Below are 144,179 nucleotides of genomic sequence, written 5' to 3' on the forward strand. Positions count from 1 at the left end.
CTTGTCCTGGTATCGCAAACTGAAACTACTGAGGACAGGAATGACACCTTACAAAGTTTGTATATCCAGTATTCCTAAGGCATTAAGCTGCTTCATCAGATTGGTAGGGGCAGTCAACGCATCGACTCAGCCCTGCTCATATGATGGCTACAGCTTCATATACGACAACTAGGCCATGGAATGATCAAATACACATCTTCTTTCCACTGTGTTAGCTTAACTCTTTCTAAGATATCATGTTCATTCCTTCATATAAAGTGAAATTGATCAGCACATCTAAGGATCTACTTGAGTCTAGTAGTTTCTGCAAACTTCACACATGTCAAGTCAACAGTTTCAATACAATGGTAACATAGCACAATCAGCAAACCTACCTCTTAAGATTGTCCAAGGTCTCTACTTACAGTGACAAAAAAAACCTCTGGATGTAGATTCTATACTTCAACCAATGACAATGTACTCTATTTCTTAACAGGTCGAGCTGGCACACTATCTGGCCTGACAGTGTCCACCAACCCACCTCTGGATGAAGCCCTCAGTGATGACAACACTCTTGGACATGTGGATATGGATGACGATCCTGAACTATCTGGGCAGCCTGGTCAGATGTCAACAGTAATTCTCACTGTGCCCACAACAATACCTCCCACCCCTGTTGCGTCTACATCACAGACAACAATGTGCCTCCCAACCTGTGATCCTAGCACTGTTGCTACCATCTTGTGCCCCCCAGACCTGGATCCTAAGGTGCAAATCAACAATCCTGACACTGGGGGTCCAGGACCTGGTTGGAGAGTGCATCCTGTGCCAAGGGCACAGGCTTGTGCGGGTAGGGTCCATGGGATGGATGCTGTGGCCAGCATAGTGAAGCCACTGGGGCCACTCACGACCAGGATACCATCAGCCAAGTCGTCTGGGTCTATCAGGAGTCCAAGACATGATGTGCTGACAGAACTCCAGGTAATCAAGCAGCTGCAGAGGGACATGAACCAACATATGGAAGACTATAATTTTATTTAATATGGCCACCCTAACAGGAATACTGAGGGACATGAATACAACCCTGAGCAGAGCTTTTCCACCAGCATCTACTCCTTCCTGTGGGCCAACTACATCAAGCCCAAGTACATCCGCAGCAGACACAGGAAGGGAGGTCCTGCCAAATGACCAACCACCCTCAAAAACCCCTGCCTCTGCAGCAGCTAAATCCCCTCCCTCACAAGCGGGGATGTCTGTGTAAAAATCCAGGAGGAGTAGATGGCAAGATACCCACCACTGCCTGCAAGAAACCTCATCCATAATGTCCTCCTTTGTGTGTCAAAAATTCACTCTGTGGACTAATCCTGAGCCCTGTTCCATTTCTGATGGGAGGAGTTCTCTAGACTTTGAACTTCTGATGGTGTGGCATCTACTCCTATGATTTCATTCACCATGACTGACTCAATCGCTTCTCATTTCTGTTACTGTTTGCCGCAATTTTGTTTTCACTCTTAGCACTATAATAAATTCACCAGTCACAAACCCATTGTCTGCTGTCTTAAATTTCACATTTAGCAATGTAGATATGTAAGAACATGGGAACCATACAATGAAAAAACACAAGCTACTTGTGGAAGCAGGGATATGTTGCATGCACACAGTGTCCAGCTCAGGATTGCAACCATTCTACACAAACACATACATACAAGTATCTTATCAAAGAAGAAATTGTATTGCCTTGTTTAGCTCACAGGATGTCAATATGTCTGAAACATAGCAAATCATACATGATTTAATCATACTGGGTAAATGATTACATTTACAGGTACAGACCTCTAGACCATGGAAGGAAGGGATATATCAGATATTGTCCTGCAGAATAGGCAAAGATGAAATTGAGTATGTCATCAGCTGGAGCCATAGCGCCAACCTCACAAAAGAAATCCAACATCATATAATGCAAGACTCAGACGGATGGCAGTATAACAGTTTCTGATCACAGGGTCATTACAATCCAGTACTTCTGCATCTGATGGAATGACACAAAGAAATATCAGTGATGTGCCACAGCACTTTGGCATACAATGATAAAACACATCAACAGCTACATATAGTTCATACAAATAGAGTATTTGGCCAATGTGAAGGGAAACTAACATGAATTCGGCCTAGGGCTACATAATTTCTGACCACATGATGACACACATGATGCATCAAGGCCACCACACGACCAAGAAGTCCAATGGAGTCTTCAAAACTTCCACCCTATCACTGTGCCAGCTGTCTTGACACAAGTCTTATATACCTAGAGTCTGTGACCTACATTCCCAGGAACAATCCATGTCCACTTTGTATGTCAGAAGAGCATCATTTACCTTCCAATGTCACAACTCGGAAATGTCCCAATGAAGATGTCATGGTGAAGGTACCTGAACAATCACAAAAACAGGGAGTATCTTTATGAAACCATACATATGACATATTTCACTTAGCAAGCATCTGGAGAATGCAGTCCATGTTATAAATCTCACAGAAACAAAGCAGCATCTCCAAAATGTGAATGTGTCAAAAGCTTCCTTCTCAGACACACTTTGCCAGTATTTGTCAGAGCTTCAAGAGTTCACTGTACAGTCAACGTCATGACATCTCATGGCATACTTACACTCATGAGAAGAAGCTGTTGATCAGATCTTGTCACAAGTAAACTCTTTCCTCTTCACCGCTATCATCTTCATTTGGCATTTTTGGATTGCTCACCCAGTAGCACCGCAGGCTCCCCCTCTTCTGGGATCTAAGGGATGTTCCTTCACAAGGTGATGTTATGGAGCATGCAGCATGCCATGGTGATATGATGCATCCTCCCTGGTGAGTAGAGGAGGGCTCCCCTAGTCTTGTCCAGACAGCGAAATCTGGCCTTCAGGAGCCCAAAAGCCCTCTCAACTGGCTGCCATGTTCTTCCATGGGCCTCACTGAAGCAGACTTTTCCTGGCATAGTTGGATTCCTCAGTGGTGTTAACAACCAAGGACGGTTGGGATATACTGAGTCTCCTGTTTTGTAATGAGACATAAGTGCCACAATGAGCCACATATTTCCTGATTGTAGCACTTGCACACACAAGATCATGACAGATGTAACTTACCAACAAGCCAGGCCGTCTCCGGTTGCAGTTGTGACTTCAGCTGGGTTATAGTGCTGTTTCACCTAACAAAGGAATCATGGGCTGAACCTGAGAACCGGGCACAAACCTTTGAAATGTAGAGATCTGACAAGCAAACAACTTCTACATTGCTAGAATGGAAGTGCTTCCAGTTGTGATAGAGTTGGTCACTGGCATGCAGTGGCACCAATGCAATATAGATGCCATCAATGGCTCCTGCAACATGTGTGCGGTGACCAAATCTATACAGATCAACCTTCACAAAGGCTAAATCCTCACCACTGGGGCACCTGATATAGACGTCAATATTTTTCATCACTGCTGATAGGATGTCTTCTAAAACACCACTGAACATAAGTTGTGACATGCCACCAGATATAGTCACTGTATATTGAAATTACCTTGTGGCTAGGAAGTGTAATACTATCATGAGTCTCACAGTGGGTGGTATACACGTTGGATTATTGTTTTGAGGCATGAGATCTGGCCCCAACTGATGGCATAGATCTTGGAGTGTTTATCTATTTAGATGGAACTGCTTTATTATGTCACATTCTTCCAAGGTCTGGAGGTCTGGAAATGGATGTTAAACTGGAGGTTGTTACATCCTCTTTCTTCCATGGTCCTATTTGTGGAATTAAATGAATTGGAGCATTAGTCACTGTGCCCAGACCAACATATGTAATGACTAAGACCAAAGTCATGCGAAAAAACATTACTGACTGGAAATACATTACACCCATTACACATCAAAACTGTCTAGCCCTCAAGATCCACCTATTATCCCATAGTTGTCCAGACATGTGTCTAAACCATTTATGTGCACATAAAATAACTATCTGCTCCTCTTGTGTCCCTTGATATTGTAAAGTATGTTCCAACTGCCAAAAATACCATCACCGGCAGGGTAAAGTGCACCCTCTGTTATATGGTATCTGCGACTAGCAGTGCCCTACACTGATGATTGTGTAGGAGACTCTACATATTAAGGGAGCTTTACATCTGTGGAGATGTTAATACAGATTTATAGATCTTGTGACAAATTTAATAGTCACCAAAACTGTAGTTTCAGCTGCCAAAATGGAGGATGGCTGACCTCTTTAATTGGACTTTAAGAACCGCCCACTACCGGCGGAAGTTGACTGTGTGGTGGGTGGTTCCAACTGCAGCAGGCAAAGCCACAGGCTAACGTTGTTGACCGTGACAGGCACAGCCCAATGGCTGTGCCCGTCAACAGTGATGACTGCGTACATGGCATACATATACACCGTGGTTTCGAAAAGGAGTCACTTGCCGCCTGACACTGCTGTCATCAACACCTTCACCACTTCAACTTCTGTGTCCCTCCTCAGGGAGCAATCATGCCACGCTAAGCAGGTGAAAAGGCCCCTGCATTCTCTCCAGTGGAGCTTGAGAAACTTGTTGAAGAGGTCCTTCCCCTGTATGGTCAGCTCTATGGCTTCCCAGAGGAAGAGGTAACTATCACATACATATTTGACTCTTCAAAACCATGCTTTCGTTTCTCACAGGCTAAAATGTGCCTCTGAGTCTCAGTGATTTCTTTGGGTGTCTGTTGTCACAATCTGTGGTCCATACATAGGATGTACGGGTTGTGGATTGTGGAGCCCCGTACTCTGAGTATTTCAAATGACCATTGTGTTGTGTGATGGTTGATAAGCCTTAGACCCTCCTTGTGTTGCATTCATATATCTATTCAAGTAAACTTTACAGCCAAACAGTGTTATGTCTGATGATCTGATGATGTTAAATAGCACAGTAAATGTATGTGTATTAAAGCGTGAGCTCGGTATGAATACTGTTTGAGTCAGTTGAGCATGTTGTTAGCAATATGAAAGGTCCCACAAATCACTTAGCCCAGATAAGGTCTTGGAATACTATGGCATGAGACCAATGTAAAAGTCACTGAGCCCTTCAGAGCACCACACAACCCAGAACTCACATATAGGATGGCCACAGTAAGTACTGTAATGCATAGAAGTGATGGAAATATGCTGTTCATGTAGCTTCTGTATGCTCAGCCTGCAGAGGGCATGGCTGGTCAAAGCATTATCACAGTATGGGACATTGCCCAGGATGGTGCACAGTAAGGGCCAGATTTACAAGGCCCTTGTGGCCCTTAGCACCTCATTTGCAGCAACATTTCTGCCTCAAATGTGGCACTAACGGGCCACTATCTTAGTGCCATATTTACAAGGTGGCTCAAACAAGGTTTGTGCCACTTTGTAAACCCTTTGTGCCACATCATGCATAATATATGCATGATGTATGCAAAGGGCCATTCCCTCATTAGAGGGTCGCTAAAAATGGTGCAATGGAATCTACAAAATTTCATTGAGCTATTTCCAGCATCATTTTTAACGCTTGCTTAAAGCAAGTGTTAAAAAACGGCTCCCATCGATTTCAATGGGACTCTTAACACTATACTGGATTAGCATCATTTTGTTTTATGCTAATACAGCATAGGGTTGCAATAACATTTAAAAAATTACGCTAATGCCCCTATTGTAAATATGGCACTACCATGGTAGCGTTAGGGGACGAAAGGGGGCCCGCAAGAAAAGTGGAGCATAACTAGTGATGCCCCACTTTCTTGTAAATATGGTCCCAAATGTGGATATGCATCTGAGCCACTGGGCCCACTCCCTGAAGATCCTCTGATCTGGGTTTGTGGCCAAAATGAGTCCTCAGAAGCAAGATTTGGTCTAAATGCTTTCACGTTGACGACATTAGGAATGGGGACTGAGTTAACCACCTGACCTGGTACTTATTTCCATTAACACTCTTGGTCAAAACATCTCATTGCCTAATGACCGTCCCCTTACTACCACACGTCTGTTGTCACCGTTCCAGAAGTCATGTTTATACTGTACAGGCCTATTGGATAAGAGACAAATCCACAGGGAAGATAGTTGGTTAATGCAGGGGAGTTCATGAAATGTGAATCACGCTTTGTTACATGCAACCAATCAGACCAAACATGCCTTGGTATGTTGAATGTCATCACATAGGAGTGCCACATATGGTAAGAGGTGTTTCCTGTGATACCAGTACGTACGCACAAACCCACCCAGAAGTGGTATGAGATTCCATCATGCAGACCACATTTCCACCCACCCACAGAGAAGAAGCTTTCAGTGACACCCATGCCAGCCCTTTCATTGTCACCTAAGTCTTATGGTGTAGTATGTACCAAGGTAGTTGCCTATATGGACTGTATGCAGTGAGCCAATGTGCCTGGTTGTAAAGGTTCCTGTACAGCCATGCACAAGTAGTTTACCAATCAAAAGGTCACAATGGTGTGTTGTGTTTCCTAGTGTCTCACATCACAGTACATGTTGCTTGGCCCTAGGCGACATGATGTCAGTGGGCTTGCTTAATCAGTGTAGGCCATGACCAGGTTAGTGGATGGTCAGCAATAGGCATGTTGTGTGTTGACAATTACAAAACGCTTGTGCTAGATGTTTCCTAAGTGTGTGGTAAACAACCAGTACCTCTAAAAAGTGCAATTGTGACCTCTTTGTTTGTTTATTGCATCCATACAGGCCAACGCCCATCAAAAGCAAGGGATTTAGAGAGCCATCGCCCGGAAGGTACGGACCCTGAGGGTCTGTTGCCAGAGGAGCGTCCACTGTCGGAAAACATGGGAGCACCTGAGATGCTTGGCCGGGAACATTGCAGAGGTCCAGCTGGGGCTGTCCTACCAATGTGGGCGGGGAGCACGCCAGATCCTGACCCCGCTGATGGACAGCATACTGGTGGTAGCCTACCACAAGCTTGATGTGCATTTGAGGGGAATACAGCGGCTACAAGGGGGTGAGTCTTGGGTAGATTCATACCTGTTACATTGCCAGGTTGATGTGTTAGAGGCAGCTATCGCCCCGGGAATTTTGAAGATCGACAATTTTCGATACACAAGATAAGTTATTGTTTGATTGTCTCTATAGGTATGGTAGTTGGTGCATGGTAATATGCCTTGCCTCTTGTCCTAGTGACCAGGGACACAACAGGGTACAGTCCACTGCCAATATACTCTCTTGGGCAGATACATGGCTGAGTGCAGTGGTCATTCATCTCACGCTGTTTCAAGTTGTGGGTGTCATTTGCACCCAACAGTCCACTTGTCTTCAGTGTGTCAGCCCCAACATCAAACAACATGAGGTAATAGATCTCTGTACTCAGCACTTGTCTTTAGTACTTGCCCTCACTACTGTCTCTCATGTGGTGGTGGCCATCATACATATGACATAGCATACATTGGTGGTCATTACAACCCTGGCGGTCGGTGTTAAAGCGGCGGTAAAACTGCCAACAAGCCGGCGGTAAAAAAAATGGAATCCCGACCGTGGCGGAAACCGCCAACATAGACAGCCATTTTAACACTCCGACCGCCATGGCAGTACAAACAAACACTGCGGCGGTAACCGCCAATAGACAGGTGGAGGACAAAGTACCGCCCACAGTATTCCAACAGTCCAATCCGCCACCTTTTCCGGGGCGGACTCACCGCAAACAAAAATACAGCGGAAACAGGAGTTGGAAGGGAAAACGCTCACCTCTACACACCCAGCGAGGAACCAGGATTCCATGGAACCGGAACTCCCTGCCTTTGTCTTCCTGCTCCTCTACCAGGAGCACGAACGCTGGTGGCAAAGACCACAGTGAGTACTGCACCTACGACACAGGGGAGGGGGGAGGGAAAAGAGAGTGACACACACATGCAACACGCAACACCCCCACCCCCACCCTCACCCACGACAACACACACACTAATACATCATGCTACATTAAAGTTACACCCCCAACCCCCCTGAAAGAATGCAAAGACAAAAGGAAATGAGTTGAACTTTGTAATCTATTAAATTTCAGTATTCAAAAAATATATATACACTATTAACAAATATATACACCAAAAATACAAGTCCAAGGTATTCCACCATTAAAGTCTGTGGACCACTGGGCCCAAAATGCATGGGCGAGGCCCACACAAGATACCCGATCAAAACAGAGAGAACACTGCTGGGGCATCTGTTTAAAATACAACAGGCACCTCAGGGGGAAGGGGGGGCACCTCAGCCGGATGAGTGCACAATGCCAGATCCACGAGGGGGGTCCATGCCCATTGATGTATCCTGGGGAGTGCAAAGGCACAGTCTCACAAGTCTCTACAATGGGTGTTTTGCCCACTGCTTTATCCTGGGGAGTGCAAAGCCACAGTCTCACAAGTCTTTCAAGTGGGTGGTTTGCCCACTGCTTTATCATGTGGAGTGCAAAGCCACAGTCTCTCAAGTGGATAACAGTCTCCACTGGTTCTGGAGGGGGCTTTGTGCCCAGAGTGCTTCATCCTGCCAGGGACTGAGGTAGTGGATGGGATACTCCACTGGTTCTGGAGGGGGCTTTGTGCCCAGAGTGCTTCATCCTGCCAAGGACTGAGATAGTGGATGGGATACTCCACTGGTTCTGGAGGGGGATTTGTGCCCAGAGTGCTTCATCCTGCCAAGGACTGAGGTAGTGGATGGGATACTTCACTGGTTCTGGAGGGGGCTTTGTGCCTAGAGTACTTCATCCTGCCAAGGACTGAGGTAGTGGATGCCTTTCTCCACTGGTTCTGGAGGGGGCTTTGTGCCTAGAGTGCTTCATCCTGCCAAGGACTGAGGTAGTGGATGGGATACTCCACTGGTTCTGGAGGGGGCTTTGTGCCCAGAGTGCTACATCCTGCCAAGGACTGAGGTAGTGGATGCCTTTCTCCACTGGTTCTGGAGTGGGCTTTGTGCCCAGAGTGCTTCATCCTGCCAAGGACTGCGGTAGTGGATGGGATACTCCACTGGTTCTGGAGGGGGATTTGTGCCCAGAGTGCTTCATCCTGCCAAGGACTGAGGTAGTGGATGCCTTTCTCCACTGGTTCTGGAGGGGGCTTTGTGCCCAGAGTGCTTCATCCTGCCAAGGACTGAGGTAGTGGATGGGATACTCCACTGGTTCTGGAGGGGGCTTGGTGCCCAGAGTGCTTCATCCCGCCAAGGACTGAGGTAGTGGATGGGATACTCCACTGGTTCTGGAGGGGGCTTTGTGCCCAGAGTGCTTCATCCTGCCAAGGATTGAGGTAGTGGATGGGATACTCCACTGGTTCTGGAGGGGGCTTTGTGCCCAGAGTGCTTCATCCTGCCAAGGACTGAGGTAGTGGATGCCTTTCTCCACTGGTTCTGGAGGGGGCTTTGTGCCCGGAGTGCTTCATCCTGCCAAGGACTGAGGTGGTGGGCGGGATACTCCACTGGGGCTTTGTGCCCGGAGTGCTTCATCCTGCCAAGGACTGAGGTGGTGGACGGGATACTCCACTGGTTCTGGAGGGGGCTTGGTGCCCATAGTGCTTCATCCTGCTCATGGCGGCCCCAGTAGCGTCAGAGCTTTTGGCGCTCATTGGCCTGCGGTGCTTGTGGCGGCGGTGTCCATGGCAGCGGTGCTTGTGGCGGCGGTGTCCTTGGCAGCGGTGCTTGTGGCGGCGGTGTCCTTTGAAGTGGTGTTTGTGGCGGCGGTGTCCTTGGCAGCGGTGCTGGTGGCGGTGGTGTCCTTGACAGCGGTGCTGGTGGCAGCGGTGTCCTTGGCAGCGGTGCTTGTGGCGGTGGTGTCCTTGGCAGCGGTGCTTGTGGCGGCGGTGTCCTTGGCAGCAGTGCTGGTGGCGGCGGTGTCCTCTGAAGTGGTGCTTGTGGCGGCGGTGTCCTCTGAAGTGGTGCTTGAGGTGGCAGTGTCCTTGGCAGCGGTGCTTGTGGCGGCGGTGTCCATGGCAGCGGTGCTGGTGGCGGTCTTGTCCGCCGTGCAGGTTTTCTGCGACTTGCCTGTCTTTCTGTGCCCCTTCCCCACCTTGGATGGTGGAGCAGCTGTCTTCCCACTCCCAACTGTACTCCTGGGAAAGGCTTTGGTGGTAGATGTTTTGCCTTTCTCCCGCCGGGCACTGGCCAACTTTTTATGCTTTTGAGGTGGGGGACTGTCTGTGGTCTGGCTCCTTGGCACACTGGCTGCCCTGGTGCTTGGCGCACTCCAGAAGCTGGTTACGTCTGGCACCACTGTGCCCGGTGATGTGGTGGCTGAGGTGCTGGGTTGGGACCTGGAAAGGTGGGCCCTAGGGGACTGAAGGGGTGGGGGAGGTGAGGAGAAGAGGTCAAGGTTGGACAGGAAAAGTTTTTGGGACACACTGGGACGGGTAGATGGAGGGGGTTTGGGAGTGGAGGAAGAGGTAGTGGTTGTATGAGGTGTACGTTTGGTGACTTTGGGTGAAGGTGCATGGGCTGGAGGCTGTCGTGAGGTGGATGGCTGTTGGGTGGGTGTGTGGCTGCGTTTGTGTACCTTGGGAGGTGGGCTCACAGACACACTGGGAGAGGACACAGGGGATGTGTGAATAGTAGTGGGGTGGTGAGTGCAAGTGAGCGGGGTGTGGTGATGGGTGTGCTGTTGATGGAGGTAGTGGCTGAAGATGTAGTGCATGCAGGTGTGAATGGAGATGAGACTGGGAGGGAGGAGGGAGACGTGGAGGAGGGGGACACAGTGGAGGCAGTGGATGTTGGTATGTGTGCATGAGTATGATGCTTGTGTGAGTGCCTGTGGGATGTGTGGTGCTTATGTTTGCCAGAGCTTCCCTTGTGTGTTGAGGTGTGTGTATGCTGGTCTGATGGTGTGCTTGGGATAGGATGAGGTACAGGGGTTTTGGTCTGGGTAGAGGAAGTTGGAGGGGGAGGCTGGACACAGGGACAATGGCTGCCATCAGTGCTGAGGCCAGAGTCTGAAAAGCTCGCTGTTGGGCTGCCTGCCCAGAATGAATGCCCTCCAGGTATGCATTGGTCTGTTGCAACTGCCTCTTTACACCCTGGATGGCATTCAAAATGGTAGACTGCCTACGAGTGAGGGACCTGAGGAGGTCAATGGCCTCCTCACTGAGGGCAGCAGGGCTGACTGGGGCAGGGGCTGAGGTGCCTGGGGCGAAGGAGATGCCCACCCTCCTGGGTGAGCGGCCACGGGGCACACGCTGAGGGGCTGCTGGGAGGGCGGTGCTGGTGGGGGGGGTGGTGGCTGTACCTGTAGATGCGGTGGGCACAGAGGGGCCCGCCACAGCAAGGGAGCTCCCAGCAGAGGAGGAGTCCGTGTCGCTGGTCTCAGCTCCTGTCTCCGCCGTGGAGCTCCCCTCGCCCTCCGTCCCTCCGTGGCTTCAGACTCCATTGTTTCGCCCTCCAGGGCAGTGTGGGATGCAGCTCCCTCCTGCTCCGGTGCCACTGCTCCTCCGCCTGATGATGCTAATGCACACAAGAACAGGGAGACCACAAAAAGGGGGGGAAGACAGAAGAAAGACACGTTGAGTGCATTCAATACCACTACCGTTGGCGGACACTACAGACACAGAAGCCCCCTGCACTATGTCGTGCACTTTGAGTTCCCTAATTAATCACAGGGACATGGGTTACAAGGCCTATGCCCGATTGCTGCACACATGGAAGTCACAGGAGCCTGACTAGTTGTAGTTGGCTCTGAACACAGGTGGGGTGGGGTGCCACATGGCCTGCCTTACGACGGGACCTTGCATACTAAACTCGCCCTGGCTTAGGGCAACTCACAGCCCACCCAGACACCTCCACTGCGCGCAGAATCAGATGAATGTGACTGTACTCACCCCCTTGTGGCTTCTGTGATGCCCTCAAGCACCCGTCCAACTCCGGATACGCTGCCGCCAGGATACAGAACATCAGGGGGGTCATGGTGCGATGGGCACCCCTCCCACGTTGGGAGGCCATCCCCAGCTGGGCCTCCGCCGTCTTCTTGCTCCAGCTGCGAAAATCCCCGCATCTTTTACGGCAGTGGGTGTTCCGTCTGTGGTGGGCCCCCAGGGCCCGGACTTCCTTGGCGATGGCACACCAAATATCCTTCTTCAGGTGGGCGCTGACCTAAAGGAATAGTACAGGGGAAAAGGAGAAGATATAACCATCCGCACCATCACAGTCATTGGCCCGCATCCCTGCCCTTGCCATGACGCACATGCACTCACCGTCGTTTCATGCACGCCTCATTCTCCCCCCCCTATCTTCCATCCACACCACTCCACACAGGCATTGCCCATTCGGCATGCTCACAGTGTACTTACCTGTTTGTCTGGAGGACCGTAGAGTAGCGTGTACTGGGGGAGGACCCCATCCACTTGGTTCTCCAACTTCTCCGTGCTGAAGGCAGGGGCCCTTTCCCCAGACACATGAGCCATTGTCTCTTCCAGACTGAGGTCACAGCAGCACTTGCAGTGTAGGTCCTCTCCTGTCGAATATCAGGTATCAAGTGATTGAACAGAGAGAAAATGGCGGTCATGTCTGTGGTGGTGCGTACTGTCACCGCCGGCGTACATCGTTATTGGTGCCTTGGACCCATAAGGTCCAATGTTAACCAATGCAGGATTGCGCCGCGGTCTACGACCGCCTACCGCGACGGTGTACAACACCAGCGCAGTTACCTCATATCCCCTTGTCCCACATTACAGGTCAGGCAGCCGCCATTTCAGGGGGCCACATGGCATTAATTTTAAATGCGTCACACATATCTAGGCCTTGCATACACACTAATACAGGCACATTGCGGTTTTAAAAAATTGAGAAATAAAGTTGTGTTAACGTACCTCAGTGTTGGTTTACTCTCTGCTCGCTGTTCTCCTCCATAGAGCACGTCCGCTGGGGCAGATGAGGAGGTGGCGGCATCCTCCGGTGTACAGACCGCTGGTGGACCTGTTGACAATGGAGGAGCGACATGTAATTGTCACCTACAGACTTGATTGTGCCACAATCCTGGAACTGTGTGCCCAGTTGGAGCCAGACCTGATGTCAGCTATCCGCCATCCCACAGGAATCCCGCCTCTAGTGCAGGTCCTGTCAGTACTCCATTTCCTGGCAAGTGGGTCTTTTCAAACGACAGTGGCCATAGCATCAGGGATGTCCCAGTCTATGTTTTCCAATGTGTTGTCCAGAGTGTTGTGTGCCCTGCTGAAACACATGCGCAGCTACATCGTTTTCCCTCAGGTGGAGGATTTGCCTACAGTGAAAGGTGACTTCTATGCCCTGGGCCACATGTGGCCTTGGTCCACCCCGCAGGAGTGAACAGGTGTACAGAAATCGGAAGAGTTACCATTCAATGAATGTGCAGATGGTGTGTTTGGACGACCAGTACATCTCCCATGTGAATGCCAAGTTTCCTGGATCAGTGCATGACGCTTACATTTTGAGGAATAGCAGCATCCCTTATGTGATGGGGCAACTCCAGAGGCACCGTGTGTGGCTATTAGGTGAGGACATGGAGCCTATACAGTGTGACTAGATGTCTGGGTCTGGGAATGTCCCTAAGAGTTAGTGTGTGTCTAACAGATTTCCCTCGACATTTGCAGGTGGCTCTGGCTACCCCAACCTGTCATGGCTACTGACCTCAGTGAGGAATGCCAGGACAAGGGCAGAGGAACGCTACAATGAGGCCCATGGGCGAACTAGGAGGGTTATAGAGAGGACCTTCGGCCTCCTGAAGGCCAGGTTCAGGTGCCTCCATCTGACAGGTGGTTCCCTATTCTACTCACCAAAGAAGGTGTGCCAGATCATCGTGGCCTGCTGTATGCTTCACAACTTGGCTTTGCGACGACAGGTGCCTTTTCTGCAGGAGGATGGTCCAGATGGAGGTGTTGTGGCAGCTGTGGAGACTGTGGACAGTGAAGAAGAGGAAGCAGAAGAAGAAGACATCGACAACAGAAACACAGTGATCCAACAATACTTCCAGTGAGACACAGGTAAGAAGACATCACTGCCTGCTACATCTGATATATTTGTTCGACCTCTCATCTGTCTGTCACCTTCACCCAGTGTATGGACCCTGAGTTGTCACTTTCCCTTTCAGTTTCACAGATGTGGGTCCCACTGTGTGACATCTGCTTTGTTTCCTCATGGACTAGAGCTGTGTGACATAGATATGTTGACAATACAATGGATATCTCATTTCTACACAGTTATTCCAAATACACATTTGTGAAAGCACAGACTGACTCCAGATTGTTTTGTGATTCAAGGGTGTTTATTTCTGTGCAAAAAAGTAGAGGGGGTTGGAAAATGGTCAGGGGTGATGGTGGAGGAATGTCCATGGCAGAGTCCAGTCTATTAGTCTCACAGGTGCATTGTCCAAAGGGGCATAGGAAGTGGAGCTAGGGCAGTTTAAGGATGGACAGGGTGACAAAGTGGGACAGAAGAATGACATTCAGGGTGGTCTCATTTCTTGGCGGGGGTCTTGGCATTGTTCTCTGTCTTTGTCCTGGATCTCAGGGACCGATTGAGGGATGGTTCTTCATCTGCAGGGGGTGGGGTGCTTGTGTCGTGGTCCTGTGGCGGTGCCTCCTGTCCACTAGCGCCAGCGGAGGTGGTGGGCAGTTCATTTTCCAGGCTAGTGTCAGGGGCCTCTTATTGTGCCACAGTGTCCCTCCTGGTGTTGATGAGTTCCTTCAGAACCCCTACAACGGTGCCCAGGATGGTGTTGATGGATTTGAGTTCCTCCCTAAACCCCAAATATTGTTCCTCCTGCAGCCGCTGGGTCTCCTGAAACTTGGCCAGTACCCATTGCCATCGTCTCCTGGGAATGGTGGTAGGCTCCCATGATGTTGGAGAGGGCCTCGTGGAGAGTGGGTTCCCTGGGCCTGTCCTCCCCCGTCGCACAGCAGCCCTCCCAGTTCCCCTGTGATCCTGAGCCTCTGTCCCCTGAACCGTGTGCCCACTACCGCTGCCCCCAGGTCCCTGGTGTTGTTGGGGTGGTGGGTTAGCCTGGGTTCACTGTAGTGGTGGACACACTGCTGCTTGCCGTGTCCTGGGGACAGAGTTATGGGCCCGCTGGGTGGGTGCTGTGCTGGTGTTTCCAGAGGGGGGAAGCTCTGTTGTGGCTTGTGCCAGTGTGAGGGGAACCGACTGTCCTGAGGTCCCAGATGGGCCGGGCTGGTCATCTAGATCCAGTTGGACAGAGCTGCTGTTATCACTGTGGGCCTCTTCTGTGGGTGGAGTGGACATATCTGGACCCTCCTGTCCGGTGACGTTGCGTAGGGGTCCTGCAGGGGTGTAAAGGCATGATTATTGCATCTGTGTGTGGCATGGTGTGCAATGGGTGGGTGACCCTGTACCCCAGTGCTTGCATTCTTGTGTGGGACCTTATGTGATAATTGTTTAGGGGTGTTTGTGGGTATGTGCAGTGGCCATGCATAGCTGATGGGTGTCCATGCTTTGGTGTTGCATGCAGGGCTTGGTGTTGGGATGGGTGGTTTGTGATAGTGGGACATATGTGAGGAGTTGGAGTGATGGGGGTGAGGGCGATGGTGGGGGTATGTTATAGCATGCAGGTAGAGTGGGGGATGTAATAGTTAAGATTTGACTTACCAGAGTCCATTCCTCAAGCTACTCCTGCTAGGCCCTCAGGATGCAGTATAGCCAAGACCTGCTCCTCCCATGTTGTTAGTTGTGGGGGAGGAGGTGGGGGTCCCCCGCCAGTCCTCTGAACCGCAATATGGTGTCTGGATACCACGGAACGTACCTTCCCCCGTAGGTCGTTCCACCTCTTCCTGATGTCATCCCGTGTTCTTGGGTGCTGTCCCACTGCGTTCACCCTGATGGTGTTGGGTGCCTGTGGATGCTAATTTGTAGATGGTGGTGTCTCTCTCTGGCCTTCAGTCGCAATTGTGGTCTTAAGGGTTTGTGGGTGATGTGGGTGTGTGTTTTATATTGTATTGGATGTGTGGGAGTGGTGTGTGTATGTGTATCAGGTGTGTGTATTTTGAATTGTCCAATGTGGTAGTGTTTTGTAAGTGTGTGTGTATTTTGAGCGTGGTGGTGTGTACCGCCAATGGAATAACGCGGTTAAAAGACCGCAGCGTGGATTCATGGGTCATGATAGTGTGGGCGTATTCCTGTTGGCGTGTCGGTGGAGGTTTTGTTATCTCCAGTTTATCACTGACCTTGGGTGTGGCGGACTTGTGTGGGTGTCTAAATTTTGGTGGGTTCTGAGCTATAGGTCATAATAGCTGTGTCGGATTTCCGCAGCCACAGCGGTGTGTTGGCGGTCTTCTGCACGGCGGTAAGTGGCATTTACCGCCAATGTTTATTGTCTTTTGTGTGCAGTCACTGAGCACTACTTTCCCCTCGTAAGTAGGGAATGTACAGTTAAATGATTTGGTTAACATCACTGCTGACATTATTATTTGTGCCTATATGTTAGCATGGGTACTTTGCCCTTTTGTAGTATTGTTTACTTTACTGTTTCATACATGATCTACCTATCTTCATGGGATGCTGTCTGATTCCATCAGATATGTGTGCACACCAAAATCCCTTGGAAAATAGTTTTATATGATGGGTATACAGTTTATGTGATACCACAGGCAGGAGTATGTCAACATTGTTTTTTGGGTCACGCATACCCTAACCCATTACTCCATGTAATTTATTATGAACAATTCCAGAAGCAATGAAGGACATGACAGGTAGACCTACAGTATGTACTTACAATGTGCATTTCCATGCCATTTATGTTTAATCATTTGGTAAAGTGCTTTGCACATGTCAATTGCTGAAGGTTCATTACCTGACTGTTGACATGCATGAGGGAGTGATGTGCAGAAACGTTGGAATTATATGTGAGTGGGTACACTCAGTAATCCAATGGAATCTTTGTTTGCATGACAAAAAGTTACAGAGATGTGCCTTCCCATTGAGAAACATGTTAAAGGCCCTCTGGATATTGGAGGTTCCTTGAGCCACAACAACATTCAATAGACTATTGCGTTTTAGTTATTAAATGTTAGAAAGGTGTTCTCAGCAGTACCAATCGAAACAGGTGATTTCTGTAGGCCTAACTGATTCATTGTGCTGTGGATATTTGTAGGCAAATCCCCTAGACGTTTTGACCAGATTGTCTCCAGTGTACTTTTCTGTGCAAGATGTGTTATCTAGCAAAGGAACATTAGTACAACTTTCATTACTCTATTTAGACAATGTACATATTGTGAAGTTACCATTGGTGAGCTTTTAAAGTGTGACATGGGTGTTTTCATGTCACCTTCTTTGGGCTGCTTTACGTCTTGCTGTAACATGAATGAATGCATTATTTGCCTATCATTTCATCATGATGTGATATTGTGTATATGAACATTTGCTGATTGCAGGATCGTGTGTGGAATCTTGGAGAATGTCCTTGGCATTGGCATTATATTGGATGCCAACAGGTTAGTCAGGGGTGCTACAAGAGCCAAACCATTCAAGGGGACAAGGTCTCCTACTTGATCCATGGGTATTGCGATTGGGCATCTTCACTCATGCAATTGAAGTTGTCTGTGATTCTCATTTTCCTGTGTGCAAATGTTTACAGTTCATGCAGCAGACATGCATGTGGTGCTGCAAATGTTGGAGGCACTTTGGAGTACCTTGAGGCTGGGGGCTACTGTACATTATGGTAATTTTTTGTAATCAAAGCTGTTTTTCAAGTGTGTTCAGACACATAGACCGACCCTATTTGTATTTGTCATTTCAGCATCATTACAGACAAGCGGAGGAGACAGGGCCGACATCAGTGGGTAAGCACCTGGCCCTGGTACCTCTGGTCATAAAACATTAGACACAGAGGTACCCAGTGGCCCACAGGGTGAGGGGAGTGCCACGAAGGAGACCTGCTCCACATCATCTTCTTCTGCGTTGACCGCCAGTGGACACTCGCCAGGGGTGGGTGAACACTCAGGACCTACACCTGCTCCATCATTGTCTGCCACCCACAGTTCCATCTTTACCCTCCCTGTTGCTACTCACCCAGTTGGCCAGGCCTGCTCACCCAAGAGGGTAGCTATCTCCTTCGTACCAGGCATCTCCCCTGCCCCTATTACTTGCTGCCCTGAGTGAGGAGGCTATTGACCTTCTGAGGAGCATCTCTGTGGGTCAGACTGCCATTCTGAATGCCATCCAGATGCAGGGCACCTAGCTTCAGCAGACAGTTGCATGTCTGGAAAGCATTCATAGTGCTATGTCTGCCCTACAGAGATCTTTTCGGACTCTGTCCTCCTCCCTCATGGCAGCTTTCCACCCCCCCCAATCCTCCATCACTTTCCTCTTCACCATCTAATTTCCCTATTCCCATACTCGGCCAAAGCACACTCACACATACGCATGCACACACCTCAACAGCCACAAGCAGCACACATAAACACAATCACCACAAGACACACAAGCACTCAACAGTCACTCACCTCATTCACAGCCACCACATCCACCATTACCCCAGAAACCACCCCAACACCCACAGACACAGCTATCACATCCACTATCCTCTCAGACACCACCCCAACACCCACAGACTCAGCCATCACATCCACTATACTCCCAGACACCACCCCAACACCCACAGACACCACATCCATCATACCCCAAGATACTACCTGACCACCCACAGACACAGCCACCACATCCACCATACTCCCAGATACCACCTGACCACCCACAGACACAGCTACCACATCCACCATACCCACAGACTCCATCCCAAAACCCATGGACACAGCCACTATTCACACCATACCTCCAGACACCACCTCCTACCACACAGATACATCCACCACTCCCACCTTACCCATCACATCTATGTCACAGCCCACCAAGATACGCAAACACCCACACTCACACACACAACAGACACCAAAAAAATACAAACATACTTCAGACCCACACAACCAGCACCAACAGCACCCAAACGCACAGCTGACACAAGCACTTCCTCAACCTCTCAACCCCTACCCTATCCTGTACACCCCCCCATTTTTCCAAAATAGGTTTCCTCTTTGCCCTTGCCGTTACCCCTGTGAACCCCCACCCCTCCAAAAGCAAAAAAGACCCCCCACACTCCAACCCATTCCTTCCACATCCAAATCTTTCTCAGTGACACCTGACCCCCAGGCGCAGCCATACCCCACCTTAACCCAAAAAGAAGCTGACCCCTCCCAAAGTGAAGCCCACCCCTCCCAAGACCAAACCTGCCCATCCAAAACCCGACCCAACCCCACTCAAGGGTGATCATTGAGGTGCCTGGAATGCCTACAAGATATCTCTTCCTTTGGAGGTTCCTGTGGCAGTGATTTATGAGGCAACTTGTGGGGCACAGGAGTGTGCTCAGCACACTTGGTTTTACAAAGGACTGGCCATTGGCCTTCACTCCATTTTTGGAGTGTTATAAACAAAGTTCAGTTGTTTGCTTTGCCACACATTGGTCCTGCCATTACGTTTCTACCTCTTAGAAGTTCATGGATATTTTCTGATGTGTGACTACAGTTTGTGTCTGTTTCTCCCTGATTGATTAGCCATTTGATGTGGTTAGTAAGGTGTGACTTTAGAATCAGTGCTGGGTGACCCTGGACAAGGGGAAATGTTCAATGGATAGATGTTTGGGATGTCATCCAGTTGGGTTAGCATTGCATTGGGAGTGTTTCATATTATAAGTATTTCTTATTGGCTTGGCCAATGCCAACATCTATTTGCTTACAATTCTCCTCCGGATATAGATTGGAAATGTGTTGAATGTGTTTAAGCTAGAGGTTTGTTTGTCCACACAAGGAGGGTGTCCAATTGTGCCATCATCCTATTCATTTGAATGAACATGTGTACCTTACACCTATTTTATCTACATGTGTGACCCATGCTGTCACCAGTGTATTTGCTTTTTAGACTTGCACTTGCACATTTGCCACATGAGCATGACCCTTGGTTTTACTATTGATTGTCCCTGATATTCCTCAGGCCACAGTTCTTGTGCAAATTGTGTTTTTGAGGCATGCGCAAAGCGAAATGTGTCCCAGGGCAGCAGCCTTCCTGGGATCCCCCTGATGCCGCCATACCTATTCCACAGGAATCGTTGTGTGCTTTGGATATTTGGCACACTAATTAATCTGCATACCATTTACCTTACATACTCTGCAATGTTGGTGATATGTGTGAGTCCATTACAAGGATTTTTCAGGGAAGGTGTGTTGCAATTCTGTGGCACATCCATGCAGATGCATATGGTCTGTCAAGATAGGCCATGGCATGTGAACAATGTGAAGGTGCCACTTCAATTTCCAGGTGATATTGATGATGATTTGCTGGTGTGTGATACACAGTTATGAACACATCATTGTCCCTGAAACTGGGATGTGCACACATATCAAGTTTTGCAGAGTGTGGCGGTGCAGTGTCTGTGTCCAGGATGAAGAGAGCATCAGGGGGCTGTGATTGGGACATATGTTGTGTCCAACTCTGAACTGGGACACATGACATGTATTTGGGCCACGGAGCGCAGCCCACATACCAGATCAATGGTGGCCCATCGATTTGTTGTGGAGGAAACGGGTAGGTGTTCGACTTACCGTCAGTTGCCTCCACAACAACATCAATTTTGTAAACCATGTAGCACCACAAGCAGTGCCAGGACCTGTAGGATCAGCTCCATGGCGGCACAGGATGTGTGACACTGCCTACGCGTGAGTTTTAGCCTTACATCCCTCCGTTTCTACCTCCTCAAGTTTGGTGGTTGGACCACCACAGTCATGTCAGTGGAAAGCAACATCATGATTGGGGTGGCTGTTGGATGGGCGGTCTGCCCTCTAATGGATGCATTGTCTATCTCACCAATGCGGCAGTCTAGATTTTCTGGCAGTGTGGGTGGGACAGTGGCGGTCTTTTGTCTATGTAACTGCACGTACCGGTAGGATTGCCAACACTGAGGCATATCCTCCAAGAGCTGTTAAAATGTCTTGTGTAAGAATGCCGAACAGTAACCCCAACGTTCTCGATTTATAACTTATCATAATGCTTGAGGTTTTTTCTTACATGCCCTAAAATATTTTTATACTTCCTAAAGTTGTTCACACTGTTTGTTATTGACTTTTATCAATATAACGTTGACGCATGGGGGGAACAAAGGAATGCAAGGGTCAGTAAAACACCTACCTTTATGTGACCTATTATGAACAGTGGTAGACCTTGATTTTTAAGTCAGAGTTTTATAGATCTACCTCACCCTGTCTTAAAATTGATTTTTTTTGTCTTTAAGTTTGTTCTATGCTATTTCTGCCAAATACTTAGCCTGGTCAGAAACATTTAAATATTTATAGATGTTAATATGCAAGCAGATATTTTCATTATTGTTCTACTTTATATGTAGGCTGAATACAGCATTAGTTGTCTCTTTAACCCCTTCACTGCCAGGCCTTTTCCCCTCCTGTACCAAGCCTTTTTTAGGCTATTTGGGGCAGTTCGCCCTTATGCTGTCATAACTTTTTGTCCACATAAGCTACCCACGCCAAATTTGCGTCCTTTTTTTCCAACATCCTAGGGATTCTAGAGGTTCCCAGAGTTTGTGAGTTCCCCTGGGGGAGACCAAGAAATTAGCCAAAATACAGTTAACATTTCCTTTTTTTTTTTTTAAATGGGAAAAAGGGCTGCTGAAGACAGTTTGTGGTTTTGTCGCTGAAAATGGCATCAACAAAGGGTTTGCGGTGATAAAATCAACATCCTCCCAGCTTTCTGGAACTGGAAGACTTGAATCAGAAAACCACATTTGTTAACACAATTTTGGCATTTTACTTGGACATACCCCATTTTAAAAAACAAATTGTGCTTTCGGTCTCCTTCCAGTTAGTGACAGAAATGGGTGTAAAACCAATTCTGGATCCCAAACAGCTAAACATTTCTGAAAAGTGGACAACATTCTGAATTCAGCAAATGGGCATTTGTGTAGATCCTTCAAGAATTTCTTACAGAAAGTAACAGCTACAATAAAACAATATTGATATTGAGGTGAAAAAAAGAGGCATTTCTGTCCACGTGTTCTTCTATAACTTTTTTCATCATTGGCAGATTTTTTAAAGCAATATACAGTTACGTCTGCTGCACTCTTCTGGTTGCACAGATAAATAGGGCTTGTAGGTTCATCAAAAATCCTAGGTACTCACAGCTAATAAAGAAGCTGCACCTTGCAATGGGTTTTTATTGTATACCGTCAACACAGCAATTCATTTGGTAGAATATAAAGAATGAAAAATAGGTATCAAGAAAACCTTTGTATTTCCAAAATGGGCACAAGATAAGGTGTTGAGAAGTGCTAGCACTGGTGTATTAATGAAAATTATTAATGAGTGTTCATGTATTTTGAATAAGGGGTTTGTGGAGAAAATATAATAATGTAGAAAAATAATGCAAGCATTTGAAAATGTGATTACGAAGAGTGGCCGCCAATATTCACAAAGCGTACTTACTAGCAGTTTAATATTGTGAAATTTTGAATATATGTTTCACTAATTTAGTAATATGTCATATTAAAGGTTGTGCATTATGTTCAAACTTTATTAATTGTAGGAATTAACTTAGCGAATGTATTGGCCTAGTTGCCAGGCCTCATGTCAATGCTGTATTTCTTAACATTTAATAAATGGCTGTCCTAGAGAGTTAAACTGTGATTTTTTATTTTGCATTATTTAAATGTGCTCATAACTGAAGGTTCTCATGAGAGCAGACTGCTAGAAGATGCTGTTCTTGCTAATGTAACATTTTGCGTGTAATACATGTGAGACTGACTTTCTCAGGAGAAGGACAATGGAGATACTGACTGGAGTAGAAAGCTGCAACAATCTTGTTACCTGACAAGCCGTATGATGAGGACATTGCAGGACAACCAATCAACAAGATGTGAACGGAGTAACAGTAGAATTCATACATTTGGAATTTTAGTTTTATTGGACAAAGTGTGAACATGCGATAATGAACCAATAGGGATTTGGGAAGTAGTTTTAGTAGTTTTGATTTAACAGAACTGCACTGAGAAGAACCCAGCATTCTGCATTTTAGCATTTTAGCCCGGCATTCTACATTTGTCATAGCTCATTCTTGCCCATTTTGCATCTTGACCACAGACATGCTTAACTTTACTGCCTTAAGACTTTGCGTTTTCTGAACTTTGATGCTGAATCCTGAGTGCCTTGCTGATCGACTGATGATCTGAGGATGAAGACTGACTCTGCTTGCTGATCCACACTGAGGATAGGTATAATGAATTAGACTGTTGACTATTATGTCTATTTGCTTTTCCTTTCTAGGTACCAACTGCACTGTTTTGATAGAGCCATAGTTAGATGATTTTCCAAATGTGTGTTACTAAATTGTTTTGCATGAAGCCAAACATGCTGATGCTAATTTGGTGTTAGTTATGGATCCTCACTAATGAAATTATGTTGATAGAGAAAATGCTTGATGAATTTCTCTGCTGAATTTAAATGTATGTAATCACTCGGACGCAGTTGACTTTGTTATTAATTTGTACCATAACCTTAGAAAGTGTTGTAGTGCAAGCTTTGATTAGATTACGTTTCTTCTGTCACTTTGGACAGCCAATATTGTTTCTGTATGTGTTTCATTTGATTTTGAGATTAATCTACATGACCTTAGCTTTGTTAATCTAGGGAAATAAATATTCTAACTTTTACTAAAAGGTGTGGTTATTCATGACTGGAGGGTCATAGTGCGTGACAATTACTGACTTCATTGATCATTGATGATATTGATTGTTGCTGATTATTGGTATTGTGAATTGATTATTGATCTGCATGTACCGGAACTATGGTAAGAACATCCTAATTGTGAGTCAAAAGGTTCATCAACATATTCACACCCCCTTGTAAGTTTACTTATTAAGGTCAGACGCGCTAACAGAAGCAGTGGTTATTTGCACATCTCTGAATTCTGGGGTCCCCATACTAGCATGTGAATTACAGGGCGTTTCTCAAATAGACGTCTTTTTTACACACTGTCTCACATTTGGAAGGAAAAAATGTAAAGAAAGACAAGGGGCAATAACACTTGTTCTTCTATTCTGCGTTCTCTCAAGTCACCCAATAAAAATGGTACTGTGTGGGTAGGCCTAATAGCCACGACAGGAAACGCAACATGGACACATCACATTTTTACATTGAACTCTGACGTATATTTTTAGAAAGTGCCTAGGTGTGGATTTCGGCCTCCATCTCAGCCAAACCTGTGCATGTTTTAAAACTACAGACCTAGGGGAATCCAGGATGGGGTGACTTGTGGGGCTATCACCTGGTTCTGTTACCCATAATCCTTTGCAAACCTCAACATTTGGCAGAAACAAACACTTTTTCCTCACATTTCGGTGATAGAACGTTCTAGAATCTGAGAGGAGCCACAAATGTCCTCCCACCTAACATTCCCCCAAGTCTCCCAGTAAAAATGGCACCTCACCTGAGTGGGTAGGCCTAGTGCCTGCAACAGGATATGCCCCAGAATACAATGTGGACACATCACATTTTCCAAAAGAAAACTGACATGTTTTTTGCAGTGTCTAGCTGTGGATTTTGGCTTCTACCTCAGCTGGCACCTAGAGAAACCTAGCAAACCTATAAACTTTTTTAAACTAGACACCTCAGGAAATTCAGAATGGGGTGACTTGTGGGGCTCTCACCAGGTTCTGTTACCCAGAATCCTTTGCATACCTCAAAATTGGGCAAAAAAAACCTTTTTACTCACATTTCGGTGATAGAGAGGAGCCACAAATTACCTTTTACACAGCATTCCCCCAAGTCTCCTGATAAAAATGGTACCTCACTTGTGTGGATAGGCCTAGTGCCCGCGACAGGAAACACCCCAAAAAAACTACGTGGACGCATCAAAATGATCAAATACAAAACTACCTGTTTTTGCCGGGGATACCTGCCTTTTTGGTCCTGGGCTCAGCAGCCATCTAGGGAAACCTACCAAACCCAGACATTTCTGAAAACTAGACTCCTGAAGGAGTCCAGGGAGGTGTGACTTGCGTTGATCCCCCAGTGTTTTCTTACCAAGAGTATTCAGCAAACCTCAAATTTAGCTAAAAAGAATCACATTTTTCCCACATTTTCCTACCACCAAACGTTCCCCTCAGTCTCTCCATAAAAGTGATACCTCACTTATGTAGGTGTGCCAAGTGCCTGTGACAGGGAAGAGCCAAAAGAAATTCAAAATTAAAGGGGAACCTAAGCAGGTCCAAAAGGGCAGTTTGGAAAAAAAAACATTTTTAGGCTGACAAGTGGGGCAGAATTGTTATCGGTATAGATGCGACAATGCTGCATGGTAGGAATTTTGTGGATTCCTGCAGATTCCGGAAGGTTCCATCACAAAAATGTGGGGAAAATGTGTAATTTCAAGCAAAGTTAGAGGTTTGCAGGGCATTGTGGGTAAGAAAATGGTGTTGGTGCATGAGAAGCACACTACCCTGGAGTCACACAGATGTTTAGTTTTCAGATATGTCTAGGTTTCCTAGATTTTTCTTCATGGCCATGTCCCAAAGTCCAAAAAGTGCAGCCCTCACCATTCCAAGTGGGACAATTTTAAGAATTAGACAATCTCTCCTAGCCCAAATGTAAAATCAAAACCCAAAGCAAATCAAATGTCCTCTTACTTGCCATTGGGATAGGATCTTTTAATGTGCAGGTGAAAACTGAAAGACTGTTACCCCTTTCAGTTGGGGTGGAAGCATAACCATGCCTATACTGTTTGGTAGCCACCACCCCACTATTTTTAATATTTTTTAATTCCCTGGCATTTAGTATGCTTTCTACTCCCCCCCCCACTGGGGATTGGATTGGGGGTAATTGCCCCATCTGACCACCGGTGGGCAGAACAACTTTGTCCCCTTTTATTTGGGGTGGGGGTATGGTCATACCCCCACCCTCTTTTTAAAAATAAATAAATTCTTCCCTGATTTCTGGTGGGCTTTCTGCCCCGCTTGGGAGCAGATGGGCCTTACAAAAACACATAGAGACATACACCAGTCCCTGGTGCCTAAGTGGTTTGTGCCCCGCTGGGGGCAGATCGGCCTAATAGAAATAGGCTGATCTGTCCCCAAGTGGGGTAGAAATGGCTTAAAATAAATTTCACCCCAGGGGAGCGACCCTTGGTGTCTAGTGATTTCTGCCGTCCTTGGGGGCAGATTGGCCTAAGAAAAATAGGCTGATCTGCCCCCAAGGTGGGCAGAAATGGCCTAAAACAAAATTGCCTCCCCGGGGAGCGACCCTTGCCTAAGGGGTCATTCCCCATCTGTAAAAAAATAAAGAAAAAAATCCCTGGTGCCTAGTGGCTTTTGCTCCTCTAGGGGGGCAGATTGTCCTAATTAAAATAGGGCGATCTGCCTCCAAGAGGGGCAGAAATGGCCTAAGATAAATTTCCCCCCCAGGGGAGTGACTCTAGCAAAAAAGGGGTCGCTCACCCTGTGTGAAATTGACCTGAAATAAAAATCCCTGGTGTCTAGTGGTTTCTGCCCCCTTTGGACTAATACAAATAGCCCGCTTTGCCCCCAAGCGGGGCAGAAATGGCCTAAAAACGATTTGCTCTCCCAGGGGAGCGGCTCTTGCCTTAGGGGTCTCTACCCATGTGTAAATAATAATTTTTAAAAAATGATCCCTGGCGTCTAGTGGCTTCTAATTAAAATAGGCCAATCTTCCCCCATGGGGTGCAAAAAAGGCTTCAAAAATAATTGCCCCCCAGGGGAGCACCCCACTTCATTGTTTATGTAAAAAAAAAAAAACTCCCTTGTGTCTAGTGGGCATTTCTGCAGCCCGATCGCATTACGATTGGTATGCAGAAATGCTCAGAGAGACATGAAAGGAAAGGAAAGGCCTTTCCTTTCCTTTCATACATCTCTGTCTACCCCCACCCCGGATCGGAAGAGAAATGCTTTCATTTCTCTTCAGATCGGATGGGGGCAGCCTCTGATGAGGTAAGCGTGCAATCGCACCCTGACATCATCAGACGTCACACAGGGTGGAAGGGGAACCGATTCCCCTTCCATCCCGGCCCAGTGGAGGGGGGTGGGAGGCCTACGGGGTAGTGCTAGCATCCCCCCATGTCCAGTGCCAGGACGTAATGGTTACGTCCTCGGCACAGGAGCACTGTGCCGCGGGACGTAACCATTATGTCCCCAGCACACAACTGGTTAATTACTACAAAAACATACACATATAGATAAGTAGAATGACGTTGAGTCAGTCCTTTTAACCCATTGCTTTGTTCAGCAGTCATTTAAATGTTCTTTCTGACTACCCCAAATTACATTATAGGGCACTGGGATGGCACATTTCAGCCACTGAATCTCTTGCACTGTGAGTGATTATTTTTAGCTGATCACATGTGGAAATCTGGTTAACACACTAAGAGCACACACGTTCCAGGACTCATGGGACAATATGTGCCTTTGTCAGTGCTTTTTTATATCTGTCTGCTTAATCTGCCTTCAGGTTACAGTAATTCAAAATTGATAGTATTGCTTCTTTGTGCCAGTAGGAACTATATTTTCCTGTGATGGGCATTAAAAATAAAAACAATTTCCATACCTGTTCTTAGTACACCTGGTTACCAGGAAGCACCCGTGTTGTTTTCCCAAAATTAAATGCAATGGTTATTTATTTATATTTAATTTTTTTTATTGCAAGCATATATGCTCCCATGCTTAGGTTATATAATGTTCTCTTTTTCCTTCTTTTATTGATATGGTATATGCTTTCAACCAAAAAAAAACAACAAAAAAAAAACTTGTGACGGTAACACAAGCTTGCCAAGGTTAGACCTATTGGCTTTGCCAGAGCTTTTTTTACCATAAATATGAATGCATGAAAAATTGTTTTACCTCTATTCGAATTGCCATTGGTGTATTAATGGGACCATCCTTCAATACCAATAAATCATTATGTGCCCTGTTCATAAAGGTTTATTTGTACCTATAATAGCATTATTTCCAAGGCCAGAATCCATTGCAGTTCCACAAAGAATGACTGGATTATTCAATCTTAAATTAATTAATTCACACTTGAAATTATGCCAGTGTAATTGTATTTAGGATTTCATATGTGGGAGAATGATCTTGTTTGGTCACGTTATGATGAAATCTAAGGTAGGTTCACCTGCAAATGTTGGTCAAAACAACAAACTAACAGGTACAAACCTTTTGCAGATAGTTTGCCAATGTTAAGACAGTTACAGGCTTACCCCTGTCAAAAGCATGAGTAAATACATTTCCACAGTGCCTGGGAACATGAGGGAACACCATCAAAACTATTAGAGTTGTAGAGGAAGGTAATTCTACATGGGAAACGATAGTTTTCCTGGATAGAAATAAAAAAGAACAAGTTAAATCATACAAGTACACTGTCTCTAGGTCTCGCTGGAGATAGCTCATGAACTGTCACTTGTGAGATATTTTGTTAGCTCACAGGAGGTGTTGAGCCTACCCACTGCTTATCAATAGTTGGATACATAATCACTCGTATTTCCATGCTTCTGTCAGGTTAGTGAGTTCCAGGTTCCTTTCCTCTTCATGTGTTTGCCCTTCTTCTGCAATATGGTCTAAGTACTACTTCCTGCCAGCACCCAGTGTCCTTCCACTGCTGGCGTGCTTTCAGAGATACTTCTTTTTTTCATTATTTCCTTCCTGGACCACCATAGTTTAAAAAGCAGTCCTGGGATTGAAAAATGAATACCTTCACCCCAACCATGTATATGGTGGGGCAGGTGCCATTTTGACCCTTTGGTGCAGTGGTGGACACACAAATGATTCATGGGTTTATGGCAGTAAAGCTGACTAATCCTCTGAACTAGGGCTTCTCTGGACTCTAACTGAGGTAGGGGAGAGTGAGACTGGTAGATCAGGAGCTCTACCAATTTGTGTCAGAGCTCCAACTCCAACAACATTTAAATCATATCAAATCATTTATCAAACTTGCAGGTTAGAACTACATAATATTTTTAAAAATATGATTCGAACTAGCCACCTCTGCAAGTGGCTTGAGGTATTTTGCTTTCTGTCCCAGACCTCTAGAGATGTGCAGTGGCATGAAGGTCCTTACAGTTCTTAATAGGATTCTTTTATTTAAAATACATCATATTCTAATCCATAAAAAACACTCCACTTGTAGCAGTGAGGTAATTTGGGTGCAATATTGTTTACTTTTCATTTAAGTCTGTTTAGAACAAAATGTTACATCAAATGATAAGCTTCCTACATATTGTTTAGAATAACACAGTTTTTTATACCTCATAGGTCCTAATATTATTAACCTGTGTGGTGAAAGACAAGCAGTGAGGACGGAGAAGGCTGTAACCTGTAGTACTTTGAGCAGAAAAACATTGATATTTATTCATGTTTCAAGAGTAAAGTACTTTTTAATGTGGCAAAATAATTGCAAAATAGGATGTGTTATGCCAAACTGAATCATGGCAGATATGGTTGATGCCATGGGGGAGTAGCAGACTATAAATCAGAGACCCAATGGGATGCAATGTCCTAATGCACACTCAAAGTAGACTAAGGCAAAAAGTGGCTCAGCGCGGCACTGCAACAAAATTTGCAGCAACACTCTGCACCACTTTTGAAATGCAGGGATGCACTGTATTTGCAAAAATACGATGCACCCCTGTGTTTTCTCCTGCGCCGATGCAAAATTTAGCTGCCAGCGTCAACACAGGCATCCTTGCACCATAGTGAAAGGGTGTGTTGAGGAGATAGATTGTTGGTGTGCAGGAATGTGTCCCTTCCTACACATAAACAATCCACAATGGCGATGGCAGAATGCAGCACACATAGAAGTACCAAATCGTCATTTTTGAATGATTGTTTATGTACAGGAAGGGAAATCTTCCTGCACATAAACAATCATTCATGGCCTTTTGCTCTTTCTATGGGTGCTGCAGAACGCAGCACCCATAGAAAAAGCAAAAACTAGGAGTATTAAAATTATTCCTCCTCACTGCTCCATGCTAACGCCACCTCTGGGGTGGCGTTATTTTTTTAAGCTGCCACAGATTTACAATTTCTTGTAAATCTGGGCAGTTTCGAAACCAATGGCTGTTGTGGTGGATTGCCCACAGCAACATCCATTGCATGCCCCTCTGCCGCAGAAAACTGCGTCGGAGAGGCTCATATTTACAAGGAGGCACTAAGCCACAAAAAGTGGCTTAACGCCTCCTTGTAAATATGGTGCAGTGAATAGCCCCACTGGAGCATCACTAAAGGTGATGCTCAGGTGGCGCTAGGGCCTTGTGAATCTGGCCCTAAAAACCTACCTGAGTGAGAGGAGTTGTGGGTTAAAGTAGAAGAGTGCAGAAAAGAAGCAGAAATCAATGAGAAACATCAATGTTTTGAAACACAGAGGCTTTTTACTTAAATATTATCTTATAGCAGTGGTTCCCAACCTGTGGGCCAGGGACCCCTGGGGGTCCGCGAAGCTCCCTCAGGGGGTCCGCGACTGCTTTGAAATTGAAATAATATTAACAGATTAGGTCCCCAGCTCCACTAACGACTCAGTTGGGGGTCCCCAGATTCCAATAATGATTCTGTAGGGGTCCCCGGGTTCAAGTAATGATAAAGTGGGGGTCCACAAAAGTCAAAAGGTTGGGAACCACTGTCTTATAGTATTCTTCAGAAGGGTATCATTTACACCACTAACCTGGATGTCTACTTCCTTACCGAAATATGCCTTAACAACACTTCATACCCAGACATTGTGTTAGCCATTCCCACTAATTACAGTACTGCTGTTGATCGGAAGAAAAAAATGGGAGGTGGGGTTGCTATTATCTTTAAACCAAACTTTCAAAGAACTATCACAGGTTTACATCTTAAAGATGATTTTGAAGTCCTTATTTTCAAACGGAGCTTGACACCCTCCCATTCGTTAAGATGAGCCATAATTTATAGGCTATCTGGTTTAAAGAAGGTTTTAGTATAAAATGAATGGATGTTTTGGGTTCCTACATCATTAAGCCTGAACTTTTCCTAGCCAGCCCCACATGATTTAACATATATATGATATTGTTAGAAAGATTGGGTTTGTCACATTATGATATCCTGATGATTCTCATCATGTAATCTATATTGGTGAAAACATGGAATGCACAAGAGTCAATATTTGTGATTGCCTAAGATCTGCACTAAATGAGTCTAAATTAGACTGAATTGACCAGAGTAAAAACAGAGATTATCATGTTTGGAGAAACCAGTAGCAAGTGGACAAATGAATGGTTGCATCTCACCTCAGAACTCACCCACTTCTGAAGCAAGAGGCAAAAAACTTTCACATTAACATATATAACACCCTCAGCATGAAAGCACAGATATTTGTTTTATGTGGGTCCTGTTATGGGATCTTGTGGGTGATGAGAATAATTTTAGATTCTCCTTGATTGCAGGAAAATTGTCATCCACGCACTCCTTACTAGCTGTTTGGATTTTGGATTACAGAATTGCCCTTTATGTAGGCATTAATGACACCTGTTAACTCACCTTCAAACTATTCAAGAGATGTCCACCAGATTCATTTGCAGTTTTTCTTCCTAGAAAGGTTCTAGGTATACTCATAATGAACTCCACTGACTACCTGTTGGGGAACAGGTAGTTCTCAAACTGCTATTCCATGCACATAGAGCACCTTATTCAGGTAGTCTTGGATATTTACAGTCAGGTAACCTTTTACTTTCTCCATGGAGAATTGAGGTTATCTTGACATTCCCTTGTACGTATGTGATGCTGTCAATGAGTCAGGGCAAGGGGCACATCTCCTCTACAGTGAGCCTAAGGTAACGGCCCCTGGTACAGCACGTGTGCTGGTGGTCCCCCAGTGTTACTGGGCCTTCCTACTGGGCCTGGCTCAGGACATCCCCCTGGCCGGACATTTGAGGCAAGACAAGACCTTTGCCAGGCTTGTCACCAACTTTCATTGGCCTCGAATGCAGGTAGCCTCAGATGCTTTCTGTAGGTCCTGCCCAACCTGCCAGGCTAGTGGGAAGACAGGGTAAAGGCTCAAGTCCCCCTGATCCCACTCCCCGTTGTTGGTATCCCCTTTGAAAGGGAGGGCATTGACGTAATTAGTCCCTTGGACCCCAAAACTGCCCTAGGCAACAGGTTTATCCTCGTTTTGGTGGACCATGCCACCCGCTATCCAGAGGCAATCCCTATAAGGACAGTGACTGCACCGGTGGTGACCAGACCTCTAATGGGGATATTTACCCATGTGAGGTTCCCAAAGGAGGTAGTGTCTGACAGAGGCACAAACTCCATGTCAGCGTACATGAAGTCCATGTGGGATGAGTGTGCGGTAACCTACTGGTTTACCACCCCTTATAAACCTCAAACCAATGAGCTTGTTGAAAGGCTCAACAAGACCCTGAAAAGCATGATCACTGGCCTGCCTGAGGCCATGAGACGAAAGTGGGAGGTCCTCTTGCCATGTCTTCTCTGTGCTTGTAGAGAGGTGCCCTAGAAAGGGGTGGGGTTCAGCCCCTTGTAACTTCTCTATGGATACTCTGTCAGGGGATCACTAAGCATAGTCAAGGAGGGATGGGAGAAAGCTCACAGGAAACCTCCCCAGGATATGGTCAGTTACATGCTGCCCTTCCACAACCAGACGCAGCATTTCTAGAAACAGACAAAGATGAACCTTGAGGCCAGTCAAGAGGTGATGAAGGAATTGTATGACCAGAAGGCCACCCTGGTAGAATTCTCACCTGGAGACAAAGTATGGGTGATAGAGCAAGTAGAGCCTAGAGCTCTCCAGGACCATTGGACTGGTCCGTTAGAAGTCAAGGAGCTAAAGGGGGAGGTCACTTACCTAGTGGACCTCAGCACCCCCAGAAAGCCTCAAAGGGTTCTCCACCAGAACAGACTGAAGCCTCATTTTGAGAGGTCTGAGGTCAGCATGCTTCTCGTGACAGATGAGGGCATGGAAGAGGAGAGTGAGCCTCTCCCCGACCTCCTCTCTGCCAAGGAAGGTGATGGGTCAGTGGAGGGAGTTAATCTCTCTCACTCCCTGACTCTAGATCAGAGAGGAGAATGCTACGAGTTGTTGGAGCAGTTCTCTCCCCTCTTCTCCCCCATGGCTGGGTCCACACACTTGTGTGTCCACGATATTGACACAGGAGACAGTCCACCTATAAGGAATAAGATTTACAGAGTGTCATATAAAGTGAGGTCCAGCATCAAGGATGAAGTTGCCAAGATGCTGGCTCTTGGGGTGATAGAGAAGTTCAGCAGTCCCTGGTCCAGCCCAGTCGTGTTGGTTGGTTAGCTCATAGACAAGCTAGGCGCTGCCAAGTTCCTTAGTATCTTTGACCTCATGTCAGGGTACTGGCAGATCGCCTTGACTAAAGGGGCTCAAGAGAGATCCTCTTTTTCTAATCCTGAGGGCTGTTACCACTTCAGGGTAATGCCCTTTGGGTTGAAAAATGCCCCGCTACCTTCCAACGGTTGGTTAACGACCTCCTAGCTGGCAAGGATGCCTTCTGCGCAGCTTACCTAGATGACATTGCTGTCTATAGTGCTAGCTGGGAGAAACACCTGCTCCACCACAAGAAGGTGCTTCAGGTCCTGTAACAGGCAGGCCTAACCTTTCAAGGCCAGTACGTGCCAGATTGGGCAGGGTTCCGTGGTGTACTTGGGACACCTAGTAGGTGGTGGCAAGGTACAGCCCCTCCAGGCCCATGATTGAAACTATCAAGGCCTGGCAACCACCTAGAACAAAAACAGAGGTGAGGGCCTTCTTAGGACTCACTGGATATTACCGCAGATTTGTTAAGGGATATGGCGCCTTAGTAGCCCCCTTAACAGAACTGACATCCAAGAAGCAACCAAGGTTGGTGAATTGGACAGAGGCTTGTGAGAAAGCCTTTGACTCCCTGAATGAAGCCATGTGCACAGACCCGTGCTCAAGGCACCTGACTACTCCAGAGAATTCATTGTGCAGACAGACGCTTCAGAGCATGGTATAGGGGCGGTCCTAGCACAGCTGAATTAGGAGGGCCTAGACCAACCAGTAGTCTTTATTAGCAGAAGACTATTACCACGGGAACAGAGGTGGAATGCTATTGAGAGAGAAGCATTTGCTGTGGTCTGGGCACTGAAGAAGCTGAGCCCATACCTGTTTGGGACTCACTTCTGGGTTCAGACAGACCACAGGCCCCTCAGATGGCTCATGCAAATGAGGGGTGAAAATCCTAAAATCTTGAGGTGATCCATTTCCTTACAGGGGATGGACTTTACCGTACAAAATCGCCCGGGGATTGACCACACCAACGCTGATGGCCTCTCCAGATACTTACGCCTTAGCGATGAGAGCTTCCAGGAGGGTGGGTAGCTCTCCCCACTTTCAGCTGGGGGGACACATGTTAGACCTGACAGCCTTAGGGTGGTCACTCCTAACTTTTTGCCTGCCTCCCTCCACTTTTTGACACTGCTTTTCCTGGTTTTAGGACTCTGCTCACCTTACCACTGTTAACCAGTGCTAAAGTGCATATGCTCTCTCCCTTAAAACATGGTGACATTGGCTCATACCCCATTGGCTTCTTTAATTTACTTATAGGTCCCTATTAAAGTGCACTACATGTGCCCAGGGCCTGTAGATTACATGCTGCTAGAGGGCCTGCAGCACTGACTGTGCCACCCATATAAGTAGCCCCTTAACCATGTCTCAGGCCTGCCATTGCAAGGCCTGTGTGTGCAGTTTCACTACCAATTCCACTTGGCATTTAAAAGTACTTGCCAAGCCTTAAACTCCCCCTTTTCTACACATAGGTCACCCCTAAGGTAGGCCCTAGGTAACCCGCCTGCTTCTTTCATAGGCTAACATTAGGGCTACCCTCATATACTGTTTGAGTGGTAGATTCCGATCTGAAAGGAGTAACAGGGTCATATTTATTATGGCCAGAATGGTAATATAAAATCCTGCTGACTGGTGAAGTTGGATTTAATATTACTATATTAGAAATGCCACTTTTAGAAAGTGAGCATTTCTCTGCACTTAAATCTTTCTGTGCCTTACAGTCCACATCTGGCTAGGTTAGTTGGCAGCTCCCTTGTGCAGTTAACTCAGAAAACCCCAAACACAGGTTGCTCATTCACACCTGCACACATCTGTATACTGAATGGGTCTTCCTGGGCTGGGAGGGTGGAGGGCCTGACACTGACATTTGAAAGGACAGTGGCATGCCCTCACACAATAGACTGCCAAACCCCCTACTGGGACCCTGGCAGACAGGATGGAACTGAAAGGGGATCTTGTGCACTTCTAAGCCACTCTTTGAGGTCTCCCCCACTTCAAAGGCACATTTGGGTATTTGAACCGGGTCTCTGACCCTACCAACTCAGACACTTCTTGACAAGATCTTACTGGGAAAGGAACTCTGAAGCAGAACCTGCAAACTGCTAAGAGAAGCTGCTTGGCTGCCCAGAGGACTCACTTGACTGCTTTGCTGTAAATGACTGATGCCTTTCTGTTGCTGTGCTGCACTGCTGCCCTCTGGCTGTGCTGATAAGTGCTCTCTAAGGGCTTGGATTGAGCTTGCCTCCTGTTTCCTAAATTCTCAGGGCCAAAAAGACCTAATCTCTGCAAAGAACTCATTGTGCAATGAAAATCACCGCACAGCCTGCTGGAATCGAAGCACAGCCTGCTCTGCAGTGAGAAAATCACAGCAACGCTGAACCGGAACGATGCAGCCCGGCTCCCTAAGTGGAGATCGACGCAGCGCCAGCGTTGCGACCGGAAGTTCCACGCATTGCCCACTGGATCAACGCATAGCTGTTACCACGCATAGCTGAGCCAGAACAACGCAGCCCGACTTTCTGCGAGAGGAATCGATGCAGCACCTGCTTTGCAACAGAATGTACCTGCATTGCCAACCGGATCGACGCAGCTCCATGGCTTTGCCCTGCATGCCCAGGATTTCACTGCATCGTCCCCGGGGTGTCCAAATACCCCGCAACCTGAAGAGGATCCAAGCCGGCGTGCCGGAAATCCACGTAAAAGCCCTTGCTGCATGACAAAGCATTGATGCATCATCTGTGTGCGCCCAGAGAAACAGATGCACACCTCCCAGTTTTCCACACATCTCCTCCTCTTCAGGCCCGTGTGGATAATTTAGATGCAAACCAGGTACTTTGTGCTTTCAAGAGACAGTTAGGCCCTCATTACAACCTTTGCGGTCGGTGATAAAGTGGCGGTAATACCGCCAACAGGCTGGCAGTAAATACCGCCAAATTATGACCATGGCGGAAAGAGCTCAGACAGACAGACACTTTACCACACAGACCGCCAGGGCGGAAACAACAGGCACCACGGCGGTAGCTGCCTACAGCCAGGCAGAAGTCAATGTTCCGCCCATCATTTTAAGACCTCGCAAACCGCCACCTTTTCCAGGGCGGTACCAACCACATCAAAAGCTTGGCGGAAACACTGCACAGAAGGGAAACGACTCACCTGTGGATACTCAGGGAAGAACCACGCTGCCATGGAACCTGAGCTGCATATATTCCCAATGCTCTTCTATGTCCTGCTCCACCACAAACACCAACGACGGAGAAGGTGACCATGGTGAGTACAGCCACTTAGCACACAGGAAAGGGGGGGAGGAAAAAGAGAGTGACACACACCACACACACACCATACACACAAGCAGATGCAATAATAAAAGATATGCACCCCCGTACTCCTCTGGAAAAATGTAAGGACAACACGTGTAGATAAAAGAGAGTGTAATAAGAGAGATAAAGTAGTAATACATGCATCCAATCTAAAAGTATATACATATTTACAAAGCAAGGGACACTGCCTAGTCCTCAATGTTCGTGGGCCACAGGGCCACATCACAAAGTCCAAGGCCCCACTTGACTCCTGCAACAACACAAAGAGAACTCTGGAGGGGCATCAGCTGGAAAATAGGCAGGCACCTCAGGGGGACGGGGAATGGGGGCACCTCAGCCGGTAGATGGAACAACACCACTGGTCCTGGAAGGGGCAACATGCCCTGTGCTTGGTCCTGGGGAGTGCAAGGCCACAGTCTCTCACGTAGGTGACTTGCTCACTGGCTCTGGAGGGGGCAACATGCTCTGTGCTTGGTCCTGGGGAGTGGAAGGCCACAGTCTCTCAAGTGGGTGACTTGCCTACGGGCTCTGGAGGGGGCAACATGCCCTGCACTCTTCATCCTGGGGAGGATAGGGTGAGTGGATGGCTTCTCCACTGGTTCTGGAGGGGGCATCGTGCCCTGTGATTTTCATCCTGTGGAGGATGGGGTGAGTGGATGGCTTCTCCACTGGTTCTGGATGGGGCATTGTGCCCTGTGATGCAGGTCTTGGGGAGTGCAAGGTCACAGTCTCTCAGCTGGGTGTCAATCCCATAGGATTTGCAGGGGCAGCCCGCACAACAGCCCATGGATGCAGGACTCCACACTGTCTGCCGGTGGTGATTGCTGCTCACTGGTGGTAATGGTGATGTTGCCCCTGGTGGTGGGGGGAGGTTCCAGCCCATCCCCTGCAGCCTCGGACGGCAGCCCGCTGCTGGTGGTGGTGGTGGTGCTGCTGCTGCTGGTGGTGGCTGTGGGAGGAAGCTCCTGCTCAACCCCTGCAGCCTCAGATGGCTGCCCACTGCTGGTGGTGCTGGCAGTGGTGGGGGGAGGCTCCAGCCCATCCCCGGCAGCCTCGGACGGCTGCCCACTACTGGTGGTGATGGTGATGGTGCTGGTGGCGGTGGGGGGAGGCTCCTTCCCATCCCCAGCAGCCTCGGACAGCTGCCCAATGCTGGTGGTGGTGCTGGTAGTGGTGGGTGAAAGCACCTGCCTATCCCCTTCAGCCTGACGGCTGCCCACTGCTGGTAGTGGTGGTGCTGGTAGTGGTAGGCTACAGCCCATCCCCTGCAGCCTCGGACGGCTGCCCACTGCTGGTGGTGGTGGTGCTGGTAGTCGTGGGGGGAGGCTCCAGCCCATCCTCTTCAGCCTCAGACGGCTACACCACCATGGTTGGTAGTGGGGGCTCAGACTGAGTCTCAGCACCAGGCCCCTTGTCCTTTCTGCCTGTGGATGCAGGCCCCTTGCCCTTCCTGGCAGCAGCTGGGGATGGCTCCTTGCTCCTCTTGGCCGCAGCTGGGATGGCTCCTTGCTCTTCTCGGCAGCAGCTAGGGATGTCACTTTGACCTTCACTGTAGCAGCTGGGGGTAACACCTTGACCTTCCTGGCAGCACTTAGGGCAGGCACTCTTTCGATGTGGTTGCCTGGTGCCCAGGATCCCTTCCCATCACAAGTTGCTGGGGACACTACTGGGCCCGTGGACTGGGTGGCTGAGGTGCTTGCCTGGGTATTACACTCCCTGGTCAGATGTGAAGGACATGGGGAGAGGTAGGGAAGAGGTCAATGGTGGAGAGGAAAAGCTGCTTAGGGACTTTGGGGCAGAAAGAGGGAGAAGACCTGTGAGTGGAGGAAGAGGGAGTGGTTGTAGGAGATGTCTGCATGATGTGTCTGGGTGCAGGTGAATGGGCTGGATGCTGTTGTGAGGAAATGGCTGTTGGGTGTCTGAGTGCTTGTGTTTGTGTACTTTGGGAGGAGGGGGCACAGACAGTGGGAGAGGACACAGGGGACGAGTGCATGGCTGTTGGGGTGATGACTGTCAGTGAGGTGTGTGTTCTGATAGGTGTGCTGGTGATGGAGATAGTGGATGAGGATGCAGTGCATGCAGGTGTAAGTGTCAACGCAACTGGGAGGGAGGTGGAGAAGGAGGAGGAGGAGGGGGACACAGTGGAGGCAGTGGATGTTGGTATGTCTGCATCTGGATGGTGTTTGTGTAAGTGCCTGTGGGATGATGTGTGGTGCCTGTGTTTGCCTGTGCCACTCTTGTGTATTGTCTTGTGTGCATGCTGGTCTGCCTGTGTGCTTGGGATAGGTTGGGGTTGAGAGGAATGGGATTGGGTAGAGGAAGTTGGAGGGTGGAAACAGGGACAATGGCTGCCTTCAGAGAGGAGGCCAGAGCCTGGATTGATCTCTGTTGGGCCGCCAAGCCAGTGTGAATGCCCTCCAGAAATGCATTGGACTGTTGCATTTGGGCTGCTAGCCCCTAGATGGCATTAACAATGGTTGACTGCTCAACAGAGATAGATCGCAGGAGGTCAATAGCCTCCTCACTCAGGGCAGCATGGTTAACTGGGGCAGGGCCTGCGGTGCCTGGGGCAAAGGAGATGCCCACCCTCCTGGGTGAGCGGGCACGGGCAACTCGATGAGGGGCTGCTGGGAGGGCGGTGCTGGTTCGGGGAGTAGCGGCTATACCTGTAGCTGGGGTGGTCACAGAGGTGTCCGCCACCACCAGGGATCTTCCATCGGAGGAGGTATCTGTGTCTGAACTGTCCCCTCCAGTCTTCACCGTGGTGCTCCCCTCGCCCTCCATCCCACTGGTGCCCTCACAGTCGGTGGACTCCGCCTCTTGGGTCCTGTGAGATGCATCTCCCTCTGACATCGGTGCCTCTGCTCCTCCGCCAGATGATGCTAATGCACATAAGGACAGGGTGACAAAACAAAAATGGGGGGAAGAGACAAAGGATACACTGGGTCAATGGCTGCACCAACACCACTGTTGACGTACACACTAACGTCACACACAGGGAACAGCCCTATGCACTATGCATTGTACTATCAGTTATAATGCTAGCCACCTAGGAATTGGGAGGTCCACATACCACCAAATGCAGCACACCTGGGACCCACCCAGCCCTGACCAGTTGTGGATGCCTACGAGCTAGGTAGCAGGGTTAACATTTCAGAACCCAGGCCAACATGGGACCTACTTTGCAATGTCAGGCCTGGCCTAGGGGCACCCAGTGACACACGTCCTCCACCTGGGTACCACCCTACCATGCGTCAGTTGTAATGATGGGCACTGTACTCACCCCTTGTGGCTGCTGTGATGCCCTCAAGCGCCCGTCCAGCTCCGGATAGACCACCGCCAGTATGCGGGCCTTCAGGGGGGTCAGAGTTTGACGGGCACCCCTTCCTCGTTGGGAGGCCATCCTGAGCTGGGCCTCTGCCTTCTTCCGTGCCCAGTGTCTCAGGTCCTTCCTCTGTTTCCGACAGTGGGTGCTCCGCCTGCCGTAGACCCCCAGGGTCTGCACGTCCTTGGCGATGGCACACCATATATCCTTATTTTGATGGGCGCTGACCTGCAGAGGAATATACTGTCAAGGAGACCAGATCCTCGGGGCTTGCGCATGTTCCCAACATGTCCACCTCTTGGCAGCTCCAAACTCCACTAGTTATTATAGCACAGAGTTTAAGAATGGCCAAGTGGGGAATGGGTTTTGGGTTGGGAACAGCAGGGAAGGAGACCTGTGGAAGCAAGAGTTAAACAACACAATTGCAAGATTAATCACAATGACTTTCAATAAGCTTTGTTTCAAATAACACTTATACTGAAAACATGAATGGCCTAAAGCTTCACTATAACTAGGCCTCAGGATTCTAGGTACCTGGAAATCAAGAAAGGTTATGCAAAGTTTCATATGAACATTCAAGAATTAACATATCATATTTTGAACAATGAACGCTCTCCAAATAGTTCTTAGAATAATCACTGCATTACAACAAAAATCAAAGAGCACCTGGTTTTCTCTGCATTAATGAACTGTACTAGAATCATGAATTACACTGCTACGTCATACTCTGGTTAAGAGTTCCAAGACTCAAATGTTGAGGAATTATTAAGCACCTTAATCAAACTGCACATCAAGATTTCAATGTCTAGAAATGATTGCGCACTCTGACGATCTGTATTTCAAAAGTTAAATGCCTGGAATGAATAGGGCACACTGTTGCCGATTCGAACATCAAGAACCAAATGCGATGAAATGATTGTGCACACTGCCGATCTATACTTCAAGAGTGAAACGCCAGAAATGTATCACGCACACTGTTGCCGATTCGGACATCAAGAATCAAAGGCCATGAAATGATCGTGCACACCGCCGATCTGAATGCCAAGAATTAACTGCCAGGAATGAATTGCGCGCACTGTTGCCGATTCGAACTTCACTATGTAAATGCCATGAAATGATCGCGCACACTGCAGATCTGGATGCCAAGAATTAAATTACAGGAATGAATTGCGCACACTGTGGCCGATTCGAACTTCACGATGCAAATGCCATAAAATGATTGCGCACACTGCCAATTTGAATGCCAAGAATTAAATGCCAGGAATGAATTGCGCACACTGTTGCTGATTCGAACATCACAATGCAATTGCCATGAAATGATCGCGCACACTGCCGACCTGAATGCCAAGAGCCAAATGCCAGGGATGAATTGCGCACACAGTTGCCGATTCGAACATCACAATTCAATTGCCATGAAATGATCGCGCACACTGATGACCTGAATGCCAAGAGCTAAATGCCAGAAAAACAATCGCACACGCGATTTTATGTGTAGGCCCAAAACTCGAATGTCACTGGAAACGGAGTCGGGCCTAACCCAACCTCCACCTTACTGCCCTGCTTGAAGATCACCAAATAAATGAGGGCAGGCCTGGAGATGACTTGACAGGCCTCCGGGACAGGAGCTCAGGAAAATGCTGCTGCTCTGCACCGGGACCTCTGAATAGTGAGCACGTGGAGCTAGGCTGGCTCCCTTATATAGAGCCAAGCCCTGCCCACGAGCCAAACCAAACCATGCTGCAGAAAAGGCTTCTAGAATGTCTTAGAATAAGGATGACACTCTGTAATCCTGCAAACAAGCCTTGCAAATGAACAATGTATTACAAACCGCATTAATGACTTTTCAAGGTAAAATCTTTTCAATGCAAAAGGTTAACATACTGCATAGAATAACAATGCATGAAATATGCCCTTGCATAAGGACTGGGTTTTAGCATTTACGTCGCCCGTAGAGCTCGCACTGTCCTGATGTTGACATATACACAGGGAAAGATATTAGTTGGACCGTCCTGCCTGTTACCCTCATGGCCCACCATAGCCCTCCCATCCCCTTACGCACAAACATGGACTAGCATACATGCTGCACGCTGCCCAGGACCCATCCACCAACCCCCCCTGCACGAGGCCTTCACACACACCACTCCATGCATTCATGCCCCAGGCATCGTGCTCACAGTGTACTCACTTGTTGGTCTGGAGGCCCATACAGCAGTCTGTACTAGGGTAGAACCCCATCCACTAGTCTCTCCAACTCCTCCGAGGTGAAGGCAGGGGCGCTTCCCCAGCCACACGGGCCATGGTAGGTTCCTGACACAGGTCACAGCAGCACAAGCAGTGTAGGTCCTCTCCTGTTGAAGGTCAGGTAGCAAGTGAGTGAACAGATAGAAAATGGCAGTGATGTCCGAGGCGGTGCATACCGTCACCACCGGCGTACATCACCATTGGCCACTGTACCCCATAGGGCCCAAAACTAACCAATGCGGAGTTGCACGACGGTTCCCGCCTGCCTCCGGCAACACCGCACAACGTCAGTGGAATTACCTCACTTCCACCTGTCCCTCCATACAGGACAGGCAGACATCATTTCAGGGGGGGTACGCCATGGATCATAACTGCGTCACAGATCACAATTGTACATTTAAGACATGTGCCACTAATACTTTAAAAAAACACATCATCCATTGAACCGTAGTGGTTACAATGTACATATTATGACTGGCTCCTCACTCTTTTGCCCCATAGATTGCAACCGCTGAGGATGAATAGGAGATGGAGACATCCCCCCGTGTACAGACCCCTGGTGGACTTGGCAACAATGGAGGACAGGCACATTATCCTCATCTACAAACTTGACTGGGCCACAATCACGGAGCTGTATGCCCAATTGGAGCCTGACCTGATATCTGCTATCCATCACCCCACTGTGATCCCCCCTCTTGTGCAAGTGCTATCAGTGCTTGCCAACTGGTTCTTTCCAAGTGCAGAGGGTTGGCAGCAGGAATGTCACAGCCAATGTTCTCAATAGTGCTGATTAGAGTGTTGTCTGCTCTGATTAAACACATGCGCAGCTACATTGTTTTCCCCCAAGTAGAAGATTTTCCCAGAGTGGAGACTGACTTCTCTGCAATGGGACATATCCCCAACATAATTGGGACGATTGATGGAACACATATTGCATTTGCCCCCCCCCCCCGGGGCAAAATGAACAGGTCTTCAGAAATTGAAAAAGTTTTCACTCGATGAATGTGGAGATGGTGTGTTTGGCGGACCAGTACATCTCCCATGTCAATGCTAAGTATCTAGGCTCGGTGCATGATGCTTTTATCCTGAGGAATAGCAGCATCCCAAATGTGATGGCCCAACTTCAGAGGCAGAGGGGTGGCTAATAGGTGAGCCCTGGTTCCCACCCAGTAGATGTTGGTGCATGGTATGGTGTGGGCCATGTGGCATAGTGTGTGGCTAAATGTTGTCCCTCGAGATTTGCAGGTGACTCTAGTTACCCTAAACTCTTACGGCTACTGACCATTGTGAGGAATGCCAGGAAAAGGGCAGAGGAACCTTACAGTGAGGCACATGGGTGAATAAGAAGGATAATAGAAAGTACCTTCGGCCTCCTGAAAGCCAGGTTTTGGTGCCTCAATCTAACAGGTGGATCCCTGTGCTACCCACCCAAGAAGGTCTGCCAGATAATCGTGGCATCCTGCATATTGCACAACCTTGCTTTGAGATGCCATGTGCATTTTCTGCAGGAGGAGGAAGCTGGAGATGGCTGTGTGGCAGCTGTGGACCCTGTGGACAGTGAAGATGAGGAGGCAGAGGATGAGGATGAGGACAACAGAACTGCAGTGATCAGACAGAACTTCCAATGACACACAGGTAAGACAGTGTAACTTCACATTTCATTGACAGTTTTGTGTTTGACATTGTCACTGGAAGGCTGTGAATTCCCACTTCTATGGCCACTCACTGTACCTTTTGGCAACTCTTTTTGCAGATGTTGGTGCCCCACTATCGTACCTTGTGTGTTCACTGCAGCCAACTACAGGTCTTTCCTATGTATGCATTACTGTTCAGTTGAATTGTAATGTTTAAACCTTGTTAAACGAATACATACTTAAATCATTTGGCATACTCCATACTTGTATTTTTTCAAAGTGTGTTTATTGCAGTGCTCTGAAGAAAAGTGGGAAGTGCAATGGGCTGGGTTGATGATGGAGGAAAGTCCAGGGTAGAGTCCAGTATCTTTGTAGCACAGGTGCATTGTCCAAGGGGGCATAGGAAGGGAAGCAATGGCAGTTCGAGGTGGACAGGGTGACAGAGTGGGAAACAAGGGTGACAATCAGAAGAGTCTAATTTCCTGGCGGGGGTCTTGGCAATAGTCTCTTGCTTCTGCCTGGTTCGCAGGGAACGTTTGTGGGGTTGTTCTCCTTCTGCAGGGGGAGGGATGATGGTGGCCTGTGGGTCCTGTGGCAGGGTCTCCTGTCCACTAGCGGCAGCAGAGGTGGAGGGCTGTTCAGTAGCCTGGCTAGTGGCAGGGGCCCGCTGGTGTGACACTGCCTCCCTCATAATGTTGGCCATGTCTGCCAGCACCCCTGCAATGGAGACCAGGGTGGTGTTAATGAACTTCAAGTCCTCCCTGATCCTTTGGTAGTGTCGCACGTTCTGCTGCAACTTGTCCAGGATCTGTCCTAGAATATCCTGGGAATTTTGGTATGCTCCCAGGGTCGCGGTGACTGCCTCCTGGAGAGTCGGTTCCCTGGGCCTGTCCTCCCCCTGGCACACAGCAGTCCTCCCAGCTTCCCTGTTGTTCTATGCCTCTGACCCCTAAACTGTGTGCCCACTGCCACTGGCCCCAGGACCTGATTGTCTTGGGTTTGTGGTGTGCCCTGGGGTCCCTGTAGTGTTAGACACACTGCTGATTGACATGTCCTGGGGACAGAGATATGGGCACACTGGCTAGGTTCTGTGGTGGTTTTTCCTGAGGGGGGAGGCTCTGTGGTAGTGTGGGACTGTGCCTGGGTAACCGACTGTCTGGAGGTCCCTGAGGGGACGGGTTGGTCATCCAGATCCAGGCGAGCAGAGTCGCTGTCATCACTGTGGGCCTCTTCTGTGGGGGACTGGATGTTGCTGGCATCTTTTCTCCAGTGACATTGGCTGGGATACCTGTGGGGATGTATATGCAGTGTTATTATTTCTGTGTGTGACATATTGTGCATGGGTGGGTTGCCCTCTATGGTTGTTATTGCCCTGGCAGCTTTTCCTTGTGTGAGTTGTTATGTGGTGGGCTAGCTGATTCTCTAGTGTGCATGCTTTAGTTATAGGTGTCCATGCAGGGCTGTGAGTGGTGTCCATGCATTGGTGGTGCATGCTGTGCTTGGCATTGGGATGAGTGGGTTGTGATGGTGAGGATTGTGGGAGGTGGTGGAGTGATGGGAGTGAGGGTGGGTTCGGGGTATGTGATGGCATGCAGGTAGGGGGGTGATGGTAATAGAGAGCTGACTTACCAGAGTCCACTCCTCCTGCCACTCCTGCCAGGCCCTCAGGATCATCTCTTGTTCTGGGGTGCTGTTCCACGGCGTTGACCCTGTCCATGATCCTCCGCCATACCTCCATCTTCCTAGCAATGGATATCTGCTGCACCTGTGATCCAAATAGCTGTGGCTCTACTCTGATGATTTCCTCCACCATGACCCTTAGTTCCTCCTCAGAGAATCTGGGGTGTCGTTGTGGTGCCATGGGTGTAGTGCGAGTGGTGTGGGTGAGGGTGTGTAGGGTGATGTGTTGGGGTGTGTGATGTAAGGTGCGTGGGTAGTTTATAGGTGATGGTGGCATTTGGCTCTTGTTGTGTGAGTGATCTTGCTGTCGCTCTCTGTTGGCAATGGTTTGTAGTTGTAAAGTGTTGTTGGTAATGTGGATGTGTGTTTTATAGTGGTGTGGGTATGTGGGTGTGGTGTGCGTATGGGTGTCAGGTGTGTGTAGTTTGAATTGTCCAATGTGGTGTTGTTTTGCATGTGTGTGTGTATTTACAGCGCAGCAGTATGTACCGCCAATGGTTTACCGGGGTTGATTGTCCACTGTGGTGATTTGTGGGTCAAAATATGATGGGTGTTGTTCTGTTTGCGTAACGGTGTGGGTTTTAATACTGCCAGTTTATCACTGACCTTTGGTGTTGCAGACTTGTGTCTGTGGCTGAATAGTGACCGATTGGTGTGTGTGTGTGTCATAATATGGTGAATGGATAACCGGGCGGCGGCGGAATGCTGGCGGCAGTCAGCATGGCAGTAAGTGGGATTTACCACCTATGTCACAATGAGGGCCTTAGTGCTTTTTAAGAACTAAAGACTCTATCTATCATTACCAAAGTGATATTTCAACTTGCAGTTATCAAATCTTGATCGTTTGGACCTTAATCTACTGAAATATTTTGTATTTTTCTAAACCTGTGTGGTGTATCTTTGTGGTGTTATACTGTGTTATTGCATGATTTATTGCACAAATCCTTTTCACATTGCCTTCTAAGTTAAGCCTGACTGCTCAGTGCCAAGCTACCAGCGGGTGGGCACAGGATCATTTGGATTGTGTGTGACTTACCCTGACTAGAGTGAGAGTCCTTGCTTGGACAGAGGGTAACCTGACTGCCAACCAAATACCCCATTTCTAACATTGGTAATCAGCAGTGAGGATAGGACCTGTATCTGTGGAGTGACCTACAATAGCTATGTGTACACTACCTACCCACAGTTGAAAGACAACTTGATTTTTATTTTTTTCTGCAATTTTGTTTTTCTATCTGACATATTAACTTAATCCTCATTCAACATGTCTCTAGCTGTGTCTCAAGCAGGAGCTGAAGGGTTTGACCTAGCCAAGATGGAGATATACACTGTTAACCAGCTGAAGGGGTTCTGCAAGGGGATGGGAGTACCTACCCGGGGTGCCTCCAGAAAGGAGGAATACCAAAAGGCGCTGAGCGCCTGGGCAGAATCCATTCACAAGAGAATGCTGAGGAGGAGGAGCCAGAGGATGGCCCCTCAGAGGATTGTTTGCCAGTAGTAGGGGATGTTACCCCTGAAATTGCGCCCCCTGCTAAACCAGTGAGCAGTGTCTCTACCCATGGCCTGATCGCAGAGGAAAGGATGGAGGAGAGCGAATTTCAATTGCAAATGGCAAAGTTAAAGATGGTGGTAGAGGGAGGAAAGCAGAGAGAGCATCTAGGAGAGCTGAGGCTGCAGCTGAGAGAGCCTTGGCTAAAAAGAAACTTTTCTGGCTCATGAACTGAGTCTCAAAGAGCTGGATATCAAGGCTAGGAAGTCTGAGTCCAGTGGTGATGGTGGCAGCATACATGCACGACATGCTGGGGAAAGGAATGTTCGTATACCCCAAAATGTGGTGCCAAATTATGTGGTGGGAGATGACGTTGATAAGTGGTTGGCTGCCTATGAAGTTGCACTAAGGGCTCATGGGGTTTCTGAAGAGCAATGGGGGGCAGCCTGGTAGTGGTATGTGCCAGTAGTGGGGAGGGACACAGTCCTTGTATTGAATCCAAGGGATCAAACCATATATGCACCCATGAAAACCGATTTACTTGCCAAATTTGGGCTGTCATCTGAGAAATACCATCAGAGGTTTATCGACAGCACCAAACCCTCCACACAGAACTGGGTAGACTTTTTTGATTTCTCCAGTAAGGCACTGAATGGATGGGTGCAGGGCAGTAAAGTAAATGACTATTTGGGGTTATATGATATGATCCTGAAAGAGCATATGTTCAGTGTTTGCTTTACAGAGTTGCGCCAGCACCTAGTTGACAGTAAGCTGACTGATCATAGAAAGCTTGCTGAGGAGGCGAACCTCTGGGTTGGCACCAGAGTGTCCAAGAAGGTGCCTGGGGAACACCTACAAAGATGATCAGGGTTCCCACCAGAAGAAAGAGCGGGAGACAAACTTAAAAATAAGGAGTTCTCAAAAGGCCCCCAAAACAGTTCCAAAAGGGGGTGTGGTAACCATCCCCGCCTGAATTTGAGAAGAAGCCAGGGTAATTTGACAAGAAGAAAGGGAAATTTATCCCCAAATGCTTAGAGTGCTTCAAACATGGGAACTCTCAGGGCGACTCCCAGTGTCCCAAGAGGGCACAGCTAATATAGTCCCAGTTAGCTTTGGGGAGCAGATAGAGGTGCCCCTAGTATCCCTGGGAGATGAGGAAGTAGTGCCAAAAACCCACATGCCTGCCAATACTTCCAAGTATAGGCAGTGGGTCACCATTAATGGGCAAAGGGTGGAGGCTCTGCATGACACATGAGCCAGTATGACTACTGCCAGGATCAGCTGGTGTCAGCAGAGCAGGTCACCTCCAATACATTCCTGCCTCGTCATAGTCACTTACAATCGTGAGAGTCATCTACAGGTGGCTCTCATTCCCTTTGAGTGTGGGGTGGGATCTCTGGTACTCTAAAAGTAGCTGTGAGTCCTGCCATGCCTGTAGATTGTCTGTTGGGCAATGACCTTGAGCATACTACCTGGAAGGAGGTTAGGTTTCCCTGAATGGGTCTGCATGACCACTTGGTCCATGCCTGCCCGGGAAGGGAGTTAATGGCATGTGGAGCCTGGAACAATGGCCCAGACAGCTTCACAGAGGAAGGGCAAGGGGCGCTGGAAACTGGCCCCAGAAGTTCACATGGTGGTTGATGGGGCCCTAGAAGAGGAGGCCCCTGAGCCAACTGGGGGAGACATCGCCAGCCTGGGTAACCTGCCTGAGCTTGCCGGCTGGCTGGCGAGTAGAGAGGGGCCAACCAAGGAGGAATTCGGCCAAGCGCAGAAAGAGTGCCCCACTCTTGAGGGTCTGAAGCAACAGGCCTCAGCCCAAGCAGCAAGTGAAGCCTCTGGTGATCACCATATACATTGGGAAAATTATCTCCTCTATAGTGAGCCTAAGGTACCGGCCACTGGGGCAGCACGTGTGCTGGTGGTCTCCAGTGTTACCAGACCTTCCTACTGGGCCTGGCTCACGACATCCCCATGGCAGGACTTTTGGGGCAAAACAAGACCTTTGCCAGGCTTGTCACCCACTTTCATTGGTCTCGAATGCGGGTAGCCTCAGATCCTTTCTGTAGGTCCTGCCCAACCTGCCAGGCTAGTGGGAAGACAGGGAAAAGGCTCAAATCACCCCTGATCCTACTCCCCGTTGTTGGCATCCCCTTTGAAAGGGTGGGCATCGACATAATTGTTCCCTTGGACCACAAAACAGCCCTAGGCAACAGGTTCATACTGGTTTTGGTGGACCATGCCACCCGCTATCCAGAGGCAATCCCTATGAGGACAGCGACTTCACCGGTGGTGACCAGACCTCTAATGGGGATATTTACCCATGTGGGGGTTCCCAAAGGAGGTTGTGTCTGACAAAGGCTCAAACTCAATGTCAGCGTACATGAAGTCCATGTGGGATGAGTGTGGGATAACCTACTGGTTTACCACCCCTTATCATCCTCAAACCAATGGGCCTGTTGAAACGTTCAACAAGACCCTGAAAGGCATGATCACCGGCCTGCCTGAGGCCATGAGACGATAGTGGGAGATCTTCTTGCCATGTCTTTTCTTTGCTTATAGAGAGGTGCCCTACAAAGGGTGGGGGTTCAGCCCCTTTGAACTTCTCTATGGATACTCTGTCAGGGGACCACTAAGCATAGTCAAGGAGGGATGGGAGAAATCTCCCAGGAAACCTCCCCAGGATATGGTCAGTTACATGCTGGCCCTCTGCAACCAGACGCAGCGTTTCTGGAAACAAGCCAAGAGCAACCTCAACGCCAGTCAAGAGGTAATGAAGGAATGGTATGACCAGAAGGCCGTCCTGGTAGAATTCTCACCTGGAGACAAAGTATGGGTGATGGAGCCAGTAGAGCCTGGAGCTCTCCAGGACTGCTGGACTGTCCCATTCAAAGTCAAAGAGCGAAAGGGGGATGGCACTGGATTATTTGGATTGTGTGACTTACCCTGACTAGAGTGAGGGACCTTGCTTGGACAGGGGGTAACCTGACTGCCAACCAAAGACCCCATTTCAAACATGACCCAACTGGAGAATGGGGAAATTGAGGATAAAGCAAGCCCTAAAGTAACAGGAGCTGGATCTTATGAGCACATCCCGAAGTGGGGCAAAATGGCACAGGGGCAAGCCTGAGGAGCACAGATTTTTCTGTGGTCCAACAGGGGTGGGAGGATGCTTCAGCGTCCTTGGCTAGATTGAACTGCTATAAATGGTGCAATGGATATCTGCCCCCATTTGTGCCCTCCAGGGGAACTGTTGTGGTGCTGTCTGCTGCTGTTTTAAAAGCCGGCTGTAATATGGGGCATTCTGTAATGTACTGTAACATATTTTTATTGTGCTTTGTTTTAAATTTTATTGTGCTATTTATATTTGTAAATAAAAGGGCAGTTAGAATAAAATTAGATCACTGTAGAATCCTCTCTTGAGGTTCTACAGTGTTTCCTCCATCGGGCACTGTTATGCTGACTCTGAAGCTGGGAGGATGTTTGTGCCTAATAAATAAATAAAGGATTGAGTTTTTTCCAAACTACTTGTGCCTGAAGAGCGCTTTCTTGGATTATCGTTTGAAGCTTCTGCACATCCCCACTACATTTTATGGTACCAGGAGTGGGGTGAAGAAATATTAACTTATCCACCGACCAGAATTGTTACCGCTTTGACCTTACCTCGACGAGTGTTCCGAAGAATTGCACTCGGTCACATTGCGACCAAGGTATTGCTTTGAAAAACTGCATCAGTCACATCGTGACCAAGGTACTGTTTGTTTTATTTTACCTTGGTTGTTGTGAGGTGGTGGTTGCCCGTTGTTCCTTGAGACGGAGTGAGGACATTCCATTGGCAGTTGTACGTTCCTCGAGGCGGAGCGAGGATCGTGTACGTCATAAGCGCGACATTACGGATGCAGAAGGAGTTTTGCTGTTGCCAGGATACCTGCTTTGACGCCTCAGGACTTGTGCATCACCAACACGCGGAAGGTGCATTATTTGTTGCCAGGATACCTTCCTTGATGCCTCATGATGCCTCTGGACGTGCTGCGTCACCAACTCGATTAGAGCATTGGTTGCTTAGAGATACACCGAAGGAGCGACATGACGTGTTTGCAACATTGGTTGCATGGAAATATACCCAGGAGGCGGAGCATACACATCGTGTACAGAGAGGATATGCTTCCTGACTTTGTGTTTCTGAGCACGGTGCCCAAACGTTTCAACCAACGTTTTTGTCACTGCTTCTTACTTTGACAAATATTTGGGGGAACTGTACTTGTATTTGTGGTAAAGAGGTGCTAGAAAGATTGACGTTTTTATCTTTTTAATTTATCTAGAGGAATTTCATGTTGTATGCTTATTGAGTAAGAGTGTATGATCATAGTGTGTGACTGTTGTTTCCTCACGCTGGGTATTCAATATGGCTACAAACCATACAGCGGTTCAACCACCACCTTTCTTTCCAAAAGCGGGGAAACCAGAGTTTAGATGGCGTGAGTGGTTGAGGAATTTTGAAAATTACCTCATTGCAATTGATGCCAACGAGTTTTCACCAGCTAGGAAGCTAGCTCTTCTTTTTAATCACTTGGGTACTGCAGGGCAGCGCATGTTTGATAATTTGCCTGTCATTGCAGCACCAGTGGATGAAAATATTGTTTGGAATGTTTATGTTGAAGGAAAGGAGAGGATCAGAAAACAGTACTCTGATGAATCAAATGTGCTGTTGGAGAGATTTAACTTTGCAATATGCAAACAGTCAGCTGATGAATCTGTAGATGAGTATCTGGCTACATTGTGTGTGCTTGCTGCAAATTGTGACTTTGGTAGTAATGTGGATGTGCAAATTAGGGATCAGTTTGTTTTCCATTGTCACTCTAAGAAAATTGAAGAACGTCTTTTAGCATGTCGCAATCCTTCTTTAGATTAAGCTATCAATATAGTGAAGGTCGTGGAGAGGTCTATTATTACATCAAGAGTGGTGTGCGGTCAGGGCGAACAAACTGTTGTTAGTCAGATAGTTGATGACTCTGAATTATGTTACATTAAAGAAAAGTCCTTGAGGCAAAAGAAGGGATAGTCACATTGTTATTGGTGTGGTTCTCGCAATCACATTGGTAATAACTAGTTGTGTCCTGCCTTGGGGAAAAGATGTATGAAGTGTCAAAAGATTGGTCACTTCCAAGTGGTGTGTAGACAATTTAGTCGCAGTATTAAGCCCTCATACAATGAAGCTAAAATGAAAATTAGTAATGTTTATACTCAGGATGCAGATAATTGGACTCAAGAGTGCACAAGTAAATTGTCCAATGTTGTATTAACCGTAGATATGTCTGTTGATGGTAATATTGATGTAGTTAAGAATATCAAGGGTCCTATTTGTGAAGCATTAATTGATTCCAAAAATGTGTTAGTTATGGCGGACTCAGGGGCACCTGTTACTATTGTAGAAGACAAAACGTACTACAATCTTTGGCCTGCAACAAAGATGGTACAGTGTGCTGACATGAATCCCAAAGCTTTTGGGGATCATGATATTGATTTGTTGGGTTTCTTTTGTACCACTCTAGTAATTTTGGGAAGGTGAATTGTTACTAAAGTCGATGTAGCTATGAATGGAAGGGACATTGTGGGATGGAAAGATTTAGTCAGATTAGGTATTGTACTACGTCTAGGACATGATATTCCCATAATGTTTGGAGATATTCCTAAATGTGCGATTGAAGATTCAGTAATGTCTGTAATGTCCACTGATGAAGTGACAGAATATTTTACTACAAAGTTTCCAGGTGTTTTCGTGGATAAGGTTGGGACAGTGAGAGTTTTTGAGCATTGTATTAGACTTAAGGAAGGAGCTATTCCAGTTTCACACAAAGTAAGACCGGTTCCAATATCTGTCAGGGACCAGTTGGAAGTTTTGCTTGATAAATTGGTGTCGGATGGCATTATTACCCCTACTGACTCCCCAGAATGGGTTTCAACTGTTGTTTTGACCAAACAAAATGGTGATCTAAGGCTAAGTGTTGACCTGAGATCCCTTAATAAGAACATATTAGTGGATTGTCACCCACTTCCACGTATCCAAGAATTGATATCCACCCTGGGTGATTCAAAGTTTTTTTCTACTATAGATTTACATTCTGCATATCATCAAATTCCTCTTAGTGAGAGTTCTCAAGATTTCACTACATTTGTTACCCCGTATGGCGCTTTCAAATACCTAAGATTACTGTTTGGTTTGGGCTCAGCAGCAAGTGTCTTCTAAAAGATGATGGATTCGTTATTTAGTCATTTAGGAAATGTATGCGCTTTCCAAGATGATATTTTAGGACATACTGAAAGCTTAGATAAGCATAGATAAAAAATTGATAATGTTTTTTCCATTCTTCAAGATTGTGGAATGACCATAAAAACCGAAAATGCAAGTTTATGGTAGAAAGTGTAGAGTACTAAGGTCATACCATATTAGCTGAGGGCATAAAATCAAAGTTGTGCAATTTAGAGGCGATCAAAAATGCCCCTTCTCCTACTAATAAGGATGAATTACGTTCATTTCTTGGGCTTTGTGAATACTATTCAAGGTTTGTTAATGGACATGTCTTGACAGTACAACCACTTAGATCATTACTGAAAGAAGGAAATACATTTACTTGTAATGACCAGGCTATTGATGCTTTTAAATGCATTAAACAAGTTGTCTTGTCTGCTCTGGCTTTGAAGTCTTATATACCTTTAGCCAAGTCTTTTATAACATGGATGCCAGTCTTAAAGGCCTTGGAGCAGTTTTTGGACAACGGGTTAATGGACAAGAAAACACTGTTGCATTTGTGTTCAGAGCTCTTTCAGTGGCTGAAACTAACTATAGCACCCTTGAAAGAGAAGCTCTAGCATGTGTTTGGGCGGTTCAAAGATTCAGAGCGTACATTTGGGGCACTTGTTGTGTTATTTATACTGAGCACAAGCCTCTTGTGTCTCTTTTGAGTGGTAATGGGTTAGGAAAAGCGTCTGCCAGGCTTATGCATTTACTCTCGAAATTACAGGGGTATAATCTAGAAGTAAAGTATGTGTCTCGTGGGGAAAATGTTTATGCAGATTGTTGTCACGTTTGCCACTACCAATTTCCCAAAATGTTTGTGAAGATGAAGATACAGAATGTGTGGTTATTTCACTGCTGTTATTTTGTTTTGAGGGAGGGAGATGAAGTAAAAAGGGGCATGCTGTAATGTACTGTAACGTATTTTTATTGTTCTTTGCTTTTCATTTTATTGTGATAATTACATTTGTAAATAAAAGGGCATTTAGAATAAAATTACATCACTGTCGAATCCTCTCTTGAAGTTCTAGAGTGTTTCCGCCATCGGGCACTGTTATGCTGACTCTGAAGCTGGGAGGACGTTTGTGCCTGTCGTGGAATTGAAATAAAAGACTGAGTTTTTTCCAAACCACTTGTGCGTGAAGAGCGCTTTCTAGGATTATCGTTTGAACCTTCTGCACGTCCCCACTACAGAGGCATATTTGTCTTGTTCTTACAATATCTGAGGCACAGACATCTCTGCTTTCTTTCTGGTCACTAACACAGAGTATGCAGATGTAGTAGGAAGAAACTGAGGGGCAATTTATTTACCTCGGACTTCAGATCATCTTTTAAAGGTGGTAAACAGGAGTTTGCAGGTGAGCGTCAGCAGATATTCAGTTGTCTGAGGCAGAGCATACTTTACTATGCTTCATCAACACCCTGTGGCAATGAAAGGTGTGGAAAGTAACTTGCATGCTTTAAAGGGCAAAGTCCTAGATAACGAGCAGGCACTAGAAATCATAGATACAAGGTTGAAAGTCTTGGAAGAACATGCAGCTGAGTTTGCCACAGAAGTAAATGAGGCACAGAGCTTTGTGGGATATAGTGAGTGCATTATACAACTCAAGAAGAGAAAAGAGCACTGGATAATCAGAGTAGAGGGCAACTTAATTTGGGTTCTTGGAGTCCCCTCAGAGATAACAATGGAGATCTTACATACGAGGATGAGTGATGTTCTGGAGAAGACATGTTGGCTGCTCAGCTGTGAGTGGTCATTGAGTTGGTGATAATGGTCTACGGGAAACACTCCATTTTGCTATGTTTTCGAGAACTGAACCGATTGGGTTGTAAGTAATATTATCTGTAATTCTGACCGCTCAATGAATACTGTTCATCCTAAAATTTTTGGATCACATCGGTAAAGCTTTAGCTTCTGAATCGGAGTGTTTTTCTTTGGCAGGCTCAATATATGGCAGATCAGCAAGGTGGATGATGGTGTGCTGGGCAGAAGTTGCTGGCACTTTGTCCAGAGACAATTGTAGGGTTGCAAAATATGTACAATCGTCCCCTATTGTCTCCCAATACAGGTTGGACATGAAGGATGAGGGCCCTGGATCTGGGACTAATGTGCCATTATCTGAATTTCAGGAATAACTGATTATAGCTTATGCTTTTATTTAATACATAGAAGTGTTTAATTACTTATGGAGAAGATGTGGGGTTTTGGAATTGGATCAAGCAATCCTCAGATTTCCCTTACCTTTCTTATTAATAACCCTTTCTTCATACTACAAAGTTTCACCTTCGATCCTGCTTATTATTTGCACAGTAGGCTTGGGTAAGTGGGTGGACACTACATTTATTGCACCATTTCAGGGAGCCATGGAACGTTAGAGAGAAGTTTAGTTACTTGTGGTAACCTAGTGTCATTGAAGTAACATTATGGTGGATTGATGAACAAAGAATGAACCTAGGAGTAACAAATATTACTACTAATTACATGCAGATATTTGGAAAATTACCACACTCTAGTAAGATAATTGGGCCATTTATTGAATTGTGAAATTTAGATGAACATGTCTTTCTTGGTCATTACACTCATTTGTGTGAAAAATGTCTTCATGACTACAACACCCGGAAACATATGTAAATAGCTCCTATTGGGATTTGGCCCAGTTGCAGTAATGGAGCAAGAGTGCAGGGTAGCCAGTGATTAGCATGCTTTCACTACTATTTATTAGGTACAGCTTGAAAAACTGGGATTGTAGACCTGTGTTATTGCAATTATTTACCATTAGTCTGCTAGATAGGAACAACGACCGTGGAATCTAACTGGATGCTATCACTCAAGGCCACACCATGATGGACCTTTTGACCACGCTTGGAGTTTTTCCCACCATATAACCCGTACCACCACAGATCAATAACAAATAACAATCAATGATATTAATAATCAATAAGAGTCAGTAATTTCCACTCACCATGACCTCGGTGCCATGAATAACCACACCTTTATGTAAAAGTTAGAATGTTTATTTCCCTATATTAACAATACTAATGTCATGAAACTTAATCTCAAAATCAAATGATAAACCTACAAAAACAATACTGGCTGTCCAAAACGGCGAAAGAATTGCAATCTAATCAGAGCTTGAACTATTACACATTCTAAGGTTAGAGTGCAAATTAATATCAAGAATAACTGTGCAAACGAAATGACATACATTTATTTAGATCCAGCAAAGAAAAGACACATTGTAGCGAACTTCATCAGTGAGATCCCTAACTAATATCAGATTAGAATAGCATGTTGGGCTTCAGGCAAAACAATTTAGTCAACACAAATTTGGAAAACATCTAACTATGACTCCATCAAAATAGCGGTTGGTACCTAGAAACAAAAGCAAATAGACATAGCAAAAGGTAACATTATTGGTATACCTCTCCTCAATTGGATCAGCAAGCTAAGATAGCCTTTGTTATCAGGGCATCAGTCTGGTCAGCGAGGCATCAGGATTCTGCATCAAAGTTCAGAAAATGCAAAGTCTGTTTAGGCAATAAAGTACAGCATGTCTCTTCTCAAGATGGTCAAGAAAATAATGGCCTTATGACAAAACAGAAAATGGGCAAAAGGGGTACTCTCCTCAGTGCAGTCTTGCTAAGTTACATTTCCTAAAACTACTTCCCATGTCCCTATTCGTTCAAGAATTGCATGTTCACACTTAGTCCAATGATACTAAAATCTCAAATCTGTACTTCTACTAGTACATGGTTCACATGTCGATGATTGGCTCCTTTTTTCTTCCGTTCTTGTCATTGTGCTCATCAGGTAACATTATTGTTGCAGCTTATACTCCAGTCCGTGTATTCATTGTCTTTTCCTGGGAAGATCAGTCATGCACATACCACATTAAACATTGTTTCACTAGCAAGCACATCATCTCCTAGCAAGCAGTTCTCATGAGAAAGACTTTCAGCTACGAGCATTTGGTCAGCACAGTGAAAAATCACAATTGAATTCTCTAAGCATCCATTTTATAAATCGATTAAGAAATGCAACATGAGGCCGTGCACATAGGCCCAACACCTTGCTAAGTTAAGGCCTACGATTAATAAAGCTAATACATAATACATAACCCTTAATATGACATCTTACTACATTAATCAAACATAAGCTCAACATTTCATATTAATAAGCCATTAATAAATACACTTCATGGATACTGACGGCCACTCAGGTGGGCCCTCCTTCAAATCCGTTCATTCTTTTTCTCCAAGTTAATTCATTTTCTATGCAAAATCAACATGCAGAATACATGAATATTCATTAGTAAACTCATTACTAAAATCAGTTTCAACATGTACGAACATTCTTTGGTAGGAGATGTTGCTCCACTGTTGATTATTTGTTTATTACAAAGCGTCTGAGCGTTCAAATACAAGGTGGAGACACTAGAACAACCATTTATAGTAATCACAATCCTCTTGTGCTCAATTTAGTGGTACTACAAAATAGTACTCACAATATTATAGAGGTTCCCATGAAACTCAACACAATTCATAATAGTCCAAGACTGATGTGGAACTCTTTAGATCTCCCTGATGCATTAAGCAGACTGATAAAGGATTGTAAGGTTACTGCATACCAGTGCCTGTCCGTGTATAGTACCCCACCGGTTTACTAGTGCTTTAGTGGAAAGCGGCGGCAAAATAAAGGGCTATGTTGATTATGCCATTTAGGGCCGTAAACACAGATTCAGTGGGATAGTTTAATGTGGCCTGCAGGAACGCTAATGGCAGACTTCAGAGGGCCCTGAGATCCCAACCCAGATGGAGTGGGGAAGTAGTCTTATGGAGAACAGCATATACATTAGCTCTCTGTAAAAGGAAAACATTATCTTAGTAATGAGAACATTGAGTTGATCATTCTAGCAAACTTTATTGTACTACATATAATGAGAATGCCACCCCCTTTCCAGAAGTATTGACATACCTTATAGAAATTCAGTTTTTTCCTCTATGAAATGGTAGCCACATTATGTAAAAGGCCATCAAACAAAACTCCAGGCCTAGGCAGGGTACTTTTGGAATTATATAAAGATAATATCAAGTTCTAGGTAGCTATTAATGCTGCCTGCAAAAGTAGGCTTCCCAGTCTTGGCACACTATAATATTATACCAGTATTCAAAAAGAGCATCTGCAAGGACCCACTTTGCTGCCAGCTGATTTTCTTGCTAGAATCTACAGTAAAAATCATAGATTGAATTGTTCTAGATTGTATGTTATTTGGGGTAGTGGATTAATTTATCCTGACGTCCAATACAGCTTCAGAGAAGGTTTGGGTACTAATGAACAATGTATTAATCTGCACCCGCTAATACGTAAATATACAGTTGCTAAATTAAGTGCTGTACACATGGAGTTTATAGGCCTTAGTAGTACTTTCGACTGCATGAACATGACCAAACTGTGGGGCTTTTATTTGATAAAGAAATAGACCCTGAACTGGTGAACCTCTCTTGCGCCTTGCAGCAAAATGTAACTGTCTAAGTTAGAAATAAGGAGCAAAGAAAATGTACTATATTTTTTAAGCTGGTTCATGGCACGAGCTAAGGATGTGCTTTAGTACCTAAATTATTTCTTTTATATATTAAAAATGTAAATACTATGCTGATTAAGAAGGGACAAAACATGCAGTTATCAAAAATAAGTCAGTGCCTACCATGTAATATACAGACTAAAGTGCACAAAAATTGATGAATGGGTGGAACGCTTGAATTCTCAGCCACTGCTACTCACTCTGGGCTGCATCCCAGTCTGCTGTTGCTTTGTACACCAGACCCCCTCAGTTAGGACACAGCCAAGTGCAAATCAGTTTTGATCCTGCTCCAATGAAAACAGTGCAGCCCGAACTGCCAGGTCAGGGCCTCTCTGAAATAGAACACAAGCAACCAGGACATGTTTTGTCCTAGTCAGGGCCCATCAGCCAAGTATAGCTTGGTTCCAGTGATACACTGTGCATGGGACCGAGTCTGGACATACTATGTCACTTAGGGTGACACACTAAAGTATACAAAAAGTGATCACACAGTTTTCACAGGACCCACTTCTGGACAACGCAGTTTTGCTGCTGCACACTCTTAATGGTTTGAAGAAACTTATAGACGAATTTGTCATTTTTATAGAGAATTTGAATCTTGAGACAAATTTGTCTAAAACCTTTTTTATATCTGGTGGCCCTAAAAACTTGAAATTGTGATGCTTCTTCATAAGCGACACAATTATCTGCAAAGTTAAAGTCCCTTCTCTGGGGCGTAACCTTTGCCACTATTTGGATTCCGTGCCCCTGGACTAAGAAAACATAACTGAAATCAATAGTTTTTTTGTTTAACTTAGCAGCCAATACTGAGAACAAACTGATTTACCCCTTGTTGGAAATATGTACTAGGAAATGCTTGCCCTTATTAAGGTATGATGTGGGTACATGGGGATAATGGACGAGAACAGCCTCCAACTGGAGGAGAAATGAAAAACAATTTGCATGCACCTTTTGGGATGCTCTCTTGATAGCCCACATTTTGCTATCAATGAAGAACTAAAGAGAAACTTTCTTGGGGCCCAGATCAAACTCGCTCCTTTCCTTCTAGGGATTGCTATATAGTGCAATGGGCACTGTCTGTAAACAAGAATGTTATTGAAGACTGTTAATCTTGTGACCTCGCCCTCAAAAATCCAAGTCTGTGTTATATTAAGTCCATCACAACACATCTGGACAGACCACTGATATACAACTCGTCAAGCTGGTAACCGCCAAGGACGAGCCGTGGGCCAGACAGTCTTTTCTGAAGGCTAAGAGGGTAGAGAAAAAAGCCGGGGATCTTCAAAAACGTTTTCATGGAGTTATGTATTGCCCCAGACATCTAATGGTATTGAATGGCACCTAGGACCGGCTTGTGCCAAGCCTGAGCCCCAGACAGGTGTCATATTTATGGAATGACGCAAGCCGGCGCTAAGCTTTGGCTAGCCTCAACAAAAATGACGTCAGCTGGGTAGGGGCGGTGGTACGGGTGAAGGGGGTTTTGGCTAAAAAATATGACGCTAGGCTGGTTAGAGGCAAAAAAAAATGCTTAGCGTCCTTTCCTGAACCAAAATCATCCATATCACATGACTCCTGTCTTATAAAAGACAGGAGTCATGCCCACCACCCAAATGGCCAGCACAGGGGACCAGGGTCCCCTGGGCATGGCCATTGCATCCAGTGCCATGCAGGAGAGTGCCTCAGGCTCCTGGGAATATTTATTGGTTCTTAAGACTATTGTAATACAGTCAGAAATATAGGAAAATGCAGGTACTAATAAGGTTAGGAGTGTAAATGTCTCACTGTAAAGCCAGCACGCTTTTGAATAGTGTCATATGTGATTTATTGATTTTTCATAAAGCAGTGAGATTACCTGTCCAGTAATTTTCGAATCTATCAATACTAAACACAAACTAAAATAAGCATTTTGCTCTTTATAGTTAACCCCCAAAAATGATAATTGCAGATAATATCTGGAAATTTAACATTCATAGCAAAAATAAACTATAATCTGGTGGGAATATCTGGGAAAAATAAATGTGAATTCCTATTGGGGTGTTGCTGAAAAATCTTACAGTCGTTCCAAGGTGAACTTTTGGTTGCACCCTGACTTTGTCTACTGTTGTGTTTTATGTGGACTTCAATTGCGGTGCTGTGTTGACAGCAGTTATCGCCTGTTAATTTAGAAATGATGCTGCCTCACATTATCCCATAAAAACAGCATAATTTATTGTAAATTAGACAGAATACGTTCTACTACAACATACAAGTAAAAAGTAGTGTGGGCCTGGTTACCTTTGCATGCGAAAATGCAAAAAAACACAAACATGCAAATGTACATAATTGAGGCTAAATTTGCTGAGGCGCGCTGGATTTGCTAATCCTCTATTCATCAATTTTACAAAGTGGGAAGTGGGAAGAACTGGAAAGAAAAAAAGGAAAGCACCCAATTTGCAAAGCAATTTATGTTGTTTCTGCAGCATTGCAAAAGTTCAATTCATGAATATGCTAATGAAATTGCTGTTATGAGGGGTGATTCTATGTCATCACCTCAACTTGATTAGAAAGCAATGACCTAGTAGGCTTACATTGTCCTGAAACTGCTGCGGTGGTAGTTAATAAAAGCTTGATCTGCAATATTTATAGGTTTATAGGTTGACAGCAAACCAAACAAACAATCCACAGACAGGTCTGTGGATGGTTAAGTTGAGAGGACCTAAATCTAAGGAAACTATGCACCTTTTTAAAGTGAAAACAAGAATCCAGGAACAGTGTCACACACCGTGGTACAATTGTATCGGAGTGATATGTGGTGTTGGGCATTGAAAAGTAGATTGGTCTAGCACCATTTCCCGCATGTAATTGTACATGTGAGTTGTATAATGTATTCTGGTGTCACCGAGGGCAGAGTATGTGTAAGGGCATGTGTTGTACTGTTGGTGGGATACACCTTCGAAGTATCAGAATTTTGTGTGAGATTGAGTATTTGAACGTGGTGTGACGTAATTTAGGGCCAGATGTAGGTAGCTGTTTGCATGTCACAAACTGCGAAAAATGCAGTTTGCGCCATACAAACAGCCTAACGCGATGCTCATCCTCAAATTGCGAGTCGGTACCGACTCGCAATTTGAGGATGCGACTCGCAAATAGGAAGGGGTGTTCCCTTCCTATTTGCGACCGCATCGCCATGCTGAGTTGCTTTGTGACCGCGAATGCGGTCGCAAACCAACTCGCAGGTACCACCCACTTGAAGTGGGTGGTAACTCATTCGCAAAAGGGAAGGGGTCCCCATGGGACCCCTTCCCCTTTGTGAATGCCGAAAAAAATGTTTTTTCAGAGCAGGCAGTGGTTCTATGGACCACTGCCTACTCTGAAAAAAACGAAACCAAATGGTTTCGGAAGTTTTTCTTTTTGCAACTCGTTTTCCTTGGCTGCAAAAAGAAAAAAAAAACTGCTTTATTAAAAAAGCAGTCACAGACATGGAGGTCTGTTGTCTCCAGCAGGCCACCATCCCTGTGAGTGCATGGACTCGCTATGGGGTCGCAAACTGCGACCCACCTCATTAATATTAATGAGGTGGGTCTTTGCGACCCCATAGCGAGTCGCAGAAGGTGTCTGAGACACCTTTCTGCATACAATTTTGCAAGTTGCAATTTGCGAGTCGGTCAGACTCGCAAATTGCAAGTCGCAAAATTTTACTTACCTACATCTGGCCCTATATCCGTTCCGCCTCAGCTTCTACGTCCCCACCCGCCTCCTCCACTCCTCTGGCCTCGCACTCGCTGCTGTCCCTCGCATCTGCCGCTCCACGGCGGGTGGGAGATCTTTCTCCTTCCTGGCGGCCAAGACCTGGAACTCCCTCCCCACCAGCCTCAGGACCACCCAGGACCACTCCGCTTTCCGGAGACTCCTAAAGACCTGGCTGTTCGAACAGCGATAACCCCGCCTTTTTCCCCTAGCGCCTTGAGACCCGCACGGGTGAGTAGCGCGCTTTATAAATGTTAATGATTTGATTTGATTTGTCAGTTTAATTAAGGACGACTATATGAGTAGCAGCTTGTGCTGTCGATACAACTTCATTTTGCCGGTTAAATGGTTGTATTTTTTATTGTACACGTAGCATTTCAAGTCGGCTGTCTAATGTGTTATTTAATGTTGTTGGAGCTATGCTGTAGAATTGTGTTGTACTGTTGGCACAGAATCGCTTAACCAGTTATCCGCATTTGGAGCCACTCTGTGCTTCAAACAGTGCGGTTGTACTGCCCATTGTGTTCTATTTTTATGCTGGGTATTGGTAAGTATAGGAATGTATTGGGGAGTATTCCTTTTTTAACTTGTATTTTCACATTTTACAGTTTAACCAAGCAGCTTCAAGAGATTGCAAGCGTTGCAGGTATTGAGCACATAAATTGCATACATTACATAGATTCTGACCAGTGAGCAAGCAGAAATCCGTTTAACAATGTGGTGGAAAAGACAACACATACATAGCACAGTGCCATTCCGGTCTAACATTTGCCATAAACAAGCGATAATAATTCAGAACACAATAGCTGGAGTCACAGAAACTCACCATCTGCACGAGTCAGTTAACAATTTTCCGCCATTATATAGACCTCCCATCCCTCCATCATAATGTGCCATCATACCACACAGTCCAAATACCATAAGGTCCCACATACCTCTCCAGTTCTTTGGGCCTTGCTTAATAGGTGCATCTGATAGGGGTCCCATATGTTTCGGGAATGCCCACGAGGTGACATAAGATTATGATAGGTATCGGATTGCTAATATGCCATATCCGTGTGCCAATCTGACATTGTGGGCAACGGACCCTTCTTCCACTGCATTGCGACTCTATGCTTTGCCAGCAATAATCCCAACGCTACAAGCCATTGACCCTCACACAGCACATCACGGTCATATCCCGGTAGTGCTAGCATCGGCATGCTAGTCAACCCCACTCCAGTGATCTCCCCCAATGCTTCAAACAGTGACATACAGAAATTGTGCATACCAGGACGTGACCAAGCAAACGCCCAGATTTATGAAAAGTGGCGCTGCACCTAGTGCAGCGCCTCTTCTTGTGCACCCCTTAGCGCCTTCCTAATGCTACCATGTGTGCACTGTATTTAAAATACTGTGCACCATGGAGGTAGTCAGGGGGAGTAGTGTCATCATTTTCTACACTAGTCCAGTGCTTTGAAGGACTAGCATAAAAAATGATGACGCCAATCCTGCAAAGCACCCAGAGGCCCATTGAACACAATGGGAGCCTCTTTTTAATGCCTGCACTTAGCAGGCATTTAAAAATGCTGATAAAAATGACGCAAATGAATCTCAGAAATTCCTTTGTGCAATTTTTACTACTCCCCTAGCGCCGGAACGCCCCCTTACATACATTATGCATGATGCTTACGCAAGGGATTACAAAGTGGCGCAATGTGATCATTGCACCACTTTGTGAATATGTTGCTGTATTTTTGCCGTTCCAACGCCACATTAATGTAAAAGAAATGATGCTAATGTGGCATTGGAATGGCGCTAGGCCACCATAAATCTGGACCTAGGTGCGCAAAACCAGCGTCTTCTGCCCCACAACAGGGACAACAAGTGTTCTCATGCAGACCATATCTAAAGAAGGGGTTGGAATGTAGTATGCTCTATTAAGGGATTTAAAATGTGCAAGCCGGTGGCGCCCATTCAGAGAGATGGTGCAAGTCACTGAGCAGTAATATTCCCATTGATTTTCTGTGATATCCTTACCGAGTTCTTCCTGCCACTCCTGGCGCACCCTTGATGAACCAAGCCACAGTCCTCTGCATAGGCATACAAGTTAGATACTGCTCTCATGGGGGAAGTCATTTGCACCAAATATCTGAGAGCAGGGATCTCCAGGGGTTCAGGAAGGTTACCTCCCAAAAGTGGCTACAGAGCCTGACGAGCCCTGTGGTATTGGAACTTCTGCAACACAGTAGGGTCAGCTACCCCCGATTTAACTTGTTCCCAATCCCGTAGCATCTTATTCTCAAAAAAGTCTCCCAGATGTCTTATAATGAGCCCCTGCAAGGACTCTAGCATTGCACAGTCTCGGCGGGGGGTGGGGGGCATTCACACCATTCTAAGGGCAACTGAGACAATACAATAATGCTGCACACTGAGGCGGTCACCGCCGCCCGCCATGCGGTCACTGCCATTTGGCCGCTCCGCGGTCAAAAGACCGCGGAGGCCATTCTGGCTTTCCCGCTGGGCCGGCGGGCGCCCGCCAAAGGAGCGCCCGCCGGCCCAGCGTGAAAGGCCCTGCAACATAGAAGCCGGCTCCGAATGGAGCCGGTGGTGTTGCAGGGGTGCGACGGGTGCAGTTGCACCTGTCGCGATTTTCACTGTCTGCTAAGCAGACAGTGAAAATCATGCTGTGGCCCTGTTAGGGGGCCCCTGCACTGCCCATGCCAGTGGCATGGGCAGTGCAGGGGCCCCCAGGGGCCCCACAACACCCGTTCCCGCCATCCTGTTCCTGGCGGTAAAAACCGCCAGAAACAGGGTGGCAGGAAGGGGGTCGGAATCTCCATGGCGGCGCTGCTTGCAGCGCCGCCATGGAGATTCAGCCCAGACAGGGGAAATCTGGCGGGAAACCGCCGGATCCCCTTTTCTGACCGCGGCTTTACCGCCGCGGTCAGAATGTGCAGGGAAGCACCGCCAGCCTGTTGGCGGTGCTTCCGTGGTCATCCACCCTGGCGGTCGATGACCGCCAGGGTTGGAATGACCTCCTGAATGTCTGTCAATTTCTTGAAAAGGTACTGCATAGTGCCTACTAAGTCAATCTTGTGAAATCTCTGTGCCCTTTTGTCAAGTAAATATCGAGGGAGTGACAAAGGGGCCGCCTCATCACATTCCATCCAGAGGTGAGGTGGATCAAGCAGGCTGTGCATCCAGAAGAACGCAAACGTAGCCTGTGCTGCTCTATAATACGTTTCAAAGTTAGGTGCATTAAGGCCACAAGCTGAATAAGGCAATGTAAGTATGTCTCAAAGTACACGTGGCTGTTTGCAGAACAGTGCATTTGGCAATAAAATTGGTATATTCACAAAGAGAAACAAAAGACGAGAGAGCACTACCTTCTTCATGATGGATATCCTGCAAATAGAGTGGAAAGCAGATACCTCGGTGGGCATGGTATTCCCTTAATGCACAAGTCAGAGGCTCTGTGATCAGAGCATATAGCAGTGGAAAGAGGAAGCCCTGTTGTGCACCCTGAGCAATAGCAATTGGCTCAGAAACCAGGCATCCAACCGCACATGCGCAATAGGCTCCGATTACAATACCTGGACAGGTTTCAGTAACATCTCTCCGACACCGACCCGCCGCAGCACCGCCGGCATGAATCCCCACTCAACAGATTAAAATGCCTTATAAGCATCTAGAAAAATGTCAGCTGCACGAACCGGTAGTATCAATGCGGGAGACAACTCCGAAGAGAGTTCGAAGGTTATAGCTCAAAGAGCGGCCAGGTATGAAGCCCAATCGCTCTGGACCCACTATGTCAGGAAGTAATGGTGCTAATCTATTAGTCAGAACCTTCACAAAAAGCTTTGTGTAAGTATTGAGAAGGGAAAGCAGCCGATAGGTCAAGCACAAATCCACTAGCCTGCCCAGTTTAGGCAAAGTGACCAGTAGTTGGTGGCATATGTCCGTTGCGCGCCACCTCTTCAAACAAATTGATCAAATGTGGGATAAGCTTATCTTGATACGCCCTATAAAAAGAAACTGTCAACCCATCCGACGCCGGCGCCCTTCCACTAGGCATGTCTCCTAGGGCTGCCGCAATCTCCGTGGGATGAAGCTGTGCCGTAAAACGCTCCCTATGCACATTGGTCAGCAACTGCATGGTTATATGTTCCAGGTAATCGGTTATAGCTTGCTCATTACATGGTATTTGCGAGTTGCAGAAATCCGTGTGATAGGTACGGAACTGCTCCACCACCTGCGGTGCCCCATACACGTGCAACCCCTGCTCATCAAACACGGACAGCACCTCATCCACTTCATGACCCTATTTAATGAGAGCGGCCAATGTTGCACTTGGCCTTTCACCCTCCCCATACTGCCTAGCGGTTGCGTACTTGCCTAAATGCGTGACCTCATCCTATGCTAAATGCTAATTCATTATATTCTTCCAATGTCACGCTTATCCGATCTAAGATGGACTTATCTGCTGATTCCTCTTGAGCCCTTTCTAGGTCTGCCAAATCTACTCCCAGCATGTGTAGTCAGCCTCAATAGCTCAAAGCATTCCAGCGTGCTTTGATATAGTCACCCCCCCATATACAGGCCTTAAAGGCTTCCCATACAGTGGCCATTTTTATACCAGAGCCCAGATTAGCACAAAATAACTCATCTATTTCCTGTGCTAATTCCTCGCGAAATGCCACATCAAGCAAAGGGTACTTGGAAAAGCACCACATAAAGGCGCGCGAAGGGACACCAGTCAAATAGAATCCAGCAATACAGGCAAGTGGTAGGAATATGAGCGAGGTAAGAGCGCACACCTGCGCACTCTGAACAGTCCACGTGATATGAGCCAATAATCTATGCACATGTGTTTGTCATGTACAGTAGAGTAATGGGTGTAGCCCCTACCTTGCGAGGCGCAATGACACCAAACATCCACCAAGTTCAGATCTTGCACACAATTGAAATCGCAACCCCATATCTGAGGGATGCTACCATTGGGAGCTAATCTTGCGGTCTTCGTAGTTAGGACCACAAATTCCTACCAGCAGGGCCTCAGAGGATCCTTTACGATAATGGGCTACGAAATAACGACTGTTCGAATCCACACAGACCTCCTGTAGTTTGACTCCCGACCCTCAGCACACCCATATCAGGACTCCCCAAGCGTGTGAAGTGAACCACGCTGCACAGGACTCCCCCTACATTCTACGTGCACTAAGCACTCCCACATTAGGAGCTAGGTGGGTTTCCTGTAAGATAGCTACATCCACCTGTTGTCGCTACAAACATAATACCACTTTGCAAATTTTCCAGCTGTCATTTAAGCATCTCACATTCCAAGACAGAAAACACAACCTGGATATCTGTGCTATTGTATCAATATTATCAACCATTGTTGTAATCAGCACAATCCATGGCACCTGCCCGCCGACAACTGACTACTATCATGTGCATAATGTCAATCTGCAAAGCTGCAGTTCCTAACCCCCACCCACGCCATGCCCCCCCAACATTTGACACAGCCATCTATTTCCCCCCTCACACCCTCCCAGGCCCGAACTACCAAACTTAAAACATAACTTTGTGGAACACACATGGGGGTGGATAGTGCCCGCCCAGAGCTCCGGTAACACACTAGGATAGTCAGGCCCTATCGATCAAAACTTCACTCACATCCGATGTGTAACTTGCAGCAGCTCTCTAACATTCTCCGTGAGTGACCCATGACAAGACTCCGCTCAGCCACCACATCCATAACACCCCACAAAAACAACACCTCAGGATTTGTTTATGAACAAGTCCCACAGATAGCAAACCAGGCACATGCAATTAATCACACAGGCGCAACATAGAAGGCCAAGGTCCCACAAATGCCACCAACCCTGTGTGACCCTCTAAGGGTACAAGTGAATTGGCAAACATGCATTTTGCTGTATCATTTCCATCAATAAAACTAATACTTGAATTATGTTGTGGAGCCAAATAGACATATAGTTCAATCTTGTTCTTCGAGCTCAGGGGAAGATGTTTCTTTGTCATCTGCACATTGTGATGGTCTGTGATGAGACTTGGAGGGATATTGCCGCCCGAGGCACTATAACGCACTCTTGGGGTCTGCAAAAATGTTTGCTTTGCCATCTATGGTGACCCGCAGGTGAGCCGCGTAGAGCATTGCATATTCGAGGTTAAGGTATTTTAAATTCTTCTTCAGTAGTGTTGGAAAATGGGTTATTGGTAGGGCAGGTAGGTACCTACACATAGCAACAAGCCACTAACCTCCACATAGGTACAGTTAGGTCTCAGTAAATTAATCCCAGCTCAACCCTTGGTAGCTTGGCAACGAGCGTCAAGGCTTAACTTAGGAGACAAAGTGTAAAGCATTCAAATATCACAAAACAGTAATTAAATAAAACACAGGAAACAGTTTAAAAATCCAAAACCAATTTATAAAAATAGTTTATATTTTTATCTTTAAAATGACACAAAAACGATTAAAATCGGTTCAGGGGAACCGGAGATATGAATTTCTAAAGAATTATTACTTTTCTTGCGCTTAGAAACAAAAAGCGCCAATCGGGTCATCTGGTTGCACCTCGACCGGGGCAAAGTCAAACTTTCAGGCCGACCGCGATGGAGCCCTGCTCGGCTACAGGTCGCGGGAGGCCTCGGTTAAAAAGTTACCTTCTGACTTAGTCTTTAATTTGAAGTTTTTCTTCACCGGGACGAACCTGCCAGTTGAATCCGACCTCCTGGAGCCCTTGTCCGGATACGCGATGTGGGTTTCCTCGGTGGAGACTTTTACCTTCGGACTTAGTCGTTTTTTCGAGATGAAAATCCTTCGACCGAGGTAAACCTGGATCTTGATCCGACGTCCATGGAGCCCTTCTCGGATACGATGGCTGGGAGGTCCCGGTCAACTTTTTACGTTCGGACTTAGTCTATTTTTTGGATGTTTTTCTTTACCGGGACGAACCACGAAGTCAGGCCGGGTCGCGGTTGAGGCAAGCCGGCTAGAATTTCCGCGGCGGGTCGGTCCCTCTCTGGAGCTTTTTTCCCCAAATTCTCAAATCTTTTCCAAACTTCTGGGGCTTCACCCAGATGTTCTTTTAAGGTTCTTTTGGGGTCCACAGCTCACCCCAAGGGTCCAGAAGTTCTGTGATGGTCCTTGGGGGGTGCGGACTTCAACTCCCAGAATGCACCTGGCGCAAACTCCTTTTTGGCCACTGGACAGTGGTCAGCTGGTCGCTTTCTTCAGGAGTTGGTGCAGGGGACTCTGGTTTAGCAATTTTTCACCTGTAGCAAACAGGGAGTCCCTCCTTGAACCAGTTGAAGCCAGGCAAAGTCCTTCTTGTGGTGAAGCCCAAGTGTGCAGCTGGTGCAGTCCTTCTGAGTGCAGGGTCCAGGTGCAGGCCAGGGGTCCAGCAGGGCAGTCCTTCTTCTTCTTTAGTTCCTTTCTTGTTGAATTCTGGAGGGGATCTGAGGTGTGGGGGCAGGTCTGCCAGTTTTATCCTTGCTCCTGGGTGAAAAGCAGGCGGGCCCTGGTTCTCCAATCAGGGACAGGGTCGTCCCCCTGTGATGACCACTTCCTGGGAAGTGTGGCAAAAATCCATCCCAGAAGGCAACAGTCTCTAAAAATCCAACATGGATGAATCTGATTTTTGGAGGTTACATCTGGCTGAGCCCACCCACTGGTGTGGCTAAAAATCATAAACACACCCCTCTCCTGCCCTCTCCTAATCTAATCAAGGGGGCACCTAATTGTCTGGGGTTGCAGGATGTGGGGGTGTTGCTGGGTGCTGCAAATGTCCTTCTCTGCCTTTGAAGACCAGTTTGGCAGCCCTCCCCCTTCCTGCCTCACCATCTGCTGAGGGGAGATTCTCTCCCCCAAGCACATTCCTTTGTGTGAAGTCAGGCCACTTCACACCTCATCAAGGTAGCCTGACAGAAGCTGCTGCAGGCTGGCCAACCAGAGCACAGCAGCAAAAACAATGCAGAGCTGAAATTGGCAACTTTTTAGGTAAAGTCTAAACTTTTTACCTGGACAAGTTATATTAAATCCAACAACTGGAAGTTGTGGGATTTATTACAACAATCAATTTGATACCAAATTCTTGGTATGTAACATTTAAGGAGACTTTAAAATTTAAAATAAAGTCTGCCCATTCTAGCCTATGAAGGCCATTTACTTCAATGAGGGAAAAACGAATTTGGCTGTTTTTACCTCACCAGGGCTTATAAATCTATTTTTATAAAGTCCCTGCTTATAGTTACATGGCACCCAGCCCTAGGGGCACATAGGGCACACCTTAGGGGTGACTTATATGTAAAAATAAGGTAGTTTAAGACTTTGGAAGTACCTTTAATTCCAAAGTCGAATTTGCATATAACTTTAATTTAAAAGCAGCCAGCAAAGCAGGCCTGCCTTTAAAATGACATTGGGCACCTCAGAAGTGCACCTAGGTGTGCACCACCTATGCTGTGGTCCCTAAACCTACATGCCCTACCATATACTAGAGACTTATAGGTAGGTTAACTTAGCCAATTATAATTAGCCTAATTTGCATATTGATTTTACACAGAGCACAGGCCCTGGGACTGGTTAGCAGTACCCAGGGCACCATCAAAGTCAGGAAAACACCAGCATAAAGTGGAAAATGGGGGCAAAAAGTTAGGGGGCCTCTGCAATCAGCCCTGTTTTCGTACACAACCCCCCCCCCCAGCCCACACGCCCAGGAGACTCAGCCCAACCCTGGGAGAGTCTTCCTGGCTTGTTAGGCGAGGAAGACAGTGAAGAAAACTGGCTGTCCCTTTGCAGGGCCTACTCTGCCTTACATCCTCCTGTCAGGGTCACTCCCTCTGGGTAGTGAAGCCATCCCAACAGTAAAAGGACCCAATTTAAACTGAAACTTCCCTCTAGGGGGGTCTTCCTCCTCTCTCTCTGCCAACTTGGGTAGTGAGGTGCCCACCTCCCCTACTCCAAACTTTGCTAGGGCAACACCTAGCTTACCCAAAGAGGTCACCCAACACTTGAGCAACCCCACCATGACCAATAGGGTCAGGGGGCCTACTTTGCTATTGGCCCTGGGGTCTGCCTCCCAGGCCAAGTACAGTGCTGCCAGGAAGGCTAGCACCCAGCAGAGGCTACTGACAGCTGTCAGTACCCAGAACCACACCCTAAGCTCTCCACTGACAGGTGGCTGAGCTGCTTTAGGGGCATCTTTGGGGTCCTGGCACCCCTCTTGCTGTCTAGAGTGGGGGGCTACCACCTCCTGTGGCAGACACCCTCCTTCCACTCTCCCTTCTGTCAGTGCAGGGGCAACACCCTGCATCTGGACAGCTGCCTGACTACTCAGGACTTCCTTGGGGTCAAGTGAGGCCTCACCAGTGCCAACTCTGGGCTCCCCCCTTAATGGGGCAGAAGGCCCTTGGCTCCCTGGAACTCTCTTTAAGAGTGGCCTACCCTTCCTTTTCTTCTTTCCTTTTCTTGGGGACCCCTATCTCCTAACTGTAGGGACTGACTCCCCAGGTCTTTGGGTTGGGGGGGCGCACTGGGCGACCACCCCATCTGTGACCAGACTCACCTCTGGGAGGTCATTGCCCAGGATACAATCTAGGGGAAGGTCAGCACTGACTACCACCCTAATCCAGTCAAGGATACCCTCCCTCTCTAGGGGCACTATGGCTACAGGTTTGGAGGTGACCTCCCCTGTGGCTATCCTGACTTTCTTTGTCTTTCCTGGGACATACATGTCTGGGGTCACTAACCGGTCACTCACTATAGTGTGACTGGCACAGGTGTCTCTCAGGCCAGTGGTAGGGATCCCATTCACTTGAATGTGGTGGAAGTGCCTACTCCCACCCTCAGGGATCACCAGCTTACCATCTGGTCCTGTCTCCCAGCTCAATGCTAGGAGGACTTCATCATCTGAGGAATCCTCCTCTATGGCTACACTGGACAGCCCAGTGCTAACCACCTTCTTTGGACAGGCTGCATCTCCTCTGAAGTGACCTGTCTGCTGACAGTCAAAGCAAGCCCTACTGTCCAAGAGCTTTTTTAACCCTGGGTCTCCCTGTCTCTGTTTGTCAGAGTGGGAGTGGGATTTACTCTCCTCCTTCTTAGGGTTCTGGGGTACAGAGGGAGTCTCTGTCGTGGGCTTACCACCTCCCTCCTTAGGTTTTTGGGGACCTGTCCCCCCCTTCTTGGAGTCTCCCCCCTGGGACTTGACAACCACCCTGGTCTCAACCACTCATCATCTGCCTCCCCTAGCTCTCTAGGGTTGGTCTGCTTAGAGTCCACTAGATGCTGGCGTAACCTTTCTTGGGTACAATTGGTCAAGATGTGCTCTCTCATGATCAGATTGTATAACCCCTCATAAGTATCTACTTTGTTACCAATAATCCAGCCCTCTAGTGCCTTTAGTGAAATGTCCACAAAGTCAACCCAAGACTGGGTACTGACCTTCTGGGTGTCCCTGAACTTCATTCTATATTGCTCTGGGGTCAGACCAAACTTCTTGGCTAAGCACCTCTTCATACTAGGGTATGAATCTGCCTCCTCCCCCCTTAAGGTCAGAAGCCTATCCCTCCCTGAGTTGGGGACCAACTCCCACAAAAGGGAACCCCAGTATTGAGGCCTAACCCTTCTCATTTGGAGTGCCCTCTCAAAGGCCCCCAGCCACTTATCTATGTCATCCCCCTCTACATAAGCAGGAACCACCCCTTTGGGTAATCTGGGGCAAACTCCCCCACCCATGGACACCTCAGCTTCTTTATCGCTGTTTCCATCTCTTTTCTCTTTGTATGCCCACTTTTTCTTTTCTAGGGCCAGCTTCTCTGCTTCCAAAGCTATGTATGCTAGCTGGGCCTCCAGCTCTCTTTCTCTGATGGATGGGTTCTCTCCTCCTGAAAGGACCCCCTTCCCACCACTAGCTTTGGATCTGCCCCTAGTGACTGTATTTACTGAGGACCGTTCTTCCTCATCCTCACTTAGGCTCAGATGCCTTCCCTCCCCTGAGTGGTTAGAGCTTGCATCCTCCCTTCTTTCTCCCTCCTCTGGAGCTTCTTCTGACTCTACCTCTTGGGCCTCAGCCCATGCTGTCAGGGATGTGATCAGGATTTGCTTCCTGAGATCAGTGGTTGCAGGCAACCCTCTTTCAATACACAACCCCCTAAGCTGGACTACTGTCAGTGTGGGTAGGCTAGCCAGATCAAGCTCCATGGTTCCCTAGTTTTGTGTCAACAAAAACTTTTTGCAAAAATTGGAAACAAGAATTTAGAAAAATTACAAAAATTCAATAATTGAAATTAATCCAAATTAAAAATTAAAAACAATTTTTGCACTAGGACAATTTAAAGGATTTTTAATTTGTTTTACCCAAAACTGTAACGTGATATTGAACACAAGTACAGGATCCCGTCGCTGCTTCCAATTATGTTGGAAAATGGGTTATTGGTAGGGCAGGTAGGTACCTACACCTAGCAACAAGCCACTAACCTCCACATAGGTACAGTTAGGTCTCAGTAAATTAATCCCAGCTCAACCCTTGGTAGCATGGCAACGAGCGTCAAGGCTTAACTTAGGAGACAAAGGGGCTGATTCTAACCCCGGCGGTCTTTGACCGCCGGGGCGAGGGTCGGCGGGAGCACCGCCGACAGGCCGGCGGTGCCCCGCAGGGCATTTTGAGCGCGGCGCTTTGGCCGCGGTCAGAAAGGGTAAACCGGCGGTCTCCCGCCGGTTTACCACTGCCCTCAGAATCCCCCATGGCGGCGCAGCTTGCTGCGCCGCCATGGGGGATTCTGACCCCCCCTACCACCATCCTGTTCATGGCGGGAAAGCCGCCATGAACAGGATGGCGGTAGGGGGGGTCGCTGGACCCCTGGGGGCCCCTGCCGTGCCCATGCCAATGGCATGGGCACGGCAGGGGCCCCCGTAAGAGGGCCCCGCAAGGTATTTCAGTGTCTGCCTTGCAGACACTGAAATACGCGACGGGTGCTACTGCACCCGTTGCACCTTCCCACTCCGCCGGCTCGATTACGAGCCGGCATCCTCGTGGGAAGGGAGTTTTTCCCTGGGCTGGCGGGCGGTCTTTTGGAGACCGCCCGCGAGCCCAGGGAGAAACTCATAATACCCTCCGCGGTCTTCTGACCGCGGAACGGTATTATGGGGGCGGAATTCTGGCGGGCGGCCTCCGCCGCCCGCCAGAATTAGAATCACCCCCAAAGTGTAAAGCATTCAAATATCACAAAACAGTAATTAAATAAAACACAGGAAACAGTTTAAAAATCCAAAACCAATTTATAAAAATAGTTTATATTTTTATCTTTAAAAGGACACACAAACTATTAAAATCGGTTCAGGGGAACCGGAGATATGAATTTTTAAAGAATTATTACTTTTCTAGCGCTTAGAAACAAAAAGCGCCAATCGGGTCATCTGGTTGCACCTCGACCGGGGCAAAGTCAAACTTTCAGGCCGACCGCGATGGAGCCCTGCTCGGCTACAGGTCGCGGGAGGCCTCGGTTAAAAAGTTACCTTCTGACTTAGGCCCCCATTCCAACATTGACGGGCGGCGGAGGCCGCCCGCTAATGTTGCGTGGCAGAAATACCGCTCCGCGGTCCGGAGACCGCGGAGGGTATTCCAAGTTTTCCCCTGGGCTGGCGGGCGGCCGCCGAAAGGCCGCCCGCCAGCCCAGGGGAAAACAACCTCCCCACGATGAAGCCGGCTCGTAATCGAGCCGGCGGAGTGGGAAGGTGCGACGGGTGCTACTGCACCCGTCGCGTATTTCACTGTCTGCTATGCAGACAGTGAAATACAAGCGGGGCCCTCTTACGGGGGCCCCTGCAGTGCCCATGCCATTGGCATGGGCACTGCAGGGGCCCCCAGGGGCCCCGCGACACCCCCTACCGCCATCCTGTTCCTGGCGGGCGAACCGCCAGGAACAGGATGGCGGTAGGGGGTGTCAGAATCCCCAAGGCGGCGCAGCAAGCTGCGCCGCCTTGGAGGATTCCAACGGGCAGCAGAAAACCGGCGGGAGACCGCCGGTTTTCCTGCACTGACCGCGGCCAAAGCGCCGCAGTCAGAATGCCCTGCGGGGCACCGCTGGGCTGTCGGCGGTGCTCCCGCCAACCGCGAGCCTGGCGGTCACAGACCGCCAGGCTCGTAATGAGGGCCTTAGGGGGTCATTCTGACTCCCGCCGGGCGCGGTCACCGCGCGCCCGGCGGGAGCCGTCAAAATACCGTACCGCGGTCGGAAGACCGCGGCGGGTATTTTGAGTTTTCCCCTGGGCTGGCGGGCGGCCTTCAAAAGGCCGCCCGCCAGCCCAGGGGAAAACGACCTTCCCACCATGAAGCCGGCTCGTAATCGAGCCGGCGGAGTGGGAAGATGCGACGGGTGCTACTGCACCCGTCGCGTATTTCACTGTCTGCTATGCAGACAGTGAAATACTAGCGGGGCCCTCTTACGGGGGCCCCTGCAGTGCCCATGCCATTGGCATGGGCACTGCAGGGGCCCCCAGGGGCCCCGCGACACCCCCTACCGCCATCCTGTTCCTGGCGGGCGAACCGCCAGGAACAGGATGGCGGTACGGGGTGTCAGAATCCCCAAGGCGGCGCAGCATGCTGCGCCGCCTTGGAGGATTCATTTGGGCAGCGGGAAACTGGCGGGAGACCGCCAGTTGTCCCGGTCCGACCGCGGCGTTACCGCCGCGGTCGGAATGCCCAAGGGAGCACCGCCGGCCTGTCGGCGCTGCTCCCGCCCCCGTTGGCCCTGGCGGTTCTGTACCGCCAGGGTCATAATGAGGCCCTTAGTCTTTATTTTGAAGTTTTTCTTCACCGGGACGAACCTGCCAGTTGAATCCGACCTCCTGGAGCCCTTGTTCGGATACGCGATGTGGGTTTCCTCGGTGGAGACTTTTACCTTCGGACTTAGTCGTTTTTTCGAGATGAAAATCCTTCGACCGGGGTAAACCTGGATCTTGATCCGACGTCCATGGAGCCCTTCTCGGATACGATGGCTGGGAGGTCCCGGTCAACTTTTTACGTTCGGACTTAGTCTCTTTTTTGGATGTTTTTCTTTACCGGGACAAACCACGAAGTCAGGCCGGGTCGCGGTTGAGGCAAGCCGGCTAGAATTTCCGCGGCGGGTCGGTCCCTCTCTGGAGCTTTTTTCCAAAAATTCTCAAATCTTTTCCAAACTTCTGGGGCTTCACCCAGACGTTCTTTTAAGGTTCTTTTGGGGTCCACAGCTCACCCCAAGGGTCCAGAAGTTCTGTGATGGTCCTTGGGGGGTGCGGACTTCAACTCCCAGAATGCACCTGGCGCAAACTCCTTTTTGGCCACTGGACAGTGGTCAGCTGGTCGCTTTCTTCAGGAGTTGGTGCAGGGGACTCTGGTTTAGCAATTTTTCACCTGTAGCAAACAGGGAGTCCCTCCTTGAACCAGTTGAAGCCAGGCAAAGTCCTTCTTGTGGTGAAGCCCAAGTGTGCAGCTGGTGCAGTCCTTCTGAGTGCAGGGTCCAGGTGCAGGCCAGGGGTCCAGCAGGGCAGTCCTTCTTCTTCTTTAGTTCCTTTCTTGTTGAATTCTGGAGGGGATCTGAGGTGTGGGGGCAGGTCTGCCAGTTTTATCCTTGCTCCTGGGTGAAAAGCAGGGGGGCCCTGGTTCTCCAATCAGGGACAGGGTCGTCCCCCTGTGATGACCACTTCCTGGGAAGTGTGGCAAAAATCCATCCCAGAAGGCAACAGTCTCTAAAAATCCAACATGGATGAATCTGATTTTTGGAGGTTACATCTGGCTGAGCCCACCCACTGGTGTGGCTAAACATCATAAACACACCCCTCTCCTGCCCTCTCCTAATCTAATCAAGGGGGCACCTAATTGTCTGGGGTTGCAGGATGTGGGGGTGTTGCTGGGTGCTGCAAATGTCCTTCTCTGCCTTTGAAGACCAGTTTGGCAGCCCTCCCCCTTCCTGCCTCACCATCTGCTGAGGGGAGATTCTCTCCCCCAAGCACATTCCTTTGTGTGAAGTCAGGCCACTTCACACCTCATCAAGGTAGCCTGGCAGAAGCTGCTGCAGGCTGGCCAATCTGAGCACAGCAGCAAAAACAATGCAGAGCTGAAATTGGCAACTTTTTAGGTAAAGTCTAAACTTTTTACCTGGACAAGTTATATTAAATCCAATAACTGGAAGTTGTGGGATTTATTACAACAATCAATTTGATACCAAATTCTTGGTATGTAACATTTAAGGAGACTTTAAAATTTAAAATAAAGTCTGCCCATTCTAGCCTATTAAGGCCATTTACTTCAATGAGGGAAAAACGAATTTGGCTGTTTTTACCTCACCAGGGCTTATAAATCTATTTTTATAAAGTCCCAGCTTATAGTTACATGGCACCCAGCCCTAGGGGCACATAGGGCGCACCTTAGGGGTGACTTATATGTAAAAATAAGGTAGTTTAAGACTTTGGAAGTACCTTTAATTCCAAAGTCGAATTTGCATATAACTTTAATTTAAAAGCAGCCAGCAAAGCAGGCCTGCCTTTAAAATGACACTGGGCACCTCAGCAGTGCACCTAGGTGTGCACCACCTATGCTGTGGTCCCTAAACCTACATGCCCTACCATATACTAGGGACTTATAGGTAGGTTAACTTAGCCAATTATAATTAGCCTAATTTGCATATTGATTTTACACAGAGCACAGGCCCTGGGACTGGTTAGCAGTACCCAGGGCACCATCAAAGTCAGGAAAACACCAGCATAAAGTGGAAAATGGGGGCAAAAAGTTAGGGGGCCTCTGCAATCAGCCCTGTTTTCCCACAAGTAGTAGGAACAATGATATTGCCATGCCCTCATATTGTAGCTACTGCAGTTCCCTGGCAGCATCATGCTCTCTATAATTCAAAAGTCTTGCTATAATGGGGCAAGGGGGGACCCCCGGCACAGGCCATGGCACCAAGGAGCGATGAGCCTCTCCACCATGAATATGTCAGAGAAGGTTTCTCGGCCCAGCAAGTCTATGAGGAAAAGTTCTATAAAGGACTCCATATTAGTGATTGCAGTGGACTCTGCCAACACGACTATGCGATGACTAGTCCGCCTAGAGAGGCTTTCTTACTCCTCAGCCTTCCCTTGTAGCAGTGATAGAGACTTTTCTAGTTGCTTCTGTACCTCATTGATTGCTACACACCCATCCTGGATGTCTGACACCCGTCTTTCCACCTCGTCTAGTCACTCCGCATGTTTGTCTACCCGTTCAAACATTCTTTCCATACGGTAAGTCAGGAATCTATCTTTTTGTCGATCTCAGTGAGGTTGAATTGCATTGTAGTAATAACTTGTCGCAATTTCGTGCCCATCTTTGGCTCCAAGTTGACTTGCTCTGACGTTGCAAGTGGTGATGTGCCTTCCCGGGCCCTGGACACCTTGCGATGTTCAAATGAGAGTTTAACCTGCAACATATCTGGTTTCCCCATCGTGAGAGGATTAGTGCTTCCTGCAAATCCAGCACTCAATCTGTAAAGTAGACTTTGCTATATACAAGATAGACAAAAATGTGGTGCGTGAGGCACCCCACTGAGTCATTCGGGATGGGCCAACCACCTGGTCAGTCTATATGAATCTGACTGATCTACACACTGCAATATCTCCTCACATGTGGACAGAGATAATGGCGCCGTGAACCCAACTCAGCGGTCCTCATGCTCCAGAGTGAGTCATCTCTGTAGTGTTGCAAGTCCACTGGCAGTCAACAGAGGCTAGCCCCAATGTCCACTCCAGATAATGATGAGTAATCCAGAGGATGCACACCACAAAAACACTAATGACACTGTGTGACCGGAATTCCATTAGAAGATTGCGCTGACTCATCAGTCAATTTCCACCGCTTACACCGCCATGATAGTAAGTGCCATAGGGGCATCCTGAAGGGAATAGAATTTCTCTCAAGCCCAGGCCCAACTGCTACATCCGTGCGCGCCCGATCCGCCCATGACCGCTCCCAGGTCACAGGGTACGTTGATTACCACCACACAGCTTCCAGGCGCCGTCTGAGGGTCTCCGCAGACCACGGGCAGCAGGAGCGCAGTGACCACCCAACCACAGCCGTCACTGCTGGGCCCCCAAGCACTACCCGATCTAGGCCTCGACATCTCACCCCCACACTGAGGGGCACAGTCACTATCCGCTCGTGTCCTGGGGCCACAGCTCCACCCCCTCAGCCGTCACAGCCAGTAAGCGCTGATGCCCTAGGTCTTCTGCTCAGTGCAGACTACACACGCCGCAGCAGGCCTCCAGATGCACTTCCCACACAAGTTTTGGGGTCCAGCAGTACGGCATGTGGTGTCCAAATCAAAGCTCCAGATTTTGCAGCACCTTAGTCGCAGGATGGAGCAGGATATTGTAGGATTTTGAAAACAGAAGTCATGGTTCGCAGCTCCGCTGTGTTGGGGGCTGGAGACAGCCTACCACGCATGTATGCTTGCCCGGCCCAAGACCACCGGCCAAGCACACATGCGCTCTAAGGGGGAGTGCTGAGCACTCCATCTCAGTGCACGTCACACCCATGACCCAGCCCCTTTCAGAACGAAAGGATGATAAACATTGTTTTGTTATCCTTTCATTCTGAAAGGGTTGCAGCTTCGTCTGTTGGCAGGGGGCGATGCTCCTCCGCCCTTATGGAGGAGCCACCACTGGAAAACAGCCCACAGAGCTCGCCTAGCAAGTGGCCATCTTTGGGCCAGGCAAACTATGCCCCCCGTTGGGGAGTATTCCTTAATGAACTATTTGCCTTTGGCGCTGTGTTGTCTACATGAGAGTTTGAAAAGATCTGCCTAGCATGTCTTTTGCTGGGATTCTGATTGAAATATGTGGATTTGGAGGAGCGCGTGAAGTTAATTAGTTTAATATTTCAGGCAATACATTTGGTAATTGTGGTACACTACATTTAGGCGCATACGAAAATGGTTAGCAGATTGTAAAAAATTACCCACAATTGAGCAAACTTCATATGTGGAATGCAGATGTAAATAATAGAGTGCAGACTGCACCTGTTAAAACCACATCTGCTCAATAAAGAAAACAAAAATGTTTTGAGAAAGACTCATAAAGTTTACCAAAGAAAAGAAAAAGTGGAGCAGGTTCTGTGGAGAGGATTCATTGCAGGAGCAACTACAAATGGACTTTGTATCATCTTGACAAAAAGGAAAAGATAAATACCATTGTATGATGCCCAGCCTAAATTTTGTGAGGATTGCCCGGTCTCAGTTGTTTACCACCAAGACTAGGGCCCATATTTATACTTCAATTGCACCAAATTTGTGTCATTTTTGAATGCAAATTCGGCGCAAACCTAACTCCACTATATTTTGACGCTTAAAATGTCCAGCATCAAAATATTGGAGTTAGCACCATTTTTTGGATGCGGGCACCTAGCTTGCATCAATGAGATGCAAGGTAGGTGTTCCCATCTAAAAAATTGTGCTAGCCCTATAGCCCCATATTTATCTCCCCATGCTAAAATGACACATGGGTGGGAGAAGGGGCTAAACAATGGTGCAAAGCTTGCTTTGCACCATTATTTAATGCCTGGGTCAAACCAAGCATTAGGGGACCTGTGGACACCATGGAATGGGCTCACAGGTGGCCACCCCAAACCCCAGGAACACCCCCGCCCACACCAGAGGTTAAGTATAGGTAAGTATTTAAAAAAAAAATTAAGTGCCATTGGGGACCTGTACACAGAAATGTGTAAATTAAATGCAAAAGTCAATTTGCACCTTTAAACGTTCCTTTCCTGTTTCTCCACAAGGAAAACAATTTACAGATTATGAAACCCATTCCCGTGGACCACTACAGACTCAGGCCCAGGTTTACTAAAAAGAAGCACAACAAAGGGCATCTACTATGGTTGTGTTGTGTGAAAGGGAGAGAGCAGAAGAGCAGCGTATCTACCAATATGTGTCACAATTTGCCTCTCTTCCTGGCCTGACCCACTGTTGGCCACCAAGCACCAACACTCACCCTTGCGCCATAGGCACGTGTGTTCTGTAAGGAATAGTCTTCAACTGGAAGTTTCTCTAACACTTTTCCTGCTTTGCATGAGTGCTGTACAATGCACCACACATGCAAAGTAGGATAAAACAAGGTGAAATTAAAACATTGATCCTTGTACCTGCCGCAGTGAGGTGTAGGATTTTGTCACAAATCCCTGTTGGCAATTGTTTGTGGGTAGGGATTTGTGTTAATACCCATGGGTGGTTGCAAGAAAAAACACGACGCCCCACCCTCTGAACATCTCATTGGTACAGTGCAATGCAAAGCAGCACATTGCACAACTTTGTGTTACTTTAGGAAACTATTCAACACAAATCTTGATCTGCTTATGATAGTAAATTCCAACATAACACTTTGCTTTGGGGTTGCATTCCAAATTTAACACAAACCAAGCACAAATTGTTGATAAAATCTAAGCCTCACTTTCCTTTCTTGACAGAAATTAATTGAATCTTCAACCTTATTCTGAGTAGAATATAACTAGCAAAGTTTTGTAAATACCCAAAATATTGAGAGTTTTTGGTTTTCTCCTAAATTTCGACCACCCACACCCTGGGCTTGATGGCATTTGTGCACCCATGGATACTGGAGATGTTCAATTTTTTTGTTGAATTAGACCGAATTTTCCCTTCAGAACTGGCACTCTACAAGGCTAAAGGTCAACTTGCAGTGAGAATGGACTACATCTCAACGGACAGATCTGAGTTGTGCTTAAGTGAATGTCTACACTAGCTCTAGCATGTTAGAGGTATGGTATATGTGAGGAGGATCAAAATGCATTCCAAAGTGAGAATGAAGCACAAGTTATGGTCTCTGACTTGAAGAGGGTAAAGAAGCTATAAGATATATTATCAGCTGGGAAAGGTGAAGGGACAGCACATGAGGTGGTAACAGGAACCCGGCAGCTAACGTAAGCACCGCTAGAAGCTGGTAACTAACACACACTAAGGCTGTATGAATATGTAATTCCCTAAATCCAGCAATCATCAGGCAGTTCTGACTTGGGCTTTCCATTCCTTCCATTTTAATTGCCCTTCTTTCATTACAACTCTTTCTTACTGTGAATTTACTGTTGGGACAGGAATGTTTCCTACATGGGGCACAGTCTTGTTGCCCTTTCCTGAGTTCCTTACTACAAGTATCTGGGCTTTCGGATTTTGATTTTCGATGTTGCCTCACATTGATTTACTGTGTGCAGAGGTCCGTGCTGTCCTTTGACAAACAGATCCTGTGCCTGTCCTGTGACCTGAAGAGACACACAAAGTGTGCCCTCATACTATATACAGTGGACTGCAGTCTCTCTCCTGGGTTTAGTACTTAAAGCTGTGGTGGAAGCATACTGCATTTTCTGAATCCATAGTGGTGACCAAAACGTTTTAGTTGTGTTAATGGAATGTAGACTTTCTTTTCCATTTGTGTAAAGTTCAGCTTCATGTGCTAACACAGATTCTAGTGCTAGTACCCAAGTGTATGTTACACGTATTTGATTGTGGCTTGCATGGTACATACATTGTGTAAATGAGAGAATCACAGTAGGGCGGTGGGATACATTTTGGAGATCCCAAGCCTGGTCTTGTGCACAAGATGGATGTAAGGTTGTTTTTCCAGGCAGTGGAAGTGTATTGCTGGCATTTCTATAGCTGGATGGAAGAGACTAAACCTCTAAAATGGGGAAAGAGGAGACAAGGCTCCTTTAGAAATTTGATTAGGCTTTTTGCTGACAGAAGCTGCTAGTCTTGCTGAAGCACTGCCATTTGGTAGATGGTGAGGGTGAAGGGTGGGACTACAGTCGCATTTGTTCAAGGTAAAAGGGACCTCATAGGTGAGGTCAACCTTTTGTCTTTCCTGTGATCACTCTTTAGGGTGGCTGAGGACAGCCAGGTGCAGAAAGCTCACACCCCTTTATTCCTTTGTATGGGTGCTCCAGGCTAGACACTACCTTTCTGTGAGGTGCATCACACTACACAAAGGCTGTGTCCAGAGAACAACATCTAGGGGCCCTTGAAAGTAGAACTACCCCAAACCACTTGTGTAAGTGCAGATAGTTAATGCACATATCCTGTCTGCTTTGATTGTATAAAAAAAAAAAATCCACTGACTCACTTGTGTTTCAGCTTCCCAGAGATGAGGGACACCACCTGAGCCCATCCTTCTGAAAGAGATAATTAACTGTCTTGGAAGACCTAGAAACTAGCCTGTCTATCAAGAGATGGAAGAGGCCTTTTAACCATTGAAGAAGAATGACTGTCCAGGAGGAGCGAAGTGCACCATGACACCCCTTGCGGTGGTCTGCAGAAGCGGAGGACTCTGGAGATCAATCTGCGTGTCTTGCTGCTGGATTGCCCAGATTCTCCTGGCTTAAGCTGCTGAACTCTATCTGTGATATTACAGCATGACCCGAGCCGCTAAATCCAATCTGTGAAGTTGCAACATGACCTTACTTGCTGTGCTTAAACTGTGAAACTGCACTGTTGCCTGAACCCACTGCACTTGCACCCATCTGCAGCTTGACCCAGAGCTCCTGTACAATGTGACATCTTGGCAGGCTTGAAGCATGGTGCACCATCCAACCAGTGAGGTTTGTGCAAGGATTCACCATCTGCTTGAGCCCTGCCATGCATGGCTGCACAGATTCTGACCCTAACAGACTAAGAAGAGCTGTATGGAACAGCAGCTGGACTAGCCTGGAGAAGATCCAGTGCTCCCAAAAACAGCCTGGCTGCATCACTAGCACATGACTATTGAGGAGGCATGCTGAGGTAGGGCCAAAGAAAAATATGACATAGTAGAAAGTGTCAGAGACCACACTTAACCCCAAACATCCAAGAAATACAAGAGAAGCAAGAAATAGTTCTAAGCACCTATAGGAACTATACTAAAAGTTATAATACCCCAAGGTCCAGAAGAAGCCACAGGACAACTCCTGGTCATAGCAAACCTTAAAACCAGGATGGTAGCTAGGCAAACCCCTAGACCTGCAAGGACATTAAAAAAATAATTTGATGCTAACATACACTGATCAAGAGATCTTAATGCACGATAATGCAGAGAGAAGAGAAATATTGTCTTGCAACAAATAATAAATTACCAAATCTAATATAGTGCCAACACTGGATGGTGCATGGGACGTTTAAATCTTGCTCCCCACAATGTTCACAGATATATACAACACATGGACAGTTTAATGAGACAACTGTCCATTTAATATACAAACAATACTCTGCCACAAGGTAAGTGCAACAAAAATGAACTCCTAACAATAATAAAAAAATTAAAAAAACAATTACACCAACTTAAATGAATGTAGCTTTAAAACAAGCCTTTATATCCACAATTTTAAAAGTCTGCCCACACAAAGCCATACAAGTCAGCTACTACCATTCCAATCAAACAATATAGAGAATAAACACTATGAGAATTAACTCTAAGCATGGATTAAGCCACAAACCCTGAATTTGCTTGCATAATTTGAAAGATAATCGCTTTTTTCAAATGTGGGCAATGTAAGGCCTGTAAACATACATCTAACACTGCAGGGTATCTTACCACAAATGGGCAGAAAAGAAAGATAAATATGTTTCTGAACTGCACTTCATATTTTTGTGTATATATTTTACAGTGCCATGCGGACTGATGCATATTGGAAGTATAGCTTTTCCTTAAAAAAAAAAAGCATTTTTGAACACCAATGTGCAATCATGAATACAGACCTCACTTACCCTGTGGTCTGGCATTTTGATCAAGGACATGGTCTTGATGTGGAAAAACGTAATTTCTTTGCAATAGATAGGGCCAATAGAAATGTGCGAGGGGGGAATAGAACCAGAAAAGTAATACAACTCGAGTCCAAATATATTGTAGACTTATATACAAAAATCCAATGGAACTTAATAAGGATAAAGAATTAGAGGTCTACGTGGACAAATGATCCCCCCCTTTTTATCATGTCTGTCAAACATTTATTTTATAGAGGTGTAATTAGATATGATTCACACGATGTGAAACCACTCTATTTATCCAGTATAATTCAACTAATTCATCATATATATTTGATTATGCATATGTTGTGATGCCCTGCTCGCATAGGAAAGATTCTTGACAACAAAGTTTGACTTGTCTCAATTTGCCCTTTGGGGCTTGATTATGTGAAACCTAGTATCCTTGTTCCCCCGTCCCTCCCCCCTGTTTCCTCCACCCTTGGGTTACACGTTATACAGAATATGAGTATTCTTGCATCTATTATATTTCTCTGCCTCAGGGAGGCAGTTTATTTAATTTATTAATTAAGTCATTAAAAAATTGGCATGCAATATTTATATAGCTTGTTACTTGAAATGTGTGAGGCCACTGCAATCACATCTTAATGCCCTTTTCCTACCAAAGGAAGAATGCTTTCTTCTATGTCCACTGTTTGTTTTTACCAAAGGAGTATGATTAAAAAAAAAATTGCTAGTTTGAACCAGCAAAGTGTTTTTAATGAGTGATGACTGCTGTTTACAATTAAGGTTATTGGCAAACAGTATGTGTTGTCATTTTGTACGTAATTGTGTGGGGTATTTTCACATTGTTTGGAGACTTTTGTCCATGTCTATCATTATGTTGGTATTTGTTTTGTTGGGTGATGGAGCTTGTTCACCTTGAGAAAGGCTTGTCGAGCCAAAACATGTCAGTGAGATGGATTAAGTTCTGCTAAAATAAAAAATGTCAAGGACCCATTTTTCTTTGACCTGCAGTTGAAGCATGTACCAAATACTGAGACAGGGAGCTCTGCCTGTCACGGTGCACCCACACACAAGGTGGACACAACCACTTCTCAGTGGCATGAAAGAAATGAAACAAACACATAAGATTTAAGCATATTACATTTTAATCATCCCACCAAACAATTAAATAATAACAAAAGTTTGTACTTCCAAATTAGTATCCTCACTTCTCTATACACAGTAGAATATCCAAAGCAAAAATAATAACCCACCAAGAAAATAGAACAAATCCCCAAAACAAGCTAAATTAAATTATGAAAAATAAGCAAATCCATTTTACTAGACCAGGGCAAATCCATCAACACCCTGCAAAACCTGAAAAAATATTAAAACATAGAATAAAAACTCCAGGACACTAAGGACAAAATTTAAAAATCCCAACTGAATTTCCTTGAAAAGAAAATAAATAAATTGGGACCACTATCCAAAACTAAAGAATCCACAATGCTAAAAAAAATCCTGCAAAAAAGAAAACACAGAAATCCACTGGTGAAATAAAGAAAACCCTCACAAAATAATAAAACAAAACTAATAACTCTTAGAATAATATAAAAATGTAACTAACACACATAAACTAGACATACAAATCAAGCATTGCACAACTAGACCAACTTCACACACAATATTAATTTACAGGGTCGGGCAGGACCAAATAATAACGCAACCCATTAAGCTATACTAACCTATAATATCTACCCTAACAACCTACACACCCCCGTACACATAAATATCTTTATGGAAGATAGAAAATGTTCTTACCTGCACTAGACAAGCATAACAGGAAAGCACTATGTTGGAGACCAACTGAAAAACTATAATGAAGAATACAGACTACGAAACTGAGCAACTGGTAAGAAAATGGTGGAAAAAATTAAATAAAAAAACTTTCTTTACATTGAAACAAATATAAAAATATTTATATTGTTTAATATGTTAACAAAATGTGAATAAAATATAATAAATTTCAAAAATATTTCAAAAATAGTAAACCTGTTAATGCTAATATATATTGTATCGTTGAAAAAAAAATATATATAACAATGTATTTACAGGGTTTAATCATATATAACAAAGATAGCAACAATGAAATATGTTAGAAATATCGTACAGAAATGTTAAACAAAATTAGTAATAAAATGTAAGGAAAATTGCATGACTACATGTAACAAAAACTATATGTGAATATATTTATATTTTATATTATATTTTATGTGTTTCATTGCACTGTTAAATATATAATTTTTAAATAATAATGCTTTGTCGTACATGGTGATTAAAATAAATCTACATTAAAATGATTTTAATTACTGTATGATTTTGGAGGTCTGTCTCTAACAATTTCAGCTCCAAACTAAAGCACATTGTGGAAACTGCTGGACTTTTGAGGTGTACAATTTATAATTAAACTTCCAAAGTTGTTCACATTGGGGAAGGTGTTTGACTCTGAAGGAGTCACATTTAATATTCTCACTCCAAACATAGCCACACTGGGGAAACTATTTGACTTGGGGAAGCCGGGGAGGAAGGGAGGATTTACGATTGCCAGTCCTAATTTAGTCACATTGGGGAAAGTGTTGGTCTCTGTGATGGGGTGACAGTGTACTATTTCCACTCCACCTTTTGTCTCTGCGAGAAAATGTTGGACTCTGATGGCACCGGGGGAATATTATGGAGACTCTCAGAGTTATTGTTCCCATTCCACACTTAGCCACATTGGACAAAGTGCTGGAATCTGGAAGCATCAGAAATACTGTGGTGTGGACTACCATAGCAGGCTCCCTAGAATGTTCCACAATGGGGTACCTTTTCCATCTGACCAGATATTGTAACTTTCCCCTGAATATATATCAATCAGCAGTGTCAGATACCTCAACTTCAGGCTGACAATGAGCATAAACAAGTGGAGATGGAGGGGGGATTATATAAAAATTTTGAGTAATTTAAGGCTTCAACTGAGATACATGGAAAGCGAGCTGAATTTTCCAGGTTCTTGGAAGACATAAAAAGAAAGGGCCCAGAAATCATGTACTAAATTTAGTTCTCCCGTACTTAATAGACAAAAACTGAGAATACAACTATACCTGGTCTCCAGTTTGATAGTTATGCTCAGGATGCCTATGTTTATCAGAGTACCTCTTCATTATTTTCTCAGTCAATTGCAGATTTTTAGCTCCCTGGCTTCTTGTTTCAGTTTGCAGGTGACATAGATCAGAAACTGCAGGTTCTGGTAACTGGGATTTCACAATCCTGGGATATAACCAAGGATTGAACCCCTGCAGACATATAAGGAGATACCTTTGTGGTGCTATGAACACTGTTATTAAATGCAAACTCCGTAAAGGAAAGAAGGGACACAGTTATAACTAGCTGTGCTACAAAAACACCACAGGTATTGTTGTTAGGTTTGGTTGGTCCTCTCAGTGAGTCCATTTGCCTGAGGGAAGAACCCAGAGGACAAGGCTCTGGTTATCTCTAAGGCTGTACAACGCTCTCCAAAAAATATGAAACAAGCTGTAATGCAAGATCAGAGACAATCTTCTTGGGACATTGGTGTAGACTAAATAGATCCCAGAGGAAGTATAAGGCAGTTTATTTGACACTAGGCAGCTTAGCTAAAGAAGAGAAATAAGCCATTTTGGAGAATGAGTCCACAATGACCATGATAGTTGTCTTTCCTTCTGAGAGAGGAAGTTCCACAATGAAATCCATGCCAGTAGTATGCCATGGTCCTAGGGCAACTGGTGAAGGTTGAAGTAATCCCATAGGTTTTTGATGAGATGGTTTGACTTGTGCACAAACAGGACAACTAGAAACATAACTTCTGATATCTTGCTCCACAGAAGGCCACCAAAAGCATCTGGAACAACGTGCTCTCGAACCCTCTATGGTCACTGGGTTTAAAATCGATCGTGACAAAGGTGAAGACATTTCTCTTGTTAGTTCTTGCTGGGTATTCAGAGGTTCGTACAATGAAAACATAGCCCTTTCTTAATATGAAGAGCAAACTTATTTCATTCTTCTGGAGTGAGTCTTTGTTGGTTGCTTTTACCTCCTCGAAGAAAGAAGTTACACATGTGATCACCCGATCTAGAGAAAGGATAATTTGTAGAGTTTAATCCTTTTCTTCATGGTACCTACAAAATAATGCATCCACCACCTTATTTGAAGCTCCGGGGATAAAGGTGACTCAGAAATCAAATTGGGAAAAAAATTAAGCCCATTGAGCTTGACAGCTGTTTTGACATTGAATGGTTCTTAGGGCTTGCAAGTTTTGCTGGTCACTTCTGATTTCAAAGGGACATCTAGCTTCAAGTAAAACATGTCTCCATTCTGTACATGCCTCCTTTATTGCCAGGAGTTTGTGTTCTAACAATGAATAGTTCTGTTCTGCTTGAAACAAGGAATAAGGATAGTAAATCACAGGGTGTTCCAGAGAATCATCATTTGCTCCTGTAATAAAAACTACCCTTAGAGCACCTTTGGATGCATTAGTCTCCACCACAACGGCGTGGTTGTTTCTGGATGATAGAGAACTGGAGCAAAGGTAAAGGCTTTCTTTAAAAATGTAAAAGCTTTTTCAGCCCGAGAATCTCACTGAAACCGAACTGCTAGTTGTTACTTCTTTGGTAGTCGTGAGATTTCAGAATAGTAAGTGTAAAGATTTTTTATAGAAATTTGCAAATCCTAAAAAGCATTGAATCTCCTTAATGGTTGATGAGGATAGCCAATCCAGAAGAGTAATGCCTTTCCTAGGGTCCATGGAAACTCCTGTCAACCTTAGAAAAATCTCAAGTATTTTACTTATGATACTTCAGAGATGCATTTTTCGGATTCGCAGCTTAGACGGTTTCCGCAAAGCCTGTTCAATACTTTGGAAACATGGTTGTCATTCTCAGGATATCATCCAGGTATAATATGATGAATAGATTCTAAACGTCAGAAAAATACTGTTCATACATTTCTGTAATACTCAAGGGGCATTACAGAGTTCAAAGGACATCACTTTGTGTTCATAGTGACCAAATAGGGTACCAAAAGCCATCTTCTATTCATCAATAGTTCTAATGTGTAGCAGGGTATATGCTCGCTTAAGATCTGATTTGGTGAACCCACCAAATCCTTTTACTGATTCTAAGATGCCTCTAATGACGGGTAGAGGATGCCGATCCTTGATGGTAATCTCATTTAATTTTCTACAATGAAAACAGCTTCAGTTCATTTTATTTTTGGGAAACAAAGGAAAGAGGAGCTCCTGCAAAAGCTGAATAAGGTGAAATGAGCCAATGTACTAAGGGCCAGATGTAGCAAGGGTTTAGCGAGTCGCAAACGGCGAAAATCGCCGTTTGCGAGTCACTAAAGCCTCATTGCTATGTAGAAATGCATTTTGCGAGTCGGATCCGACTCGCAAAATGCATTTCCGACTCGCAAATAGGAAGGGGTGTTCCCTTCCTATTTGCGACTAGCAATGCTATGCATTTTCATTTGCGACCGAAAGCGCAGTTACCATCCACTTGAAGTGGATGGTAACCCAGGCGCAAACGGGAAGGGGTCCCCATGGGACCCCTTCCCTTTGTGTCTGGAAAAAATATTTTTTTTTCAGGGCAGGCAGTGGTTCAATGGACCACTACCTGCCCTGAAAAATACCGAAACTAAAGGTTTCGTTTTTTTTTCAAAGTGCAGCTCGTTTTCCTTTAAGGAAAACGGGTTGCACTTTGAAAAAAAAATAACTGCTTTATTTAAAAGCAGTCACGGACATGGTGGTCTGCTGTCTCCAGCAGGCCACCATCCCTGTGAGTGCCCTGAATCGCTATGGGATCGCAAATTGCGACCCACCTCATTAATATTAATGAGGTGGGTCTTTGCGACCCCATAGCGACTCGCAGAAGGTGTCTGAGACACCTTTCTGCATTCCAAATTGCGAGTTGCAATTTGCGAGTCGCTGGGACTCGCAAATTGCAACTCGCAATTTGGAATTTTGCTACATCTGGCCCTAAATTCTCAATTAGATACTGTCGAAGAATATCTTTCTAAGGCTCAGATAGGGAATACATTCTGCTAAAGGGAACCTCTGATCCTGGTTAAAGATTGATTGCGCAGTCATAAGGCCTATGAGGTAACTTTGTTTGTCTTTGATGGACAAAAAACATCTTGAAATTCCTTATATGGCTCAGGGACTGATTCAAGGTAGCCACAAGGGGGGGTTATCCCTTTTTTTGTCAGTTAGTACACAGTCCACAGGTTTCTAAGAAGCCCCCAAACAATTCTGGTTGCAGTAGATCGAGCTTACTGAAATTGTATGTGTTGCCCAGTTGAGATAAGGGTTGTGTTGAGACAACAAAGGAAGACTCAGAATAACAGGATGATTGGGAGAAGTGATCAAATCAAAACATAACTTTTCCTGATGATCAAAGATTGCCATCTGTAACTTGGGAGAGCATTTGATGACTGGACCAGAGATTAAGGGGGTACCATCTATGGTGTGAAAAACCTCTGCCTTCTCCTTCTGACTCCTCAGGATTTGATTAGCGGAGGCCCATTTAGAGTCCACATAATTTACTGTAGCCCCTGACTCTAATAAGGGCATCATTGACATGGTCTTCTCAGATTCCAAATTCAGTCTTATAGACAGTAGGAATAGCAGATTTCCATTTTCCAGAACACATTTTGAGATGGCTATTTTGACATAGATGATGTGCGTCCAAACTCTCCTTCCTCCCCAGAGTTGGACTTAGGTGTTTTCTGAAGGTTTAGAGGGTTGGTCAGGACCATCTCTCCGTAGATGGTCTCTCCCACCACAATAAAGGCAAGGCTTTTTTTGAATGACGTCTCAGGTTTACTTCTTTCAGTAGGGGGTCTTGCATGAGCCCTATTTCTATTGGTTTCTCATGGGACTCTACAGGCATCTCGTTATAAATACACCGCATCCATGATGTGGGGAGCGTGACAGTGAGGATAGATTTACTATTTCCCTCATAAGTTAGCAACATTGAGAAAAGTTTTGAACTTTGTGGGGTGTCAGATATACAATTCAAACTTCAATTATAAAATCACTTAAAAAAATAAAATTAAAATAAAAAATCCATATTCAAAACTAACTAACTAAATTAAATAAAAAACCTTATAAAACAATAGTGCCTGTTTACTATTACATTTATAAATATTGTTTAAAATTACAAACATTTAACCTTTAAAAAATAAATATTTAAAGAACAGCTAGCTAAAATGTACAATAACTTCATTTTTAACTTTTCAAAATGTTATATATATAAATATTTAAAATAAAAATAAAAATGGAATTACAACAGCTAAAGCTGCTATGGAGATGATAAATTGCCCAATCAATTAACTAATGTGTTGTAATATTTTTTGGATTCTTTTAGTTCTTTTTTAAAGCTGTATTAATTGATGTATGTTATATAGTGTAGATCTCATTGTCAGACCTAAATCTCTAGTAAAAAGCATGAATCTTGGACCAAAAGGGACAATAAAAGAACATTTCACTATACATATATATATATATTCACACATATAAATATAACAAAAATCCCAAAAGCTTTAAACACATCCTAAAATACTGTATTATTATAAACAAATATTAATTCAATAACATTTTAATACTAGTAAAAAAAATGTTAAATAGTAACTTAACAAAAATGTAGTTGTAATAAATAATGAACTAATTAACATTTATTTATTCATTTTATTTAGATTTTGCAGATAAAAGTAAAAGCAGCACATTAGGAGCATTCTGTACAGTGACAGCACTAAACTCAAAAATAAAACGAGTAAAAAAGAACAGTTTTCCAAAAAATAATCCTTGGCAAAGTATCATACAGCATCTCTGAGGTACGGAGAGTGCACACTACAATAATAGTACTTCATGAGTTGGGGCTCTCCCGGCTATCCACACACAGTCTATCCCTGCACTTGGCCCTAGATGCCCTTCGTCATCTCTTTCTGAGACAGACTGACTAGGAGATGACCTTTCGGAAGTGGCTCCGAGCAATGGTGAGGCTGAGGACATTCACCCTACTGCCCTCAGCATCTCTAACTCTGTTGCCCCTTCGACCTTGGCAGATCCTGTTAACCAGGGATCACCCACAAGCACCACGAGCCAAGCCAGCGAGGAATGTATTCCGTTCCTGTCAACTGTTCCACACATTCTGGGGTCCACCCGTATGGCCAACCTACCTAATTTATATATAGCTGGGGTCACATCCAGCGAGGTTTACAAGGCACATAGCCGGAAAGCCACTGGTCCTAATATATCTGAGGGAATTAGCATGGTTCCTAGCAGTTCCTCCCCCTGTAGGAAATATCCTCAGAATAAAGCAGGGTCCATAAAAACAGAGAATCTCGATAAGGTACTCAGCTGGAATATAGCAGGGTTGGAAAGCAAATTACAAAGCCCAGGATGGGGCAATCTTATTGATGATCACCTGATCTGCCTCTTCCAAGAAACGTGGGCATTAGAACCCAAATATAGACTGGCTTTAAAAGCTATTGGGTTCCAGGACGCAAGTCATCTTCTGGGAGACCATCGGGAGGGCTGCTTGTGTGGATCAACACTTCTCTTAGGTGCAAGATAGAAGAAATAGATACGGGTTGCCCTGACTTGCAAGTCCTATTAATAATGATTTCTGAAGATAGACCTTTACTTTTAATTAGTATCCATAACAGGAATGTGAGCTCCCACCCTGATTCTGATGTCCTGTCCATTTTGGACAGTTTTCTTAAAAACAATCCCTCCTTCTTTGTTTTGATTGGAGGGGATTTTAATGTCACTTTTGAACCTAATCCTCTAGTCCAAGGAATATGTAAAGAAGAGGATGCCCATTGGGGCATCCCTCAGCTAGTCTCCAACAAAAGACCAAGGCTGAATAAATCTGCGCGCTTACTGGCCGACATCACACTAGCCCATGGCCTCTGAGCCTGCAACGGTCGCTCGCACTCAGATGTAAATTTGCAAGCTACCTTTAGGCGCGGAGGGCTCAGCAGTCGTATTGATTATATACTTCTTGACATCCGACTGTGGAGCCACATGTTCGATATGAGGGTCCAAAAGCAAATTGAGAGCGATCATGACCCGTTGATCTTATCGACCAGAGGACTTTTTCCTTCGTTTAATATGCCCTACTCTAAGATCCATGCCTCCCAGCTGGCCCTAACTAATAACAGACGCAACCTAAAATGGGAATCTGTTATTTCTTCCCCTAAACACCTGGCATCTATTTACAACTTGCTTGCCAACCAGATGGAGTGTATGATCCGGCTAAACGAGAATGGGGAGGGTGACAGAGTCTTAGCAGCCCACACTGATTTGTTTCAATCTTTAAAGCATCTTTTTACAAAAAAGTTTCTTAATAATCCTAACAAAAAGCACTGCGCTCCTTGGTTTGACAATTGTTGCAGAGAAGCACAACTATCTCTCCTGGAAGCAATAAAAGAAGGCCATGTTGGGCTGTTAAGAACAGCCAGAAAAGTTTATAAGAAGGAATGTTCTAAGGCACGCAGAAGCTGGGAAGAGGCCAGATGGGTTATTATTTTGGAGACTGCTAAATCCAATAACACATCTAGGTTCTGGAAACTAATAACTGATGACTGTAGCAATTCCCCTGCCGCACCTGGCTCCTCAATTCTCTCAGCATCATGGGTAGAGCACTTTGGGCAACTATACGAAGGGCCATCTGAAGCATCTCTGTGGGCCCCTGATGCCTCAATAAACCATGAGACCACCCCGATCACATTCTCTCTAACCGAAACAAGAGCAGCAATAGACTCATTGAAATGGGGAAAGGCCCCTGGCCCAGATAAGATTCCAGGCGATCTATACAAATCAAGACCAGATATATGGGCACCATATCTCAACCTTATCTGCAATGCAATTGCATCAGGGGCCCCCGCTCCACCCACTTGGAAAGGGGCTGAAATAGTACCCATTTTTAAAAAAGGAAATCCGAACATCCCTGCCAATTATCGTCCGATTAGTCTCCTTGATAACTTCCAAAAAATCTATGCAAAGCATCTTCTGCTCCATCTTGAGGAATGGATTATGGAGTCCGAAGCTCTTTCTGACCTACAAGCAGGATTTAGACCTGCAGTGAGTACAGTTGACCAAGCCCTAAGATTCATGTCAATAAAATGGAAGAATGTTGACCTGGGGAGGGGTAATCTCTATGTGGTCTTCATAGACCTCAGAGCCGCATTTGATTTGATCCCCAGGAACCTGCTGTGGTCAACATTATCAAATATGAGAGTGCCATCTGGTCTCCTGAAACTCATTGCTCAACTGCATGAAAATACTTTCGCTCAAATTAGATGTGGCCAGGGGGGCGAGTTGACTGACCCCGTAGCTATTAAAAAAGGAGTTAGACAGGGATGTGTCCTGGCACCCACTCTTTTTTTGCTATATATCAATAATTGCATCCACTACTTAGAGAACTGTATAAATGATTCACCTAAATTGGTTGGGAAAAAAATCCTGTGTCTGCTATATGCAGATGACACAATTTTGATATCTAAATCGCCAATGGGAATCCAAAACCTGATCAACCAATTCTGTGTTTTTTGTAGTGACTATGGTCTGGACGTAAACATTAAGAAAACAAAACTTATGATATACAGTACCTCCAAGAAACGATCGCGCGTTAGCATAGAAATGAACTCGATTCCATTGGAGAAAGTAGAAGAGTTCGACTATTTGGGTTTCAGACTATCGACCACAGGCAAATGGAAGGCAGCCATTGACAAAGGGGCTCTCATTATAAGCCAGAGAGGTGGGGCCCTTGTCCGTAGATCGAGAAAGGCTCCGAGTCCCCCCTTGAACATACTTGCGGAGATTTAAAATGTCCAAATCAGAGCAGCGGCCCTTTATGGAGCGGAACTTTGGGGGTCCCACAAAAACCTCGATACTCTGCAAACCAAGGAAAATCATTTCCTTAGACAGATTGCCCGGTTAGGTATGGGCTCACCAATGACCCCTCTAAGACTTGACCTAGGTTTAAACAGTATTAAAACCACAGCGGCCCTAAGGCCTCTCTCCTATTGGATTCGTTTATGGAAATCTGTTGAACTCGAACCATATAGGCTGGCTATAAGAGAGCTCATAGCCGCCCCCCAGGCACTGGAGAAAATTCCATGGCTGAAGGAGATGAAATCTGCCTGGGTCAAAATAGGTTTTCCTTCCTACTGGAAATATCCGGATCAAATCCCCGATAATGCAAGGAAACTTGTCACAAAAAGATATTGGGAGAAAGTTAATGAAGACTCCTTGCACCAAAAAGAGGCGGGCAGGCTAACAATGGAATTTCTCCAACTCAAGCACGAGCCCTGGGCTGAGAACTTCTTGAACCTTCCCATGCCTCCGTACGCCCGTGCTTTATATCTCCAACTAAGATATGGTACACTGCCTATTAATGGTTTTACGGCTCACTGGTCATCTAACATCGTTTCAAATGATAGATGTATCTATTGCCAAAATTGCAAAGAAACAATAGAGCACATACTATTTTTCTGCCCTTTGTATAAGAGTCCCAGAGGGAGGTGGATCATTCCCCTCTGCAAAAATATGTCATTACAGGATAGAGCAAACGCCACCAGAATCTGTACATACGAATCATCCTCCGTGGTAGCTATTACAGTTACCAAATATTTATCGGAGGCCTGGTACATCCGGCGTAGGCTTATTGTTTCAAAGGGCATGTGAGCCATCCTGACATTAGTCGACAGAAGGAGTCTCAACTGTTATTTTCTAGCAGTATCAGTAGGAATTTTTAGCAGGAACTTGTTGCCCTCTATATGAACAATAGAGATTGTATAAGCTTATAGAGCCTTTTTTTTTTTTTTTAGCTGAAATCTGATAGGCTTCTTGTTGAAGTACATTACATCTAAATGGGAACTCTATTTGTTTTTTGGATTGACGAGGGCCAGGTCTTATGGGAAAATAACTGCACACATTGGTATGTTAGACAGAATTTTATATCCTAGCTTTTATCTTTTTTCTCTTAACATTTTTAGCCATGTCTTATTTATTGTACTTTTTATCTACGATCAAATACTTAGTCCTGTTGATCTTATTGTTATACTGTCCTGAATATTACTGTTTTTTATATTGTTGTTATGTTTTTTTTAACAAATATTATTTATCATGTATGATTGTTATCTTTGTTACTCTAAATGGTCTAGATCTCTAGACCGAATGAACTCAAATAAATACTTCATGAGTTACAGAGGAAAGTTCCTACTGCCTTAATATCTTACCTACTATAAGTTAGACGAAACATGGTTGGAGATAAGCCAAGTAAGGACCTGTGTTATAAGCATTTAGCGACAGCTATGAAACCAGTGTTGGTGCTGTCAGCCACTTTTTGCCTGCACAGCATTAAGAAATGTATTGGTAAATACCACAGACTTCAGGTAGAGGACATTATTCAGACAAGTTTCAATGACATTCCAGAAAAGCTGCCCGAACCACATTTCCTTTCTGACTGTCTTTTTTTACCTCTCCTGGCATAAAAGGCCCTTTCTAAATTAAAAATCGCCACTAGCTGACCAAGTCACTGTTGGAAAAATGGAGGATCTTTGTCTAGCTAGAGTGATGCAATACAGAGGCGAGCCACTAACATAGCAATAAGTACAAACTGCTGAGCACCGTCGGGGACCACATCATTGTGCCCTCCCAACAGAATAAGTTTAGAGGTTATCTCAATATCAATACCCAAAAACAGTGGCTCGAGTCACCTGCAGCCTCAGGATGTTGGCAATGGGGGCATGTGGTGCCTGCTGTCCCTTCCTACTTAGCAATTATTCAGGGTGTATAATACAAAAATAGTCTTACAATGCTCTGCTTGAAGATTATCAGACATTAGTATAGCGTGTGCAGTTCTGGTGATTCCAAAAAAGAACACAACATTGCCTCTAACTTAAGTTGCCATTTTTTAGACTGCTTCTCGAGATCATCCCTAGTGAGGGCATTTAAGTTATTGTAAAATTGGCTAATAAAGCAAGGATCTCACTCAACAGACATTCTGTCAGCTCTGTCTTCTGAAAGCCCCTTACACCCCCCGTTTATGACTTAGAAAGTCCCTAATTTGAAAAAACTTAAAGAATTATTTTTGAGGTATCTCAAACCTGTCCTGTAACTCTTCGAATTACATAATTCCATCCAGTGGGAAAAATTCCCCCAGTCTCGCAAATCCACAGGAGACCCAGTCCATTACGGGGCGCCCCGAAATATGTCTGGCAGTGGCAGGTTTCTCTGCCAGTGTGTACGGCGGGTCTCTTGGCCTATCTGCATTACTCATTACGACCATTAAACGATTTGGGATTGGACCATTTTTTACAATTTGTATAGCCTTGAAAAAGTCACAGATGTGATGAAACACATGTTGGCTGTTATAGAGAGAATTTGTAGACTTGAAAGAACTGATTTTGCTACATACCCATAAAAGATTTGGGCCCTGATTACAACTTTGTCGGGTGGCAACTGCCGCCTGCCAAGTTGTAACCGTTGTGCGGCCGCCAATGTGGCCGCACTCCCGCGGTGGCCATTATGACATCCCCGCTCTGCAGCCCTTCGTTCCTTGCAATCATCAGTGCAGTTCTGGAGTTCTCTTCAACTTCCAATGATGGCCTGAGTGGCCCTGACTAAAATGATAATGGTGCCACGTCTCTTGTATTACTTCACAAACCTACCGTTGACTGTTCCTGGGAGATGGTTCAGGGAATTGGATGCGCTCCTTAGGGGATTGGTGTGAGACGGGGGGCTCCAACGGACGTCGCTCTCTGTTCTGCGTCGGCCTGCGCTGGAGGGGGGACTGGCGGTTCCGGATTTTGAGCTGTACCACCAGGCATGCCAGCTGCAATGGGTGGCTAGGTGGGTCTCTGGGGGACATCAAACGGGACTGAGAGTGGCCGGCAATGAGATAAAGGTAGAGGCGCTGGTGGCGGACCTATTAGGTGCTGGAGGTCTCAGGTCCGGGGAGTCAGTCCTGCTGACAGCAGCATTCTCCAGCTGGAAGAGATGCCTGAGGCGGACGGGGGTGGACATGGCCTATTCCTCAGGTTTATCGCTGACTGGGATACCATTGAATGCATCGGTGATACCCTAAGCGAGGGCCAGGTTAGGGCTTGGACTCGGGCGGGAGTGCTTACGATAGGAGTCCTCTTTAAGGAGGGGAAGTTGCGACCCTTCGAGAGACTAGTAGAAGAAGAGGAGATCCCCGCAGGTCAATTCCTGACATACCAGGTGCTGGTTCTAGCGATACGACGACTATGGTCAACAGTGAACGCGGAACCAGAGACACATGCCATATTGCATCTGCTTTTGAAGGAAGGAGCGGATATTCACCTGGTCATCAAACTATATAAGGCATCGATTGATGCCACCCTAAAACCCTTACAAACCCTGCGAGCGAAATGGGAGATAGGGGGTAGGGATCTAACGAATACAGAGTGGCAGAGGGTGCTCGCATACCCCCGGAAAGTATCTAGAAACACACGTTTCCAATATATACAATATGATTACATTCACAGAACATACCTTACCTCACACAGACTCAGGGTGATATATGCAGGGGAGCCCAGGGCCTGCCCTAGATGCCAGAAGATAGACCCGGACTTCTCCCACATGGTATGGAGCTGCGCCAACATTCAGGAGGGATGGGCCCGGGTGTTGAGGGACCTGGGGGAGACCCTTGGCACTGGACTTCACATGAACCCCTACTCGTATCTGCTGGGACCCCACGGTAGGCCAGCATCCAAGAAAGTTAGTAGTAGGTTCATAGATCTTGCAAAGATATTGTACAGGCGCCGGATAGCATTGACCTGGACATCCCATGCGAGGCCCAAAATTGAGGATTGGAGAGCGGATGTATCGTTATGGGCCCAAGTAGAGTTACAGGCACTCCAGAGGGAAGAGGCATGGGGGATTAGGGTCATGCACAAAGCACCACTATGGAAGGAGATATTGGAGGCTTGGGAGGAACGAGGGCGAGGGGATGGAAAACCTCAGGGGAAGGGCATGACGACACGCCAAGGCAAGAGACCGGGCTGAGAGGGGTAGGGAGAGAGGGGGATGCGGGAGGCCAGCTGTTGGGGAGCGGGGAGGTGAGAACAGTGGGGCAATAGCCGGTTGAGAAGGGCAGACCTAGACGAGGTCAGAACAAACCAATGGAAACATAGGGACAGATGGAACCCCATTACCCTAGACAAGAAAGGCCTATACGTGGACAAGAGGAACTACACATGAAGGGCAAGACAGATATATATCTAAGCAGATCCAAATAGCAGAGTGGTCGGAATACATCGGAGAGATGAGACCACAAATACCATCATTTATTATACTTGCGCATGGTTTTGGTTTTATTTTTTTGTTTTATTTAGTTTTATTTGTTTAGGTTTGATGGTTTCTTGTCTTCTCTTTCCGATTATTTTTCATCACTCTAATTCTGACTATTCAGCTATAGTAATAATATTGTTATACTGTGGGAACGGAATGTATAGCATGAACCTACAATTATGACCTGCTGGAAGGAAATATGTATGTACAAATGGTTAATAACAAACACAGAAAATCAATAAACAAAGTAAAAAAAAAAAAGAGAAGGTCAACTTTCTAAAAGTGGAATTTTCAGAATTGTGATTTACAATCTGATTTTACCGTTAAAGAGGATTTTGAATTAGAAATAATTTAAGTCTAAACTTGACATCCTTATCTGCTCCCAATCAAAAATGAGCACTTATTAATTGTAATAAGGTAACCCAGTGTTAATCAATGGACAATAGAGGCCTAGCAAGGATATGTAAAACTTAATAACCAGTGTACATTTAAAATACAATACACCCTGTCTTGCGGGATGTTTATGGCCTACCTTAGGGGGTGACAAATGCTGCAAAAAAGAAGGTTTAGGCCTGGCAAAAGGGTTATTTTGTCAGATCTTATTGGCAGTATTTAAACTTCATTACAGGCTGCAGTGGCAGGGCGGAGACATGTTTAAAGGACTACTTAAGTGGGTGGCACAATAGGTACTGCAGGACCTCTAGTAGCATTTAATTTATAGGCCGTAAGGCCATGTAGTACCATATGCCAGGGACATATAAGTAAATGAAATAAGCCAATCTTGTGCAAGCCAATTGTACCATGTTTCAAGGAGAGAGCACAAGCATGTTAGCACTGGAAAGGAGTGGTAATGTGCAAAGAGTTCTGAAGTAGGGAATCTCAAATCCCATAAGAAAAGAAGATCCAAGTTGATTAAAGATGAATCATCACAATGTTTATGATGTTTGTTTTCAGAAAGAAGAAACTCCATCCACACTTGTAGGTAGCTCTCTCCCAACTAACTGATTCTCTAGAACACAACAGCATTCTAGACTACAACAACAGAGAGCCAGTGCAGGGGGAGGTGGAACATACCATATGAACATAAAATAAGAACTACAATACAACAAAGAGTAAAAAGGAAAATTGATTCAATGAAATAGACAACTAATAAACTAAATAATAATACTACAAGTTCTAATGTCAATAAAAATGAAATTCAGAAAACAGGAGGGCTGAAGAAAAAAAAGGTTTGGGTGATGACCACACCAAGGATGACAGGTCTAACACACAAAGTGGCAGGTCATAGAATGGGTTGTCAGAGGTAACTATACAGGATTATGTGCATATGCCGTTACTACATCCCTTCCTGTATAATTTAATGTTTTGAAGCATTTTCATAAATTTCAAGCCTACATGCGAATGAACCGAAAATGCATATCCTGCTTTTCAGGCATATTTTGTGGCTCAGCAAATAAAAACTGGAACAAATACATATCAGATCATCTGATATACCTAGGTATTCACATTTCTCATGACAATCATGACCTTGTCCATTTAAACTACAGCAGCCACTTTAGTTAAATCTGTATAAGAAGACTCTACTTTGGAATGCACTAAACCTATCATTAGCACGTAATATGACTTCAATTCATGATGCGATCCAAAATGTATAATGCCTGGTATGGTACCACAAGGATTCCTTGAGACAACATGACATTGCTAAACACTACAATAAATACATTTTTGATCCCAATAAATCACCAAACATTGCTAAATGCATGCAAGAGTTACCAATACAATAGAAGAGAGGTGGCACACTTACCCTTCCAATACTTTTGGTTATGTTGGAAAGTGGTACAAAAAGTGAATATATGTATTTTGACTATCAATTAGCTTCCTTTCATGGATTGAGACTGTATTTAAACAAGTCTAAAAGAGTGTATTATGCCATTGTTTAGATATTATAATGATATTTGGCATAATTACTAGATTCTGAGATTTCTTTGGGTACCCCAGTTTGATCACCTCCAAAACATGTGGTGGATTTAATTTCCTGGTTGAAATTCACAACTTATATTTTGAGGAATATCGGACTGATGATTGCACTATACGAATTAAAATCTTGGATGGGATTTCCTTCAAACTAGCAATTTAAATAATGGAGGGACAAATATCTATCCATTCAACATATGGCCCCCTAATCAAATTTTGAACTATTTACAGCTTGGTATGTGTCTTTGACTTCTCTACCTTACAAATGAATATCATAAACCGACTAATATTATACCTTCCAAATATGACTAAGAGCAAATGGCAATCAGAAACTTGCCTTCTGCTGCTGAACCCATTTTTGTTGGCTTTAGGACTCTGTGCACTTTTCACCTGCTAACCTGTGCTGAAGTGCTTGTACTCTCACCCTAAAACATGATACAATTTGCATATACCTGATTTCTGCATTTAATTTATTGCAGAAATAAGGTAAATGTATTGCGCATAGAGGGGTAGATCTGCCTCCCTTCCTCTCTCACGTGATTAACTTTTTTATCATGGGTTTCACAGATGTGCCCTATTTTCTAATCCTGATGAGAGCTTTGTATTACATATAAGGGTTGAAACATTGTCAACAAGGATAACAAACAACATAGAATACTCAAACTTTTATCCATAAAAAAGCTTATGAATTCTATGAAGTTGTTTGCTACCAAGTCCCTAGCTGGTTTTCATTTTTAATTAAATTTGTTTGTACTTGTGTTGTTTAGGCTTTGGCACTGGGGACACATTGCACTGTTTCATTTGTATGTTCTTTGGGGATCATTCTATGAATAAAAGCTTATTTTTAATCATAGGTAAGATGATTTGATCTGTTTAATTATCCTTCATTTTCCCTTCAAGTTGCATGTATTGCATGAGGTTATGTAACTTCCTAATAGCTTGTTTTCTTCCTCAAATGACACCAATGAGAGCCACTGTTTTCCAAATGTTTTTGGTTTGTGTATTATTTTCAGACAGCAACACTAAGGGGGCTGAGGTATGGACAGGATAGGCCACCTTTGCAGGATGTGGGGCAGTACTCAGTCCCACTTACACTTCTAACAGTACACACAAAGGAACATGACACCAGATCTGCCCTGCCTTTCATTGCCCCAGACAGTTTTGAGCCCTGGCCGGGGAAAGTGGAAAAACCTTACAGAATCTGTGTTGGGGTACGTCAGGGGAAACCCCCACACAAAGCCTGCTATGCCATATAAGTATTGGACCTCCAGAGCAACTCATGAATACTTTTGGAGCTGTGAATGGTTCAGAAGAAGGACTTCTCTGCTGCCAAGGGGCTACTCTGCTGCTTGAAGGGCTGTCTTGCTGTCTGAAGAAGGAAGACTGAACTGTCTTGCCATGATGCCAGGCTATCCAGAATGACTCCAAGTGTCAGATATCTGATCTGTGTGAGTAACAGGGACACAACAAACTTCCAGGGCTTTCCCTGCAACTACCTAGCTGACTAGCTGCAACTGAATATTGGCGGACCTCCCTGAGTCCTGCTATAGGCCTCTGCAGGAGCGAAGTCTGACCCCCAAGAGGTGCACCCCAGATCCTGGACCCTTGGCTAGCATCAGTGGAAGTTTATCCAAGAAGAATAGGTGAAAATCCTGAAGTTTGGGTGCCACTTGACCACGAATTGGCCTATATGTGCCAAAACTCTGTTGCCAGCAATGACCAAAACAAAGCTCCAGCAAGACCTTCTCTTTGTGCCAACAGTGACCGTCCATGATGATGTGCAATGCAAGACATGCACTTCTTGCTACAGCAATTACAGCCTGTGATGACCGCCAATGTTAAGCCTCCACGATGACCAGATCTTTGTGCTACAGCAACATCCATTAGCGATGCTCGACCCACTCTTTGTGCTGTAGGCCCATGCTCCATCATGGCCAGCCTGAGCTTATGACTTTCCCTCGGTCTACCATGACCCAAGGACTGTGATTGGTGCTTCGTCCTTTTAGCCACTATTGCCACTAAAAACTTTCAAATTGATTAGCTCCACCTAGTTCCACTGATTGGAAGTTTGTTGTTCTGGTATTATTTTATTTATAAAAAATTGCTCTATTTTTCTAAATTGGTTCAGGATTTTTCTTGTGTTGTGTTTTCAGTTTATTACTGTGTATGTGAGCATAAATACCTTATACAGTGCCTCTAAGTTATGCCGGACTGCTTTTGTGACAAGCTACCAGAGAGCTTGGACAAGTTAGTTTACTGTCTTTTGTGGTTCACCCTGACACAGGTTGTGGTTGTTGCCTGAGTGGGGTTTCTATCACTCTCAAACAATAACCTGATTTATTTCAATAATTATTTGAATATTCATAATACTTTTTCTATTTCAAAATAATCACTACTGCCATTCCTCCTCAGTTATGATAGACTATATTATATGTTTGTGGAAGATCTCAGAGAATTAAGCACGGTGAGAGTCTATCACACATCTTGATGATGAGCAAAACAACATGCCAATTTTAGAGATGATTTCAAACTATTACATACTGCTGTTCCATTAACATGACTTTTTTTGCTGAAGCTTGCAGTCCACATTATCTAAATATACTTTCCATTTACAATTAATATTTTTTATTATCACTTATTTATTCAGACAACGCTAGCTTCCTCTCTAGGCATATCAAAGCTAGGAACCAGAGGTGAGGAGGAAACTACAGAACCGATCAATAGATGGGTTTTCAAAGCTCAGTGAAACTGTAGATAGTTCATAAGGCACTGAAATCCAAAGTGGAGAGCATTCCAAACCTATCAACCTACAACACAGACATTTTTGGCTGAACAATGCACACCAGTAAAGTGCAGAATTTTCAGAAGGTGAAGCTTGCCAGATCTTGGTCGCATCAGTGAGTGATGCAGGTCCACAAAGCTGGACTGAAAAACTTGTTGGAGTCACTGCATAGCACTGTGAAGTTAACTCATTGTTTAATTAGTAGCCTGGAAAACCATCTGATTGACAAGATTTGATGAACTTGGCCAATCCACATGCCACTCTCAAATGCATATTCTTTAATGTTTTGCATCTTAGGAATTAAGAAAGCTGGGAGCCAAAGCTAGAACACATTACCATAGTCAAGGCACAAGATAAATCATGTGCCAAATGCCATGACACCCAGTTTTCGCACCTTGGGTACATGGGTTGACAAAGGATCAAAGAGATCCAGCCAAAACTTAATTGAAAAATTAGATGTGCCAGCCCCTATAATCAAACACTTGGCCCTGTCAGCATTTGTTTTGAAGACTACGGTGGCCACCCATTTGTGAATTGCTGCAAGATATTCCTCCTATAGCTCAGAAGAATTGGTCAACAGATGGTCAACTCTTAAAAAAATGCAAAGCACCCAAGGGCCCATTGAACACAATGGGAGCCTCTTTTTAATGCCTGCTTTTTGTAGGTGTTAAAAAATGCAGATAAAAATGATGCAAAGAGATCTCTTAGATTTCTTTGTGCCATTTTTTCTGCCCCCAGTGCTGTAACGCCCCCCCTGCATATGTGGTGCAAGGGGTTACAAAGTGTTGCAATGCAAGCATTGCATCACTTTGTAAAGATGGCACGACGTTTTTGGCCTTGAAACGCCACATTAGTGTAAAAACAAATTACGCTAATGTGGTGTTGGAATGACGGTAGGCCCACATAAATCTGGGCCTTTGTCTGGTGAATCTGAATCGTGGCTTAGCCAGCTTAATCCTTTACTTCTTGGGAAAGCCAAGAACTCCCTTGATAGATGTTAAGAATGAATTCTTCTTAGCAGCTAGCAATGGTGCCCAAAGCATCAAAATAAAAGGTAGAAATAGGGAAAGTCTTCCAGCCTAGAGAGAGCTCTGCCTGGCACACTAAATTGTCTAGACTTTGTTGATCTCGGCCCAGCCACAATCATATAGGATTTAGAATAATTTGTCATCATCCCCAAGGAATCTATAAAATTAACAAAACTATACAGCTGCCCTTGAAGACCCATAGTGGTTCTAAAAATTGATAGCACATCATATGCATATAATAATACAAGTGCCCTGAAGGAGCTGTATCAAGGATTCATCATTAAGGGTTTCCTGTCCATTTTTAATCTCATCCTTGCAATTACGCCAGCAAAATTAGACCCACTCCAGGTTTCTAGGAGAAGCCTTAAGTGCGTTAATTAGCCTCTGGGCTACTTTAGAGCACCTATTATCAAACCACCAGTGAAACAGAACATTCACACGAGTACCTGGAGCCATCAAAAGGTCAGTAGTTTCTGCAGAAATCAAGGCTAAGTATTAAAGGATATCCAAATAAGATGAATCCCCACTAAGGCAAATCTTAAATTCTGTAGCCTTGGAGGAAAAAAGTTGAACCTAAAAATCATTCACTTCTATCTTTGCCCACTTCAAACTCTGGCCCTTTGCAATGGGCTTAAGAATGCCCTGCCCCTAACGGGAAAGTCCCATGATTATTTCAGGCCAGTTTAAAATACGCAAAATATGATTGTGATCACTAAAAAGAAGACTGAATATTTGAATAGACAGTTCAAGATTACCTCATGAAACTGACACAAATATGAAATCTATTACTGAGGTGCTTCCTCCGGGTAGGAACCTATCTTTGGTATGGAAGTGAAAGATAAATGAATGAATTACAGAATCTAGAAATCCCCCTTGATCTGTGTGCTCCATGTGGAGACTACTATTAATGGAACAACTAACTTAACTATACGGCCCTTGAGAGGCTCTACATAAGCATATGTTAAAATAGACCCCAAGGAGATAAGTTTCTACCTCACCAAGGGCCATATGTATTAACCTCCCGGTTTGCATTTCTTAAATAGCGAACTTTAAGAAATCACTATTTTAGAAACGCAAAATGGGATGTATCAAAATTGGAAGTCGGAAATTACGATTTCTTAAAATTCACAAACGCAATTTGCAATTAGCAAATACCGATTTGCCAATAAATAGCGATTCGGTATCTGAAAATCGCAAACTGCGAAAACGGCAGAACTGAACAGCCGGAGGACATCGCAATCAGGAAGTGAGTCAGCCCATGCTGTTTCAAGGATTCACACCCACAGGAGCAGGCAGAGAGACACAGCCCAGCACAAGGGAGCCAGCTTTGTGAGCCTGCCAGGACCAAACTGCAACATGGCCAATGATGGGAAGGTGAAGGAAAAAGGAGACAGGAAGCTCAAATTTAGTAAGCAGGAATTGGAGGTGCTCACTGAGGAGGTAGTCAGGAGCCACGTCAAACTCTTTGGGAAGAACTCACTCCAAGTACCTGAAAGTGAGAAGAGGAAACTGTGGTCAGATATCCAGACCACAATATGCACAGTGGGTGTTGCACAGAGCTCTGTTGAGGAGATACCCAGGCGATAGTATGACTTGAGTTCCCATGCCAAAGAGAGGGTAGCCTGCAGGCTAAAGGAGGCAAGGAGCACTGGAGGAGGACCACCCACTCAGACACCGTCCACACCAATGGAAGACATGATAGAGTCCACACTGCTACCTGAAGCTGTCAGTGGTGTCACTGACATTGACACCTCAGGGACACCCAGCACCAGCAAAGATCAGGCCAGCACTGATGTGTATCCACATATGTGCATGTACAAATGCCCCATAGAAGATAGCTGCATTGTGATAAGTAGTTCATGCCACATCTTACATACAACACAACTATGCCTTATGGGAGTGGTAGTCCACAACCCTAAAGTCAAAATACCACAGAAATAGCAAGTTAGTGTTCAGCCACATAGAGAAACAACACACACAACTCACAGTGATACGATGTCAGTGTACAATTTTTACTATTGTGCAACTTCTTGTGATATATTCATAAATGACATGCTGCACATTGTCCTTGCAGATGTCCCGGGCCCTGCTGCAGCAGAATGTGGAAATGTGGAGGTTGTTGAAACACAGCCCCAGTCCCACTCAAACACCAGTGAGTCTTTCAGTATTACACCAACTAGACGCAGGGCAAGGGTGTTACCTCTCCCAGAGTATAACCTGGACTCAGATGAAATGCCAGATAAAGGGGGTCATTACAACCTCCGCCGAGGTTGCGGGCACCAGAATACAGCCATTGCTGGCGGTTTGGCTGGCTCCCTATTTTGACATTTCCGCTGGGCCAGCGGACGGGAACAGAGTTACCGTCCACTGGCCCAGCGGAAAAGTCACATCAACATTGCCGCCGGCTCGTAATTGAGCCGGCGGCAATGCTGATGTGCAGCTGGTGCAGTAGCACCCGTCCCGCATTTCACTGCCCGAAATTCGGGCAGTGAAATGCGCGACGGGGCTCTGCCTGGGGGCCCCTGCACTGCCCATGCCAAGTGCATGGGCAGTGCAGGGGCCCCCAGGGGCCCCCTGAGTCCCCTTACCGCCAGCCTCTTCCTGGCAGTGCAAACCGCCAGAAACAGGCTGGCGGTAGGGGAGTCATAATCCCCAGGGCAGCGCTGCTTGCAGCGTTGCCCTGGCGGATTATCACGGCCGGGGCTAAAATGGCGGTATACCGCCGGCCCCGGCGGTGCGACCGCCATCAAAATACACCGGGAGGCACCGCCAGCCTGTTGGCGGTGCTCCCGTCGTTTTGGCCCTGGCGGTCAAAGCCCGCCAGGGTCATAATGACCCCCAAAGTCCCCACACAACCCCCAGAGGACAGATCCACAGGAAGACAGCAGTCCCTGCCCCAGCATCAGTCAACTCCCCTCAGGAGGCATCACAAAGCAGGCAGACAGTGCACAGATGAAGGAGAGGGCCAATCAATCTTTGGTGGCCTCGAAGCTTCCATGCTGAAAGTGCAGTGCCGGCAATGCAAACACATGAGGTCAATGCACAGGCAGTTGGTGTCAATCAATCGGAACATGGGTACAATGCACAGGCAGTCTGAGTCTCACAATGACAATATGGGAGAACTGTACAAGCAGATAGATGCACTCAATGAAAACATTGGATAAATGCACAAGCCGTTGGAGTCTCTGAATGAGGGACTGCAAACAGCAGCAGAAAATACAAAGGAGTTGACAAATGCCATTAGGGACCTCTGCACTGAGATTCTGCAGGATTGTATCAGCCACCGTAGGGGCCATCACCAATTTATGGGAAGGTTTGATGGGTTCTGCAGATCGGTCAATCGACTTGCTAGCTCAGCTGCCATGATTTCACGATGTGCTGTGGGCATACAGGTGGAGATAGCACATTGCAGTTGGGATGTTGCACCGGGAAGGTGCAAATAACCAATGTTTTGGGTGCAATGCAGACAGCACGCAGTGCAACAAATAGCGAACTGGGTGAGGGGGATAATGAGGAGTTCTCTAGCCTCAGCAGTCTTACAGCCCCTGTGATGGATCGTAGGCATCGCAGTACCAGACACAGTACTGCCTGTGAACTCGCTACAAGAGGTGCCAGTGAGGCCACTGAGCACTCAAGTGGAGTGCGTGGACGTAAGAAGTAATGTTGAGGTCTACAGGGGACTACCGTAACATGTAGCTATACAGTTATACTATGATGCTAATAGTGTGACACTGTTAATCGCACATGTTTGCCTATAGTTCATGGCTATGTCCTATTGACACATACGTTACCTGAAGTCAAGGTAATAAAGTTTCTAACTACAGAAATACATAATATTGAAGTGGTATTCTCATTACTTACATCAGAAATGGCTGTGCATGATGTCAGCACGTCTTTGCCTGCCCTCTGCTGCACTGGTCCTGTCTACTGGGTGATGGGGTGGTAAGGGATCACCATCTTCATCTGAGTCCGGCTCCTTTGGTTCAACTGGTATGCCCCTTCTCTTTGCAATGTTGTGCAACATTGATCATGTAGCCACAATTTTGCAGGTTATCTCTGGGCTGTACTGTAGTGCACCTCCATTCTTATGGATGCACCTGAAGAGGCTCTTCAGCAGTCTGAAGGTCCGCTCCACCACATTGCAGGTTGCCCTGTGTGCAGCATTGTACCTCCTCTCTGCTGGCGTTGCAGGGCTCAGGTAGGGCATCAGTATATAGGTCTGCACTGCGTAGGCACTGTCTCCTGGAATAAACAGAGAGTAAAATGAATACTGGTGATATCTGACGTCACTATAACATCAATGCAACATTGTCAACTATTATTTTACCCAGTAGGTATCCTTCGCCAACCTCCCTAGCTAGCAGTCTTGTGTTAATCCAGCTGTGGTGAAATATGTGCAAGTAATGTGTGCTACCTGGGTATCTGGCCACGAGATCAGTTATGATGTTGGAGGCATTGATAATCACCTGTATGTTCATGGAATGATGGTTCTTACGGTTACGATACACATACTCTGTGGCCGATGGTGGACAAATTGCTCCATAAGTCCCACCGATGGCACCTATGACATGTGGGAATTGTGCAATCTGATAGAAATTAATTTTCGTCTGTTGTAATTCCTGTGGGGTGTTGGGGAATCTTATGTGCTCTTCTATTTTGCTCAGCATGGCATTGAGAAATGCATTGAAGAAGCGTGAGAGAGCACTCTGTGAGACCCCTCCTACTGCCGTTATGACCCCTTGATAGCTCCCTGAGGCTAATAGGTGCAGGGAGCATAATACCTGCACATGCGTGGGAATACTATTGGTCCTGTGCGTTGAGCGCTTCAATATGGGTTGCAGATCTGCTATCAGGTCAAGTATCATGGCTGAGCTTAACCTGTACTTCTCATAGATTTCCTCCTCTGTCTGGTCAAAAAGGGTTATGTGCACTCTGAAAATTTGCTCCTGTGTCCTCCTCCTTCTCCTAAAACCTGCAAAGATCCTGATTCTCCTCCCCATCACGTAGAGTGCAGCCATTGTGGAAAGGAGGCTGAGTCGTTCTGGGCCTCTGTACAATGGTTTCACCTGTTTACCACCTGATTTCAATTTGTGGTAAATTGCATGTACAAAAGGCCATTCTGTGAATATTCGCAATTTGCAAATTGTTGATGCATCGCACTGCGAGATGGTTTTGCCTGTCACAATCAGCGTATCGCAAATTGCGTCAGGATTTTGCAGACTGCTATCTGCGAATCGCAAATCTTGTCGCAGTTTACGTCACGCAAATAGCGATTCGGTAAATCATGTTGTTGTTTGCTATCCGCTGTTTGCGACACGCAAAACAATGTCATATTCGCCAAAATTCAAAATGTTTGCGATTTCTCCTTTTCACACTGCGAATGCCTTTCATACATCGTAAAAGGCATTTTTGCATTCGCAAACGGATGAATTTTGTGATTCGCACCGTTTGAGAATGCAAAAAAGTTTGATACGTCTGGCCCCAAATTCCTCATGTTTTGCCTTTTTTCCCCAATCAATTTTGGACAAAATTTACCAGGGGATATCTGTAAGGTTATGATAAGTATCACACAATTCATAATTCTGATCACTGTGCAAACACCTGTTTGTTTGCACAAGAATCAAAATGTTGCTCTTAGCTCATAACGAGGGCCAAAAGAATAAAACAAACGTGAAAATTGAATTACTTTTGTGAACTTTGAAGTTGAATAGGGTTTGGCATGCCAACCTGACTTTAGTGGATCTTGCTGATGTGAAATAAATAGTTACCCAAATAAAAAACTGAGGCCCATATTTATACTTCTTTTGTACCGCATTTGTGTCACTTTTTTACATAAAAGTGGCTCAGACTTACAAAATACACTATGGGGGTCATTACAACATTGGAGGGAAAAAAAGCTGCTTACCGCCGTGCAGAAGACCGCCAACACACCGCCGCGGCCGCGGAATTCCTCCACAGCTATTATGTCCCACATCTCGGAATCTGACAAAATTCAGACACCCACACAAGTCCGCCACACCAAAGGTCAGTGATAAACTGGCGAAAACAAAACCTCCACCATCACGCCAACAGAAATACGCCCACGCTATCACGACCCACGAATCCACGCGGCAGTCTTTCAACCGTGGTATTCCATTGGCGGTACACACTGCTGCGCTCAAAATACACACACACATACAAAACACAGCCACATTGGATAATTCGAAATACACACACCTGAGACACATACACACACCACACCCACACACCCAATACAATATAATACACACACCCACATCACCCACAAACCCCTACGACCACAATTGAGAAAGAAGCACAGAGAGAGACACCACGATCCACAAACTAGCAGCCACAGGCACTCAACACCATCACCCACACAACTTCCACGCACAAAACACCACACACCACTACATATCACCACACTTGTCACCACACACACCACCCCACACATCACCCACACCACCCCATGGCACAGCAAAGACACCCCAGGTTCTCGGAGGAGGAGCTCAGGGTCATGGTGGAGGAAATTGTCCGGGTAGAGCCACAGCTATTTGGATCCCAGGTGCAGCACACCTCCATAGCTAGGAAGATGGAGCTATGGCGAAGAATAGTTGACAGGGTCAACGCAGTGGGACAGCACCCAAGAAATAGGGACGACATCAGGAAGAGGTGGAACGACCTACGGGGGAAGGTGCGTTCCGTGGTCTCAAGACACCACATCGCGGTACAGCGGACTGGCGGCGGACCCCCACCTCCTCCCCCACAACTAACAACATGGGAGGAGCAGGTCTTGGCGATTCTGTATCCTGAGGGCCTCGCAGGAGTCGGTGGAGGAATGGACTCTGGTAAGTCAAAGCTTTACTATTACATCCCCCACCCTACCTGCATGCTATCACAGACTCCCACCCTCGCCCCCTCCCCTATCACTCCAACTCCTCACAAATTTACTAATAACACAAACCACACATCCCAACACCAAGCCCTGCATGACACAACAAAGCATGGAAACCCATCACTAAAGCATGCCCACTGCACATACCAATAACACCCCCCTCAACCATCATCACACAAGCCCCCACACAGGAATGCTAGCACTGGGGTACACGGTCACCCACCCATTGCACACAATGACACACACAGATGCAATAATCATGCTTTTACATCCCTGCAGGACCACTACCCAACATCACCAGACAGGAGGGTCCAGACATCTCCACCCCACCCACAGAAGAGGCCCAAAGTGATGACAGCAGCTCTGTCCAACTGGATCTAGATGACCAGCCCGGACCATCGTGGGCCTCGGGACAGTCGGTTCCCCTCACACAGGCACAGCCCACCACAGACCTTCCACCCTCTGGTAACACCAGCACAGCACCCACCCAGGGGGCCCATACCTCCGTCCCCAGGACACGTCAATCAGCTGTGTGTCCACCACTACAGGGAACCCAGGATAACCCACCACCCCAACAACAACAGGGACCTGGGGGCAGTGGCAGTGGGCACACGGTCCAGGAACACAGGGGAACTGGGAGGGCTGCCGTGCGACGGGGCGGACAGGCCAAGGGAACCCACTCTCCACGAGGCCCTCTCCTCCATCATGGGAGCATACAACCAGTCCCAGGAGACGATGGCAACAGTCCTGGCCAAGTTTCAGGAGACCCAGCGCATGCAGGAGGAACAGTATTTGGGGTTCAGGGAGGAACTCAGAACCATCAGCTCCGCCCTGGGCACCATCGTAGGAGTGCTGAAGGAAATACTTAACACCAGGAGGGACAATGTGGCACTACAAGGGGCCCCTGACACTAGCATGGACGATGAACTGCCCACCACCTCCGCCGGCGCTAGTGGACAGGAGGCACCGCCACAGGACCACCACACCAGCACCCCCCCCCTGCAGATGGAGAACCACCCCGCAAGCGGTCCCTGAGATCCAGGAACAAGACACAGCACGATGCCAAGACCCCTGCCAAGAAATGAGACCACCCTGATTGTCAAACCACTGTCCACTTTGTAACCCTGTCTATATTGGAACTGCCCCAGCTCCACTTCCTATGCCCATATGGGCAATGCACCTGTGAGACTAATAGACTGGACTCTGCCATGGACATTCCTCCACCATCCCCCCTCACCATTTTACTACCCCTTCCAATATTGAGCACTTCAATAAACACCCTTGAAGCACAAAACAATCTGGAGTCAGTCTGTGATTTCGAAATTGTGTATTAGCAATGACAGTGACAAAATGCTTTTTCAAATGTAATGTCAACATACCTATGTCACACATCTCAAGTCCATGAGGAATCTAAGCAGATGACACACGTTGGAAACTACACCTGTGAAACCGTAAGGGAAAATGACAACTCAGTGACCATACACTGGTTGAGATCGACAGGCAGGATAGAGGTAGAAGTGTTAAAGTACTTGTAGTCAAGGAATGTTTTCTCACCTGTGTGTCACTGGAAATATTGCTGGATGACTGAGTCCCTGTTGTCAATGTCTTCTTCCTCTGTTTCCTCCTCATCACTGTCCACAGGCTCCACAGCTGCCACAACACCGCCATCTGAACCATCCTCCTGCAGAAAAGGCACCTGTCGTCACAAAGCCAAGTTGTGAAGCATACAGCAGGCCACGATGATCTGGCACACCTTCTTTGGTGAGTAGAATAGGGAACCACCTGTCATATGGAGGCACCTGAACCTGGCCTTCAGGAGGCCGAAGGTGCGTTCGATCACCCTCCTAGTCCGCCCATGGGCATCATTGTAGCGTTCCTCTGCCCTGGTCCTGGGACTCCTCACTGGGGTCAGTAGCCATGACAGGTTGGGGTAACCAGAGTCCCCTAATAGCCACACCCGGTGCCTCTGGAGTTGACCCATCACATAAGGGATGCTGCTATTCCGCAGGATGTAGGCGTCATGCACAGAGCCCGGGAACATAGCATTTACCTGGGAGATGTACTGGTCTGCCAAACATACCATCTGTACATTCATGGAATGATAACTCTTCCGGTTCCTGTACAACTGTTCACTCCTGTGGGGGGGACCAAAGCTACATGGGTCCCATCAATGGCACCTATGATGTTGGGCATATGTCCAAGGGCATAGAAGTCACTTTTCACTGTAGGCAAGTCCTCCACCTGAGGGAAAACGATATAGCTCCGCATGTGTTTCAGAAGGGCAGACAACACTCTGGACAACACGTTGGAAAACATAGGCTGGGACATCCCTGATGCCATGGCCACTGTTGTTTGAAATGACCCACTTGCAAGGAAATGGAGCACTGATAGCACCTGCACTTGAGGGGGGATTCAAGTGGGATGGCGGATTGCTGACATCAGGTCAGGCTCCAACTGGGTACACAATTCCTGGATTGTGGAACGGTCAAACCTGTAGGTGATGATCAAACTTCTTTCCTCCATTGTCGACAGGTCCACCAGCGGTCGGTACACCGGAGGATGCCGCCATCTCCTCACATGTCTCAGCGGACGGTGCCTATGATGGACAACAGCGACCACAAAGTCAAACAACTCAGAGGTATGTACCCACAGTCTACACAGAACACCATTCATACCCAAAATGTGGCCTGTATTTGTGTTGTGAGACAAGGCCGAGGTATGTGTGACGCAGTTGGTAATTAGGCCATGTGAGCCCCTGAAATGGCGGCTGTCTGACCTCTAAACTGGAACAATGGGATGTGAGGTAACTGCGCTGGCGTTGTACACCGTCGCGGTAGGCGGTCGAAGACTGCGGCGCAATGCTGCATTTGTTAACATTGGACCCTATGGGTCCCAGGAGCCAATGACGATGTACGCCGGCGGTGATGGTACGCACCGCCGCGGACGTGACTGCCGCGGACGTGACCGCCACTTTCTAGCTGTTGAATCACTCGATACCTGATCTTCGACAGGAGAGGACCTACACTGCAAGTGCTGCTGTGACCTCGGTCTGGAAGAGACAATGGCTCGTGCGTCTGGGGAAAGGGCCCCTGCCTTCACTGCAGAGGAGTTGGAGAAGCTTGTCGACGGGGTCCTCCCCCAGTACACGCTACTCTACGGTCCTCCAGACCAACAGGTAAGTACACAGGGAGCATGTTGTATGGGCTATGCCTGTGTGGAGAAGGCTGGTTGTAAGAAGGAAGGGGGCACAGTTCTGCGTGCATGAAGGACTGTGAATGCATGTGCCACATGGCAAGGGTAGGGATGTGGGCCACTCACTTAGACGGTGCAGTTGGTAATGACTTCTCTTCTTCCCCTGTACATGTCATGTAGGTCAGCGCCCACCAGAAGAAGGATATTTGGCGTGCCATCGCCAAGGACGTCCGGACCCTGGGGGTCCACCACAGACGGAGCACCCACTGCCGTAAAAGATGGGAGGACATTCGACGCTGGAGCAAGAAAACGGCGGAGGCTCAGATGGGGATGGCCTCCCAACGTGGGAGGGGTGCCCGTTGAACCATGACCCATCTGATGTTCCGGATCCTGGCGGTGGCCTACCCGGAGTTGGATGGGAGCTTGAGGGCATCACAGCAGACACAAGGGGGTGAGTACACTATCATTCAGCGGACTTTGCGCGCAGTGAAGGTGTCTGGGTGGGGGAGGAGGGCTGTGGATTTCCCTAGGCCAGGGCGAGTTCCGTAGGCTAGGCCCCTTTGTAAGGCAGGCCATGTGGCACCCCACCCCACCTCTGTAGAGTGCCAAGTACAGCTATTCATGCCCCTGTGTCATCTATGTGTGCAGATGTCGTCCATAGACTTGTAGGCCATTTCCCAGGAATTGCATCTGTAGAGCCCAACAGCGCGACGTAGTGCAGGAGGCTGCTGTGTCTGTATTGTTCGCCAACGGTAGCGGTAAGCCATGCACTCAACCTGTCTTTCTTCTGTCGTCGTCCCCCTTTTTGTGGTCTCCCTGTTCTTGTGTGCATTAGCATCATCAGGCAGAGGTACAGTGGCACCGGAGCACGAGGGAGCTGCATCCCACATGGCCATGGAGGGCCACACTACGGACTCTGAATACACCATTGGGACGGAAGGCGAGGGGAGCACCACGGCGGTCACAGGATCTGCAACCAGTGACACGGACTCATCCTCCGATGGGAGCTCCCTTGTGGTGGCGGCAACATCTGTGCCCCCCACTTCTACAGGTACAGCCGCCACCCCCCCCTACCAGCACCGCCCTCCCAGCAGCCCCTCAGCCTTCGCCCCGTGCCCGCTCACCCAGGAGGGTGGGCATCACCTTCGCCCCAGGCACCTCAGCCCCTTCCCCTGTCAACTCTGCTGCCCTCAGTGAGGAGGCCATTGACCTCCTCAGGTCACTCACTGTTGGGCAGTCTACCATTTTGAATGCCATCCAGGGTGTAGAAAGGGAGTTGCAACACACAAATGCATTCCTGGAGGGCATTCATTCTGGTCAGGCTGCCCTTCATCGAACCCTTCAAACTCTGGCCTCAGCACTGATGGCAGCCATTGTCCCTGTGTCTAGCCTCCCCCCTCCAACTTCCTCCACCCAGACCCAATCCCCTGTACCTATGCCTATCCCAAGCACACCATCAGACCAGCCTGCACACACATCCCACAGGCACTCACGCAAGCATCACACACATACAGACACACCAACATCCACTGCCTCCACTGTGACCCCCTCCTCCTCGTCTCCCTCCTCCCTCCCAGTCTCGTCTACACTCACACCTGCATGCACTATCACTACAGCCACTACGTCCCGCACCAGCACACCCACCACCACACCCGCTCACGTGCACCCACCACCCCCACTACCATTTCCACGTCCCCTGTGTCCTCTCCCAGTGTGTCTGTGATGCCCCTTCCGAAGATACACAAACGCAGGCACACACCCACCCAACAGCCATCCACCTCACGACAGCCTCCAGCCCATGCACCTGCACCCAAATCCACAAAAGTTACACCTCCTACAACCACCACCTCTTCCTCCACTCCCAAACCCCCTCCAGATACCCGTCCCAGTGTCTCCAAAAAACGTTTCCTCTCCACCCTTAACCTATTCCCCCCCTTCCAACTCATAGGTCCCGTACTAGCACTTCAGCCAAAAAATCTCCGGGACCAGTGGTGCCTGTTATTACAGGTATGGGGAGTGCACCGGCCACCAGGCCAGCCAGTGTGGCACGGAGCCACAGCACAGCCAGTCCCCCCCCTGTGAAGCACCAGAAGTTGGACAGTGCCTGGCGGGAGAGGGGGAAGACTACAGCCAGCAAAGCCGCTCACAGGGGTCCCGGGGGAAGTGTCGACTCAGCTGTGACTCCTCCCAAGGTTGGGAAGGGGCAGAAGAAATCTCCAAAGTCTGGGAGGAGCAGCACGGCGGAGAAGACCGCCATCATCCCCGCTGGCCAGGAGGCCTATGCCAGCCCCATCGTCACTGCCCAGGAGGCCACCGCCAGCCCCATCGTCATTGCCCAGGAGGCAACCGCCAGAGTCACTGCCCAGGAGGCCACTGCCAGCCCCATCGTCACTGCCCAGGAGGCCACCGCCAGCCTCATCGTCACTGCCCAGGAGGCCACCGCCAGAGTCACTGCCCAGGAGGCCACCACCAGCCTCATCGTCACTGCCCAGGAGGCCACCGCCGGAGTCACTGCCCAGGAGGCCACTGCCAGCTCCATCGTCACTGCCCAGGAGGCCACCGCCAGCCTCATCGTCACTGCCCAGGAGGTCACCACCAAAGTCACTGCCCAGGAGGCCCCCGCCAGAGTCACTGCCCAGGAGGCCACCGCCAGCCCCATCTTCACTGCCCAGGAGGCCACCGCCAGCCTCATCGTCACTGCCCAGGAGGCCACCGCCAGAGTCACTGCCCAGGAGGCCACCGCCAGCCTCATCGTCACTGCCCAGGAGGCCACCGCCAGCCCCATCGTCACTGCCCAGGAGGCCACCGCCAGCCTCATCGTCACTGCCCAGGAGGCCAACGCCAGAGTCACTGCCCAGGAGGCCACCGCCTGAGTCACTGCCCAGGAGGCCACCGCCAGAGTCACTGCCCAGGAGGCCACCACCAGCCACAGCCCAGCTGGCCAGGAGGGCCCCGCAAGCCACAGCCCAGCTGACCCATGAAGGACCGCCAGCCACAGCCCTGCTGGGCAATGAAGGACCGCCTTGGCAAGGACCGCTGAACAGGGCAAAGTCCGCCATGGACAGCACCGCTGAACAGGTCTGACACTGGCAACTCAAGCACCGCTGAACAGGCCAAGGACCGCTGAACAGGGCAAAGACCGCCATGGAAAGCACCGTTGAACATGTCTGACACTGGCAACTCAAGCACCACTGAACAGGCCAAGGACCGCTGAACAGGGCAAAGACCGCCATGGAAAGCACCGCTAGCCCATTTGCGGCAGGGCTAGTGACGCAACTGGGACCGTCACAGGGTGTGTGCTGCACTCTGGGCACCAGTCCCTGAAGAACCAGAACCTTATGGGCCTGGCGGCGCAGGGTACGCCTGAAATCTCCTTGGATTCACCTGCCTCAACTAACAGAGACACGGGACACTCTGTCAGGCGTAAAAGATCAGATTTATTAGCTGCAGCTAGTACAGTTGTCCAAGAAGTACACAAGGTATGTTCTCAGGAGACTGCCACTTTACTTTGTGGCGCACAATCTTATATACCGTATAAAAACATTTATTAACTACATACACTCCCAGAACACATAGAAAGGAGCCAGTAAGAATAATGTAAAGATAGAACAGAGCCAATAGAAATGTCGGAAAACAAGACAGAACAAAGTATCAAGTGACTTAAGGTTGCCTCTCCTCCAGCTGTGTTTGTCACCCCTCCCTTGAACTAATTCATTAACCGATCCACAACGAAGTTGCATGTGGTGCGATAAGTTTGTGTGCGTTTGGAAGACAGTTGTGAAATGAGAGAATACTAGCAAAGGACAGCGAAGGCCAGACGATAAGATAAAATCGGCGGAGAATAGTGTGAGCCTACAGATAGTTGAAACAAGGATTAGAAAACCAGACAGGGATTAGTGTACTCGGTCAGACCTTAATACCAGCCTTGTAAAGATAGAGGCAGAAAGCTGTTTTGAACACCATGTTGCAGAATAAGCAGAAAAGGCAGAATGGACTTCGTTCGCTGTGCTGCCTGAGTGAAGGCAACATAAAATGGCGGCGGGCCACAAAATGACAGGTCGATACGATCGTATTTAAAATCGAATTTCCTCAGACCCTCCTTTTGCCAGAACTCAGGCAAGATACACAAACTCATGTTAATCTGAGTCGATGTCTATGGCCATGAGGTCATCAAGCTGTTGCTGTACCATCATTTTGATATTCTCTGTTCTTTGTGACTTGGGTTTGGGAATACATGCAGTAGCACATAGGTTGCAGATGGCAGGACCGCAGTGCATACAAAGACAACAAGAGAATATAAAAGCTAAAATTACTCCAAAGAATGTCAATACCTTCCAACCCCATTTGGACAGTAATCCCCAAAACCACTCTGAAAAGGACCAATCTCCTTCGTCCTGATGAATCGACTCGGAGATTATGTGTAACTTAGAGATAGCTTGGTATACTGTTGGAGCGTCATTTGGTATGAAAATACAGCAACTTGATCCGATCAATTTGCATACTCCACCACGGTCCGCAAGAACAAAGTCTAAGGCAACACGGTTCTGCAAGGTCATAAGACGATCAGCCTGTAGTTCAGCTGTAATGTTACTTAAAGCTCCTACAGTGATGTCTATGGTGGTTTCTACGACACGAACCAATTGCCTTATATTTCTGCTGTTGGCCATTGGACCCCAGAAGGGAAGAAATCCTTTGAGGAAATCTCCTCCCTCTTGTCCTGCTGTGTCTTTCGAATCCACAATCCCTCTGCCATATCTATTTTTATGATGGTTCGCAGGAGCGGTGTATGTAGGGGGAAGAAGAAAGGCTATATAACAAGTACCAGAAAAATCAGCTGGCAACCATGTATAAGCCCTATCGTGGCAAACGAAGTATGTACCTTGAGATGGTACTAACGGCGGTGAATTCAGGGCTGAATAAATATATGTATGGGAACATAAACTTTCTCTTTGTCCGGTGTTTGGAGTTCTACCATTTATTTGCAGACAGAAATTTCCTTGTTGGGGTATGACCCGTATCGGAGGAGATTTTCCTTGCTCAATCTTATCATTGAGGCTGGAAATGTAATTAGTTATGTTCCAATTGGTATATGCTTTTCTTTCATCTATAGAAGCTTCACTTTTTTCCATGATTTTAGCCATAGCTACCATTCCCTTTATCAATAAACTATGACTGAAATCTGAACCAACACTATGTGAACTGACAGGTTGTTTAATTTTGCTTTGATATGCATTATTGAAAATGACAAAATAAGCCCAAGCGGAACCTTCATAGGAGAATGGAAGAACTAAATATGGCATTCCTTTTTCTACCGTATGTGGTATGAGTCCACACACCCAACAGTCAGTTGTATTGATCACTAACTGATGTTGATGTAACAACTGGACGAAGGAATTGTTAAAGTATTCAGTTCTTCTAATGAGTTCATGCTGGGGAAGAGTGTGAAATAGGTGCGGAGAGATAGTAGAAGAAGATGTAGAGGTAGGAGAAGAGACAACTTTTTGCTGCAGAGTAATAATGATCCAGTTTACAGATGCCAAAAGAATACACGACAATATAATGACGCATAGAGCAATACTACAATGACTACATATTTCTTTACAATTATTCTGTACATTTTTACTTTCTCTTTTATTTAATGTAGCCTCCATCTTTCTAAGTGGATGCTCACGGCAATCTTCCTCAATCACTGTAGTCACGATTATCTACCGTCCTATGACACTGTGAGGTCCTGCAGGCCTATTGCCACTTAACCAGGTCGTGACTAAGACTCCTACCGTGACCCTGCAACCGGGATAGAGTACTACATAGGAGAGAAAGTTACAAGTTCTTTGGTCTTGGTCTCAAATTATAGCGTTCCTGTCCAGAGGCAGTCTGGTTTTGAAACAATGTTCCTGGATTTGTCGTGTTTAAGCGTCGATGCGATGGTATTGCTTCTTGAAGGATGTCGTCGTCCTCTTTCTCAGAAAGTGTTCCAATTAGACGCGCATCACTGAATGGTACAAATTGCGGAATTTTCTCACTTTCAGAGTCACTGATGCCTCTACGGACCCACTGATCGAAAGGCAAGGGCAAAGGCACTTTCTTGCAGTGCACGGCATGCACCCAGTTTTTCTTTCCTTCGACTTTAACTGCTGTTCTTGTGGTCAAAAGAACCAGGCGTGGCTCTCTCCATCTGGGCTCCAAATTTCTCTGTCGTTGGAAATTTTTCGTGCAGACCCAGTCACCTGGTCGGATGGAATGACCTGGGTCTGTGGAAGCCTCTGGTAGAGCACTCTGAACCTGTTGATGAAGAACACGCAATTTAGTTGTAAGGTCATGCAAGTAGTCAATCAACATCGGGTATGGCAAGTCTGAGTATTTCTTAGGGCGAGGAACTCCCCATACATTAGCTGGGCGACCAAATATCACTTCGTAAGGGCTAAGCCCCAAACGAGAGTGTACTGCTGTTCTGATGGACAGAAGAGCCAATGGTAAAGCATCAGGCCAATTAAGTCCTGTGCTAGCTTGCACCTTAGCAATTTTAAGCTTCAAGGTTCCATTGTAGCATTCTACTAAACCAGCCGACTGTGGGTGATTCGCCGCGTGGAACTTCTGTTTTATGCCAAGACCTGCACAAACTTTTTGCATGACTTGACCCACAAATTCGCTCCCATTGTCACTCCAGACAATGCGCGGCAAACCAAACCTAGGGAAGAATTCTTTCAAAAGTATTTTGGCAGTTGATAAAGCAGTATTGTCCTTCAGAGGGTAGGCTTCTACCCATCTAGAAAAAGCACATACTACCACCAGAACATATTTGAGGTTGTTGCATCGTTCCATGTGAATATAATCGATCTGCAACACCTCAAATGGATATGTTGGAGGAGCAAAATGACCTGCTGGAGTTGGGGTTCCCTTTCCCGGATTGTACATCAAGCAAACAATACAATGTTTTACTACATTATTTGCACACTTTGGGATCCCCTCATTTTGCCACACTGGAGCCAGAAGCCTACATATTCCTTTTGCACTTAGGTGAGCTGGACCATGTGCCATAGTAACTACAGGTAGTACATAAGCATCTGGTAACAGCCAACGTTGATGTTCTGATAATTCAACCCAACATCCCATCTCATCTAACATTCCTGTACTTTCCTTCCACTTTCTCAACTCATTCTCCGTAGCCTCTCCTTGAATTGATTTCACACTCTCTACTGTATCTTCACACATTCCCTTTTCTCTTACGCAGTTTGCGGGACCTGCAACATACATTCGACTTGTGTTGTCTCTGGCTGTCTTTTTCGCTACCTCATCTGCAAATGCATTTCCTCGACCAACATCGTCCACAATCTTTTTGTGTGCACTACACTTCACGATCGCTATCTGAGTAGGCATTGTAAGTGACTCAAGAAGTTCAGTCACTAATTGACCATGTTGTATCTTAGTACCATGGGAAGTAAAGAATCCTCTTTCCTTCCATAAACGCCCAAAGTTAAACGCTACACCAAAAGCGTATTGGCTATCAGTGTACACGTTTACTCTTTTTCCTTCGGATAACACACACGCTCTAGTTAAGGCTATCAATTCAGCTGCCTGAGCTGAATTATGTCTAATGCGTGCTGTCTCCACAATCGTATGCAAAGTGGTAATAGCGTAGGCTGAAACTGTATCTCCATTCGGGAGCTTGAAACCAGAACCATCTACCCATAGTGTTCCATCTGGATTCACCAATGGCGTGTCTTTTAGGTCAATTCTACCCTTAGTCTCTTCTTCAGTACGGAGAAAACAATCATGCTGTTCAGAGACATCTCTCTCTTCTGGAAGAGGCAACAAAGTAGCTGGATTCAGGGTATTACATCGTTTGATGTGTATGTGACTAGCCAAAAGCGTCAGCTCATATCCGGACAACCGAGCACTCGTAAGATGCTGCGTTTTTGTCCTATTTAGTAAAATATCCACTGCATGTGGCACCATAACAATGAGAGTATTATCTAGCACTACTCCAGCAGACTGTCGGATAGAAATTGCTGCTGCCGCTGTCGCCTTAAGACAACTAGGCAATGCTTTAGCTACTGGATCTAACGTAGCTGAGAAATATGCGCATGGTCGCTGTTGATCTCCAAAACGCTGCGTTAAGACTGACAATGCACAACCCTCTCTTTCGTGGACATAGAGCGTAAAGGGCTTACTGTAATCAGGAGTACCCAATACAGGAGCAGAACACAAAGCAATACGCAAATCAGTAAAACTCTTCTGACACTCGTCAGTCCACGGAAGAGGCTGAGGCGTATCTTTTAAAGTTAGCGCCAACAGCGGTTTAGCCAATAAAGAGAAATTCGGAATCCACTGTCTACAATAGAAAGTAATGCCCAAAAAGGCACGTACCTCTCTTTGTGTGGATGGGACTGACATTTGTGCAATTGCCTGAATTCGTTCGGGGGTCAATCGTCGTCCCTCCTTTGACAAGAGATGACCCAAATAAGTCACCTCGCGACAAACATATTGCAATTTAGAAGGAGAAACCTTGTGATTCAGATCAAACAAATGACGCAACAGTGCAACGGTCACGTTTTTGCAAATCTCCTCTGAATCAGCGGATAGTAACCAGCAGGATTTTTGCGTGAATCTGGTAGTGACTGTTTAAGTGCTAAAACTTCAGACCTTTTCCAGGGGACATGTATCCATATGCGCTGAAAATGCGCAGGAATAGCTGGATTAGCACCTGCTGCTGCAACTTCTTCCTTCCATATTGGAGAAACCTCTCTCATGGGATAGTTTTTCAGTGCTGTCCTAACTGAAGGATCAGAATCAGGAAAAGTCTGTGAGAACAATAGGGATCTGAAAGAAATAAGTGTTCTGACAGCGTTTTCAACCTTAGGACCCACAATAAGTCCTTTGTCAAAGTCAGCCTGAACATCTAACAGATCCTGTGGGACCGAACCCAAATTCATATCCTCCCATTCTTTAGCGAGAGTATCGCACATAACTTTAAAAACATATCTCTGCGTAGGTGCATTCCATTGCAGAAAGGTGGACATAATATCAGACGTACTATATTGGGGACCCTTCTTGATCCATCTACAAGCAAGTGAGTCCAATTTTTCTCGCTCTTCGGAGTCTGGGAATTGACTACGAGACTGTCTTCGAGAAAAAGCTGGAGACACGTTTAAAGCTTCAAAGAAAGGTGATAAGAGACCAGAGACAGTATCTGCAAATCGCTTACGCATAGATGGAGAATTTGACATAAGGATAGGGGACAAGGTATTAGGTGAATTAACTAAAGGAGCATTAGGAATTGCCAAAGGAGCAGAAGGCAAAGGAGTTAAAGGCAAAGCTGGCATAGGCAATACTTGAGGAGGCAAATGTGGAAAAGCTGGAGCAGGCGGAAGCACAACTGGCGGCTGAACAGGCTGTAACATCGGGGGTGCATTAGCACCTTGTACATAGGGCGGAGGCAATTTCAATAAGTGGGACATTAAGGAATCTTCCTCAAAATCTTTTCTCTTATCAAGGGAAGAGATAGGCAACGTCGGATAGCATTTATCTATTGCCATTCGATGCTGTCTGTCTGAAATTTCCATTGCATTGTCTATTTCATCATCTTTGAATTGCTGAGCAGCCTGTATAATCGTCATTCCCTGTGTTTTCCTATCTCGTTTCGCTTGTTTAATTTCTCTCTGTTTGGCTTCCTTACGCCAAAGGCGAAAAGAGTCAAACATTGCCGGCCGGGCTTTTCTTTTAAATAACGTTGCTTCCAAATTATCTAGCACATCAGTTTCGAAACTACCATTTTCTGGCCATTTTAAAACACCATCTTTCTTTGTATATCGGGTCCATGTCTTATTAAAGGCAATAGGACCAACACCATGTTTAGAATAGAGCTCATATGTGGGAGTTCCAACCGAAGGAATCGGACAGGAGTCCTCAAGCTGGGAGTCCCTATTACAACCAAAGCAACAAAGTTTTCCAAACTTAGTCAGACCAGACATCTCACGATTTTACTGGCTGTTCACAAACATCAAGGGGGTAAAATTTTCAGTTTACACAGCACAAATGCACTTACCCCTCGGCTTTGGCCACTGCAATGGCCAAATCTAAGAACCTAAGGACAAAACAAAGACCAAAATTTGTGGGCGCGACCCACCAAATACTTAACTAAGGATGTCTTCTTACACCAACAGAGGCCCGTCTATCGTCTCGCTTTACCATACATCATCAAAGAAAGGGCCAAGGCAGGGCGGCAGTCAGGGCAGCAGTCGTCAGTAGCCGTCAGGAAGGAGTAACCGCGCTGAAAAAGACCTTCGGACCACTTCGACATACAGGGGTCGCTTGACGTGGCTCGCGATTCCTCCAGAATTTTCTTGCGGGGTTCCTCACGACCTTCAGGCAGAACCGGTACCGCTGAAGCCGCCCCACGTTGGGCGCCAGTTGAAGAACCAGAACCTTATGGGCCTGGCGGCGCAGGGTACGCCTGAAATCTCCTTGGATTCACCTGCCTCAACTAACAGAGACACGGGACACTCTGTCAGGCGTAAAAGATCAGATTTATTAGCTGCAGCTAGTACAGTTGTCCAAGAAGTACACAAGGTATGTTCTCAGGAGACTGCCACTTTACTTTGTGGCGCACAATCTTATATACCGTATAAAAACATTTATTAACTACATACACTCCCAGAACACATAGAAAGGAGCCAGTAAGAATAATGTAAAGATAGAACAGAGCCAATAGAAATGTCGGAAAACAAGACAGAACAAAGTATCAAGTGACTTAAGGTTGCCTCTCCTCCAGCTGTGTTTGTCACCCCTCCCTTGAACTAATTCATTAACCGATCCACAACGAAGTTGCATGTGGTGCGATAAGTTTGTGTGCGTTTGGAAGACAGTTGTGAAATGAGAGAATACTAGCAAAGGACAGCGAAGGCCAGACGATAAGATAAGATCGGCGGAGAATAGTGTGAGCCTACAGATAGTTGAAACAAGGATTAGAAAACCAGACAGGGATTAGTGTACTCGGTCAGACCTTAATACCAGCCTTGTAAAGATAGAGGCAGAAAGCTGTTTTGAACACCATGTTGCAGAATAAGCAGAAAAGGCAGAATGGACTTCGTTCGCTGTGCTGCCTGAGTGAAGGCAACATAAAATGGCGGCGGGCCACAAAATGACGGGTCGATACGATCGTATTAAAAATCGAATTTCCTCATCCCCCTCCAGAACCAGTGGAGAACAGCATCCACTCCGTCTGTCCTGCACAGGATGAAGCACTCTGGGCACCAGTCCCCCTCCAGAACCAGTGGAGAACAGCATCCACTCCGTCTGTCCTGCACATGATGAAGCACTCTGGGCACCAGTCCCCCTCCAGAACCAGTGGAGAACAGCATCCACTCCGTCTGTCCTGCACAGGATGAAGCACTCTGGGCACCAGTCCCCCTCCAGAACCAGTGGAGAACAGCATCCACTCCGTCTGTCCTTGGCAGGATGAAGAACTCTGGGCACCAGTCCCCCTCCGGAACCAGTGGAGAACAGCATCCACTCCGTCTGTCCTGCACAGGATGAAGCACTCTGGGCACCAGTCCCCCTCCAGAACCAGTGGAGAACAGCATCCACTCCGTCTGTCCTTGGCAGGATGAAGCACTCTGGGCACCAGTCCCCCTCCAGAACCGGTGGAGAACAGCATCCACTCCGTCTGTCCTTGGCAGGATGAAGCACTCTGGGCACCAGTCCCCCTCCAGAACCGGTGGAGAACAGCATCCACTCCGTCTATCCTTGGCAGGATGAAGCACTCTGGGCACCAGTCCCCCTCCAGAACCGGTGGAGAACAGCATCCACTCCGTCTGTCCTTGGCAGGATGAAGCACTCTGGGCACCAGTCCCCCTCCAGAACCGGTGGAGAACAGCATCCACTCCGTCTGTCCTTGGCAGGATGAAGCACTCTGGGCACCAGTCCCCCTCCAGAACCGGTGGAGAACAGCATCCACTCCGTCTGTCCTTGGCAGGATGAAGCACTCTGGGCACCAGTCCCCCTCCAGAACCGGTGGAGAACAGCATCCACTCCGTCTGTCCTTGGCAGGATGAAGCACTCTGGGCACCAGTCCCCCTCCAGAACCGGTGGAGAACAGCATCCACTCCGTCTGTCCTTGGCAGGATGAAGCACTCTGGGCACCAGTCCCCCTCCAGAACCGGTGGAGAACAGCATCCACTCCGTCTGTCCTTGGCAGGATGAAGCACTCTGGGCACCAGTCCCCCTCCAGAACCGGTGGAGAACAGCATCCACTCCGTCTGTCCTTGGCAGGATGAAGCACTCTGGGCACCAGTCCCCCTCCAGAACCGGTGGAGAACAGCATCCACTCCGTCTGTCCTTGGCAGGAAAAAGCACTCAGGGCACCAGTCCCCCTCCAGAACCAGTGGAGACCTGCATCCACTTGAGAGACTGTGGCTTTGCACTCCCCAGGATGGACAGTGGGCAACCCACCGACTGTAGAGAATTGTGAGACTGTGGCTTTGCACTCCCCAGGATTGAACAGTGGGCAACTCACCCACTGTAGGGACTTGTGAGACTGTGGCTTTGCACTCCCCAGGATGGTACAGTGGGCAACCCACCCACTGTAGAGACTTGTGAGCCTGTGGCTTTGCACTCCCCAGGATGGTACAGTGGTCAACCCACCCACTGTAGAGACTTGTGAGACTGTGGCTTTGCACTCCCCAGGATTGAACAGTGGGCAACCCACCCACTGTAGAGACTTGTGAGACTGTGGCTTTGCACTCCCCAGGATTGAACAGTGGGCAAGCCACCCACTGTAGAGACTTGAGAGACTGTGGCTTTGCACTCCCCAGGATACATCAATGGGCATGGAGCCCCCTCGTGGATCTGGTGTGGTGCACTCATCCGGCTGAGGTGCCCCCCTTCCCTTCCCCCTGAGGTGCCTGTTGTATTTCGATCTGATGCCCCTGCAGTGTTCTCTCCGCTTGGATCGGGTATCTTGTGTGGGCCTCGCCCATGCATTTTGGGCCCAGTGGTCCACGGACTATGAATGGTGCAATACCGGCACTACTAATCGTGGTGTATATTTTGTTTATTGTGTTTATATATGTATATATTTGCTTACTGTATTTTGATATATTACAATGGTTCCACTCGTTTCCTTTTGTCTTTGCATTCTTCTGGGGGGGTTGGGGGGTGTTACTGTAATGTATAGATATGCATTGGTGTGTGTGTTGTAGTGGGTGAGGGTCGGGGTGGGGGTTGGGGTGTTGAGTGTGTGTGTCCCTGTGTTTTTGCCTCCCGCCTCCCCTATGTCATAGGTGCAGTACTCACTGTGGTCTTCGCCGCCGGCGTTGATGATCCTCGTAGAGGAGCAGGAAGACTAGCGCTGGCAGGATATGGAGTTCCGGCTCCATGGTGCCCTCCTTCCTCGTCGAGTGTGTAGAGGTGAGCATTTTCCCTTTGAAATGGCTGTTTCCGCCATGTTTTTATCCGCGGTGAATCCGCCCCGGAAAAGGTGGCGGATTGGTAGGTTGTGATACTGTGGGCGGTACATTGTCTTCCGCCTGTCTGTTGGCGGTGACCGCCGTGCTGTTTGTTTATGCCGCCGTGGCAGTCGGAGTGTTAAAGTGGCTGTCTTTGTTGGCGGTTTCCGCCACGTTCATAATTGCAATTTTTTTTACCGCCGGCCTGTTGGCGGTCTTACCGCCGCTTTAACACCGTCCGCCAGGGTTGTAATGACCACCTATGTGTTGTAAGTTTGCACAGCTTTTGCACCAAGAAATGACGCAAATGAGGCACAAAAAAGTATAAATATGGGCTTGAATTTATTCAATGAGTTTGTAATTGGATATGGCATTTCTCTGTATCTTGTATGACTATATGACTGGAATTGTATGAGTGTATACAATGCATAGCTGAGAGACAGAATTTAGGGCCAGATTTACAAGAAAGTGGCGCATCAGCTGTGATGTGCCACTTTTCTTGTGCTCCCTTGTGTCCCCCTAACAACACCATGTGTGTGCCATATTTACAATACGGCGCACCATAGTGCACGTTAGGACAATAGCGTCAAAATGTATGATACTATTGTTGTACTGTAAAGGATTTGCACCATAAATTGTGGTGCTAATCCTGCAAAATAATGGAAGGCCCATTGAAAGTAATGGGCATGTTATTTTAACGTCTGCTGAGAGCAGGCGCTGAAAATGACACAAAAAATGGCACTGTGAAATGTAAATTTAACTGTGCCATTTTTACGGGCCTCCCTATGGGGCAACGTCCCCTTGCATACATTATGTCTGCTGCAGGCATAACGTAGTTCAAGGGGGCGCAAAGAGACGCAACGCAAGCAGTCCACCACTCTGTAAATATGACGAAGGAGAATGGCCTCCTTAACACCACATTGGTGTACAAAAATTACGCTAAAGTGGAGCTAAGAGGTGCTAGGGCCTTGTAAATCTGGCCCTTAGATTTTTAAATATTATGCTACAAAAATATTATAGCAAAAATATTAGTGACCAATATATCAACAAAGAAAGCACAGCGTACAAAACTATAGGTTTATGCTACTTAATTGCTCATATATTTGCCTTAACAACATATTTCTTCAATGAACCCGGATGTGGAAATAACTTTAGTAAAATTATACTTACTGGTATATATTTTTCACAATATTTTGGTTGTCAATACCTCTGATACAGTATTTTTATAGCACAATTTCTGGATGACATTCGTGATTTTATATATTTGCTAAATATAATGTCCTTGGAAATTGGATTGTATATTTATTAACATATTTCTCTATGTGTTTATTCCTTTATTCATTCTCTGCCTCAATTGAGTTGCGAGTCATAAATGGAATGACACATCTGGGGTGAAATTAAGGAATGTTAGTGTTAGAAGTCTTTTGTTTCAGAAGGAATATAAGGATTCTGGGAATCTAATTCCAATCAACTGCTAATATATGTATATATTTATATCTGAAGGCTAAATGCAATATTGGGATATTTTTTATTCTTTTTGCTTGGACTGTTAAAATGATGCTACGCTATCGGGATCTACAGTGATGTACTCCGTACAAGACTGTAACTCAGCAAAAAGGTGAAGTATGTTCCCGAAACAGAATATTAAAATTGCTTCAGTTTGTTTGCTGAAAAACTAAGGTCCTCATTACGAGGCTGGCAGGCTGACCATTGGCTCGCCAGCCCTGTGGAGAGGAGACCACCATCAGAGCTGGTGGTCTCTCCCACCATCCTCCACACCCTGGGGCCCATTATGAGTTTTCCGCTGGTCATCCCAGTGGAAACCATGCAGCAGCATTGGCCTCAGCACCTCATAGAGCTGAGCCCAATGTTGTTGCACAGAGGTTGCCCCCAGCACCCTCGGAATGCACACTGTCTGCGGTAGCAGACAGTGCACATCATGAGGGTGCTGGGCAAAGGGGACCTTACACTGCCCACAACATGGTTGTGGGTAAGTACAGGGGCCCCTCTGTGGCCCCCAGCACTGGGTTTCCACCAACCTAGTCCCCACCATGAAAAGGCTGGTGAAAACTGGACTTGTGATCAGCGTGACGGCACTGAACTCAGCAACGCTGTGGCTGACCACAACTCCGACTGCTCTTGGCCAGTCGGGAACCATGTTCCTGCAGGAGTGGTGGTCCCCTGGTGGTCTGACTGTCAGGGTCGTAATGTGGAAGTCCGACTGCCTGGAGTGTGACAGCCTGACAACCACCGCAGCATTGGTGGTCCTCAGACCATCAAAGTCGTAATCAGACCCTACGTCACTTGGCGTTAACAGTTTCAGCACCACAGCTTTCCACACAAAGTGGCCCTTCAGTGTTGTCATGGACGTCGATTCACTGAAAAGTCAGGGGTAGTGGAAGTGACATCATACGCCCTACAGCTCCACTTTCATTCACACACACACATACTTATATATACACACAAATTCACACTTGCATACACTCTCTATCACATAAACCAACTATCACCCCGAAACACACACATGGCATACATTTAAAATAATTTTTTACTTACATTAGCTATGATTGAAGACATATTCCAGCTACTTGTACCCCATTTTTATTACACTGATAGTAAATAATATATTATTATTCAGTATTAGTGCAATAAAAAATTGACAGAAAACAAAGAAACTGGAGCCCCAACTGATGTCCATAAGGATGCGCTGCCGCTGTGTTTCCGAAAAGAGCACACATTCATGTGAAACTCATTAAAAATTATTAAACATTAGGGTAGGAGTTGCTGCAACTGAATTAATCATCAGATCAACTCTTTTCATCTGGACAGCCGCTCTTCTGTCAGGGTTATCATAATGATATATTATACCACCAGTACTCAAATGCACGAAAACCATTCACCATAAACATTAAACAGATTGTTTTTCAAAAGACACTAACACATAGTGCAAAAAAGTGCTCACCAAGTGAACAAACATCACAAAGAACTGTAAATTGGGAATTTCACTGTCATTTAACATTCATTGGTGTGATAATATTTGACCATCCAGACAGCCTCCATATCGTTTTATACAAATACATCCATAGGGAAGTTCATCTATGGAATGAAGGAAACATAAGGTTTGTCTTGTTGGTTGTAAATCACGTTTCAACCCTTGTAAGGAGTTTCAACCTTGTAAGGGTCTCATCAGGTAAGACAATGACCTGGGGAACTGACATAGTAAAGAGAATGACTGAAGAAAAAAACTTGATATTGAGATATAGTTAACAAGGGGAAGAAATACATACAGGTTGCAATAAGGCAGTAGTTTATCCACTCGCGCAACTGGAAATTTGCTGCATCTCAGTCCAGATAATTTCTGAAAGCACAAATAAACTATATTTGATTGAAATAAAAAAACTAAGGCGCTATGGTGTAAGGCACAGTGCTTTACAAAAAAAAACTCAATAGGTAATTAGAGGAAAATTATACGTGCTCCCAAGGGGCCTGTATTAAGGAAACAGTAATGGGAGAAAAATGGTTTAAGGAATTAAAAAGAAATAAAGAATACACATCTCCTAAAAGAGAAGGCAAACTGCCTCTTGTAGTTATTATGCAGTCCAATTGCTCTTAAGGCACTTCAAAAATAAGGAATGCTTGTGGCTCTCCAGTCGCCGGTCCTCCCAATTAGAGAGACAACTAAAAGAGAACATACCACTCTTCTTTCTTAAACAAACTAGGGACCGACAAGTCAGTTTGGCACGATCCCATCGGTTCACATAATTAAATAAGTAAGAACATGTGACGCTGAGAACGGAGGAGCTCCGTGTTTGTGCCGTACGGAGCTCCCCTTTTAAGAATGTAGTATCATCAGTTTCAATTATTTTTACATTTGAATGACTAAATTATATGGAAATAACAATGAAAAGGAATGGCACTGAATTTGCTACCTTTGAGACCAGGGGTCACAAAGACAGTGCCAGGGTTAGCAAACAGCAAGCCAGGTGTAGCCACTGGGAAACCTGGTGACCTGTCAATGACACCCATAGTTGTGTGCTTGTTTTCTGCCTATTTTGTGAGGGTTGTCAAGATCATGAAATCTACCCAGCACTTTTACTCTCAATTGTCTGATGGCCGTGGGACCCGAGGTCTTAAAATACATTAAAACAGTGAAGCTCTCTTACAAAGACAGATAGAACATATACCGGGTGTGTCCGTCTACAATGGTCATGTTGAAGACACACTCTTTGTACAACCTGAAAGGAGGTTTCATTACTCTACAAAACTGTCGGAGAAGGCACTCAAATATATAAATAAAAAATGTCTCAAAAGTCTTAACTGAAGAAATAACTTTAAAGTGCTCTCTGATATCGAACGGGATAACAACTCAGAGACCCCAGTGAGAAAAATGTCTTCAATCAAAAAAGTCTCTCTAAAGTTCTGTATTTATGAAGTAGAAAATGAGCCACTATTTCAGCCTTGGTGTTAAGCATTACTAGAACACTGCAATGTTGAGAGCTCCATTGAAGACAATGGAGCTGCAGCATCCTCTATAAACTGGTAAAGGCCTGCTGCTCTCAACATTAGAATGTCCTCTCTTTCTTTACCCTGCCTCTCCAAAATATATGGATTGGGCAGGGAAAAGGAAAAAGCAGAGCCTGTGCAGCAGGGCACACAGGAGCCCACCACCCTTCCCGTAGCTCACAGTGTCACTTGAGCATTGGAAGGAGGGTGGGACGTCTTCTCAGTCCTAGGTCTCTTTATTTCCGTTGAATGATGAAAAGCAGTTTAGTTGAGCCCAAGGAGAACCAGAGGCATACTTCAGCCTCCTTTCACACCTACTGTGGTGAATGTTCAAAAGCTGACAGCAGTGGCACTGCACGCCACTGTTATCTGTTGCACAATTACATCAACAGCTGTGAAACAAAGGCTTCAGAGCTGTTTTGAACTCCCTTGGGCTCCAAGATTCCTATGTTTTTTAATTAGGACATTCTCCCTTCATAAGGCAGAATGTTCTAATAACCTTATAGTGTGCTATGGTGGGCATTAATAGCCATTAAAATGCCACTCCCTTGTTAATGCTGGACCGGGCCTTTAATGCCCAGCATAGCCCGTTGTGGCAGATATAAGGCTACAAGGGTAACCACTTCTTAGCCTTCTTACAGGGGAGGAAATCTATTTTTTATAATGCACAGAAAACATGTCTATATCTACAAAAAAGTCTATTGGGGTTCTCTGTGGAATGAAGAAGTTGCACAGAGCTTTATTAGAAAGGTAAGAACCTTTGCTAGAAAACTACCTATAAGCAAATCTTGTACTCACAGGGGCCTATTCACAAACTGTATTTTGTAGTCTGTATAGTGGTACTACAATAAGACTACTAGTGCGTTCCAAAATGCTATTCTCAAACATATGCTCGCAGGTCTCCGCCTCTCCTGTCTTTTCTCCCTAGAAATCTCCGCCCAGACCGATGAGCTGTCTGCCTACATTTTAGTAGTAAATGATGGAGGCTCAAGGGAGTAGCTTGAAAAAGGGGAATATTTATTACTGAATGGAAGGGGATTTGGGGAGGACTAAGGAGGGTTTAAGGGAGAATTAGGAAGGATTTTAGGGAGGGATATGCATCCACCTGCAAAAGAGCAAGGCCATTCCTATTCACAAACCGCACTTCTAAAGTTACTACAACAAGAAGAAATCCAAAACAGAGGTAAATATACTCCAGCTCATACCTGGAGTAAGACCAGCGCTACACATGGTTAACTACTGGTACTGGAACAACTTCCCATAGAAACAAATGAAGACAGCAGCGTAAAATAACGCTCCTCCGAATACAATGCTTAAATTAACTTATTTTGACCTGTTCATAATATATATCAATGTAATTCTATTTATAAAGATTATTTATTATTAAATATCTCAATAAACTTTTTTTACTTTATAATTAAATGCAAATGTATTAAAAAAATAATTTGATTCTTTTTAAATATTCTATGCATGACTTTTATTGACAAACACATTTTATTGAGTTTTTTTTAAAAGAGCATCAGTGGCACAGACTGCCTCAAGGAACAATACAACAATACAGTTAAGCAAGCATAATACACACTCCACCAGTTGACATCAAACAGACAACAAGTTATAAGTTTCACTGGACTCAGGGCCCAGAGGTGTTCAAGGTTTTTCCCTAACCATTTCCACCACAATCGCACATGTTTACAGGGGCAGCCCTGGGTCTAATTAACTGGGCATTCCTGTCTTGCACACCAGTCCACTACCCAACGCCATTTCGAGAGGGTGGGGATATGGGTGATCTCCAGTTGGTCGCAATGTCTCTTTTGGCCACCATCAAGGCTGTACCCAGGAAAGTGTGATCAGCTTCTGTGTTTCCAACCTCGTCCAGCCCTCCCAAGAGGATCACCAAGGGGGACAATTGGATATTTCACTGCATTATCTCATTATGTTCACTTGTTATCGCTGACCAAAGCCTCTGGATCCGAGGGCAAGCCCAGGTCGTGTGGTAGAAGTCAGCAGAAGCTTCTGCACATCTAGGACATGCAGGATTTGGGAGGAGCCTGACCGTGAGAGATTTGCTTTGTATAGGTAGAATGTTAGTACCAGTCGCAAGTGAGAGGACATAGTTATAGTCCTAGGTGCCATCAAGGCATCATACCAATCAGCATCATTGATGAGGCCTATCCATTGTTTCCATCGACTTTTAATATGGACCAGATACCTTGGGGCATTATTTATCAGTGTTTTATAAATTTGGGATACCCCTCCGTTCCCCAATGCCCCCATAAGAAGTTTAGCTTTAAGCAGACTATACTCCAGCAGTGAGTCTGTGTGCATGAGGTGCATGTGGAGGGCATGACGGAGTTGAAGATATTTATAGAATCGGGTGTGTGATAGTTGATAGTCTGTACAGAGATCCTGAAAGGACCGCATATGTGATCCAACCCATACATCTTCAAGATGGGATATACACACCAAATCCCATGTATCAAACCCTCGCAATGTGGCTACTTCGTGCAACCTTGTGCCTTGCCAAAGGACCGTATATTGTACAAGGGTGTGAGTCCAGAGTGTGTATCTTAGGGCTGCTCTCCAGGCCAGGAAAACTGTCCTGGTCGCCAAAGCCATGTTACTAGAGAGCGGGCAGCCATAGAGCAGATCTTGAATGCAGGGAAATGAAAGTTGGGTGAGTCTGGGCTGGTAGGTCAGGTCAGACCACCCCCTGTTGAACCAATCATGTTTAACAAGGAGTTGGGAAGCCACATAGTAAAGATAGAGAACGGCCATGCCTAGCCCCTATCATATGGGCCACATTGGCAGGATTGGAGAGTGATGTGATGTTGGGAACTGTGCCAAAGGAACACTGAGGCTGATCCGTCCAGGGCCACAAACCAGATGCACTGCAGAGGGATTGAGATATTCTGACTCACATACAAGAATTGTGGTACAACCATCATTTTATATAAAGTAAGGCATCCCAAGACGTTTAGGGGAGGGTCCACCACCGTGCTAAATCTGCATTAGATTTCTGCGTCAGTGGCCTAAGATTCAAAGACCAGCAAATGTCACAGAGGAGCGACACCAAGATGACCAGATATTTAAAGCTTAAATGATGAGTGGGCACTTCCTCTTGCCAATCAGAGCAGTCTCAGGATGAGGCCAGGGCACCAGAATCAACTTGGATGGATTCACATGGAGGCCAGAAGCAGCCTCAACACAGTGAAGGAGATGAGCCACTGGTAGAAGGATTTACCAGGTATAGGAGGACATCATCTGCGTAAAGGACTATCTGATCTTCATGTCCGCAGTCCCATCTCAGTCCACAGAAGAGAGAATCATCCCTAATCACCTGCTCCAGTGACTCAATCGCCAAAGTGAATAGGAGGGGGGGACAGGGAGCAGCCCTGACAGATACCTCGGTGAATGATGAATGAATGTGAGTGAGTGCCATTGATCTGGATGTGGGCTGTAGGATAAGTATATAAGACATGGACCAGTCTACAGAAGCACCGCCCCATTCCTGCCCGTCGTAACACCAGCAGCAGATATCCCCAGTCCTCCATGTCAAATGCCTTCTCAAAATCAATAAACAACAACACTAGATTGGAAGGCATTTGATGCCGATGGGCTAAGGCCACACATAGGCGATGAATACAGTGCCTCATTCCATGGTTGGGCATGAACTCACACTAGCTGGGATGAATTAAGGTATAATGCACTCTTTTGAGCTGGGCAGCCAAGATCGTTGCTTAGATCTTCATGTTTCTGTTAATGAGAGATATTGGGCGGTAGTTTGAGCATGACTGAGAAGGAGGGTGAGTTTTGGGGATAACCACTATGGTGGCCATATCCATGTCAGACGGAAAAGTGCCCAAGTGATCAGCCTCTCCATAGAGGACCAGGAGCTGAGGAAGCAGAGTCTCCTGAAATGTCGCATAGTATTCGGTCAGAGAGCCGTCCAGGCCAGGAGTCTTCCCCTTAGCCATGGCGGAGATTGCTGATGCTACTTCTGCTAGTGTAATATGTTCATCCAGTACTTGGGACTCTGCCCTTTGGCAGGATCCCTACAGAGGTAGTTTCACAACAGTCCAATGCAGGCATTGAAGAGGAGATCTATACAGGACTGTGTGTGGTGTGCTGCTGAAGGGTGCATGAACTTCAGACTTCTTAGATGCCAGGTCTGCCACACATCACAAAGCCCCAAGGAGGTGAGCCTGTCAGAAAGGTGTTGAGTTTTGGCACTTCTAGAGGTGGAGAGAGGGGGGCAGAAGTGTCTAAGTCAGGTTCAGGGTCCGTAGTGAAGCCACCCCCTATCATTGTCATACCCTGCTGAAGGTCCAGTATGACTTTGGAGAGATCTCCCAAAAAGGAACGAAAGGCTGCTGGGGAGCATAAGTGCAATGTAGGTTAAATGTGCATCCCTCGGAGAATGCTGGTGAGGGCTAGGAACCAATCTTGTCAATCTTTTACCATTCGGGTGACTGTTAGAGGAAAAGAGAGGCGCAGAAATATGGCCACTCCTCTATATCCTCAGGCAAACCCCAAGTGATATACCCAATTGTACCCCTTGCATACAAGAAAGGGGCAGCTGTTGCCCAAAAGATGGGTCTCTTGAAGCAACAGAATGTCAGAGTGGTGCACTTGAACAAATGCCAGTACTGCTGTACGCTTTATTCTGTCCAATAGCCCATTAACATTCCAAGACTGAGAATTTATAGGTGCTGCCATAAGACTCTGCAAGTTTAGCTAGATATGTCAGAGGGAGAGCCCCTCCTTCCAGAGGGTTTCCTGTCCAGTGCCAAGTTGGTGGGAGCTGGGAACGCTGTAGTGAAAAACGTGTCATGTGTTTTCCATTGGGGGTCTGTGCAAGTACCTGCAAAAAACTCAAAGAGTAAAATGAAGACACATATCCAAATCAGCAACAATGTAAACTCAGAAACAATATAGCCACCCAACCCACAAATCCCTCCCCTCCCCATACTTCCCCCAGAAGCATCTGTCACCCTCATAAAGCAAATCTAATCCAAGGAAAATAAGACAGAAGAAAATGGATCATGGTGGACCCCTCCATAAAGTAGGATATTACGTAGCCATCAGATCATAATAAGCATTTTCAGTTATGTATCTCATCAGGTGCTTAAGCCTGAACCTGAGAAGAGTGTTGTTGTGTGTCCCCAGCTGACCAAGAAAGGCCCATCCGCCAGTGAGTGGGTTCTATTCTGCTGGGGCTTCGACCCATGGCCAGGATGGCCCGGTCAGTCGGGCCAGGGTGATGTGCAGAGCCCCGCTGGGGCAAATGGAGCAGACGTTCCTCTGTGAGCCGTGACCAGGCCATTGACGGTGTCTCAAAAAATGGGACTTGTTTTCATGGATGACCCGGAGCCTGGCTGGGTTTAGAACACAATACTGTATCCCCTTTGCTCTGAGTTTTTGTTTGATGTCAAAATATGAACAGCGTAGTTGTTGAACCTCTCTTGTGTAATCAGGGAAAAGGAGAACATTGGCATTGAAGGTCCGCGTGAGACTCGGCTTCCTGGAGAAATTGGGCTATCACTGGTCTAGGGTAAGAACCCAGCAGCGGCTTAGGGGTCAGGGCCGAATGCAATCGTTCAAGCGCAAACCAGGAAGAGAGATGAGTTTAGGGCATCCAGGTCCTAATCCAGTCCTCAAGGAAGTCCACGTTGGAATGTGGCTCAGTGTTTTTGGGGATGCCAATTATACACATGTTATTGTACCAAGAGTGATTTTTGGCATCCTCAGCTTGGCAGTGCAATTCAGAGGTACGCGTAAAAAGAGCTGACACCTGAGATTTAAGAGTCTTCACTTCATCCGCTACCATAAGCACCCTTCCTTCAGATTCAGAGATGCGAGCCATGGCATTGTGAAGATCCTGGCGCAGCTGCGCCACGCCCACATGGACCTCACCGATCTTGGTCTCCACTGCTGCTTGCAAGGATTGTAGTGCCTGAAGAATTTTACTGATGTCTCCCAGTGATGGGTTCACTTTACCCACTCCATGGTCTCTGGTAGGGCCTGTAGTTGTTCCACTGGTGTATTGCTCCATATGTGTTTGAGCAGTGATGATCAAGAGGCCTTATCTTTGCCCATGGTCAGAGTCGCCTCACCAGATGTCTGTGCAGGTCCCAGGGTTCGGCCTGCTTACCACGCTATGTGGCAGCATGAGCAGCCGAGTTGGAAGGCAGGAGCTCCCGAGCCATGAAGCTTGCAGATCCTGAAGGAGTGACGTCAGATTCACAAGTCCCAGAATACTGTTTTACCAATATGCCGGTGGAGTGGCTGATCACCAAGGAAGTCTAATATGCACCAGAAGTCTCAGGTTGGGGAAGCAGTGGAAATATAGTAGGGGAGGACAGTCAGCCAGGGTCCAAGAATCACCAGAGCTCTCCAGTCAAGCACCCAGGGCACCCGGAAGGTCTTCATGCCCTGGGGTCACAGGGCAACCCACCTGGAAGTGAAGTGTAGCTATAGGCCAAACAAGGGTGGATGCAGTGGTATTTCCAATGGTATCTCCCGAGGTACTCAATGGGGGCTATTATGGCAGACAGCTCTATCCTCCCATCAGCAGTATAACAGGTCAGTCCTCTTACTTGGAACCTTCATGGACCTGCTGCACCAGACCCTCAGTCCAGTGAATTACCCCCACAGTAAAGGTCACAAAGCAGAGCCTACCATGCCAGCACAACAGTCATCCCTCTAAGGCAGTGCCTGCAATGTAGGTGAGTGCCCTGGGGCTGACCAGTGGGCATAAGATCCTCTGACGGAGCCTCAGACAGGAGGCTTATCGGTCGCATGTCATGACCTAGCTCCAGCCAGCCTCAGTCAACATCATATGATCCCACTGGAAGGGTGCGGGGTTGTCAAGTGGTGGTCCAGGCCTCCTCTCCTAACAGGTCTCAAGCCCACCCAGGCTCAGACCGGGCCCTCATAGACCGTGCAAATCTGTCTCCAGGGTTTGGTGACTATACTGGGCACTCTTAGGGGCCACCCAATCACTTCCTCACCCGGTGTGCCAATCTCATGAAGGGGGGGCACACGCAGACAGCCAGAGCACAGGCCAAGGGCCCCACCACAAGCAGGCCAGGAGGAGTTCACAGGGCAAGTTCCCACCTCAGGGGAGGCAGCAGCAGGATTCCTCATTGCCCCCAGGTGCCCGTCAGTTATGCCTCCCAGGATAGAGAGGCAGCCCTTTCAAGTCTATGTGGTTTGCAGCCACCGACCTGGCAGCTCCCATGAAGTGAAGAAAATAGACGAGGAAAGAGGAGAGGGTCCACAATGCAGGCTCTTCAGGGCTGTCCTCACGCTGTCCTCTCATGCAGCGCTCCAGCCTCCATGAGCTCCAGGCGAGGCAGGCTATGCGTCTGTAGCTGCCAGTAATGGTCCTCCACCCCCTCAGGTAACGCAGGCCCTTGGACCCACTGGCCTACAGAGCCGGGGGAGGATTACAGGTCTCAGTGGTGCTCCATTGAGCAGTCTCAATGCCCCCAAGTGCCACCTCAGGAATGCAGGGTGAGCAGAAGGGTGACGCAGCCCCGCCATACTCCAGCAAGGCTACTGACTCACCAGAAGGTCTACAGCTCCCCTTTCCAACAAATGGTCCCACCACCACGGACGTACCACTAAGGTCTCGGGAGGGCGCTCCTCAGGTTACAGAGGATCGTATTCGTAGCGGCCTGATTTCTGTGCTACAGGCCCACCAGGAACAGGTCAATAGGGCCACAGAGGCAATGTCCCATCTTGCTCCAACGGCGCGCTCAAAAGCAATGGCCAGAAAGATCTTTCGGGAGTACTCCTGCAGTGTCCAGGTGCAGCGCGGGAGTTAGAACCCCAATAGACAATTTGGGGCAATTGTTCTAGTAGTGGATGGCTGTGGATTCCTGAGTGGATGACAGAGGTGTCTGGAGCACTCTTAGCATGCGACTGCCATCTTGACGAACAGGCCCCTCTACGCATGACTTTTAATAAAACTTAATACATACTAAACATTTTACTTTAGGTTGGAATGTTCTTTAAATAAATCTTTATATAAATAATTTTAATTTTAAATAATATATTTAACTTAATTAAATATTACATTAAAAAATAAGTTAATCATGCTGTCATGTTTTTATTTTGTTCTAATTTAAAATAATTATATGCAATTAATTAACATTTTAAATATATTTTTAACAAGTTTAATAATATGTTTTTAGTTTTCCCTATATTTTACCATGGGGGAATTTGCACCCAGGTTTCTGAAATTTCTGCCTATGTTTGAAAAGTTACTAGTAGTAACTTTACACTCATAAATTAGGCTCTAATACATGTAAGTCTATACTTAGTAGTAAATTTACAATTGTAAATTGTGAATATTCAAAAGTAGTAAATTTACTGCAAAATATAAGAGTGAGTTTATACATGTATATGTTTGTGAACAGGAACCACATTGTATGATGAAATGAAACAGATGAAGTGCAGTACTGATTTTGCTCCATTTGCAATGGAGCACCACAACCATAAAGGTGTACCTTTGTACCTTGCTACTCTGAAGTCACAGTGACCATCTATATGTGACCATATTTACATTATATTGTTTGAAGTTTTAACAAGTTAACTGTAAAATGGTACACTGAAAGCTTGTATTAATGTGCATTCACTCTACAATAGTAATCTAAAGTGATGGGGTATAGTCCTAAAACATCATGTAAAATCTCCTAATTTGATTCCATGTTAATAGGTTTCACTAAAACTATAACGAATTTCTAGAAGGAAATGTTTTAAATGTTATCTGAACATGTTGAAAATCTGTTTGTACGTTGTACTTACTGAAATGTATTAACAAACTTATTTTGTTTTTAACCCATTGTAACATAAACATTGAGCAAGATTATTAATGATGAATTTATAATTTTTATATATGCACTGTTTGATATAAATAAATGTGCCATTTAAATTCACTTTAGGTAGCCTGTGTGAGGCCTGCAAGTCCCTGTTTTCTAAATGTGTGGCTCATGATTAGTCATTTTTGCTAATGTATCATTTCTTTCAGACTTCGTTCCCATAGAATGTTAGCTTGGAAATAGATGTCCTATTGTTTCACGCAGAGAGAGCCTTAGAAAGTAACCTTGAACCTGGTACATAGAGGAACTGTGGACATGGATGCCATACAATTATTTCAAATTGTTCAGTAGAGGAAGATGAATGCCTTTCCCATGTTGGTAACAGAAATCTTTCCTGAAGTCTTAAGTGACTTTCATATGATGGACTATGATTTGACAGTTAAACCATCCTATTCATGTGGTGTGAGGAACGGACACATTACCTTGCATTTTGGACTTTGAAATACCTTTCCCCAGTTGGACTTCAGTCATTCCTTTCTTGATTCCCTTTCGGGCTTGAGAGGTACAAACCTCTTTACATTTGTCCAGCACCTTCGTTAATGTTGAGATGAGAAGACTTAGGGCCCATTTAGGATGTTGGCAGTCCGACAGCTGGACCGACATTGCGGCGATAGGGAGAAAGGCACCAAGCCGGCATCATCCAGACAGCTGCACTATGACACTACTGCTGGGCTGGCAATGTGTCTACAGTGGTGGCACTGTGGCAGCATGTTTTGGCTCAT

The sequence above is a fragment of the Pleurodeles waltl genome, chromosome 1_2 (assembly GCF_031143425.1).
Source record: "Pleurodeles waltl isolate 20211129_DDA chromosome 1_2, aPleWal1.hap1.20221129, whole genome shotgun sequence".
Taxonomy (NCBI): domain Eukaryota; kingdom Metazoa; phylum Chordata; class Amphibia; order Caudata; family Salamandridae; genus Pleurodeles; species Pleurodeles waltl.